A 133,602-nucleotide genomic window follows, 5' to 3' on the forward strand; every position below is an offset into this window, starting at 1 on the left:
ACACAAAGCCTCTTGGGTTTGTCACTTCAGTCATATAAGTGGGTAAGCACAGCCAGGAGGGCCATCGGGGAAGTTGTGTGGAAGGAGATAGATGGATCCTGTGGGGACCCCAGGGTCTCCGTCAGGGGCAGGGCACCATCAGTCTTGAGGAAAGGCCACTCCCGGGACTTAGGTTCACAGGTCTACGTCGTAGGCCAAGCCAGTTCCCAGACCTGGAGGCCACGTCCCCACATCAGGTGCTGTCTGCAGGCACAGGGGCACCCCCAGACGTGTGCATGAAGGGGCCAGAGCCCCGGGGTGCAGTGGGGCGTCGACAGCGCCAGCTACAGTCCACCCCTGGCACCGCTCCGACACCCTCGCTCCCCATGTTAACGTCACCCACTGACCCCTCACAACTGTGGTTGCTGTGATTTCCAGAAAAAGAACAGAATGCTGCAGTTGATCCCAAAGCCATGACTGCCCCTGCCCCTTCCTCCACTCCTGGTCTGGTGGCCTGCCGGACGGCTGGCCCAGGCCCCTGAGAGGTCCGAGACCCTGGCTGCATGCCCCTGCCAGGCCTGGCAGTGTTGTGGTAGCCGCACTGGCCGTGTACAGGTGAGGCTGGGCTGGGTAAGGTCCAAGCGGACCCTCAGAACCCCACACCCCCTCCATGGCTCCCCCTCTGCCTGATGCCTGGGGCAGCTGCTCCTGACTGGTAGGTCCTGTCCTGCTCTTCTGTCAGCATGTGCAGCCCCAAATAACCCGGAGCAGCAGGGAAGTTAATGGCACCAGGCCTGGTACAAGCCACCAGGACCTCTGCACCAGCAGAGCCTAAGGGGCAGGGTGGGGAACAGGTTCCAGCAAGGCCACTTGTGCCAGCAGTGACAAGTGGGGCCACTCCTGCCTCGGACCTTCATGCCCAGACCCGCGTGGCCTCCATACGTACACAGCGGTCCTCCGCCCGGATCTGCCACGTGACCGCATCTTAACTTCATGACGTCATCGGCAGAGACTCCAGTTCCAAACAAGGTCGGGCTTACAGGCACTGGGCTAGGATTTCAACACATCTTTGCGGGGTGGGGGTGGGGCCACCCTTCAACCCCTAACCGCAGCTGACCCAGTGACAGCTATTGTGATTTTTCTAGAACTTGTGGGAGGCAGACAAGTGGGTTTCTTTTCTCCCGCTGTGACTACGCTCCTTAGGTTTATTTTACCTTACCTTAGGCCACCTTACACCACCTGTAATGCACACAAACAGCAGAGAATAAAACCAAAAGAACGAGGAAAAAACGGCAACATGGGGCCCGCCGAATGGAGCTTGAAGGCACCCTGCCCCAGGCTTCTCCACACTTGTGCACTAACAGACCCCGTTCCCACCTGAACCACCTCCCAGGAAAATCCCTGTCACTAGCAACACAGACCATCGTGACTGATGAGAAAAGGACACGAGCTGCGGCTTGAGACCAAGTGGCAGAGGGCACAGGCCTAGGCCCTGCTGGGGAGACGGTGATAGCCTGGGCGCCTGGGCGTGTTTCAAGCTGGGCCACGCTCGGTCGGAGGGAGTTCTGACTGCCGGGGGCCCTGGAGTGACAGCTTGTAAACAGACCCAAATGGACCTCGACGGGCCTATTTCGGCTGTGAGGCCTGTAGCCAGCAGACTTTGGGAGCTGTTCAATCCCTGGGCAGCTCCAGGCCACTTGCCAAGGACCTTTTCTTGGTCTTCTGGGAGAGGAACACAGGTTTTCTTTCCCTCTTTTTTTCCTCTGGAGTTGCCCCACACACACAGTGAACCAGGAGACAGTGAAGTCAGCAGGGTGCCAGCAGCCAGGCTGTGTGACATCGTCCAGGCCTCCTGCCTCTCTCGCAGACTAAGTTTCCAATCAACAGTGCCCCTCCCTTGCTCCCTTCCTCCCTTCCTCCCTCTCTCTCTCCTTGTTTAAAAGCCAGCTTGAGTTGGGTTTCTGGTGACTGACAACAGCCTAGAGTCTGCTCATCCCTCTGTGAGGCCATAGGGTCCTCTGCCTAGACCTGCCACGTGGCCACGTTTCTCCACCTGGAACGGGTGCAGGTCCCTGGGATTTCAAGCTTCTTGAAGGCACAGATACACGCACCAGTAACTTACAGACTATTACCGTTTCCATATCTTCTCCCTAGTAAATCTGTGTCTTGTAGAGAAAAGCTTCCTATTTCAATGTACAGCCCTTGCCAAGGGGCAGAGTGCCCTACCCGCGCTGTGGAGAAAGCCCCAGGCCGGGCCCTTGGGTGTGGCACAGCTGCCCGACTGCCCCAGGGCCATCTCGGCTTACTTCCCGAGCAGGTGCTGCTTGGGCCACCTTGGGCTGCCCTACCAAAGCCAGCTCATCCACACCAGCTCCAGCCAGGCAGACCACCAGCCATCCCCGCTTCACTTGGGCCCATTGCCACTGTCAGACATGCCAAAGAATGTACACAAGTTAGGTTCCCAGTGACGAGGGCTGAGGACTCACTGCTGTGGGGTTCCGTGGGACCTGTCTGAGCTTGTTGCAGACCTGGTTCTGACTGCATTCTCCCCTGAAGGCACTTCCCCTCTGGCTCGGCCAGGCCACTGACTGTCAGTGGTGCCTGCGGCCCTGCCACCAAAGGGTGAGAGTGCAGGCAGAGCTGGGACTGTCCTCAGCCCAGGTGGGAGTGGAGAGGGGGCAGAGTGGGGGCACTGGGTCATTTGGGGCCTTGGAAAGGGATGCCTAGATTGATGTGCAAGGGAAGGACACAGAGAAGGAAGGTCCTAGCAGGGGCCACGGCCTATGCAAAGGCCCAGTGGCAGCACGGAGGGCGAGGCTCAGAGCGAAAGGGCACAGGGCTATGGGCTCCATCAAACCAACTTCCTCTGTGTGAATGAGCCGGAGTGTGGGGCATCTTGGGGGATGGGGGGACAGGGCCCCTGCCAGCCCCTCTCCTCCCTGAGGTCCACATCACTCAGTTGCTGTCTCAAGGGAACCCCTGTGTGGAAAGGGCCACACATGGCCATCTCAGGGTCCTACTGGGTGGGTGTTATTGTCTCTGTCCAGGAGAAGCCTGCCTCCACTTGGCACCCTGACCCAGGCCCGGTGGGAAAGGCCAGAGGCAGCCCCAGCCTACCCTGAGGCCTTACCATGCCCGGCCTCCTGCTCCTCGGCCCCAGCCCTCGGCCGGCCCTGTACAGGCTCAGACAGAAGCCTGCCCCAGGCCTGCCTTGGGTGGGGGGGTGAATATGTGGACCAGGTGTCGTGAGCCAGGGGCACCTGCCCCCTCCCCATGGGAAGCCTGAGGCCAAATGGGGTGGCTGGTCTGGGCAAGTCCCTGTGCAGGTGGGTGGGCATGAGGCAGTCTGTGTGCTGAGTTGGGGGAGGCCTCTGCTGGAATGCACCCCTTCTAGCCCACTGAGGCTGCCTGAGGGGGCTCACACAGTAGGTGCTCCCCAGGCTGAGAATGGAGTGGGAAGGGCAGGGTGGGCCCCTTCTAGGAGAGGTGCCGCCTACCCATCCACCCATAGCACCCGCCGCCCTGGCCCGCCCGACGCCCCAGCTTGCCAGCCTGCCCGCCTGCCCGCCCCACCCGACATTTTCCGATGAAGTGTTCCCAAGGCAACAGCAGCACAACCCAGGGGGAAAAAGACAAGCCCAGGCAGGGGCAGGCTGGAGTGGTCACAGGCTAGGGGTGGGAGGGAGAGCCCCAGGGCCTCCCAGGACTCTACTACCAGGCACCTGAGGAGCCACTCCATGCCCCCAGGCTTCCCTCCTTCGGCAAGGGGGGCTCCTGGGAGGGTCTGGGACCCAACATGGCATTGGACACGGGAGGGCCCTTGGCTTGTCTGTTGGACACAGTGTCCACTCCTTGGTAAAAGCCAAATTTTGATGAAGGAATCAGCAGATAAATGAATGGGTAGATCCACGTGGGTGCCCACCTGACCACCGGGTGGCAAAAGCACAGTAGAAAACCATGGACTGCATCCCTGGGAGATCCCCCCCTCCGTGGGAGTCAGCCCTTGTTCTAGGGACCTGCGAGAAGGGGCTCTGCTGGAGGAGTGGGTGGTTCATTCCAGGGAGGGTGGAGGAGGGTGTGGCCAAGGTGTGGGGCTCCTGGAACCCAGCCCATCAGTCTGGGGTATCGGGAAGCCTTTGGTGGGGGTGTTGGGGCCCCAAGGGTAGGGTGGCTAAAGCAGGAGGTGAGGCTGGTTAGCTCCACGTGGAGGTGGGGAATGAAGCTCAGGGGCCCCTCCAGGGTCTGGCTGAGGAGACGGTGGTGGGAGAACCAGTAGTTCTGCAGCCCCTGGTTCAGCCATCCAGCCAGAGGGGCTCCCCAAAGTGTATTCACTGCCCCTCATTTCCTCCACCCCCAGGTCACCCTCAGGGTGTCCCCAACCCCACAGCAGTGTGGGTGGGCTGCATGGGGTGTGTGTGCGGAGTGAGAGCCCCACCTTACTGACAAGGAACTGATGGGGAAGGGTGAGAAACTCCAGCCCTGCAGCTCCTTCCCCAGCCCCTCCCCCACCCTCCTGACTGAGGCTGGATGGGACGTTTCCCAGGAAACAGGTGGCTGGCAGAGACAAGGGGACAGCCCTACGGCTGGCTGGCGGCTAGACCTGTTGGACTGTCTGTAGTTGGAGAGGGAAGCCTGGGAAGGCCAGGGCAAAGTTGGCGGGGGCTCCAGGGGCTCCTGGCTCCTCCCTATTGTGCCCCCCCACCCTGCCACAGCAGGACCACCCTGTGTTCCTGTTCCCCTAGGCTGCATAGTTCCATCGTCCATGGGAGACCTGGCCTCACGCCTTGGCTGCCTGGGGGAGGAGAGGCTTCACGCCAGGGCCAAAACCTGGGCCCAAGGGGACCCTCCCCACCAGGAATCCCTGGGCCTGGTGCGGCCGCGTGCCCTGGAGGTGACTGAGGTGACACATACAGTAGTTATGAGACTGTGGAGGTCGGGCCTGGCCATCCAGCCCGGGTGAGGCAGGGCAGCCTGGGGTGGGCTGGAGGTCAAGTCCCTGCTGCAGGCGTCTGTCCCCAGGGCCCTGCACACCCTTCACAGCTGGCAGGAGGGCATGGCGGAGCTGCAGGCCTTGCAGGCCCCCTGGCCCCTGATAGCACAGTGGCCGCTGCCCAGCTACGGGAGCAGGAGGTACAGTGTGTGGAGGGTGGGCCGGATGAGGGCCCCTTGGGACTCCCTGAGTCCTCTACGCCTCGGGCCAAGGCCCAGCCCAGTGATGGCCTGCAGACCCTCTCCTGGTGGCGGGCAGTGGAAGGACGCCCCAGAAGGGGCAGGGGCGGCCAGCCCCCTGTAACCGCCCCGCTGTCCTGGGCATGCTGGGGGAGCAGACACTGCAGGAGGAGCTGTGGACATGATGGCATGGCCTGCTGCAGCGGGCAGAGGCCAGGTGAGGCCAGGGCTGGCACCGGAAGGGTGCCGCTGACCACCCTGTCTCTGTCCCCCGGTTGGGGCCCCTAGAGCAGCGTATGCCGGGTGCCTGGAGCTTTGGGGAGGCCTGCGGTGTGGACCTGGTGCTGCTGACCCCGGACCAGCAACTCCTGACCCAGCTGGGGCCGGAGGGAGGAGAGGGGGCCTTCCTGTACCTGCAGGTACAGTCCAGGGCCTGGGTGGACCAGGGACTGGCACAGGGCTCAGTGGGCCTGTGTTCACAGCGGGTGTACCAGGGGCTGTGGCCCAGGCTGGAGGCCTGCAAAGGGCCTTGAAGGCTGGTGGTGAGTGGGACAGGTCAGACAGGGTGTCTTCCGTGCTCACATCTGGGGACTCCCAGGAAAGCCCTTCCCCCAGTGCCTCCTACCCTGGCTGGGGCATGTCCAGGTGCCCACCTGGCCCTTCCCTCTGGCTGCAGAGGACGAAGCTCTGCTGGTGAGGGAGTAGCTGGAGCAGCTCCAGGAGTGGGCGCGGCTGCCTGGAGATGCCACCTGTGCCCAGCGAGGACTGCTGCCTGACCTGGGCATGGGGTCCACTGAGTCCACAATCCCAGCAAGCTCAGGGGCCCAGATGGAACCAGAGGGAGCAGCTTCTGAATATCAGGTGCTTAAGAACCAAGAGGAGATGTTTGTGCCCAGGATGGATCAGGAGGGCTGGAGCAGGGCCGTCGGGCCGAAGCAGGGGTGTCCACCCTGACCCATGGCCTCTGGCCCTGGAACAGTGATGGCTGGGGTGGGTCTGGAGGGCTTTCTGTCCCCAGGCGGGGGTTGCCTGGGGCAATGCTGCTCTCCTCTCCCAGCTGAGGGCCCAGCTGGCAGAGGCCCCTGGCCAGCTAGTGTCACACACAACAGCATCTGTCCAGGAACTGTACCTCCCGCCAGGTACCCCAGGACCTGCAGGGGTCACCGTAGACAAACTGCACAGCCAGGCCCAGCAGGCGGGCGTGGGAGCCCAGGTGTGCAGGCAGCTGGGCCAGAGGGGTTGAGGGCAGGGTGTTGTGACCAAGGCTGGGCTCAGGGTGGTCCACTCTTTCCAAGCCGTGCTCCCGGCAGAGGTGGAGCACCTCGGGGGTCACTGGTCAGAGGCTCAGGAGGACACCAGGCTGCAGGCAACACCGGGACCAGCCGAGCTGATCTGGTCTAGGAGGGGCTGCTGCCTGCAGGTGCCTTGGGAGACTCGGGCTGGGGACGGGCTCAGCCCAGAGTCCTGTGGAAGGACGGGGTGACCACAGGGAAGCTGGACAGCTTGGGGGCTCTGGAGCTGGGAGGAGACCTGCCCTGGGAGGAAGGACCCCCTGCGAGGGCACTCACCACTTGGGCCTGCTGCTGGAGCCACTGGACTGCTGGGCTGTGGTGTCTGAGCCCTGGATAGGGAGGTCAGCCTGTCACTCTGCTCTGTGCCCACCCCCCTCCCTCTGGGCCCTGCATCTCGCCCACTTCTGCCGCTCTAGGCCATGTGTCCTGGAGGAGAGAGTGACACTTACAGTGTCCGTACTACCCCACAGGCTGAGCCAGCCTAGGACCAAGGGAGCACCTGTGGCCCAGGGCCAAAGCCCGCACAGCGACCTCCTGGACCAGGCTGGAGTCAGCATGGTGACACTGCTCTCGGGTGTCCTGGGACCCTCTTACTGGGACCATGCTCTCTGAGTGCCCCTCTGACCTGCAGGCGCTCTGGGGGAAGCAGGAGGTCTGCAGGGCTGGGTGCAGCTCCTGAGGGGCTGTGGGTGCCCAGCAGCCAGCTCAGGGGGCCACCAGCTTCCACCGGCTGCAGGCAGAGCAATGGGCAGGATTGTGTGGAGGGGCTCGCCTTGCCGGACACCCCCTGCGGTATAGGTGGAGCAGGCCCAGGCATGGGGGTTGCAGGGAGAGGAGCCAGTGGGACAAGGACCAGTGGGCATGACTAGGGCAGGGCCAGCTGCAGGCAGCCTGCCTACACATGCAGGTGAGGAGCAGACAGGCACGCTTCCCACCCCAGGCACACGAGAGAGACTCAGGCCAGGCCAACCTTGCACCTCCTCCCCACAGCGAGGGGCTGGCACACACCTGGATTTCATGGCCTGGTAGCAATACCACTGGCAATGGCTTGTCCACAGGAAGAGGCAAACCCAGGGTGCCCTCTGGCTACCAGCCAGGGCCAGCACTGCCATGCGTCCCAGCAGGACAGCATGGACAGGGTCCTGGTGTCTGGTGAGCAGAGCTGGGGATGGATGAGGTTGGCCCCACCCACCTTGGGGGCATGTGGGTCATGACAGAGCTCATTACTCTGTCGGTTCAGGGCTCCCCAAGGCCAGCAGCAGCCACACAGTATGGCCAGTGTCGGAGACATGGACAGAGACCAGCACACAGGTGGCCAGAGGCCAGCCCAGGGCCCCGGGAGCCCTGGTGGGCAAGTGTCAGCATGGGCTTGGTGGGCAGGGGTGAGGACAGCCATGGCAGCTGAGCAGCACCCTCCCCACTGAAAGCCTGGGTCCCCAGGACCTGTTCCTGCACAGGCGTCTCCATGTGCCCTCGTGGTGCGTGATTCGTATTGGCGGTGGCTGGGTGGCCCTGAATGAGGATCTGGTCAAGAATGACCCGGGCAGAGGTGAGGCCTGGGGAGGGGAGACTGAGCACTCCAGGCTGGCACCAGGCCCTGCCCTGGGGAGTGAAGGGTACCTGCTCTGCCCCATCCATTTGGGATCTCTGGTCAGCAAAGGGGAGAACCCGCCAGAAGACCCTGTCCTGGGCTGTGTTCCCAGCAGGCTGGCCCCCGAAGTAGTGTCCCCAAGGCTCGAGGCCTCCATCCTCAGCACCTTCGGCAGCCCCCCTGCCCAGGAAGGTGGGTGGTGGGACAGGCATCTGAGAGGGGGCGGCGGTGCTCCTGGGTGGACAGGGGCCCTTCTCTGAGCCCAGGTGGAGGCGCTGGACCTGTATGGTGAGGCCTGGCTATCTCGTCCAGACAGGTTTGGGAGCCTGCTGGGGACACAGAGACCCTAGCTCTTCCAGGTCAAGTCCAAAGAGGGGCATTGCTGCAAGGGGAGCCCCTGAGGATACTTTGGCTCAGTCCACCCAGGATTAAGCAGCTCCCATGGGGGAGCTGCACTCAAAGGAATGCGCAGGACCCTGTGGACAGCGACGCCTGGGTCTGCTGTCAAGCAAGTTGCATTTTAGAACGCAAACCCTCCTGTCGGCGGGTCATCATGTCTCCTGTGCACTCCATTCAAACGCCTGGGGACCGAAGCGGGACGCACCTGCCTCGCTGCTCCCAGCGGTCGCCCGCATTCCTTCGCTGTGACTCTGGGGGAGGGATCGGAAGGGGCAGGGGTAGGAGGGAGAAGACCCTGATCCTCCGCAGCCGCCCTCCCCCCACCTCGGGGCCCCTCCTCGCCTAGGGGTGCACACAACCGCCGGCCAATGGGCGCGCGTGGGGCATCGGCCCGGCCGCGCGCGGGCTTCCCAATACCTGCCCGCCCCACCTGGCTTCGCGGCGCCCCCACCCGGCCACCGCCCCCAGACAGGGCGGGGCCACTGCGGGGAGGGGCGAGCGGGTTTAAACCCGGGCGGCGCAGGGCCCTGGCGGTGGAGCGAGCGGAGGCGCTGCGTACCGAGCGTGGAGCGAGCAGGTGGGACCTGGGAAGCTGGTCTGCCCCCGAGGGAAACCGAAACACCTGCGCGGCGTTCGGCGAGGGGCCGCGGAGGCTGGGGTGGGAGAGCGGGTGGGGGCGCAATGCGCCCGCGGGGTCCGGGGCTCCGAGCTGTGGTTCGGCGGTTGTCCCACTGGGACGCCCGGTCCCCGCCCTCCCAGCCCTGGCAGCGGCCCCAATGCCCGGGTGCGGGTGGGAAGACTGAGGTTCCCCGTACGGGCGTGGGAGGCGCGGGGCGGGGGTCTCGCCCTCCCAGCCGTTTCCCGGCAGGACGGGTGCGCCTCTCTGGGCGGGGCCCTGCAGGTCGGGTTGCTTCCTGCCCCCCTTACACGGCAGGGGTGGGGGCGTTTGAGAAGCGGAGCAGGCCAGGGCGCCTAGGGGGCGAGGCAATTAGGCTGACAAATTGAGAGAGCGGTGTGGCTCCTGCTTGAGGTGCTGACCCTCGGAGGGAGCTAGCTACCTGCTGTCAGCACAGGGACGCCTGTTGGGGTCATCTCAGGACCCTTGGGAGGTAGAGGTGGGAGGGGCTCTGCCTATCGTGCGCCCCACCCTCCAGGGCCATGCTGTCCCACTCCACCCCCATCTCACCAAGTTTCTATCGGGCCATTGATCTCTGTCTGTCTGCACCTGGGCGGGTCTCCCAGCAGCTGACCATAGTGGAACAAAGGTCGCTGCCTCCCTGTGTGAGGCCACCTGGCCACCTGGTTCTGTTCTGATTTGGCTCAGGTAGACAACCAGCTATCCTCCAGCCAACCCTGGAGTTGGGGGGGGGGGAGTTGACAGTTTGGTGCCCTCCTCCTGAGGAATGCGAACCCACCCTTCTCAGGAATTGCCCTCCCATCGGTTGTCTCTGGCCATCAGGTGAGTCACTCCCAGGAAGCCACAGGAGGGTCCCTCCCATTTCTCAGATTCCCTTTGCCTTTTTTGCGGGGGAGGAGAAATCTGCTCAGCCCCCTCTTCCAGTCCCAAGGCCACCAGCCCCTTTGGTTACAAACCATGGCCATTTCTTTCTTTCTCTCTCTCTCTCTCTCTCTCTCTCTCTCTCTCTCTCTCTCTCTCTCTCTTTCTTTTTATTGTTTGGGGAAGGGGAACAGGACTTTATTGGGAAAATAGTGAGTACTTCCAGGACTTTTTCCAAGTCAAGTTGTCCTTTCAATGTTAGTTGTGGAGGGCGCAGCTCAGCTCCAGGTCCAGTTGCCGTTTCTAGTTGTAGGGGACACAGCCCACCTTCCCTTGTGGGAGTCGAACCAGCAACCTTGTGGTTGAGCGCCTGCGCTCTAACCAACTGAGCCATCTGGCACTGGCCCATGTGGGAATCGAACCAGCAGCCTTTGGCATTAGGAGCACAGAGCTCCAACCGCCTGAGCCACCAGGCCAGCCCCCATGCCCATTTTTGCTGGTGGTTACTTCTCTGAAACACCGATGTTTTGGCTTCTGTGACTGGGCCAGCCTGGGTCTCCCGTTCCCCAGGCCATGGACACCCCTCACGTGCCATGACTACCTCTCCAAACTCCAGACTCCTCTGTCCAGTTGCCTTCCCAAGGTCCCCACTATAGCCACCTTGGGACACTTATAGGCACAGGCCCCAGCCCCCATCTCTGCTCTCAGTACCCCTTAGGCACTCAGCCCCCTCCCTCCCAGCAGAAGGCCCCTGTGCCTGGAACCTGAGCTTGTGTGTGTTCCTGGTCCTGGCCTGCCCCTCCACGCTACAGCACCGCCTGTCCAGGCTCTGGGCTGGCTGCTCATGTCCAGGCCCAGGGCCACCCACAGCTGGCTTCCCTGGTAGCCTTGCAACCTGGCGTTCCTGCCGAGATGGGCAAGGCAGGATGTCAGCCTGCACAGCTCCTGAGGCTCAGACCCTCTGAAGGCAGTTTTGGAACAGGCTTACATTAGTAAGGAAACATGTGCAGGTGGACAGCACCACACATGACCAGGTCTGTCCTAGGACAGTCTGACAGACAGAGTGTTAGGAAGTGGCTCAGGATGGCCCCTGGAAACAGACTGACAGAGGGACAAACTGGCCTGTAATGCTATCTCACTGACCCCTAGAAGGAGGTCAGGCAGCTCTGCGTCCACCACGGTCACACCTAGTCCTGGGACCCTGCTCCCAGGATATCGATGGGCATCTCTTCCTGGGGAAATGCTTAGAGGGTGAGCAGGACAGACCCATCCCCTGCCTCACTGGGTCTTGGCCACACTGGGCATTCCTGGTGGTCTCCTTCCTGGGACCCACTCCTGACTCCCTCTCCTGGCTGCTCATCAGCTGGCTCCATGCCCACCTGGGGTATGAGCAGACCCTCATCCCTGAGGTGCCCTCTCAGGCAAGGGCAACTGTGCTGGTCCCTTTGCTGCCAGACAGATCCGAGGAAGAGCCACCTGGGTCGCCAGAGCTCACCCCTGCCCGCACAGTGTCACAGGACTCCCACCACTGCTTTGTAGTCAGCTCAGCTCCCCTGCTGCTCTCATGGTCCTGGGCACAGGGAGTCAGAGTGCCGTGGTAGTGGCCGTGGCCTTCAGCTCAGTGGGACTGTAGCTGTATCCCCTGGGACTAGGACCTCTAAACCCACTGACCCCAGAGCTACGGGAGGAGGAGCCCAAGCTCCCAGTGGGTCAGTGTGGGAGTTACACCTGCTCCCACCCCTTGGTTCCTGGGCCCATGTGATCCCCTTGCTGGAACAGGGTGTGTCACCTTTGAGAGTAGTGCACTCCCCCTGCGGGATGAGATTGGGGCTACCTCTGAGGTGGCATTTCCAAGGTACCCGCAGAGGGCTCTCACAATGGAACCACCTCAGCCTGCCCTGCCCTGTGGAAGTCAGCGCCTCTCCACGCCACCACGAGGCCCCAGCGTCCACATGGGCTTTTGCTATCCACCTGGTCACCTGCAGACTTGGTGATCTTTTTCCAAAGCCTGGTTGCTGAGCAATGGCCCCCATCCTCATGCCCATCTTCTCAAATGCCTGACACTGTGCCCTGAGCACACCTGCTCGCATGGTCCGCTCGCCTTGAAAGCTGGACCGCTGCGGCGCCTCCTGGAGCCCTGCGCTCATGGCCAGCCTGGCAGCCCCTCCAAAGCTCCACCCTGGCATCTGTCTGGTCCTGGCACCAACTGTCTGAGACTGAGCAGCAGATCAGCTTCAGGGAGTGCCCAGCGTTTGTGCAAAGGAAGGGAGGGGACAGGACTTCACATACGTCGGGGGGCGGCGGGGGGGACGCGCGTGAGGACTGGGCAGCTGTCTCTGCAAGCAGCCTGGCAGTGATGTGACCCTCCCAGCTGAGTGGAGGGACTGAGTCTGTGCAGCCACTAGAAGGGGCTGATTCCCAGGAGGCAGCCTTTTACCGTGTGATGGCGTCTACCCCCCCAGGTGTGTGTCAGAGCCCAGCCTCTTCCTGGTGACCACAGGGACCCTGCGCACAGCTCTGGCGCTGAGGTCTCTGTCCCCACCCCAGTGTCCACTTGCTGACCCCACCCTGCTCCAGGGCAGGAAAAGGGAAGGCGTCCTGGGGTGACACAGCTGTGCTCACGAGCAGTGGGGCTGAAGGGTACCGTGGAAGCCATAGGCAGGGCCGTGCGGTGGGCCAGGGCACACCCTCATGGGGCTAGTTGGGAGTTCAGGGCCCAGGTTCTCAGCATGGGCAAGGGAGAACCATTCACGGGCGTGAGCGGTGTGGGCCCCGTGGAGTCCGAGGCCACTCATGAGGCCGCCAGAGCCGGTGTCCAGGAGGCAGCTGGCCATGTGGCTCTAGGACCCCGGGACGGGCTGGGCTTGGGTGCAGATGTGGGGACCTGAGGCAGTCTCGAGGAGCTCAGCTCATGGGTAACTGGAGATGGAGCAGAACCCTGTCACCAGGGAGGAGGGTCCTCACGCCTCGTGACCTGGAGGTTGGGGATGGCCAGACCCAAAATGGGATGGTCAGATTTGGCAGCCCGAGTCTGGGCCACCTTGGCAAGAGCTGTGGGATGGAGACGAGGGGCATACATAGGGTCTGAGCCTCTCCTGAGACCCGGTGTGGGCCTCGGGGAGCTAGCTGGTCACGAGGCCAGGACAAGCACAGACGAGGGGCTTGTGGGTGTGGTTCTGGGGAAACAGGGAGGGTACCTGCCATCTCCTAGGCTGTCGAAACAGTTACCACAACCTGGGTGGCTTAGAACAACAGAAACTACTCTCACAGTGCAGAGGCCAGATTCCGAAATCAGCCCTTCTGGCTGTTGGCGGTAACCCCGGGTTCCGGGCACATCACGCCAGCCTGCCTCCGTTGTCACGGGCGTTGCCCCTGTGTCTGTCTTAAGGACACCAGGCATGTCGGATCAGGGCCCTCCCTGCTCAGGTGACCTCATCTTGACTTAATTACATCTGCAAAGACCCTGTTTCCAAACGAGGGCACAGTCACAGGGCCTCGAGGTGAGGAGTTGGACGTATCTTTTGGGGATACAACCTAACCCTGCATAGAGGGACGGGCCTGGGCAGGAGGTTACTGCTGCTCAGAGACTCGGGCACACAGCTGTCTGTGAGGGGACAGCGTGGGGGTTGCTGGGTTTTGAGCCAGCTGACCAGGACCCGTAGGCTGGAGATTGTGCCAGCTCTGCCCATAGCGCCCAGGACTGGCACATGGGCACTGAGTCTCTGGTGTCCCAGGCCCCGCAGGTGGGCACAGAGAGCATGGGGTTATGGTGGGCGGAGGCACAGAGCCAGACTGAGGCTGGAGACCTTGGGGGGATTAGGGTGGGAGGAGAACAGGAGGGTTTCTGGCTGGAGTCCAGCGGGAGCTGGAGGGAGGGAATGAGTTTGGAGGAAGTCACTGGAAAGAGGGAAGGGGCAGGGGGACAAGGCAGGTGCTGGTGTCCACGAACATGGGGTGGCAGGGCAAAGCTTTCAGGGAGCAAAGGGAGGAGCCACATGGCTGGAGGCGTGGGTCCTGGGGGGCTGCAGTGCTGAGGCCAGATACGAGCACACAGGGCTCAGCGGGGCAGTGGAGGGTAGGGGGGACAGAGGATGGCCTCCAGGAGAAAACAGCTCGCACAGCCCTAAGGCCACCGTGGCCAGCCTGGGGTCCCTGTGCTCACATGGTCCCAGAGACCCAGGGGAGGGGAGGGCCCTCACCTGGATGCTGGTCCTGGTACCCCAGGAAGGCCAGCTGAGTCTGGAGGTGGACCCAGGATCTGGAATTGACCCCTGACCGCCCACCTGGGCCATCCCAGGGCCCCTGACAGAGCCTTTCCATCCCTGCAGGGGGCAGACACAGCGGACCTTGGGTGAGTGACTTCTGCACAGCCAGCTGGGCACCATGAACGGCCACGCTTCTCCTCGTGATGTCCTGATCACCAATGGCACTGAGCCGGCCATCGTCCCCAAGACCACGAAGGCTGTGTTGGAAACAGGCACTCCCTCTGGGTCCCAGGCCAGGAGTGTCGCCGGGGTGTACGTGGAGCCCTCAGGCCAGGCCCAGAGTCTCTACACTGCCATGAAGCAGGGCCTCCTGCCTGATGGGCTCGGGCTGGCTCTGCTGGAGGCCCAGGCGGCCACCGGGGGGCTCGTGGACCCTGCCCAGGGTCAGCTGCTCCCTGTGTCTGAGGCCCTACAGCAGGGTCTGGTGGGCCTGGAGCTAAAGGAAAAGCTGCTGGCTGCAGAGCGTGCAGTCACTGGGTACCCTGACCCCTATGGGGGTGAGAGGCTAGCCCTCTTCCAGGCCATTGGAAAGGAAGTTGTGGACAGGGCACTGGGTTGGAGCTGGCTGGAGGCCCAGCTGGCCACGGGGGGCCTGGTGGATCCCATCCAGGGCGTGCGTGTGCCCCCAGAGCTGGCCTGCCAGCAGGGCCTCCTGGACCAGGAGACATGGCGTGGCCTGTCGGAGCGTGAGCCAGGCTCAGGTGCCCCCGGCTTCCTGGATCCCAACACGCTTGAGCAGCTGTCCTATAGTGAGCTGCTGGGCAGGTGTGTGCGGGCCCCCAGCACGGGGCTGGCCCTGCTGCCCCTCAAGACCACTTTCCGCACCCTGTGTGGGGCGGTGAGCTTGGCCGAGCTGCTGGAGGTGGGGGTCCTGGACAAGGAGATGGCCCGGGGCCTGCAGGAGGGCAGGCTGGCAGTGCCAGATGTGAGTGCACGCCCCCAGGTGCAGCGTTACCTGCAGGGCACTGGCAGCGTGGTGGGGGTCGTCCTGCTGCCCGCGGGCCACAAGAAGAGCTTCTTCCAGGCTGTTGCTGAGCACCTGCTCCCGATGGGCACCGCGTTTCCACTCCTAGAGGCCCAGGCTGCCACCTGTGCCCTAGTGGACCCAGCCACCGGCCAGCAGCTCTGGGTGGATGAGGCAGTCAGGGCAGGCCTGGTTGGCCCAGAGCTGCACGGGCAGCTCCTGGAGGCAGAGAAGGCGGTGACCGGTTACCATGACCCCTTCAGCAGTGCACGTATCCCCCTCTTCCAGGCCATGAAGAAGGAGCTTGTGGACAGGCCTTGGGCACTGCGGCTCCTAGATGCCCAGCTCTCCACAGGTGGGCTGGTGTGTCCGCCCCGCAGGCTCCGGCTGCCCCTGGAGGCTGCCCTGCGCTTTGGCTGCCTGGACGAGGAGACGCAGGAGTGTCTCTCGCAGGCTGCTGGCTTCTGTGACCCCGGCACGCAGGAGAGCCTCAGCTATGGGCAGCTGCTGGCCCGCTGTGTCACCGACCCAGAGACAGGGCTGGCCTTCCTGCCCCTCTCAGGAGGGGCCCTTGGAGAGGAGCCACAGGGACCCCAGTTCATTGAGCACAGCACCCGCCATGCCTTGAGTGCAGCCACGACCACCATCTCAGTGGGCAAATTCCAGGGCCGGCCCGTATCACTGTGGGAGCTGCTCTTCTCTGAAGGCGTCCCTGTGGAGCAGAGGGCAATGCTGGCCCAGCGGCACAAGGAAGGGGCCCTCTCAGTGGAGGAGCTGGCAGCTGTGCTGAGGTCCACTGTGCAGCAAGCTGCAGTCACTGCCAGGACCACCTTTGCTGGGCTGAGAGTCGCCGTGACACCAAGAGATCTGCTGGAAGCAGAGGTCATCGGCCAGGACACGTATGAGCAGCTGGCACAGGGACAGACCACAGCCCACGATGTGGGCAGATTGGACTCTGTGCAGAGGTACCTGCAGGGCACTGGCTGCATTGCTGGCCTGCTGCTGCCCGGCTCCCAGGAGCGTGTCAGTGTCTATGAGGCTTACAGGAAGCAGCTCCTGCGTCCGGGCACGGCCCTCATCCTGCTGGAGGCCCAGGCGGCCACTGGCTTCATCATTGACCCGAAAGAAAACAAGAGATACTGCGTGGAAGAGGCTCTCAGGGCCAGCATCATTGGGCCCCACATGTTTGCAAAGCTGCTCTCAGCCGAGCGCGCCGTCACCGGCTATAAGGACCCCTACACCGGGGAGCAGATCTCCCTGTTCCAGGCCATGAAGAAGGACCTGATCGTCAGGGACCACGGCATCCGCCTGCTGGAGGCCCAGATCGCCACGGGCGGTGTCATTGACCCGGTGCACAGTCACCGTGTGCCTGTGCACGTGGCCTACCAGCGTGGCTACTTCGATGAGGAAATGAACCGTGTCCTGGCAGACCCGAGCGACGACACCAAGGGCTTCTTTGACCCCAACACGCACGAGAACCTCACCTACATGCAGCTGCTGGAGCGCTGCGTGCGTGACCCTCAGACTGGCCTCTTCCTGCTGCCTCTCAGCAGCGTGCAGCCCCAGCTGGTGGATGGTGCCACGCGACAGGCCTTCCAGAGCTTGCTGCTGTCGGTGAAGCACGGGCGGTTCCGGGGGCGGCAGGTGTCCGCGTGGGAGCTACTCAACTCGGAGTGCTTCAGTGAGGCCCGCAGGAGGCAGCTGCTGCGCAGGTACCAGCAGCGCAAGGTCTCGCTGGGCCAGCTCCCACAGCTGCTGGAGAGGGAGGTGGGCAGGGGCGCAGACATCACACTGCCCGTGCTGCGGGGCCAGGTCACTGCCTACCAACTCCTGGAGGCCCACATCATTGATCAGGAGCTCCTGGATCAGGTGCTGGCAGGGTCGGTCAGCCCTGAGGCCGTCCTCCGCATGGACGGTGTCCGCAAGTACCTGCGTGGCTCGGGTGCTGTGGGTGGCGTGCTGCTGCAGCCCTCCCACCGGCGACTCAGCCTCTACCAGGCCATGAAGCAGAAACTGCTGGGGCCAGGAGTGGCCTTGGCCCTGCTGGAGGCCCAGGCAGCCACCGGAGCCATCACAGACCCCCACAGTCTAGAGACCCTGTCAGTGGCAGAGGCTGTGCGCAGGGAGCTGGTGGGGCCAGAGCTGTATGCCAGGCTGAGACGGTCTGAGGACGCCCTGACTGGCTTTAGAGACCCCTTCTCTGGGGAGCAGGTATCCCTGTTCCAGGCCATGAAGAAGGGGCTTATAGGTGTGGAGCAGGCTACCCGCCTCCTGGAGGCCCAGGTGGCCACAGGAGGGGTCATTGACCCCAGAGGACACTACCACCTCCCCATGCCTGTGGCCACCCAGCGTGGCTTCATTGACCAGGAGATGGAGAAGGCCTTGTCCAGCTCCTCTGAGACCTTCCCTACGCCAGACGGCCGGGGACACACCAGCTATGCCCAGCTTCTAGAACAGTGTCTGAAGGACGAGTCCTCAGGCCTTTACCTCCTGCCTCTGCCAGAAAGTGTTCCTGCTGTGCCCACAGACCAGCAGGTCCAGAAGACCCTGCAGGCCACGCTGGGGGCTGAGGACGGCAGGTCCCTGTGGGAGCTGCTGTGCTCCTGCCACTTCACTGAAGAGCAGCGGAGGGGATTCCTGGAGGACTTCAGGATGGGGAAGACCACCGCACACCAGCTGCAGGTGGTTGTGCGGACCTGGCTGCAAGGGGCGGAGCTCCGGGCACGAGCACGCATCACTGTACCCAGCCCGCGGGGCCAGGTTCCCGCTGTCTGGCTGCTGGACGCTGGCATCATCACCCAGGAGACCCTGGCAGCACTGGCTCAAGGCACACGGTCACCCGCAGAGGTTTCTGAGGAGCCCGCAGTGAAGGCCTGCCTGTGGGGCACAGGCTGTGTGGCTGGGGTGCTGCTGCAGCCCTCAGGGACCAAGGCCAGCATCAGCCAGGCTGTGAGGGACGGACTCCTGCCTGTGGGCCTGGGACAGAGACTGCTAGAAGCCCAGGTGGCCTCTGGCTCCCTCATTGACCCTCTGACGAACCAGAGGCTGTCGGTGGAAGGTGCAGTCAAGACTGGCCTGGTGAGTGGGACACTGAGCGAGCAGCTCCAGCAAGCCGAGAAGGCGGTGGCCGGGTACACGGACCCCTACTCAGGGGGCGCCCTCTCACTGTGGCAGGCCGTGGAGAAGGGGCTTGTGCCCCAGAGCGAGGGCTTCCCCCTCCTGCAGGCACAGCTGGCCACTGGGGGCGTGGTGGACCCCGTCTACGGGGTACACCTGCCCCAGGCGGTAGCCTACAGGCGTGGTCTCCTGGACGAGGCAACAAGCCTGGCACTGACTGGGACACATGAGGACAGCAAGTTCTTCTTTGACCCCAACACGCGAGACAAGGTGACGTACCAGCAGCTCAAGGAGCGCTGTGTCCTTGATGCCGACACCGGCCTGTGGCTGCTGCCGCTCCCCCAGGACACGGTGCTTGACGTGGACGACCACACAGCCATGGCACTGAGGGCCATGAAGGTGCCCGTCGGTGCTGGGAGGTTCAAAGGGCTCACTGTGTCACTCTGGGACCTGCTGCACTCAGAGTATGTCAGCATCCACAAGCGGCGAGAGCTGGCGGCGCTCTGCCAGTCCGGGAGGTCCACGGCCCTGCGTCAGGTCGTCAGTGCACTCACCACCCTGGTAGAAGCCTCAGAGAGGGAGCCCTCACAGGCCTTCTTCAGAGGACTCCGGAAGCAGGTGTCAGCCAGAGACCTGTTCAGGTCCCAGCTGATTGACAAGAACACATTGGATGAGCTAAATCAGGGCACAAGGACCGTGCAAGAGGTGACGGAGATGGACAGTGTGAGGCGGTTCTTGGAAGGATGCAACTTCATTGCCGGGGTCCTGGTGCAGGGCACAAAGGAGAGGATGAGCATCTCAGAGGCCATGAAGAGGCACATACTGCGGCCGGGCACGGCCCTGGTGCTGCTGGAGGCCCAGGCGGCCACCGGCTTCCTCATTGACCCGGTGGAGAACCGGAAGCTGACTGTGGAAGAGGCATTCGCGGCAGGGATGTTTAGCAAGGAAACCTACCAGAAGCTGCTGTCGGCCGAGCGCGCCGTCACCGGCTACACCGACCCCTACACCGGGGAGCAGATCTCCCTGTTCCAGGCCATGAAGAAGGACCTGATCGTCAGGGACCACGGCATCCGCCTGCTGGAGGCCCAGATCGCCACGGGTGGCATCATCGACCCGGTGCACAGCCACCGCGTGCCCGTGCACGTGGCCTACCAGCGCGGCTACTTTGACGAGGAAATGAACCGCGTGCTGGCGGACCCGAGCGACGACACCAAGGGCTTCTTCGACCCCAACACGCACGAGAACCTCACCTACCTGCAGCTCCTGGAGCGCTGTGTGCGCGATCCTGACACGGGGCTGTACATGTTACAAATCGTAAAGAAAGGAGAGCCATACATGTACATCGATGAAGCCACCAGACAGGTTCTGAGATCCAAAACTGTGACAATGCACGTAGGGAAGTTTGCGGGTCAGAGGGTGTCCGTGTGGGACCTGCTGTCATCTCAGTACCTGACAGAGGAGCGGCGGCGGGAGCTGGTGCAGCAGTACAGAGCCCAGACCGTGCTTCTAGACCAGTTGCTGGAGATCATAACCGCCATAGTCGACGACACAGAGAAGCAAAACCAAGTCATCAAGGTGGCAGGCATTGGTGGGGAAGTGACAGCTGCAGAGTTGTTCAATGCTGGAATCATCGATAAAAAGACCCTGGACACACTACACAGGGGGAAAGGTGGAGGACAGGACCTCAGCAGGCTGGAGCACGTGAAGACCTACCTGGAAGGCAGTGGCTGTATTGCAGGGGTGACCGCCCCCTCCACCCAGGAGGTGATGAGTGTGTACGAGGCCAGCACGAAAGGACTCATCTCCACGGGGATTGCGGCTCTGCTGCTGGAGGCTCAGGCAGCCACAGGATTCATGCTGGATCCTCGGAGCCATAAGAGGCTTTCCGTGGACAAGGCCATGGCTGCCGGCCTGGTGGGCGTTGAGTTGCAGGAAAGGCTCCTGAATGCTGAGAAGGCTGCGAAAGGCTACACGGACCCAGCCACAGGGGAAACAATCTCGCTGTTCCAGGCCATGGAAAGGAAATTAGTCAAACGGGAGGAGGCGCTCAGATTGCTGGAGGTGCAGGTGGCCACAGGGGGTGTGGTCGATCCCCGACACCACCTCCGACTCCCGCTAGACACAGCCTACAGGCGCGGCTGTCTGCACCAGGACACATACCTGCTTGTTTCAGACCAGAAGCACATGAACAAGAGGTTTGTGGATCCCAACACTCACGAGAAAGTGACATACCAGGAGCTTCAGAAGAGGAGCCGCCGGGAAAAGGAGGAGGGCTGGACTCTGTTCCCCGTGGTCCGAGACACACAGGACTGCACATATGTTGACGAAGCAACGAGAAGAGCCCTGGAGACTGAGCGGGTGGAAGTCATGGTGGGCAGGTACAGGGGCCAGAGGCCATCAGTGTGGGAGCTGCTAAACTCTGAATACGTGACAGAGAAGGAAAAGCTGGAGTTAGTCGGTAAATACAAAAGAGACACCGCGCATGCACTAGAAAAGGTGGTAAAGGTAATTGTCACAATGATTGACGAGAAGGAGAAGATCAGTAAGCAGCTGTGGTTCAGAGGCTTCAGAAGACAGATCACTGCCTTTGAACTCTTCCGTTCCTCCATCATCACCAAGGAAATGCTGGAGGAACTCAAGGGCGGGCGCAAGACGGTGGACGACATCAAGAAAGACGAAGGGGTCAAGCGCTACCTGGAGGGCACGAGCTGCATCGCGGGCGTGTTGGTGCCCTCCAAGGACAAGCCCGGGCAGCAGGAGAAGATGAGCATCTACCAGGCCATGTGGAAGGGCATCTTGCGGCCGGGCACGGCCCTGGTGCTGCTGGAGGCCCAGGCGGCCACCGGCTTCGTCATCGACCCGGTGCGCAACCAGAGGCTGTCCGTGGAGGAGGCGGTGGCCGCGGGCGTGGTGGGCGGCGAGATCCGGGAGAAGCTGCTGTCGGCCGAGCGCGCCGTCACCGGCTACACCGACCCCTACACCGGGGAGCAGATCTCCCTGTTCCAGGCCATGAAGAAGGACCTGATCGTCAGGGACCACGGCATCCGCCTGCTGGAGGCCCAGATCGCCACGGGGGGCGTCATCGACCCGGTGCACAGCCACCGCGTGCCCGTGCACGTGGCCTACCAGCACGGCTACTTTGACGAGGAAATGAACCGCGTGCTGGCGGACCCGAGCGACGACACCAAGGGCTTCTTCGACCCCAACACGCACGAGAACCTCACCTACATGCAGCTGCTGCGCCGCTGCGTGCGTGACCCCGACACGGGGCTGTACATGCTGCAGCTGGTCGGCCGGGGCTCCGCCGTGCACCAGCTGAGCGAGGAGCAGCGTGCCGCCCTGCGTGAAGTCCACGTGACACCCGGCACTGGCGACCTCCAGGGCCAGAGCGTCTCCGTCTGGGAGCTCCTCTTCTACCGGGAGGTGTCTGAGAGCCTGCGGCAGGACCTGCTGGGCAAGTACCGGGCGGGCACGCTGACCGCTCAGGAGGTGGGCACCTCGCTCACCTCGCTGCTGGTCCGGGCCAACGGAGGGAGCCTGCACCATGCCCCTCGGGACCCTCAGGGGACCCTGCGTACCGCCACCATGGAGGTCAAGGTGGGCCCCCTGCGGGGTCCGGCAGTGCCCGTCTGGAATGTGCTGGAGTCCAGCTACGTGAGCGCCACCAGGCGGGAGGAGCTGCTGGCCCAGTTCGGCTCGGGGAGGCTGGGCCTGCCTGCGCTGACTCGCCGGCTGACCACCATCATCGAGGAGGCCGAGGTGGCCCAGGGGACCGAGCATGCACAGGCGCACGCCACCCCTGGCCAGCAGGAAACCGGTACGCTTGGCCACAGTGGTGGTGAGGCCGACCCCGAGGCCGCCAGGCGCCTCCAGGAGAAGGCCCTGCGTGCCGCCATGATGGAGGTGCACACGGGGCGGTTCCAGGGTCAGCGGGTATCCGTGTGGGACATCCTCTTCTCCTCCTACCTGAGCCAGCCTCGCCGGGACGAGCTCCTAGCCCAACACGCGTCCGGTAGCCTGGCCGTGTCTGGCCTCGTGACCATCCTCACCAAGGTCATCGAGGAGACGGAGGAGCGGCTGAGCACGGTGTCCTTCCGAGGCCTGAGGCGCCATGTGTCCGCGTCCCAGCTGGGCATTTCCGGGGTCCTGGACCCCGAGACCTTGCGGGGCCTGGCCCAGGGCACCAAGACCCTGCAGGAGGTGAAGGAGATGGACTCGGTCAAGCGCTACCTGGAGGGCACGAGCTGCATCGCGGGCGTGTTGGTGCCCTCCAAGGACAAGCCCGGGCAGCAGGAGAAGATGAGCATCTACCAGGCCATGTGGAAGGGCATCTTGCGGCCGGGCACGGCCCTGGTGCTGCTGGAGGCCCAGGCGGCCACCGGCTTCGTCATCGACCCGGTGCGCAACCAGAGGCTGTCCGTGGAGGAGGCGGTGGCCGCGGGCGTGGTGGGCGGCGAGATCCGGGAGAAGCTGCTGTCGGCCGAGCGCGCCGTCACCGGCTACACCGACCCCTACACCGGGGAGCAGATCTCCCTGTTCCAGGCCATGAAGAAGGACCTGATCGTCAGGGACCACGGCATCCGCCTGCTGGAGGCCCAGATCGCCACGGGGGGCGTCATCGACCCGGTGCACAGCCACCGCGTGCCCGTGCACGTGGCCTACCAGCACGGCTACTTTGACGAGGAAATGAACCGCGTGCTGGCGGACCCGAGCGACGACACCAAGGGCTTCTTCGACCCCAACACGCACGAGAACCTCACCTACATGCAGCTGCTGCGCCGCTGCGTGCGTGACCCCGACACGGGGCTGTACATGCTGCAGCTGGTCGGCCGGGGCTCCGCCGTGCACCAGCTGAGCGAGGAGCAGCGTGCCGCCCTGCGTGAAGTCCACGTGACACCCGGCACTGGCGACCTCCAGGGCCAGAGCGTCTCCGTCTGGGAGCTCCTCTTCTACCGGGAGGTGTCTGAGAGCCTGCGGCAGGACCTGCTGGGCAAGTACCGGGCGGGCACGCTGACCGCTCAGGAGGTGGGCACCTCGCTCACCTCGCTGCTGGTCCGGGCCAACGGAGGGAGCCTGCACCATGCCCCTCGGGACCCTCAGGGGACCCTGCGTACCGCCACCATGGAGGTCAAGGTGGGCCCCCTGCGGGGTCCGGCAGTGCCCGTCTGGAATGTGCTGGAGTCCAGCTACGTGAGCGCCACCAGGCGGGAGGAGCTGCTGGCCCAGTTCGGCTCGGGGAGGCTGGGCCTGCCTGCGCTGACTCGCCGGCTGACCACCATCATCGAGGAGGCCGAGGTGGCCCAGGGGACCGAGCATGCACAGGCGCACGCCACCCCTGGCCAGCAGGAAACCGGTACGCTTGGCCACAGTGGTGGTGAGGCCGACCCCGAGGCCGCCAGGCGCCTCCAGGAGAAGGCCCTGCGTGCCGCCATGATGGAGGTGCACACGGGGCGGTTCCAGGGTCAGCGGGTATCCGTGTGGGACATCCTCTTCTCCTCCTACCTGAGCCAGCCTCGCCGGGACGAGCTCCTAGCCCAACACGCGTCCGGTAGCCTGGCCGTGTCTGGCCTCGTGACCATCCTCACCAAGGTCATCGAGGAGACGGAGGAGCGGCTGAGCACGGTGTCCTTCCGAGGCCTGAGGCGCCATGTGTCCGCGTCCCAGCTGGGCATTTCCGGGGTCCTGGACCCCGAGACCTTGCGGGGCCTGGCCCAGGGCACCAAGACCCTGCAGGAGGTGAAGGAGATGGACTCGGTCAAGCGCTACCTGGAGGGCACGAGCTGCATCGCGGGCGTGTTGGTGCCCTCCAAGGACAAGCCCGGGCAGCAGGAGAAGATGAGCATCTACCAGGCCATGTGGAAGGGCATCTTGCGGCCGGGCACGGCCCTGGTGCTGCTGGAGGCCCAGGCGGCCACCGGCTTCGTCATCGACCCGGTGCGCAACCAGAGGCTGTCCGTGGAGGAGGCGGTGGCCGCGGGCGTGGTGGGCGGCGAGATCCGGGAGAAGCTGCTGTCGGCCGAGCGCGCCGTCACCGGCTACACCGACCCCTACACCGGGGAGCAGATCTCCCTGTTCCAGGCCATGAAGAAGGACCTGATCGTCAGGGACCACGGCATCCGCCTGCTGGAGGCCCAGATCGCCACGGGGGGCGTCATCGACCCGGTGCACAGCCACCGCGTGCCCGTGCACGTGGCCTACCAGCACGGCTACTTTGACGAGGAAATGAACCGCGTGCTGGCGGACCCGAGCGACGACACCAAGGGCTTCTTCGACCCCAACACGCACGAGAACCTCACCTACATGCAGCTGCTGCGCCGCTGCGTGCGTGACCCCGACACGGGGCTGTACATGCTGCAGCTGGTCGGCCGGGGCTCCGCCGTGCACCAGCTGAGCGAGGAGCAGCGTGCCGCCCTGCGTGAAGTCCACGTGACACCCGGCACTGGCGACCTCCAGGGCCAGAGCGTCTCCGTCTGGGAGCTCCTCTTCTACCGGGAGGTGTCTGAGAGCCTGCGGCAGGACCTGCTGGGCAAGTACCGGGCGGGCACGCTGACCGCTCAGGAGGTGGGCACCTCGCTCACCTCGCTGCTGGTCCGGGCCAACGGAGGGAGCCTGCACCATGCCCCTCGGGACCCTCAGGGGACCCTGCGTACCGCCACCATGGAGGTCAAGGTGGGCCCCCTGCGGGGTCCGGCAGTGCCCGTCTGGAATGTGCTGGAGTCCAGCTACGTGAGCGCCACCAGGCGGGAGGAGCTGCTGGCCCAGTTCGGCTCGGGGAGGCTGGGCCTGCCTGCGCTGACTCGCCGGCTGACCACCATCATCGAGGAGGCCGAGGTGGCCCAGGGGACCGAGCATGCACAGGCGCACGCCACCCCTGGCCAGCAGGAAACCGGTACGCTTGGCCACAGTGGTGGTGAGGCCGACCCCGAGGCCGCCAGGCGCCTCCAGGAGAAGGCCCTGCGTGCCGCCATGATGGAGGTGCACACGGGGCGGTTCCAGGGTCAGCGGGTATCCGTGTGGGACATCCTCTTCTCCTCCTACCTGAGCCAGCCTCGCCGGGACGAGCTCCTAGCCCAACACGCGTCCGGTAGCCTGGCCGTGTCTGGCCTCGTGACCATCCTCACCAAGGTCATCGAGGAGACGGAGGAGCGGCTGAGCACGGTGTCCTTCCGAGGCCTGAGGCGCCATGTGTCCGCGTCCCAGCTGGGCATTTCCGGGGTCCTGGACCCCGAGACCTTGCGGGGCCTGGCCCAGGGCACCAAGACCCTGCAGGAGGTGAAGGAGATGGACTCGGTCAAGCGCTACCTGGAGGGCACGAGCTGCATCGCGGGCGTGTTGGTGCCCTCCAAGGACAAGCCCGGGCAGCAGGAGAAGATGAGCATCTACCAGGCCATGTGGAAGGGCATCTTGCGGCCGGGCACGGCCCTGGTGCTGCTGGAGGCCCAGGCGGCCACCGGCTTCGTCATCGACCCGGTGCGCAACCAGAGGCTGTCCGTGGAGGAGGCGGTGGCCGCGGGCGTGGTGGGCGGCGAGATCCGGGAGAAGCTGCTGTCGGCCGAGCGCGCCGTCACCGGCTACACCGACCCCTACACCGGGGAGCAGATCTCCCTGTTCCAGGCCATGAAGAAGGACCTGATCGTCAGGGACCACGGCATCCGCCTGCTGGAGGCCCAGATCGCCACGGGGGGCGTCATCGACCCGGTGCACAGCCACCGCGTGCCCGTGCACGTGGCCTACCAGCACGGCTACTTTGACGAGGAAATGAACCGCGTGCTGGCGGACCCGAGCGACGACACCAAGGGCTTCTTCGACCCCAACACGCACGAGAACCTCACCTACATGCAGCTGCTCCAGAGGGCTACCCGTGACCCTGAGACTGGTCTCTGTTTTCTTTCTCTTTCTTGAGGGTGATGGACATTGAATAGTAGTAATATGTTATCTGTCTAAAATATGTTATTAAGGTTTTTCACATGTTCTTATTTTTCTTTCATGCTGTCTCAGTTCTATGCTTTTTGCTTTGGGTGACATTGTTTCATTTTCCATTGCCTTCCCGTTGCAGATTGCCACTCTTCAGTTAAAATGAGACCATTTTCCTTCGTAATCTTCATCTGCACTTATCTTTGTATTTTGTTGTAAATTTTCAATCTTTTTTTGTTTCATTGAATATTTGCAGGTGAAGATAAACTCCTCTGCAGTTAAAGAGCTCTTTATCTTGGCTACTCAGTCACTCTAAAGTGTATACATTGATTTGTATATTCCTATTTTTATTAAATGCATTCCTTTCAATTATGAAGTCATTCTGCTGTTACTGGACTAATTCATTTTCCGGCAATTGCTGTCATTCTTACATGGCTTATGGCTGTCACCTGGGGTCCACCTGTGGTGGTCATCATCCCTCTGCTGTGCTAGGTGAAGGCACAGGGTGACTCTGTGTCTTGGTGCAGCTCCTCCCCATAGGAGCTACGGCCTTTAGTATTTATAAAGAAATATTTTTTGTATTACAAAGAAGAAAGCTCTCTTCTTTGATTTCAGATTTTGAGGGTTCATGCACAAAACTACAATGTAAACATGACAGATAAAACAAGGAAAACAGGTATCAAACACCTTGGATGACATAGAGCCATATGGCAGAATAGTGTTTGGATGGGTGCCGGAGGTCATGCTTGGAACCTTCCGGAAGTGGCTAGAACTTCAGTCCTTAATTGGAGAGTATCTAGTTGGAGCAAGTGACAGAGGTCCAGGCTTTTTTTGCTGACCCCCATTTACTACCCAGAGTTCTGAACTGGTGAGTAACATTTTGCAAGGTCAAAGGGATGCTGGGTAGAAGCCTGGAGCAGAGGGAGCAGGCTGGTCTTGGAATGGGTCAGATGCGGAGATGCGGGAGGCTGAGAAAGAGAGGTTTCCCAAGAGATTCTAAGAGACCACTGGGGCTGAATACCACTGACGGGAGATGGAGGAGCAAGAGTTCAGAGTTGGGGCTTAAGTTTGAGAGAAGACGGGCACATGTGTCTACTGCTTTTTTTCTGGGAAAAGAAAACGAAGGATGCATGAGGAATCAGCTGGTGTGACAGGAAGGAGACCATGGGAAGGAAGTGGGGTTTGTGGGGCAAAGGGGGATTTTAGACAAGAATTCTAGAGCATGTCTCTTGTTGATGTGGCCAGAGGTAGTGGGGAGGGGAGCCTCCTGGAGGGAGGGGCTGGGCCCCCCATGGCTCCACCGTTCCTGGGAAAGGGAAGCACAGAATTAAGGACAGTGGGAAGTTTAAAGTCATAAATGTAAGTCAACAGGTCAGCCTGCTTGTGTAGCTGTGTCACCTTCAATGGCTCTCCCACGTGATCCTTGGCGGAGTTGTGTGCAGGGAGAGCTGGCCTCCCAGAGTGGCCTGTCCCAGGCCTTCCCCCACACTCCGCTCCATGCTGGGTTCAACCAGTGCTGAAACCTGGAGACCGGGTTTCGGGATGTGTGTGGCAGGAGTGTGCTGGGGAAGCGGTGCGGGAAGAACGCGCGGCTCCAACAGCTGGGCTGGGGCCATTCTCCAGGCCCTCTGGCACGGCCCGGCCGCCGCCTGCCCAGGGAGGCCCAGACCGACGAGGCTGCGGGCCAGGGCCGAAACCCCTGGGGCCGAGTCGTTTGGCTTAGGCTGGTCCCCGGACTTCCTTTTCCCGCAGCGGAGATTTGTGTCCGCCTGGAGGAGCCGGGGAGGTTTGGCCCGCGACCGCGCGACTGTTCTGGACGCGGCCTCCCGCGGGCGAGGCCTTAGGCAGGGCGGAGCCTCTTGGCAGGCTGGGCTCAACAGTCTGGGCTCGGCCTGGGCGGAGTCTTAGGTGGCGATGGGCGGGGCCTTCGACTGAGGTGGGCGGGGCCGGGCCGGGCGGGGCCTCAGGTCGGGCGGGGATCGAGGGGCGGGACCAAAGACGCGAACAGGCGGGGCCTGGGCTGGGCCCCGTGCCCGCTGGGGTCTCCGTGGGGACGCTGCGCTCCCGCTCCCGCCAGAGGAGGCGGCTCCGGAGGGGCAGGAGGGCTCCTCCTACCCCTGCCGCGCGCCCGCGCCTCCCAATTCGCCGAGCCCGGGTGGGAGCTCGAGGCGGCGGCGGGTGCCCTCCCCTCTGGGCCTCTTTGCGCGGGGCCAGCTCGTGCAGGGAGCGGCGGCAGAGGCAGCGGATCGCTCGGAGGGCGGCGGTCTGGGCCCGCCGAGGCATGGCGGCCCCTGAGCCGGCGCCCAGGCGGGGCCGGGAACGGGAGCGGGAGGACGAGAGCGAGGACGAGAGCGACATTCTGGAGGAGAGCCCGTGCGGCCGCTGGCAGAAGCGGCGGGAGCAGGTGGGCACGGCGCGTGAGCGGGGACGCTGGGGGAGCTGGAGCCGGGAGCCCAGTCCTCCAGCAGGCGACCCCCTTCTTGTACCCCTTTGGCCTGACCCCCTCACCCTGGAGCGGAACCCCTGATTCCCTAAGGGACAGCCCCCTACCAGGACCACTTCCCTATGCCTCTGGGACCAGCCACTAGCCCCCTGGCAACCATCCTCAACCCCCTGAAAGCTGCTCTAAGTCCCCTGAGCCCAGCCGCTGGGTACCCTCAGCTTCCCCCCAGAGTGGACCAGGGCCTGCTTGGCCCCCTGGGGCGGTGGGATGGGTGTGGGAAGAGAGCAAGCCCCCTGACACATACAGCACATTCGTGTCCCGCTTCACGTCCGCCCCACCGTCAGGTGAACCAGGGGAACATGCCGGGGGTCCAGAGCACCTTCCTGGCCATGGACACGGAGGAGGGCGTGGAGGTGGTGTGGAACGAGCTGCACTTCAGCGACAGGAAGGCCTTCTCCGCCCACGAGGTGAGGCCCCCACAGCCCTCCCCCCCTCCCATGCTCACCCCGTGACCGCCCCCCCCCCCCCCCGCAGGAGAAGATCCAGACCATGTTTGAGCAGCTGGCCCTGCTTGACCACCCCAACATCGTCAAGCTGCACAAGTACTGGCTGGATGCCTCCGAGGCCCGCGCGCGGGTGAGCCACAGGCGGGGCATCCGGGGAGGGGGGGGGCGGCCGCGGGCACCCCCTCCCGCAGTGGCGGAGCCGTGAGCCCTCCCGCCCCGCCCCACAGGTCGTCTTCATCACAGAGTACGTGTCGTCGGGCAGCCTCAAGCAGTTCCTCAAAAAGACCAAGAAGAACCACAAGGCCATGAACGCCCGGGTACGGGGAGTGGGCTGGAGATGGTGGGGGCGCGGGGCGCCTTGGGGGACAGCAGGGGGTTGGGCGGGGGCAGGGGCGCGGTGGGGGCTCCGCAGGCCCAGCCACCTCTCCCCACCGGTCCGACGGAGTGCATCATACGCCAGGCCTGGAAGCGGTGGTGCACGCAGATCCTGTCGGCGCTCAGGTGAGAGCATGGGCTTGCCCGCCCCCTCCCCGGCCCGCCGCGCGCCCGCACCCCCTCACCCGGCTCGGCCGGCTCTATCTTCCCCTCGCCCGCAGCTTTCTGCACGCCTGCAACCCCCCCATCATCCACGGGAACCTGACCAGTGACACCATCTTCATACAGCACAACGGCCTCATCAAGATTGGCTCCGGTGCGGGCGGGTGGGGCTCGGTAGGGGGCGGGGCTGGGGACCTGCGGAAACCGAGGGCAGAGGACACCCAGCACCCCATCGCGTTGACGCCCGCTCTTTCTCCCTGTGGCCGTGCAGTGTGGCACCGCATCTTCTCCAATGGTGCGTGGGGGTGCTGGGGGATGGAGGCCGTGGAGAGGGGTCGGTCGGCTCATGCCCCGCGCTTCCCGTAGCGCTCCCGGTGGACCTCCGAAGCCCCATCCGCGCTGAGCGGGAGGAACCGCGGAACCTGCACTTCTTCCCGCCAGAGTACAGCGGTGAGTCCCAGAGCGCCCCTGTCCCCCAGGCTGCGCCTGCCCCTCGTCTCCCTGAGTTGCCCTCTCTCTTTCAGAGGTTGCCAATGGCACTGCTGTGGACATCTTCTCCTTTGGGATGTGTGCGCTGGAGGTACTAGCCCCATGGCCTCGCAGCTACCTACCTACCCCCACCACCTCACCTGTGTTGTCCCTTCCCTCTGCCTGACCTGGCCCTGCCCCCAGATGGCTGTGCTGGAGATCCAGGCCAATGGAGACACCAGGGTGACCGAGGAGGCCATTGCTCGTGCCAGGCACTCACTGAGCGACCCCAACATGCGGGTAAGCACTTTGCTCTGCCCCTCGCAGCTGGCTCTCTATGCTTCAGGTAGGGCTGGTGAGGCTCTTTGGACAGGCCTGGGGGTGCAGCAGGTCAGTGCTGCTGAGGGGCTCCAGCCAGCTGCACCAAGGCCCACCTACAAGGAGGGCCTGACCTGGAGTGCATGCTGTTCTCCAGGCCTGAAGGCTGCAAGGGCACATCCTAAGGTCAGGGAGATCAGAGGCAGAGTCTGCATGTGGGCAGTATTGTTATGCCCATTTTACAGATAAAAAGCCTGAGGCTCAGAGAGACCAAGTACTTTGCTCAAGGCTTTAGAGTAAGTAGTAGAGCTGGTGTTTGCACCCAGGGACTTCACTGCCTTGCCTTTAAGCCTCCTGGGATAGGCTAGATGTGATGTGGCCTGAGTTTGTTGGGGGGCATGATGGGCAGGGGGCAGGCAAAGGGAGTATGGGATGGAAGCTGCATGCATAACCTCTCTGCCCAGAATTTGGGGACTATCTGGCTTAAGCACGTGGCCACTGGGGGTGGGGGCGGTGAGTGATGGGGCCTGGATGGGGCTGGTGGGGAGGTGGAGCCAAGACAGATGTGACAGGCAGTGCTGGGCATGGGTGGGGGTGGGGGCAGGGAGCCATCAAGGTCATCTCCGGAGCTGGGCCTGAGCTGAGCACTAGAAGAGGGGCAGGCTGTGGTAGGTGGCTTCATGCTGGGCCGCATGACCTCTGGGCTGGGCTGATCTGCTGGCACTCTGCCCAGACCCAGGGCCACAATGCAGATGTCGTCTGTGAGTGAATTGGGATGACAATGCTGACCCCACAGGACTTTTGTGAGGGTTGCAGGAGGTAGAGGGTGGGAAGTCCTGGGCCCAGGGTCTGACTGTCCTGACCTGGTTGCTAACAGGACCCTTCTCTCTGCACATTCCTGCATGAAGGCTCCCTGGGGATTAGACCCTGGGGTCTGGGGATTTCAGGGGCCTCCTCTGCTCACACTGAGGGGCCAGAGCAGAGAGATGCCCGGCAGCCTCTTGTCTCCTCACCCCCAGGAGTTCATCCTCTGCTGCCTGGCCCGCGACCCTGCCCGCCGGCCCTCTGCCCACAGCCTTCTCTTCCACCGCGTGCTGTTCGAGGTGCACTCGCTGAAGCTCCTGGCAGCTCATTGTTTCATCCAGCACCAGTGTGAGGGGCCAAGGGCTGGGGTCAGGGTGTCAGAGTGGCCTGTGGTCAGGGTGCCCCCTCCTGAACGCTCCCGTGGCCTGCAGATCTCATGCCTGAGAACGTGGTGGAGGAGAAGACCAAGTCGATGGACCTGCACGCCGTCCTGGCCGAGATCCCGCGGCCCTCCCAGCCCCCACTGCAGTGGCGGTGAGTAGCCTGCCACCCAGAGGTCTCCCCACCCCACCTGGCCAGCCCCCACCCAGTCCTGCTCGATGGCAAGGCAGGCTGGCCAGCCACCGTCCTGTGTTTCTCATGCTCATGCCAGGTATTCAGAGGTCTCCTGCTTGGAGCTGGACAAATTCCTGGAGGACGTCAGGTGAGAGCTGGCGTGAGGCTGGGGAACAGGCAGTGCCAGGCCTGAGCCCCCAGCTACCCCTGATGTGTTCCCAGAAACGGGATCTACCCCCTAATGAACTTTGCTGCTGCTCGGCCCCTGGGGCTGCCCCGCGCACTGGCCCCACCCCCAGAGGAGGCCCAGAAGGCCAAGACCCCAACCCCAGAACCCTTTGACTCGGAGACCAGAAAGGTGAGCGCCCAACCCCCACAGCCTGAGGGCTGCCCCATGGTGGCCCTCAGGCCTGTCTGCTGCCCTTCTCAGGGGCTTTGAGTCATCCCAGCCCAGCTCTTCCCCAGGCTGCCAGAGAGCAAATCCTGGCCAACCCTGTCTGTGGGTTTGGGGAGGCAGGACAAGCTGGGATACCTGCTTTCCCAGAGGCTCCTTGCCCCCTGCAGACCCTGCTGCCCGTCCCCATACATGCTGACCCACCCCTCCCCAATCCCACCTGCTCCAAGCAGCCTCTGTCTGGGAGGCTCATCTGCCCCCAGCCCTCTCTGATCCTGCCCCCTTCGCTTGCTGACTCCCTGACATTTGTGTCCTGGTGTCTCCTCCAAGGCCTTCTGACATTGTGTTTCTCCCAACGTTTCCTCCTACAAGGCTGCCTCCTGGCCAGGGCCCTCTCTGTCTCCCTTTCCGTGTCCACACCAACTGGGTTCCAGAAGCTCTGGCTTTGGCCTTGGGTGTGTCTCCACAGTCACTTTCCTGATCTGGGCCACCTCCATTCCCCACCTGGACCCTGCACCAGCCCCCCACCTGGCCTCCTTCCTCCTGGATCCCCTCCATACTGTAACCAGAATTCATGTTCTAAGAGCCACAGCTTCCCACAGAGATTGTGGCCGTCCGCTGCCTGCCCCCGGCGCCCTGAGGCCTGACCTGTTAGTGTCCTGTGCTTTGTGCTCTGCTCTGTCTCACCCCTGCTCACCCCACTTCCCACGCTCCCTGTTTGTTCAGGTGTTGTCTCTACCTGTGAAAACTCCTATTCACCCCTCAGTACCCAGCCTCAATGTCTGCTCTTCTGGAAGTTTCTGTAACACTCCAGATGGCTAGCAGTGAGAAGTGCTTTGTAGGCTTCCCTTGGGTACTTTTCCCATTTCCTGTCCTTACTGTCCCGTCTCGGCCCCTTTGAGGCACATCTGCTCTTGGTCCTCAGTTGCTGAGTATAACTAAGCCTTTGTGAGTGACCTTGGGCCCTGCCACCCCCAGGTGATCCAGATGCAGTGTAACCTGGAGAGAAGTGAGGACAAGGCGCGCTGGCACGTGAGCAGAGCCCCAGGCTGGTGTGGACGGGTGGGGGCGGGGCAGGACGGGTGGACGGGGCTGACCTTGCCCTCCTGCCTCCCCAGCTCACTCTGCTGCTGGTACTGGAGGACCGGCTGCACCGGCAGCTCACTTATGACCTCCTTCCAAGTATGCTGGGAACCCTGGGTGGGGTCCCTGGGTGGGGGCCGGCTAGGGCCGCACGGTGGCCTCATGCCTCGCCCCCCACGCCCCTGCCCACACCCCTGCCGCAGCCGACAGTGCCCAGGACCTTGCTGCCGAGCTCGTGCACTACGGCTTTGTCCATGAGGTGTGTAGGGCGGCGCGGCCAGGCTGGGAGGGTGTGGAAGGTGGGCCACGGCCAGGCTGGGAGGGTGTGGAAGGTGGGCCAGGCCACGCCCCTCCGTCCCCCCATGCCTCCTTCCTGCCCTGCAGGATGACCGGCCGAAGCTGGCCGCCTTCCTGGAGAGCACCTTCCTCAAGTACCACGGAGCTCAGCCCTGATGTGTACCTGGCCTCCCCGTGGTCAGCTCGGGGCCAGGTGTTGGGGACGGGGGCTGCCTTCTGCCTGCGAGCCAGGGGTGGGGACCAAAAACCTGCTAGAGAGGAACCTCTGCCTTGCATAGCTGTTGAGAGGCCCTGGGCTGGGGGTGGGGTGAGGGCGGTGGGGTTGGTCCCACAGGGGAGCCCTTCAGCCGGTTGGGGAACGTTGGGGGCTCCTTAGGACCAGGAGTCCCCCACCCAGCGTGCTTCCACAACTCACCATTCCTTCCCATATCCTCCTTTCCCTAGCCAACTTCCCACCCCACGCCCAAGCTGTCTGGTTGGGGACTGAGACCTGTGCGTTGGGGAGGCCGCTCTGTGGGAAGCCACGGTTGTGGGGGGAGTTGGCCCTGGACAGATAGATGTCTGGCCCATTCCGGGTTGGTACCACAGAGCCACACATGGACCCCCTCCTCAAGCCAGTGAAAGCACCTGCAGGCGTGAGGCATGGTGCTGGGCACCCGGCAGGGCCCTCACCTGGTGGGAGAAGCAGACAGCAGACGCCCCAAGAAGCCCGTTCCCAACACCACGTGGCTCTTGCATGCCTGCCCAACGTCCAGCGCAGACCCGCCTGGAGCCCCTCAGGCTGGCACCCGCCGCCCCCTCTCCAGGCACTTCTGGCCCCTGCAGCCCCCTGCAGAGGGCTCTTATCTCTCTGGCATTCCCTGGCCTGGAGGGGTCAGGGTCAGGTGTCCTCCCTGATCCTCATGGTGACTCCTCTCAAGCTCACCACCCCATTATCTCCCTCTCCTCTTCGCTGGGCAGCTGCCGCCCTGGGTCCCAGCTCCCCGTCTCTCCCACTCAAATCCCGTCCACCCCCATTGCTCTGGCCTGCTTCTCTTGGACCACCTCTCCTCCATTTTCAAATTTAAACACTCTTAAACGCTTTAAATTGCATGTATAAATGTAGTGCATTCAGGGTTCTTTTTAAGCATTTCAAATGTCAAACTGAGAAAGCACACCACTGTGTTATTAGTTCTCTGTTGCTGCCCTAAGAATTTACCACAAACTTAGTGGCTTAGACAACAAAAGTTATTACAGCTCTGTAGGTCAGAAGTCAGGCCTAGCCGGCTGCCCTCCTTCCCGGAGGTCCTAGGGGAGGATCCACTTCCTGCTCCTTCGGGGTAGGTGTTGGCTTGCAGTGTCAGGTGTCGCCCCACGGGTGCCGAGCAGAGATTCATTTCCTTGCAGTGGCAGGGCCGAGCTCCTCATTTTCTTGCCTGCTGTAAACTGAAGGCCCTTCCCAGCTTCTAGCTGTGGCCACATTCCTCAGCTCAGCTCCAGGGCCCATCCTCTATCTTCAAAGTCAGCAACAGCAGGTGCAGTCTGTCCTGAACCATCTGTCTGGTTTTCTGCAGCCAGAAAAGCTTCATGTGGTGAGACTGAGTCCACCTGGGTAATCCAGGACAGCCTCCCCGTCTCAGAGGCCTTTTGCCATGTACAGGATACTCCCAGGTTCCTGGCTTGGGGTATGGACCTCTCCAGGGGTCATTGTCATCCCACCTACCACACTATATCACCCTAACCAAAAACCAAGACAAAACCAACTTAGCCAGGCCTAGCAAATAAGTTAAATGTACAAGTAGAGTGACTCTCAAGTTATCTTAAACATTCCAATACTCTTTATGAAATGACTCCAATTCTCACACCTTTCAACCTAAAATACAAATCTGAACTAACGTACATCCCAGGCTGGAAATCCTGATGCTAAGCTGTGTGGTTCTACAGGGTCCTAAACTGAGTGTCAAATGCATAACAGATTGTACCAGCAATTAGACTGAACTCAGAGCCATCTATCTGTACTGCCATTGCTTCATTTAATCCAGACTATGCTGAGGTTTTCACTTTAACTTTTCTGTTGTCAAAGTCATAGACATATCACTTTTAGAAGTGGAGTGGTTTTTTCAGGGCAACAATAAACAATAAATGCAGCCTCCAACCGTGATCCTTTCTTAGCTGTTTCTTCAGCCATTGAAAATCCTGTTTCGCAAAGGCAGACACATGCTTTTACAGCTTTTTATTGGTTTTTTCACCGTAGGTGTCCCCTGTTGGCATCCTCTGGAGGTGGGGGTTGGGGGGGTCACTAGTCTCATGCCCCTGACCCAGTGTCATCCCAGTGTGATGGGTGTTCTTATGGCTTTTTCCCACAGGTCTCAGCAAAGAACAAGTTGTGCTAGGATGACATTTGCTTTCTGGCACAACTTTTCGTTTTCTCTGGGGTTGGTTTAGTTTTCTGTACATGTCTCAGTTCATCCTTAGCTTCTCCTGCCGAAGTGTGGGCCTCTCCTCAACGCTTGGGACTTGCTGCAGAATTGACTGCTCAGGTTCATGTTTCCCTGCAGTGCCCACCAGGCCCGCCGCCTGCCCCAGGCTGCTGGTTCTCGGACCTCTGGCGCAGCTGTCAGTACAGGTTACTACTTTAGCAGCCTCCGGGAGCACCTCTGGTCCCTGGACCCCATGCTTTCCTCTTCCTTATTTGCCCTGTTTGAGAAAGAACATCCTCTACATTTCCTGGGAAAGGATGCATGAGTAGTTATGGAATGTTTGCCTGTTGGTCCTCACTCTGCTCTCACATCTGCTCATCAGTGTACCTAGGTACAAACGTCTGGCTGCGTTGGAGGTGACTTCTTCCCAAAATACTGAAGATAGTACACCACTTTCTTCTAGTCCCATGAAATCCTGTACCGCTCTGAATTCCGACCCTTTTGCCTGTGATCTCTCTTCTCTTTGCCCCAGTGCTCTGGAAATTCTCAGTGACAGGTCTTGATGTAGACCTCTTTCATCTACTGTCCAGAGGTCCCAACGTTTTGGTTCTAGAAATGTCTGTTTATTTCGTTGTTATTGTTGATTCCCCCCTCCTTATTTTCTGGAACTCTTATTATTTAGATGTTGGACTTCACTTTTGAGAGGTGCCACTGTGGTGAGGGCCTAGGCTCTGGAGCCATTCTGAGGCTTCCTGCTGTGTGATGTGGGTCTGTGCCTGCAATTCCTTCTCTGTAAAAACGGGGATAATCACAGTCCGCACTCCAGGGCTTATTGTAAGGATTGTATGAGATGATGTGTGTGCTGAGAATAGTGCCCAGCCAGCAGCACTCTGAATGTCATATTACATAGCAAATGTCATGGGAAGCTCCCCCAGAACGTGTGTGTAACCCCCCACCATGTGGTGGAGGGGAGCCAGTCCCAGCCGACACACCCCTTCTCTGTCCCCACCAATTATGGGGTCCTCTGCGGTGCTAGGCCACTTACTGGAGGGCAACGACCAACGTGGTTATGATGACGTTTCTGTTTTCTAGCTACCTGGTTCTGTTGTGAGACATCTGGAAGATTCCAACTTTATCTTTCAGTGTTTCTATCGGACTGTTCGTTCCCCTCTCACATTTTTTCACTTGTAAGCTCTGTCATTTGCTGAATGTTCTTTCTTCACAGCCTCTCATTCTTACATGCAATACCCTCTACTATTTCTGAGGGTGGGGTTTCAACGTTTCTTGCTTTATTGTCTCTGTTCCTTCTGAGTCGCTTTCCCGTTTCCTTTGTTGCCTTTTCCCTCTTCCTCAGGTGTCTGGTGATCCTGGGCTGACCAGTTGCACTTAAGGGTGAGATGATCTTAGTGGGGGGGCTTGTTGCCTGGTTAGCTTCCAGGCCTGGGATCTAGCCAGGTCAGTCTCCTAAGCAGCCTCCCCCACCAACCTCCCCCAACACACACACACACACACACCCCAGCCTTCAGTCTTCTTTGAGCTGGGAGCGCCTGCAGAGAGGAGCTCTCTCTAAGGACAGCAGGTGGCACATGCTGGAACAGACTTGGAGCCAGGGGTGGAAGGGTGGAAAGGGTGGGAATCTCACTTGCTCCCACACTTTCAAAATAGGACCGAGCTCCAATGGCCAGCCCCCCGAGCGCCTCTGAAGGAGCTCACCTCCTGGCCACTTGGTAGAGAGAGAAGTTTGCGTTTCCTTTCCCAGCTGTGCTTTCAAGCATGATTCCCTCAGACACTGACTGCAGTCCGCTAATACAGCTCCCACTGTCCACCTTGCTCCAGCTCCCCAATAGTCCCCCTCTTGTCTTCATGAGGCTTTGCCTTTATAAAAATCCTGTTCCCATCATTTTAGAGGGGAGGGAGATGAGGAACGTCTTCTGCCGTGTTTAACCAGCCCTGCCTATACAGCTCATTGATGGCTGACAACCTCGGCCCGAGCCCACAGATGCGGTTTCTTCACTGAGTTAGGGGCTGGGGACCGAGTGCAGGCGGCACCGGCACAAGTCCAGGGCGGCTCCACACCCAAGACGGATGTCTCGAGCCTTTGAGTCCGTTCGGGGCTCCGGGGCTCCGGGCGCGTGCCCTTCTGCTGATGGGTGCACAGGCCTGTCTCGGGTTGCTGTTCTACGCCGGCGTGTCATTGAGTGTCCGACGCCATCGTTTTAGGCAGCACTGCTGTTTTATGAACCACTAGAAAAGAGAAAATGTTGCCAGTTTTAAATGAGGACACACCATCCATCGGTAGGCGCATCCTGACTCCTGAGATGTTAGGACGCAGAGAAGAGGCATCTGGAGACGGGCCTCGCATATGTGGCGGTTCTTTGTCCCCTCTCAACTTGATGGTTTGGGCAGGTGAAACTCCTTCAGCCCTGGCGGGGATCCGGCCGTCCCGGTCCTGCCTCTGGGGTGCGAGCGGGGGCACAGCACCCAAGAGTCTCCGTAAAGGAGGCGGAGCAATGGAGCAGCGGCCGCACGAGGGCGGGGCGCAGCGCGGGGCCGGCTCACAGGACGGACGTCAGGCGCCCTCGCCCCGCCCCTGCCCGCGCGCCCCGCCCCTTCCGCCAAGTCGCCCCGCCCCTTCCGGCCCGGAAGCGCGTTCCTTTCTCCACCCACGTCGCGGGAGAAAGGGCCTTTTATCGCGATAGTTTCCTCTTTCTCCGGGCGCCCCCGCAAGCACCCACATCGCGCGAGACCGCGGAGGGAGCAGGAGCGTGTGGCGCGCGCTGCGGCCGCGACGGACGCAAGATGGCGACGGCGACCATAGCTCTCGTAAGTGAGCTGCCTGCGACCGCGGGCCTCCGCGCAGCTGGCGGGAGCGGGTCCTCTGCCCGCCCGGGGCGCTGAGGGCCCCGCCGGGGACGCGGCGGGCGCGAGGCCGGGGCCGGGCTGCGGCCGTCGCTTCCGGCCCGCGGGCTGCAGCTTCCGGCGGCGAGCGCGGGAGGGCCGTGCGGGCCGGGCCCGGGGCTCAGAGAGCGGGCCCCGGCGAGCCGCAGCCTCGGGCGGCGCCGCCGGCCGCTGTCCCGCCGCAGACGGGGGCGCGTGTCCTCCGCCCGCGAGGGGCGGCCCCGCGGGGGTGCGCGCCCGCCACGGGGGCCCGGTCCAGCCCGCCCACGGGGTGGGGACGTGCCCTCGCTTCTCGCGTCTCTTAAGCGACTCCTTTGTCCCAGGCGCGCGGCCGGGACTCGGGCCCAGTGCGCAGCCAGAGGCGCTCCTGCCCTGTTGGCGGCTCCGCGGCTCCGGACACCCGTTCCCACTGCAGCGGCCGTGTGTGGGTGCCCGAGGGAGCCGTTGTCAGGGTGCTGCGGGCCCTGCAGGAAGGCACCACTGCCCTGCTGGGCGCTCACCGCGCTTGGAGCCGCGCGGGTGACGGGAGGGACGCCCCCGCTCTCACCGCCTCCCCTGCTGACCTCCGCCCGGACGCGCGCTGCTCCCACTCGGCTCTGTCCCTGGCTCCCCTCCTGCACCCTTCGCGGGGGCCCTCCATCTCTTTATTTGCCACCCTTCCCCAGCTCACACCCAGAGTCAGGTGGTGAAGTCCGTTTGAGAAGCAGCTTTTGCAGGTGGCTGGAGGCTGGGCTGATAGGGGAGACGAGTGAGGGTCAGGAAAGAGACTGCCCGGCCAGGCGCTGAGCTGGCGGCTGGTGCCAGCGCGGGCAGAGCCAGCTCCCAGCTCGTGAGGCGGGCCTGGGGCGTGATTCCCAGCGAACTCGCCTGTCCTCTCCTAGCCGAGTCCTGCCTCCTGTCGAAGCCACAGGAGCAGATGACATTGTGAGAGGGAAGTGAGGAACGCGGTGAGGATTGGACATTTGGTGACTGCCCCAGGCAGCAGTCAGGGTTGGGTAGTGGGGGAGCAGGAGGCTTGAAGACAGGTCCTGAGGCTCCTGGGCAGGTGTAGAAGGAGGCCAGCGAGAGTGGGTACCTCGCGTCCCCGCCCATCCACAGAACAGCGTAACCATGAAGCCCTGGAGTCGGCAGTCCTGTGCTTGTGGGGACGGGGGCGAATTGGGGTTCAGCTCAGCTGGGGCACAGTGCCAGACGCAGGTGGCATAGTAGACGTGGCCGTGAGCCGTAAGTCTAAACCCAGGAAGCTGGGGCTTTTGGGAGGGGTGAGTCCTCCCGGGTTAGCACCAGCAGATGTGCGGGTGGGTGTCTGTAAACTAGAGGCCCAGGCTGACCCCGTCAGACTCGGAGTGAGGCAGGCCCAGCCTGCGTCTGACAAGTTCCTCTTCTAAACTTTGGAATGGACAGGTTTCTAGCAGGGTTGCCCATCTCCCTGCTGTACGAGTTGGGCATAGTGAGTGCCTGTTCTCCGTCTGGTGGTCTGTGCATGGTGAGCCACTGCTCGCTGTCCTAAGCGGTGGCTTCCTCTCTGAGGGAGCTGGGATGGAGTGGCACTGAACTTGTCTGACGGATCTGGTGAGGGAAGGGCACAGGAAGACCCAGAGATGCCTCTCCTCGCTCAGGGGTGCCTTCTGCCTGCTGCCTGCAGAAACGGCATGCGCTTCTGGACGCAGTGTGCCTCTGACTCGCTGCTTTGTCGTCCCCTTCCTCTGGCAGCCTGGCTGGAGCATCATCCTTGGGAGCCGTCAGGCAGGAGCACTGGGACCCTCTCCCCTCCCCGTGGGCACGTTGCCGCCTCCTGTAGGCCCAGCCTGCATGGCAGCGCACACAGGCCTCCCTGACGCAGTGCCGAGTGTGCCTCGTCGCGACTGTCCGCCTGCACTTGCTGTTCTTGGTGCTCACTGCTGCTCAGGCATGCCTGTCCTCTGGTCGTGCTGCATCTGTGGTGCCCAGCCCGAGCCTGGCCATGCACTGCGTGGGCAGGCAGCAGTGCTGTCTGAGGCTGACAGTGCGTGTACTTGCCCTGCACAGGGACCCCCAGGGCCACACATGCAGCGCCTCACCAAGTCCTCACGCCAGCCCAGGAGACAGGCCTGAGTTCAGAGCCTGAAGCCTGGAGATGGTAAGGAGTGACTTGACTTCCTGCTTTTCTAATGGAAATAATCCTCTTCAGCCTGGGCTGTTGACCAATGGCAGGGCTGGAATGTGTGTCCCGGAATCATGGGGCTGTGCTGCCTCCCCAAGGCGGGGCCCGTCACCCCTGCTGTCTGATGCTGGGGGTGCCTACAAAGCTTGCTGTTTTCATTGCCAGAGGATGATGGCGTGTGTCTAGCTTTGATGACAAATGACAGTTTTTCTCCAAGCTCCCTTAGCATCTACTTACAATAGAACCCAGCTCAGTGGCACTGGGAACTTTGTTTCTGCCATGGTGGGGTGGGATGGTCCTGGGCAGAGTCCCTGGTGGTCTGACTTTTTCTGGGATGTCTCTTTGGAGACGTTTTCTGCTCTTGGCGTCGTCTTGGTTCCTGTACTGGCTGTCGCAGTCATTTGGGAGAGGGCAGGAAGTTACTTTACACGTGCCCTCCAGTTGGTCCTGTGGACGGGGGTCTAGGGGTTGGGGGCTTCCACAGAGCTGACGTGATCTTTTGCTGTGGGTCTTGAGAAGCAGCCTGTGCTTTGGGGGCCAAGTCAAACTGAGCCCGTGCCCAGCTGCCACGCACCCACTGGCTGGGACCCGTGTTGGAGGCTCCCTTTCTTTGGCACTCTTTAGGGCACTGTCTTGCAGAGCCGTGGTGCTGAGGTGCCAGGCTAGGTTGGCCACAGTTTCCCAGCAGCTGGGCTTATGCTGCTGTCACTCCTTAGAGGCGAGAGCACGCTCTGGCCTCGTCCGTGCACAGGGCTCCCAAGGGTGGACATGGCTGTCCCGTGTTCCTAGATGTCTGTGGGTCTCGCCCTTGGGCTGGGAGAAGAGGGAGTAGGTCTCAGGGCCCTTCCAGCAAGGCCCTCACCACCATGACGTTGCCTGCCACCTGCCCTCGTCCTGTCCTTGCCCCTGCCCGCCTGCTGAGCCGTGCGGGGTGCTGGTCCTTCCATCTGCTGTGTACAGCAGGGTTCCATGGCCCCTCTCGGTGTGGGGTAAGGGTTGCTAAGTTTGCTGCTGCCCTCCTCGGGTCAGACAGCCCTGGATAGTGTGACCGCTGTGGGGGGAGGCTTGCACGTGCAGACCGCCTGCCTGGCCCTGCCAGGCTGGAGGGACTCCCGGGCTCTCCTCAGAGGTGTCTTCAGGATGGGCCTGGCGCCTGGGCTTGGCGTGGGCGGTATTGGGACTGATGCTGAGCTGTAGGTTGGCCCAGGCATGTGTGCAGGGTGCTAACAAGGTGCCCCTTGCCCTGCTGGCGGGAAAGTAACTGATCTTTCGGACCTCAGCGCTGTGGCCCAAGAGCCACTCTAGACCCAGGAGAGCCTGCCTTCCCTTGGCTCGCTACCCTGTCCCCTCCTGGGGATTTGCTGCCAACTGGGGACTGCCCCAGATTCTGCTGTGGTTTCTGCCAGGCTGGCCCCATGTGCCAGGGCCCTGGGCAGCTGCAGGTACGCTGGCGGAATGGGAGGGGTGGGGTATTGTCAGGAATGTCTGGGCCAGGCCAGAGCTGGCCCCTCCTGTGCCTCTGCCTGGCCTCCCTTGTTCATCTGTGGGGAGCTCAGCCCTCAGCCAGGGAAGAGGAGAGGGCCCGGGTGGGTGGGTCTTCTGACTGTCCGTCCATTACAGCGTTTCCTTCCTGCCGCAGCAGGTCAATGGCCAGCAAGGAGGGGGGTCCGAGCCGGCGGCGGCGGCGGCGGCGGCGGCAGTGGTGGCAGCGGGAGACAAGTGGAAACCACCACAGGTACTGCCCTTAAGCATCCTCGCCCTCAGGCCCGCCCGCCTGCCTGCCCGCCCGCCTGTCGCCCGGCCGCGTGCCCCTGGGCCCAGAGAGACCTGGCTGGGGGTGGGCGGGAGGAGCCCCAGGGCCTCTGTCTGGGCAGAGACGCCTGTCCTGCGCCCTCACCACCTAGCCTCCTTGTCCCTGCCTGTCCCCTCTGCGTCCACCCTGCTTCTGGGGTGGGTCGCAGTCTGGCGTGTGTTCAGATGCCAGGCAGATGGCCAGGTGGGGGCCGAGCCTCAGCCAGGGTGAGCGCTGAGCCGTTGGTGCCGTACGGAAGGGCAGGCGTGCTGTTCCCGAACACGCAGGGTGCTAAGAGCCAGCCAGCCCTCTGATTTAAGCATGACAGCAAAGCAGGACAGTGCCCGAGTCCAACAGTCTGGTGGCCTCACTGGGCTAGGCACATGTTGTCCTGCCCCGCGGCCTGTCCTTGGGAGTGTGTCCTGTGGGAGGTGCAGTGGGCCTTGTCGCTGAGTGATAGGGCTCTTTGTGCTTCTCGATGGCAGCGCCTGCCTCCAGGGATTTCCAGTGGGGGCTCAGCAAGGGGGGCCTGTGGGGGCTGGGCCGTCCTCTGGGGCCCCCCCACTGTGGCAGAGTCGGGGAAGGGCTGTGGTGTGCAGCTGGATCCCGGGAAGTCACGGGCTGAAGCTGATGGGCACGGGGGCCCGGCAGTCCCTCCAGCCAGCCCTCCCCAGTCCTGGCTGGCTGTCCAGCCAGCCATTGGTCGGTGGGAGAAGGGCCTTTTGTTTACTGAGACAAAGAGGAGATTGAAAAGTTTCTAAGGGGCTGCAAGGGGGTTGGCATTGATGGCCGTGGTGACAGCCTGCTCTAGCATGTAGCCCCCGACTTTTGGGGCCTCTTTCCCACTGAGGAGAATTGGGCTTGGGGCCAGCTGGGAAGGTGGAGGGGACAGGTCTCCAGGGACCAGACTGGGCGGCTAGGGGAGGGACTGCCTGCCTTTCGCCCTGTGCTGGTCAGCATGCTGGTTCTCCGGGTTTGGGCCCGCCGGCCCCTTCCTGACTCCTTTGTACCTCTGTCTTTGCTTGTTGTTCCTGAGCTGGGGACCTGCCTCTTTCCTCTGCCGTCCCTCCCAAGGCTGTGTGCGGGGGGCTGCAGAGCACCCTCTCTGGAGGAGCCAGTGGTGGTCTCTCCTTGCACTTGCTGGGCAGCCCAGGCCCCCTGAGCTGGTGGGCAGGCAGGTGTGCTCACACTCCCGACAGCCACACTCTCCTTGGTTTGGTGGCCATGCGTCTCTTCCTGCTTACACGGCTGTATTCTCTCTGCAAACAGCTTAGAAGCGGATTTGACAGTAGGAGTGTGGATGTGATGCTGGTAGTGTTTGCTGTGGTCTGCAGGGGGCTGTGACTGCTACCTCCCCTTCCCGGCTAGTGCTGGCCCGCGCCCTGGCCGCCTGTGGCCCTGGCGCTGGTCTGCTCCTGGGTTCTCTGCCCAGGGCTGAGCACGGCCGGAGTCTGGTGGAGGGGGGCTGGAGCTGTCCCCTGGCTCCCTGGGCGGTGCTCAGCGTGCAGCGATAGGATGGGTGCTACAGCGGTGGGAGGCCCTTCGCCATACGTGCCCTAGGGTGCTCCCTGGAGCTCGTCCCCAGCTGGGGCTGGGGCCAGGAGGAAGTGAGGGGCACTAGGGTGCCAGGCAGTCAAGAGAAGAGTGCAGACCGTCAGCCCTGACCAGTTCTCTGTTGGAGGACAGCCAGGGCTGCATGGCGCGTGGCCTATTGCACGGCATAGCACAGAGGCTCTGGGGTCAGGCCGGCCGCAAGGGCTGGCCCGCCTACTACTTGCTGCCTGTCTCGGTGGCTCCTGAGGTCATTGTCGCCTGGGGCCTACAGCTGCTCCAGGTTGGCCCACGGCCCCCACGGTACCTGCCTGCCTCACTGTGTGTCCTAACCGTGGGTCCTGGGGGCCACAGGACAGACAGGTCACAAGGGGAGGCCCACAGGTAGGCCAGGCAGGAGAGTTTGTGCTAGGACCTGTCTGTCGCTGGGAATGACTGGAGGCCACGTGTAGTTGTAGTGGGAGCGAGACAGGTGGGGTGGGCTTCTGGGGGCCACAGGCGGGAGGTCTCGGGCTGCTGCTTAACCATTTCCCTGCTCCGCACCACCAGGGCACAGACTCCATCAAGATGGAGAACGGGCAGAGCACAGCCGCAAAGCTGGGGCTGCCTCCCCTGACGCCTGAGCAGCAGGAGGCTCTCCAGAAGGTGAGAGTGTGCCTCCCGGGGCCCTGGGCCGGGGGACCAGAGGGGGCAGCCGGCCGTTGGCCCAGGCTGGGCCCCCAGGGCTCCTCACCACCGTCTCTCGCAGGCCAAGAAGTACGCCATGGAGCAGAGCATCAAGAGCGTGCTGGTGAAGCAGACCATCGCCCACCAGCAGCAGCAGCTCACCAACCTGCAGGTGAGCGCCCGGCCCGCCCTCCGCCTCCCTCCCTGTCTCCTCTTCCTTCTCTTCCTCCTCTGTGCCTGCGGCGTCCCCACCAGGTGTTGTGGTTCTCAGTTTCTCAAGGACTCCTTCTTGGGACGCCTGGGTTCCTCCCCGAGCCACGCGTGGCCCGGCCTTACCTGCCTGTTGAGCGCCCACGGCCCCTCCCTGCCCCTTCTCTGTAGCCTTGCCGCTCCCCGAGCCGGCTCCTCTTCTCGGACTTCAGACTTGCCTCAGGTCGCCCTGCGCCCGTGCCCCCCGGCTGGCTGCACGGCTGATGGTGCGGCATGTAGGCCCTTCCTCCTTGCCCCCTTGGCCTTGGATAAGAGCGGTCGGGCTCCCACCTCCGCAGGGAGCCCAGACCACCTGGGCTGGGCCCTGGACTGAGGACAGGCTGGGGGCGCCTCCGCGGGGCCCTGCTTTAGACGTGTGGCCAGAGGCTGCGATGGCTGTGGGGGACAGCAGGGTGAGGCCCACAGGTGCCTGGGCCTTGAGCCCCGCCCCCACCCAGCCCTCAGACATTTACGCTGCCAGGCGAGGCCCTGGCTGTTCCCATGTTCTGTCTGTGCCCATCCTCCCCTTACTCCCCTCTCCCTACCCCTCCCTTCCTCTGCCCCGCTGGCCAGGCTGCGGGCAGGGCACCTGGGGCTCTGAGGCCCCCCTGGGCAGGTGCCGGCAGCCATCGGCCGGCAGTGTGGGAAGGCAGGCAGGCCTCCCAGGCAGGGCGGGGACTCCGGGCCTGCCGCTGTCTGCGTGAGGTGTGACAACAGCGGGAGACTGCTCGGCTCCAACAGACTGAACTCTGTCTTTACTGTCTTTCAGATGGCAGCAGTGACAATGGGCTTTGGAGATCCTCTCTCACCTTTGCAATCGGTCAATAGAAATGCTCACTTCTTCCGGGGCTCATGTCCTTAGTCAGGGCTAGAGGGGGGCAGTGCGCCCGCGTGCTGGGGACCTTGCTCCCCTAGCCGGCCCTGCCCGCCAGCTCGGACGAGCGCAGCAGAGCGCCAGGCGTGGCGGGGCCAGTGGTATGGGCGGGCACCCACCCGGGACCGCCCTGGGGAGGCCTCCATCTGCTCTGAGGGCCCGCCTTAAAACTAACCGGCCAGGTAACTGCGGAGGGCAGCCGGCCAGGAGGGTAGCTGCCCATGCCAGGCCCACCTGTACCCATGCCGCCTGCACGCACGCAGGGGGCACACCTCCCAGGCCTCCAGCTCCGTCAGTCTCCAGGCTGCCCGGGCTCCTGGGTTGGGGTCAGGCCCTGAGGAGAGAAGAGTCCTAACTCATGGCCCTGTCAGACCCTGGAGGGAGGATGGATGGATGGGGTGGGGGGCTGGGGGGACCTGAGTGAGCTAGAGAGGGAAGGGCAAGGACGTGGGCCTTGGGCCGAGCTGTCAGCAAAGGGTAGAGACCACACAGCCAGGGAGTAGGCCAGGAAGGAGGTGAGCCGGTGGCCGTGGCTGCCGTGGGCAGAGGAGTCTGGGAAAGAGACACCCCACCATTGCCCAGAGGCAGGCTGAGGAGGCCAGGGACCCCTCTGGGGAGTCTGAGGGGGGAATGTGGCCCTTTCTCGGGGGGCCACCCCTGGGCGTGCTGCTCTCACAGGGGAGACGCGGCCCCGTCCTCAGGGCCAGACCCAGTGTCGTCTGTGGGGAGCGTCTGTCTGTGGGGGAGACGACAGGGAGAGGGCTCTTGGCCTACTTGCTGTTGGGGAGCCCCCGCTGAAGAGGAGACATGCTCCTATCTCAGGGAACTTTGATCTGAGGGGTAGATGGTTTCATGTCTGGGGTGCCTAGTGTGAGGGGGGACATCGTTCCACCTATGGGGTCCTTGGTCTCAACAGGGAGCCTGAGGCCTAGTAGTCGGGGGTCCAGTTGAGGAAGGGAGTCCCATTTCGGGGGAAGTCCTACTTTGGGGGAGCTATGGACTTTTTTTTTAGGCCCCTCTTTGAGGGAGGGGGTGGCCCGTCCTATACCAGGCTAGCTGGTGTCTTAAAAGACAGTGACCTCTGGTCACGGGCATCTTTGTGACGGTGTGGGGAAGCCCCTGTTGGTGGAGAGGCGAGAGCCAGGCCCCATCACCTCCGTCTGCCCTAGGCCTGTGCTCTCCTCCTGGTGGCCCACCGCCTGTGGCTCTGCAAACCCCCCTGCCTGGCACGTTGTGTGAGGTTGCAGGGGCATGAGCCCACCCCTGAGGGCTTGGGGAGGTCGCTAAGCACAATGGCCAAGCTTAGCCCAGGGCAGAGGCAGTGTCTGCCCTGGGCCTGCTGGGCCGGCCACCTCCTGATGCTCCTGGGGGCAGGCAGCTCTTTTTTGTGAGGGGTTCAAGGCATGGGGGGCCTGCAGAGTGCTGAGGCGTCACCTGCTGAGGCGGCCCTGCACGAGTAGCTGTTCTTCATCCTCTCCAGGGAGCCCACATCCAGGCTCCTGACCTGCCCCCTGGGGTCTCTTCTGGGCGGTAGCTGCCCTGTCTTCTGCCCCTCTCTTGCCTCCACACCAGTGGGTCCCTCCAGCTTGGATGGCCCCCCCTCTTCCGTCGGAACACTTGGGAGGATCTCCCAGCCCAGCCCAGGCTACCGGGCCTCCAGACTGCAGGGGTGGGCGGGGTGGGAGGGCACAGTGCCCTGCCTCCCAGCCACCTGTCAGCTTTGCTGCCAGTCTGCCCGGGCCCTGGGGGGCCAGGGTGCGTCCGTGCCCTGCCTTGGGGCCTGGCCTTCCTTCCTGGGGGTAGGGTCCTGCTGACCCTCGCCACCCTGACTGCCGGCGCTCAGCGTGCGCCGGGCTGCCGTGTGGGGAGCCCTCACCACAGTGGAGCTGACTGGGTGGGCCAGGAGGGGCGTGGGCTGCCTCGCCGCCTGCCACCCCATCACAAGCCAGTGGCTCTCTCTCCCCTTGTGTCCTGCTCCAGATGGCAGCTCAGCGGCAGCGGGCACTGGCCATCATGTGCCGAGTCTACGTGGGCTCCATCTACTACGAGCTGGGCGAGGACACCATTCGCCAGGCCTTTGCCCCCTTTGGGCCCATCAAGAGCATTGACATGTCCTGGGACTCTGTCACCATGAAGCACAAGGTGAGATTCGGTCTGCCCGCCCCACCCCACCCTGGGCTCTCCTAGCCTAACGCCCGCCGCTGTGTGCAGGGCTTTGCCTTTGTGGAGTACGAGGTCCCAGAAGCCGCGCAGCTGGCCTTGGAGCAGATGAACTCGGTGATGCTGGGTGGCAGGAACATCAAGGTGAGGCCCCGGCCAGAGTGGATGCTGCCGGGCTCTGTCCAGCCCCCTCCGGGAGCCTGCTGTGACCCAGCTGGGCTGACTGGGGCTCTTGGTCCCCTGCCTCTCCCCCAGGTGGGCAGGCCCAGCAACATAGGGCAGGCCCAGCCCATCATTGACCAGCTGGCTGAGGAGGCACGAGCCTTCAACCGCATCTACGTGGCTTCGGTGCACCAGGATCTCTCTGACGATGACATCAAGAGTGTGTTCGAGGCCTTCGGCAAGATCAAGTCTTGCACCCTGGCCCGGGACCCCACGACTGGCAAACACAAGGGCTACGGCTTCATTGGTGAGCTAGGGCGGGCCGAGGTGGGCGGGCCAGGCCTGCCTGGCACTGTGGCCCTCACCGCTGCCCCTGCCCTGCAGAATATGAGAAGGCCCAGTCGTCTCAGGATGCCGTGTCTTCCATGAACCTCTTTGACCTGGGTGGCCAGTATTTGCGGGTGGGCAAGGCTGTCACACCCCCCATGCCCCTGCTTACACCTGCCACACCTGGAGGCCTCCCACCAGCTGCTGCTGTGGCCGCGGCTGCAGCCACAGCCAAGATTACGGCTCAGGTGAGGGCTGGTGCAGTTGTGTGGGTTTGATGCTGGGCAACCGGCCCCTAATGCTTTGGGGACGGACTGGCTCTCCGGGTGGTATTGAGTGGAGGCAGCCAGACTGAGGACTGAGTGGGGTGGCGTTTTGGGTTGCAGGAAGCAGTGGCCGGAGCAGCGGTGCTGGGTACCCTTGCCACACCTGGACTGGTGTCCCCTGCACTGACTCTGGCCCAGCCCCTGGGGGCTTTGCCCCAGGCTGTCATGGCTGCCCAGGCCCCAGGAGTCATCACAGGTGAGTCTGGGTGGGTCAAGGCTGCCCTTCTCTAGGCTCACTGCCTCTAGGGCAGCCCAGCCATGGCTGCAAGGTGCTGTGTTCCTTCTCGGGAGGGACAGAGGTGCGGGGGAAAGGGGGCGTGACTGCCACACCTTTTGGGTTTGTTGCAGGTGTGACCCCAGCCCGGCCTCCCATTCCCGTCACCATTCCCTCTGTGGGAGTGGTGAACCCCATTCTGGCCAGCCCACCGACGCTGGGTCTCCTGGAGCCCAAAAAGGAGAAGGAGGAGGAGGAACTGTTTCCTGAGTCCGAGCGGCCGGAGATGCTGAGTGAGCAGGAGCACATGAGTATCTCGGGCAGCAGTGCCCGCCACATGGTGATGCAGAAGCTGCTGCGCAAGCAGGAGGTGCGTAGCGGGGCCGGCGGGGCTGGCGGGGCCGGCGGGGCCGGCGCGTCAGCCAGCCAGTGCTCAGCTGTCCCCTCCACAGTCCACAGTGATGGTGCTGCGCAACATGGTGGACCCCAAGGACATCGATGACGACCTGGAGGGGGAGGTGACCGAGGAGTGTGGCAAGTTTGGTGCTGTCAACCGTGTCATCATCTACCAGGAGAAGCAGGGCGAGGAGGAGGACGCGGAAATCATCGTCAAGATTTTTGTGGAGTTTTCCATGGCCTCCGAGACTCACAAGGCCATCCAGGCCCTCAACGGGCGCTGGTTCGCCGGCCGCAAGGTTGTGGCTGAAGTGTATGACCAGGAGCGTTTTGATAACAGTGACCTCTCCGCGTGACCGTGACCTTGGCCCTGATCCCTGGACTTGTACTCGCTCTTGTTTCCTCTGGGTTTTATAGTGATTCAGTGGTGTCTCGGGCCCAGCCGCCCTTGTACGCATAAAGGTGCAGATGGTGCTGGCCCTGTACGGCCGTGTGGCTGTGGTCGTGTCCTTCCCGTCCCTTAGCCGGGCCTTGGGGAGGGGCCAGGGCAAGCCCCTGGTTTGCACAGAGGAGGAGGAGTCCGAGGAGGGCGGTCACTGGCCGCAGCGGGGGGCGTTTGGTTTCGTCCTGTGCTGGCCTGCGGAGGGGACACAGCCTGATGCCTAATGGGAGGGGTGGCGGAGGGAGGTTTTCTTGCTCTGCTGGGTCCACACTGTCACCTGCACAGGTACTGCTGGGAGAAGCCTGGCTTAGAGCCCGGGAAGTCCCGGGACATTAAGTCCGCTAGACAAACGAGTCCCCGGCGCCCTGTCCTCGGGGAGCCCACGGCTCGGCGGGAGGGGCGGCGGGCTGGATCGCGGGGCCAACCCCGGGCAGGGTCCGGGCACCATGGAGACGCCGGAACTCGCACCTCGCGCGGACTTCAGGTCCCGCCGTGCCTCGCGCGAAGGGCGGGAGCCGAGCTTCCCAGCAGGCTATGCGCAAAACCTACGGGTCCTCGGGGGTTCCGGCGCCGCGCGGCCTTGTGGGCATTGTAGTCCCGGTGGCGAGGGCGGGCCTCGGCTTCCCGGCGGGCTGCGCGGCGGCCGGCGGTTGTCGGCGGGGCAGTCGGCGGGCAGCGGCGGCGGTTCCGGCTGCGGCACAGCAGCGGATGAGCAGGCGGGCCGGGGCGAGCGAGCGAGCGAGCGAGCGGGCGGGATGCGGGACCGCCGCCGCCCCCGCCACCTTCTGAGAGTCTGAGTGCCGGCCGGGCCGCGCCCCCCGCCCAGGCCGCCGCGGTCCGAGCGTTCCGAGCGTTCCGAGCGCGGGCCGGGCCCAGCGCCGCCGCGGCCCGGGCCGCCCCCCGCCCCTCCCTCCCGGTCGCGGCCGCCCCGGCGCTCATGCGGGCCGAGCCCCGCCCCCCGCCCGCAGCCCGCGCCCGCGCCTGAGCCCGCGCCCGCCCGTCCGCACCATGCTCAAGTGCATCCCGCTGTGGCGCTGCAACCGGCACGTGGAGTCGGTGGACAAGCGACACTGCTCGCTGCAGGCCGTGCCGGAGGAGATCTACCGCTACAGCCGCAGCCTGGAGGAGTTGCTGCTCGACGCCAACCAGCTGCGCGAGCTGCCCAAGGTGAGCGCCCGCCCGGCCCGGCGCTCGCCCCTGCCGGCCGCTCGGCCTGCTCGCCGGTCCGAGTCCGAGGCAGGCCTGGCCCGGGCGGGGCACCTCCAGCCGGCCCCGCTGGTTCTCACTGGCCAGAGCCCCACCCAGGCCAGCCCCACCCTCCTCACCCATCACCGGCACCAGGTGGCCCTGGTCATCAGCTGCCTGCTTGGGGGTGGGGACGGTCACAGCCGAGAGGAGGAGCCGCAGACCGACCGCTGCGGGGGAGGTCAGGGTGGAAGGTGAACCTGGCCAGTAGTTAATACCAACTCCTGAGCTGCTCTGGAGGTGGAAGCCCAGCCTTCTCTCTGAACTGCTTTCCTCTTCCTCCTGGGTGCCGGGGTGGGTAATGGAGCCCCTCCCTCCCCAAGGTGCTTGTCCCTGACTGGTCCGCGTTCTGTCTACCTCGTGCTGTCCCTTTCGGTCAGCTTGCTTTCCTTCTCTTAAGGCCTCTGGGGAGAGGAGGCCAAAGGAAGCAAGTCACAAAAGGATTTCCTTTTTGGAAACAAGGTGCTAAGTGGGGGCTGCATGCCACCGTAAAGGGTGTGGCTGCACTCTGGACTTGGAGGACACTAGGGCTGTGTCCTCTTCTCCCGGTCCCACACATGGCCTGCGGCCTGTGCACACAGCACCACATGTATCTGTGGCGCTTTACTGTTTTCATTACTTTTTTTGTGATTGTCAAATTCTGGCTGGTTGTCGGGGTGCAGTAGCAGAAACCACCCTGGAGGATTCACCTGCTAAGTGGGGGGGGGGGGTAGAGGTGATTCAGGTGGTGGGTGGAGTCCTGAGAGAACTTACCTGGCAGGGAACAGGGACTCGCCAAGTCAGGAGGAGGGAACTTCTAAGATTTGAGCACCTGCGGCCAACCCTTTGGCAAGATGGCAACAGGGAATTCACCTGAGGGAACACGAAGGGACCTGGAGCTGATAGTCAGGGATTGAGGTGTAGTGAGGTGTGTGTGCACATTGTTCCCTCCTTGCTTTTCTTGCAGCAGAGGGGTGATGTGGCAGGACCCCGGGTTCCTCTGTGGCCTGGAGCAGACAGGCTCAGGGGACACATGACCTGTGAACTTGTGTCTATTCCGGAGGGCCCTCTGCTGCAGGCTTGCCCCCATGACCCCATCCCTGCCCACAGCCCTTCTTTCGGCTGCTGAACCTGCGCAAACTGGGGCTGAGTGACAACGAGATCCAGCGGTTGCCCCCCGAGGTGGCTAACTTCATGCAGCTGGTGGAGCTGGACGTGTCCCGGAACGGTGTGGAGCCCGGGGCGGGTCTGGGGCGGAGCCTGGGGGTGGCAGGAAGGACTTGGAGCTCCTAGAGGCTACGGGCCTCTCTCCATAGTGACCCCTCTTGTTACAGACATCCCTGAGATTCCAGAGAGCATCAAGTTCTGCAAGGCCCTGGAGATTGCCGACTTCAGCGGGAACCCCTTGTCCAGGTGGGTGGTGGCCACGGTGGGGGTGGTAGTGGCATGTGGCAGGTCCCTAAGCTCTGACCTGGAGCCTGAGGCCCCCCTTCCTCTGGCGTAGGCTTCCCGAAGGCTTCACCCAGCTGCGCAGCTTGGCCCACCTCGCCCTGAATGACGTGTCCTTGCAAACGCTACCCGGGGATGTGGGCAAGTGAGTGTCCTGGGGGGTCTGGCTCAGCCCTGCCCCTGCCCCTTTCCCTGCCACCCCTGCCTCCCTCATGACCTATCCTGGTCTTTCGTGCAGCCTCGCCAACCTGGTGACCCTGGAGCTCCGGGAGAACCTGCTCAAGTCGCTGCCTGCGTGAGTGGGCTCAGGCGCCCTGCCAGCAGCTAGCTGAGGCTACAGTCCTGGGGCTTTGGGCTGTGAGGCTGAAACGAAACTTGCTCTGTTTCCTGTGCAGGTCCCTGTCTTTCCTGGTCAAGCTGGAACAGCTGGATCTGGGAGGCAATGACCTGGAAGTGCTGGTGCGGAGAGGGCGGGGCCATCGTGGGCAGGGCAGGGCCAGGGAGGGCAGGTGAACCTTGGCTGTCACTCTGTCCGTTCTGTTCTTGCAGCCTGACACTCTGGGGGCTCTGCCCAACCTGCGTGAGCTGTGGCTAGACCGGAACCAGCTGTCGGCACTGCCTCCGGTGAGTAAGGGTGTGGCCGCCCCACCTCCTGCCCTGAAGTGCCCTGACCCTCTGTGCCCACCCTCAGGAGCTCGGGAACCTGCGGCGGCTGGTATGCCTGGATGTGTCAGAGAACCGGCTGGAAGCACTGCCTGCGGAGCTTGGGGGTCTGGTGCTGCTCACTGACCTGCTGCTGTCCCAGAACCTGCTGCAGCGGCTTCCCGATGGCATCGGTCAGTACCGGCCCAGGGGCTGGGAGGTATCCCTGAGGAGGGGTCAGGCTGCAGTTGAGGTGGGGCATGGGGGTAGGGCTGGCAGCTCGTTTTGAGGGCTGAGGAATAAAGCATGAAGGAGCAGTGGGCATGGCCAGGCCAGTTGCCAGCAGGATGGGCACGGATCTGGGGGTAGGCAGGGTGAGGGGCAGCCAGCCCTCCACCCCGCTCAGCCCTGTCGCCATGTCATCCCAACACCAGGCCAGCTGAAGCAGCTGTCCATCCTGAAGGTGGACCAGAACCGCCTGTGCGAGGTGACTGAGGCCATTGGAGACTGTGAGAACCTGTCTGAGTTGATCCTCACTGAGAACCTGCTGACGGTAGGTCCAGGCCTGAGGGTTCCAGCGCTGGTGGGGGTTGCGGGGTAGAGACTGCCCCAAAGCGCTGTCATCTCCCTTCTGCGTACCTCCAGCCAGCTTCTGCCGACCTCTGATCCTCCCTCCCCCCGGCCAGGCCCTACCCCACTCCCTGGGGAAGCTGAGCAAGCTGACCAACCTCAACGTGGACCGGAACCGCCTGGAGGTGCTGCCGCCGGAGATTGGGGGCTGTGTGGCGCTCAGCGTCCTCTCCTTGAGGGATAACCGCCTGGCCGTACTGCCGCCTGAGCTCGCCCACACAGCTGAGCTGCACGTGCTGGATGTGGCCGGGAACCGGTAAGGGCACTGCCCTGCCCAGCCTCCTTGAGCTGGCGTGCTACTGGCCCCACTGAGCTGACCGTCCCCGCCGGCCCCCAGGCTGCAGAGTCTGCCGTTCGCACTCACGCACCTCAACCTCAAGGCCCTGTGGCTGGCGGAGAACCAAGCGCAACCCATGCTCCGGTTCCAGACCGAGGACGATGCCCAGACTGGCGAGAAGGTGCTCACCTGCTACCTGCTGCCCCAGCAGCCCCCGCCCAGCCTCGGTAGGTTGCTGTCAGCTGGGGGCGTGGCCCAGGTGGGCGTGGCCCAGGTGGGCGTGGCCTGACGAGCTCTCCTGCAGAGGACCCGGAGCAGCGCAGCAGCCCTTCAGAGAGCTGGAGTGACGCCCCACTCAGCCGAGTCAGCGTCATCAAGTTCCTGGGGGCCCCTGCGGGCGACGAGGATGCCGAGGAGGCTGCTGCAGAGAAGCCGGTATGGGGGGGTGGGGTCCCTGGGCGGGTCGCCTCCTTACCACCCCTACCTGACCCCTGCCTGCCCACCCCTTACTCCTGTGCCCACTGCAGGGCCTGCAGCGTCGGGCCACACCTCACCCCAGCGAGCTCAAGGTGATGAAGAGGGGTGTGGAAGAGCGACGGAACGAAGCCTCCTGCAGGCCCAACCCCCGGCCTCCCTCACCCTTGGAGGAGGTGCCTGTGGGGCATGTGGGTGCAGGAGGGACCCTAGCCCCACAGCCTTTTCCCTCTCAGGAGCCCTGTGTGTGGGGCGCTGAGCGCCTTGGGTGGGCACAGGGCCCAGATTACTGTGTCCTCATGCAGGGCAGGGCTGCGTTGGGTGATGGGTGCTGGGGAAGGAGCATGGGAGAATCCAGAGGCGGTCGTGCCTGTGGTGGCACAGGGGCAGGGATCTGGGCCTGTGAGCTGGTGTGTTCCTCAGATGTCTACCCAGCTGGCATGGGCGTTACCAGCTTCTGTGAAGCGGGCTGGGGCTAAAGCCAGGCAGGCCCAACTCTGCTTGTTCAGAAGCTTCCAGCAACAGGGGAAGCTTCAGGGCCCCTGGGGTGCAGCAGGGCATCTGGTACCTGGGGGACACAACCAGGCCTGGGTGTGCAGTGCATGGCCCGTTTAGGGAGCTGTGCTCACGTCAGGGCACCTGGTCTTCCTCAGGCTGGCGTACTCTTGGGAACTTCCATCTCTGTTTTTCTGAAGTTTTCAGAAAGGTTTTTGAGTGGCTGGGCTGAAGCACTGTGGCTCTGTGTACACCAGGGCAAAGAGGCTGAGGCCTGAGCACACACCTCACCCCTTTCAGCAGGGCCTGGGCGGCCGGGCGGGCAGCAGGAAGCCCAGGGGCGGTAGGCGGCCTGACCTGCCATCTGACCCCTCCGCAGGACAAGAGGCTGAGTGCCGAGTCTGGCCTGAGTGAGGACTCGCACCTTTCTACCAGCACAGCCTCCCAGGCCGAGCCTGAGGTCCTGCCGGCCGAGGCAGAAGCTCTGAGCCAGCAGGACGCCGCACAGGCTGCCCAGGAGGAGGCCACAGAGGAGACCTACGAGGAGGTGAGGCCGGCCTTAGAGGTCGCTTGCCCGGAAGTGGGGGCCACTCGCCTCCTGAGCAGGTGTGCAGGTGGGCCACTCCCATCTGGAGCTGAGCTGGGGCCCAGGCAGGGGTGGAGCGGTGGGTGGTGGGGTCTCTGTCCCACAGCCAAGCTGCACGTGGTTGAGGCCTCCCGCGTTCATTACTGCACGCCCCTTGTGGACTGTCCCCTTTGTCCCCTGTGTCCCATCTGGGGTCCTTTGCCCAGATGGTGTTTCCAGCACGGGGCTGCTTAGAGTACTGTGTGTGGGGTGGGAAGGGTCCTGGCTCCCGGCCTTCTCAGAGCTGAGCGGTTTTGTGCCCCTCGCCCGGCACTCCCCCACCCTGCCCTTTGAGCAGCAGGGAGCCCCTGTCTGCAGCCTCCTGCTCGGCAGGCGCCCCTGGGGTTGGGCAGGGCCTGTGCCCTCACGCTCAGCCCCTCGCAGCCCACAGTGCGCTTCGCAGAGGACACGCTGCTGCTGCCTCCTGGGGAAGATGGTGACAGTGAGGAGGGGCCCCTGGAGGCCCCCTGGCCCCTGCCTATGGGGAGGCAGCGGCTCATCCGCAAGGACACGCCCCACTACAAGAAGCACTTCAAGGTCTCCAAGCTGCCCCAGCCCGAGGCTGTGGTGGCCCTGCTGCAGGGAACACAGCCAGACAGCCAGGGCTTGGCAGGGCCTGGGGGCTGGCACAACGGCCCGCACACTCCCTGGGCTCCTCGGGCAGAGGACGAGGTGGACGAGGCGGACGAGGAGGCCGTGGCCTCTGCACCCTCCGTCAAGGTGCGTCTCACCCCGTCACCCGCCTGGTCTAGGCTGCCCCAGCCTTCACGCTGCGTCAGCGCTGTCCCTCGCTAAGCCCCAGGGCCTGTGAGGGCGTTGCTCTCTGGACTCGCTCATGGCAGGTCTGGCCTGTGTCTTAACACTGGCTGGCAATGGAGGGCTGCTAACACCTTGTCCTGAAGGGCTGCTAACTCCACCCCTCTGGGGCTGGACCCAGGGGCTCCTGCTGGCCTTGCAGCCCCATCTCGGGGGGTGGCCTCCACCCTCTTGCTGCCCAGTCTCTTCTGCTTTTTCAGACCCTCCGCAGGGCTGGGCTTTCCCTGGCTCTCAGGTGGCCCTCATGGGCCCACACGGGGGTCCTACTTGCTCCTGGAGGACATCCTGTCCCCCACATCTCCCCTATGTGTCTGACACTTCGGTGGGTCTTACCTGAGCCATGGGTGTGATGCCGTGACAGTTGCAGGGCCCTGGATGGTGGAGGGTTGGTGATGGCAGCAGTCACATGCCTAGACTGGAGGGGACGAGGGGCCGGTGCTCAGGCTGTGGAAGCTTGGTGTGGTCTTTCCTTTCTGCTGGCAGTGGGCCGGGCGAGGTGGCGGCTCACCTGCATGCCCCTCGCTGGTCCTGTCCTAACAGGGGGTGTCGTTTGACCAGGCCAATAACCTGCTGATAGAGCCCGCTCGCATTGAGGAGGAAGAGGTCTGTACTCGCTCACTGCTCTGCTCGGTGCCCTGGGTTGCTAGCCGCGCTTCGCGGGCTGCGGGCTCTCCTGTCACCTACCCCCTTGCTCCTGTGCAGACCCCTCCCATCAGAGCTCCTGCCTGCTGCCTTAGAGTTGGGGGCCTGGGGCCACCATGTCCCCCAGGGACCTGCTGACCCTTTGGTACAGAGGGAAGGGGACAGTGCTGGCCTCTAGGCAGGGCGGCTGGTCTTGGCAGGGGTGCTGGGGCATTTCCCGCCTCTCCACCCTGTTTGCAGGGCCTTGGGCCTCGTCACCCATAGGCGGGCACCTCTTCTGGGCTGCACCACCTTGAGCCCTGGGCCGCTGCACTCTTCCCAGTGAGGCCCGCCCCTGCAGCTCTTCTGTCACGCCCGAGCCGGTCCTGGCAGAAGTGTTACTGCAGAGGACTGGGCCCTCCCTCATCCCTGTTGGGCCCATAGCAGCCACACCACGGTCTGTTCTGTTTGCAGCTGATGCTTACCATCGTGCGGCAGACGGGGGGCCTGGGCATCAGCATCGCGGGCGGCAAGGGCTCCACCCCCTACAAGGGGGATGATGAGGTGAGGAGCTATCGCCGCCGGCCACCCTCTCCCAGCACCTCTGCCATTTTCCGTGAGGTTTTCTGTGGCACCTTCAGACCTCACAGCTTCCTGCGGGGTGTTTCCCTCGAACCTGGCTCCCTGCCCCAGGATACTCACTCCCTCTCAGACCCTGAGTCCTGGGTCCCACCCTCCTCACACACTGACTGCTGCTGGGACTGGACTTGAACTTGGGTGGGAGCTTGGTGTTTGAGGGGCCCAGAGGGCAGCCCTGCCTGCAGCCTAGTTGCCTCTGCTGGGTTTGAGTTTCTGGTGGCCGTTTCTGGTGGTTGCCCCGTGCCCTCTAGCTCCCTGGCATGTGGACCCGCAGTGGCCCGAGTCCCACCCCTGACTGCCCAGGCCCACTACGCCTCCCCACTCCCTGGGTCTAGGGCTGCTGGGCCTGCACAGAGGCCCCCAGGCTGTGCCGATGCCCTCGGGCTTAGCTCCCGCTCACCCTCTAGGGCATATTCATCTCTCGGGTGTCTGAGGAAGGCCCCGCAGCCCGGGCTGGGGTCCGAGTGGGCGACAAGCTCCTCGAGGTGAGTCAGCAACCCCGGCCACTATTCCCGCTGTCGGCACTCAGGTGCCTCCCCTGCAGTAGACAGGGGCCCCAAGCACTGGACCCCAGGCGAGGTGTGGAGCCCGTGAGCCTGAGGTTCAGGAGGCCCATTGCCAGCCCCCGAGGCAGAGACCCCCATCTGGGCAGGTGCTGGCTGTACCTGGAGCAGAGGCCATTGGGGGGTGCTGCTCCTGGGGGCTGGCTAGGAGGAAGTCGGACCTCTACTGGGTCTGGGCTGGGGGTTTGACTCCTGCCCCAGAGCTCCTGTCTGAGCACCCAGCCACCGAACCCTGGCAGGTACGTCGGGAGCTTGTGGGTGTTTGTCCAGGTGGGACTGACGCTATTGCCAGCAGAGACCCTAGTAACCCCTGGTGTCAGCTGATGGGCAGGGGCAGGGGGTCTCTAGGACAGGGGACTCAGGTGTGGACCAGTTTGAGGGGTGCCGCCTGCTCCTTTCAGGCACCTTGTGTCCTGGCCTGGGGTTGCAGACGGGGGCGGGACCCACAGGCCGTTTCCAGGAGTCCTGTGTTCTGTCCCCTGCTCTCCCATCCCTGGCGGGCTGTGTGCGGAAGCTCCGTGGCCTGCTCTGACGCGTGCTGCCATCTGCAGGTGAACGGGGTGGCCTTGCAGGACGCTGAGCACCACCAGGCGGTAGAGGCGCTGAGGGGGGCGGGGGCCACCGTACACATGCGGCTGTGGCGGGAGCGCATGGTGGAACCCGAGAACGCGGTCACTGTCACGCCTCTGCGGCCTGAGGATGACTACAGCCCGCGGGAACGGCGGCTTGGTGGCCTGCGCCTGCCCCTGCCCGAGACCCCCGGGCCCCTGCGACAGCGCCATGTGGCCTGCCTGGTGCGCAGCGAGAAGGGCCTGGGCTTCAGCATTGCTGGAGGGAAAGGCTCCACACCCTACCGAGCTGGCGATGGGGTAAGCGGGCAGGGGCAGCCTGTGGTAACCCCCGGCCGCGCTGCTGTTTGGCTTATCTCCCCGCCCCCTCCCCACAGGGTATTTTCATCTCCCGCATCGCCGAGGGGGGCGCTGCCCACCGCGCTGGCACTCTGCAAGTTGGCGACCGCGTCCTCTCGGTGAGTGGGGGGCACGCGGCCTGCCAGCTGCCCCACCTGCAGAGCCCTGCAGAGCCCCTGACCTGCTGCACTCTTGCAGATCAACGGGGTGGACATGACTGAGGCCAGGCACGACCACGCCGTCTCCCTGCTGACAGCCACCTCCCCCACCATCGCCCTGCTGCTGGAGCGGGAGGCTGGGGCGCCCCCTTCCCCTAGTCCCCCCCCACACTCCCCCCCAGCCCCCGCTGCTGCTGCCACCTCTGTGGTCACTGCTGCCCCTGGGGATCCCGGGCCTTTGAGGCTTGCCCCCAGCCTGCTGGCTGCCACCCTAGAGGGGCCGTATCCAGTGGAGGTAAGCTCCCAGCCCTCCCGGCCTGCCCCTCCATATGCATACAGCTCCAGCCGGCGAAGCAGGTGCTCAAGCCCCAGGACCCCAGGGCTCTGTTCCCTAGTATAGGCTCTTCCCCCATGCTCCCCCGTGCACCTAGTACAGCCTCCCTGCGGCAGCCAGTAGGGACGCCCCCACCCCTGATGACATGGCTGCAGCCACCCTGGGCCCACGCGCCCTCCGGACTAGAGAAGTGCCCCTTTGCTGCTCTGACAGGCTTGTTCCAGCCAGTCCCTCAAGCACTTTCATGTCCCCAGGAGATCTGCCTGCCAAGAGCTGGGGGCCCGCTGGGGCTCAGCATCGTCGGGGGCTCTGACCACTCTAGCCACCCGTTTGGAGTCCAGGAACCTGGCGTGTTCATCTCCAAGGTAGAGGGAGCCCTGCGGGAGCCTCTGCAAGCAGTCCTGCCCAGGTGAGGGGCCCCGAGGCCCCGCCCACTGGACCCTGCCCTCCCCCACAGGTGCTCCCTCGGGGTCTGGCTGCACGCAGCGGCCTTCGGGTCGGGGACCGCATCCTGGCCGTGAATGGGCAGGACCTGCGGGGTGCTACGCACCAGGAGGCAGTCAGCGCCCTGCTGCGGCCCTGCCTGGAGCTGCTCCTGCTGGTGCGCAGGGACCCGGCGCCCCCGGGCATGCGGGAGCTCTGCATCCAGAAGGCCCCTGGAGAGAAGTTGGGCATCAGCATCCGCGGGGGTGCCAAGGGCCACGCGGGCAACCCCTGCGACCCCACTGACGAGGGTATCTTCATCTCCAAGGTGAGCGCTGCGGCCAGGCGGGCCTGCCCACTGGCCAGTGGGGCGGAGAAGGGGCCCAGGGCAGGTGGGTCCTCACTGTGGGGCCTCGTGTCCCTGCAGGTGAGCCCCACGGGGGCAGCCGGGCGCGACGGCCGCCTGCGCGTGGGGCTGCGGCTGCTGGAGGTGAACCAGCAGAGCCTGCTGGGGCTCACGCATGGCGAGGCCGTGCAGCTGCTGCGCGGCGCAGGCGACACCCTCACCGTGCTCGTGTGCGACGGCTTTGACACCAGCACCAGCCCTGCCTCCGAGGTCAGTGTCCCCAGCACCGGCTGCGGGGGTCCTAGTGAGTCAACCCCTGTGGGCCTGCACCGCTGTTCCTTGGGCCCCGAGCCTGGGAAGCTCAGCCATTGCTGCTCCGCCAAGGGGGAAGCTCTGGATCACGGCCGTGCCAGGCCACGGTCTGGACCACCTGCTCATGGTGCACAGGCCCTGGTCCAGGTCGGATGAGGTACGGGAACAGGTGGCGTGCGCGGTCCTAGAAGAGGTTGAACCAGCCGCCTGCCTGCAGGCGGGCAACACCTGTAGAGTGTGACCACTAGGCCAGGACAGGATGGGGACCCACGTAGCTTACCCAGGCACAGTCCTGCTCAGCTGCCCACATCTCCTTTACGCAGTGGCAGCCAGGTGGGGCATGTGGGGGGACCTAGCTGCCTCCCTCCCAGCGCCCTGGACGAAGTGTCAGCTGCCAGAGCCACGACTGGGCTCCTGAGGCCTGCCACCTGGCCTGGCCCATATCCTGGGCAAGCCAGGCCTCTGCCTTTGGCTTCCCCTGTGCTCGGGGGTCACGCTATCTCACTCTCTTCTCTAGCACTGTCCCTGGCATGTCTCAGCATAAGTGATGGGGCTCATCCGCCTACAGCCCACTTAGCCCTGCCTTAGGGGTGTCCTTGCTGGCAGGACCTGTGGGACGGGTGGTCACCTTGGGTTGGCCCATCTGCAGTGGACCTTTGGGATGTGACACCTGCCATCCTGTGCCTGCAGGGGTAGCTGCTCGTCCTGTGTGTGTCTTCTGAAGGGGAGTGGGGTTGGTACTTGTGTCCTTCACTCCAGGGCCGGACACCGGGCTGGAGACCATGCTGCCCCGCCTTCCTGCGTCCCCACAGGGACTCTGGTGATTTCTGGGGAAGAACTGCTCATAGGTCCTAAGTCCTGGGCCACGTGGTCCCTGCAAGGAGTTTGGCTTCTGTTTACTTATTTAAAAGTTTCTTAGTAAGGTTACTATTTTAAAACCTTTTTTCTATTCAAAGAGAGAGAATACATGTGGCTTCGCGGTGATGGGTTCAAACGTCCTGAAAAGGGTGATGTGTCCCCAAATTCCTGGGGGCCACACAGGCTTCACTGTGGCTCTTCTGGTGGTGGCCCATTCACTTACTGCATCTGCCAATCATTCCCAGTGTCGCTGTGTGCCTGTCCTCTCCGGTGTCTTAGTGCGCCAGCCAGCAAGCTCAGGCCCAGCTGTGCCTTTGGGGCTGTTTCTGTGGGAAGAGCCCTGCCCACCGCTCCTGTCCGGAGGTGCGACTCCTGCCTCCGGGGCCTGGCAGGCGGTGCCATCGTCACTGTGTCCTTTGCCTGGGCTGCATCTGCTTTAATCACATCATGAGCTGTTACTCTTATATCCTGTGTCCATCTTTTCTTACATGCATCGCAAATGTTTTTATCACTTGCTTTTTTAAGCAATAATGGTGTCTTTGGAGTTAAGAAATTCAAGTTTTTCTATGAATTAAGTCTTCTCATCTTTAACTTTATGATTTCTAATTTTGGTTTCTGCTTACGAAAACTTCACTGCAAGAAGGCGAAAACACTGTCCTATACAGTGGTACCTCGGTTTTCGAATGTAATCCGTTCTGGAAGACCGCTCAAGTTCTGAAACGTTCGAAAATTGAGGCACGGTTTCTCCGTAGAAAGTAATGCAAAATGGATTAATCCGTCCCGGACCTTTAAAATCAACCCTTAAAACTGCAAATTTACCATGAGTTTTATTTTACTATCTAATGATAACCATAGATCCATAATATTTACGGCGTTCATAAACCGAAACGTTCGAAAACCGAGATACCACTGTACTTTCTTCTAGTAGTTGTGCAGTTTTTTGTTTTTGGGTTTTTTAAAATTTTATTAAGATTTTTTTTTTTTTAATTGGGGAAGGGGTTTTTTCCAAGTCAAGTTGTTGTCCTTTCCATCTTAGTTGTGGACGGCGCACCTCAGCTCCAGGTCCAGTTGCCGTTTCTAGTTGTAGGAGGCGCAGCCCACCATCCCTTGCGGGAGTCGACCTGGTAACCTTGTGGTTGAGAACCCGTGCTTCCGCCAACTGAGCCGGGAGCTCAGTGGCAGCTCAGCTCAAGGTGCCGTGTTCAATCTTAGTTGCAGGGGGCACAGCCCACCATCCCTTGTGGGACTCGAGGAATTGAACTGGCAGCCTTGTGGTTGAGAGCCCACTGGCCTCGAACCGGCAGCCTTCGGAGTCAGGAGCATGGAGCTCTAACCGCTTGAGCCACCGGGCCGGCCCCCTGCAGTTTTGTTTTTAAAAACAGCTCTGTAATCCACTGGAATTGCTTTTCAAGCAAGTGGGTTATGCGTCCCAGCCGTCTGAGCCGACCATCATTCCCCCACTGGTGCTCATGGGTCCCATGTGAGTCCCTGTGTATCAGTGTGACCCAGGCTGTGCTGGATGTGGTCCCGCCAAGCTGTCACTTTATGGTATGTGATGACACCTCGTCGGTCAGGTCACCCCCTTTTTTTCCTTCTGAAAAGCTTCAGTCTGTTTTCATGTGCTTTTCCTTCCAAGTGAACCTGTGGAGTCTCCTAACTAAAGGAGTGGGACTTGGGCAGCTCTGAGTTCGGAGCTTTCGCCGTGAGGGGCCCAGCCCGTACTTTCACGGGCTGCTCGTGTTCCCTTGTTAATTCTGGTTGGTGGTTTTGTTTCAGCTCCTCGCGGAGCCCTGCGGCCTGAGCCTGAGTGGCCCTGTGGGTCTCTGTCCCTGTCAGGCCCTCCTGTTCCCACTGCTTCCCCTTGTGGTGCCGGTTGTCTTGCCTCATGCGACTTTAAGGGGCCATCCCATCTTGTAGTTCAATATTTGCTATGCTTTCTTTTACAACATGTTTTAAATTGAGGGGGCTGCTTCTGTTTATAATCTGTGAGAATTGTTGTCAAGTGGGTATTTTCTCGAGTCCTGGCCTGTACCAGGTGGGCCGGGGTCCAGCCCACAGGCTTTCTCCAGCCGGCCAGCATGTGGGTGCTGCAAAGAAGGAGCGAGGTTTCCACGCTGGCCCCTCCCCTGGGCCGCCTGGAGCCCGTGCCTAGGGGGCACGATGGGGCAGGCGCTCACCTGTCTTGACCCCCACCCATTTTTCATCACCTCAACTCCTCTGTGTTAACTCATCCGGCCCCTGTGCCAATCAGGGTTTGCCAACAGTCTCCCTGACTTTGTTTTGACTCTGCAAACCTATCTTAGTGTCACCTGTGCACTGGCCATGTCCCCCTCCCCCCCCAGTGGCGGGTTGGGTGGCACTGCCGTCAGACCTTGCCTGCGCTTGTCCTACGGTGGCTGCAGCTCTGGGGCCCTTACGAGGGGCTTGGTTCCTCATCTGCACAGCGGAAGACAGTCGCGTCAGGGCTCCTGGGGGGTAGGACAGGAGACAGCCAGGAGGCTGACACTCAAGTCCTCAGAATCGCTGTTTGGGACAAGGGGAGGGACGCTCTCCTGCTCCTTGTCCCCTACTCATGTCCCCTTCTTGAACCCATATTTGTACCGTTTTCTCCCAGTTACACTGGCCAACGTTTCACGTTTCAACAGCCTTGTCAAAGAACCAGTTCTGGGTTTTCATCAACACTCCCCTCCTTTCTCAGTATTTCCTTGGTTTCTGCTCTAAGGAGGAATACGTTAGTTGCTCTTTCTATGCCTGTTGCTTTTAATTTTTCTACAGAAGGGATTTTTTCCATCAGCTACTTTTTTTATCCTGAAACAGGATTTTATAGGAAAGGCATAATAAATGCAGGATCCTTTCATGTGTACACTTTCTGAACAACAAGCTGGGGCCTTGGAAACCTCCCGGGACGGCTGCTGGTGCTCTGGCCTTGTTTCAGTGCGGATGGTGGGTCAGGGTGTCCCATCGTGTCTGTGCTCTCAGTGTCCCCGGGTGGGCCTTCTGTGTCCTTGTCGGTGATGCCTGGCATTTCATGGTGTCCTTGCTCTCTGGTGTGACCAGCTGTCTGCACTTTCTGTCCCAGCCTTGGATTCGGCCATTTTTGGGAGGAGCCCGCTGGGAGTGGTACGCCTGGCGCTGGCGGGGACAGTGCTCGTGGCTTCTGGGCCTCTGCACGTGGAGCCTGGGGAGTGGGTGTTTATAGAAAGAAAAAAATCATGAGTTTCTACTGTTATTTTCAATTCATATTTAATGTTACAGGTTTTTTACTAACGTTTTTGGTTTTATGTTTGTCTCTTTTTCCTCACACTGAAAATTGTTTTTAAATACCGTTACCATAATTACTTCATTTCAAAATTCAGTACTCACGTTATTACTGATATCAAGGCATTGAGAGCAGTTTAAGATTTTTGTGTCCTTACGATTTCGTTACCCAGCGAAGATATGCACTCAGATCCTGTGTTTTTAAGTCCCTTGAAATAATGCCTCGTATTGTTATGCTGCCAAGTCGACATCTAGTTGGGGTTATTGTTTTCAGTTTTCAGCGATGACCACGCACTCAGTGTCTCATGAGTGTGCGCCTTCACAGGGCCCCACAGCCGCGGAGGGTGCTGACCTCCATCTCCTGCCCCTGTAAGCACCACCTGTGAGAGTCTCGGTTTATACTGCCATGATTTCTTCTTGAAAAATATAAGCCAATATGTACGATATTTTTAAACGTGGAGGAAAGTGGCAAGAACCGTCAGGGAGCCGGCGCAGGCCCCCTGTAGCGCCTCACCATTGCAGCAGAGGGCACAGCCCACGGCATGGCAAGTGGCCGCTCGCGGCCACTCCGTGTCCCCTGACTCTGACCTTGATTTTCTGATGAGCACAGGCCGTCACTGCGTGGAACTTCCCTTGTGTGTTTTTCTGAAGTTTCAGTGGGTGTATTTTTGGCAGGATTCTCATGGAAGTGACACTGTCCTCTCTAGGCGTCCTATGGTGGTTGGTCCCATTACTGATGGTGCCCACAGTGGTAATGCCCCTTTGGCATTAATAAGCATTGTGTGGGGAGGTCTCCGAGGTGTCTGAATGCCCCATTCTTCATTCTTCTGAGTTTCACCCAGCAGCTCAGTCCCCGTGGGAGGGTAACGTCAGCACCGCGGTGGCTGCCGTGTGGCTCTGTCTCCCATCACTCCTTACACACTGGTCGGCGTGCTTTCTGTGAGGGGAGGCTTCCCTTCCCCGAGGTTATGTGTCATCCGTGTGCCCTTCGTGCAGGCTCGCCGGCTCCCATTTTATTTCGTAGGTCACGGTCCGTGTCGCTGTTGGTTTCGGTGCTCAGGTTGTCCCAGAATTGGCTTCCAGGTGGCTCTGGCCCCTCCACACAACCCCTTGCCTTTGAGCACCTTACTTCCTGGCACAGCCAGTTGTCCTGAGCTTATCTGCTTCTTGCCTACCAGCCCCAGAGTCACGTTTCTCCAAGGAGCACTAGTTCCTTTTAGTGGCCAGGGGTGTTTAAAAGCCCAGATTTGGGCCCTGGCTGTGTCCAGAGCCATGGGGGTGTCGTGTCATATGCTCAGTGGCTGGGGTCACGCATGCGTGTGCTCACTTACATCCAACTGTCCCTGTGACTGAAAAGCGTGCGTGGTCCAGCCCTGTCAGCCCTTCTGTACTCAAGTGGCCTGTGACGTGAGATCCCAGCGGCACCCCTCTCACTCAGGCCCTCTGTGAGCCCCGTGCTCCCCAGGCTGGGGCCCTGCCTCTGGGGCGCGCCGGCTTTGACTCAGTTACTCTGACGTCGAGAGGTGAGTTCCTATGCTTTGTCGTTGAATCCCGTTTCATCGGGACCGGAACCCTATTTAAGCCCCCCACTCTCACACTTCTGGTGGTCTTTGCTTTCCATCGTCACCTGCCCACTTGTTCAGCGCCGACATTTTCTAATCATTGTATGGGCCTCAGAAATGCCAGCTTCTCTTGTGACAGTGTTCCTCTGCCTGCTGGAAGCTCACAGCCTTGAATCCCAGCTTCTTTCTCTTCCGGGACGTCTCCTCTTGCTCTCTATGTGGCTGGCTTCTGCCTGGCCCTGTGGTTATCACTCCAGTTGGGTTTTTGACCTTTGCTTTAGCTGGGGTGTTTCAGCCCCCACTGATGGCATCGCTCGTTCACGATAACGGGTCTCCGTGCCACTGTGTCACTGTACCACCCCTCCCCTTCTGCTTCTTTCTGTTGGTTGAGGCTGAGTGGCCCGTTTTGTCCCTTGTGGGGTTGGAAGTGAGCTGTCCCCATGTTTCTGTCCACCTGTGTTTACCCACAGCCCGACCAAAACCCATCTCTGGCCAGACCACGCACTGTCGCCCTCTGGGCACCACTTCTGGCTTGGATGGGCGACGGAATGCCTTCTGGTTGTGGTCCTGAGCCCGTCGGCGTTTCTCTTGAGTTGCCCTTTGTGTCAGACTCCAGAGGCGCCCTGTGTCGCCAGGCTGCCCCCTGCATCTTGGTTTATCCTTCTTTTGTTCCCCTCTGCATGTGCACTGCCACGGTCCAAACGTGCTATGTGCCCATGATGTGTAGATGTGACCTGCAGCCACCCCATGTCACAGGACGGTGACACAGCGCCTTAGCCGCGTGCTCGCTGGTGGATCCTGGCCGGGTCAGCTTGCCCCTGGAGGTGATTTAGAGACCGGGACCCCCCTACCCTTAGCTCGCTGTCCCCCTCAGGTGTCCCCGGGCGTCATCGCCAACCCCTTTGCGGCAGGCCTGGGCCGCCGGAACAGCCTGGAAAGTATCTCTTCCATCGACCGGGAGTTGAGCCCTGAAGGCTCCAGCAAGGTCAGAACCGCGTGCAGCCGGTAACCCCAGGGCCAGGGAGCCGGAGGCCATAGGTCCCTGACCGGTGTCTGCTCTGCTCACAGGACAAAGAGCTGCCTGGACAGACCCCGCAGTGGGGACCGGAGGCCGCGGTGAGTGTTAGGCCATCTCTGCTCTGTGCTCTGGGCTCCTCTGTGCACTGGCCCCTGGTGCTGAGCTCTGGCGGCTCCTCCCTGCTGGGCACTGCCAGGGTGGACGCAGTCCAAAGGGTAGCGGCCGGCCTTGTCCCAGAGCCCACTCCACACTTCTCAGAGCTGCTGGCCTCACGCAGGTCAGACATAGCTCCTCACAGCACTGTGTCCTCTCTGCTCTCTAGGGCCGGAGCCCAGACAGCCTGCAGCTGGACTGCCGCGCCCTGGCCACCATGCCCAGCACTGGCAGCGTGCAGAGGGTCAGTGTCCCTGACTCACGCTGGTGGGCCAGCCTCTGCCTACCTGTTTGTCAGTCCTGTCCCTCCCTTCACCTGAGGCCTCCAGGACAGAGCCTGTGGGTGGGCACCGCAGGGTCCTGGGGTACCAAGCTGCAGCTCCACCTCCCCACTTAGTGTGGGGCTCGTCCCCTTCACCCAGGCCGTGAGCAAGTGCCAATGTTCCCTCCTTATAGCTGAGGACCAGAGGTAGGGAGGAGGGGCTGGCTCCTGAGATGGCCCTGGCCTCAGCCCCATCTCCTGCCTTACCTTCATTGGGTGAGGGGTCCCAGAGGGCTCGGAGTGGGCAGAGACAGCTGGAGGCCACTAGAGCCATCGGGGTGCTGGTGGGATGGGGCATGAGCTGCCATGGGGAGAACGGGTGGGAGCAGCTGCGAGGAGCCATGGAGACCAGGGTTGGGGGGAGAGGCCCAGCGCCGACAGCTGGGCTGGGGGGTGGGAGTGGGGCAGGACTGACGTGCAGTCCTCATTCCTCCCCCAAGAGGTATAAATAGCCTCCCAGAGGCTGTGCCCTGCCAGCCGCCACTGGGAGACCCCACAGGGACGTGAGTGGTGGGTGGGTGGGTGGGCACCAGGTGCTGACACTTCTGAGCAGGGGGCAGGCTGCTCTGGGTGAGGGTTTCAGGAGTAGGGAGGCAGTGAGGGGCAGAGGGAGCCAGCTCAGGAGCTTCTGAGCAGACCCTCCCTTAGCCAGGAAGCCCCAGGAGGGGTGGGGGTCCAGTGTTCTCTGACCAAACTACGCATAGCTGCGGGAGTCAGGGCGTCCCTGGCTTCACACCTTTGAGACTCAGGTGGTAGCTGTAGGAAAGCGCACGAGGCCTCAGCCTGGGGCCCCAAGAGCCCCCCGCCCCCCAGCCCCTTATTCTGTCTGGTCTCATCCTGGTCTGTCTGTTCCCATTTCTTCTGTGAAGTTCCAGACTGCCCACTGCCACAGACACGTGGGGCAGGGGGTCAGAGGCCCAGTGCACTCCAGGCCTACCTCTTGACCCCCCCGTGTTGTGGGGGTAGAGCAAGAGCCTGAGGGACTCCAGGCTGTGGTCAGGTCAGGGATCTGAGGACCAGCCTCTGTGCTGCCCAGGCAAGCACCCCATCCCCAACTCGTGCTAGGGCCCAGCCCTGCCCAACCTTCACCCCACCCACTGCCCGGCTCCTCCAGGTTCCGTCCGGGGCAGCTGGAGGGAACATGGCTGAGGCCCCTTGCTCCCCTGGTTACCAGCAGGTGAGTCCACCAGGTGGGGGTCGGGGACAGTGCAGGGCTGCTTGTATGCAGTGCCTTCTCTGGGGTATTGGTGCCGGGACAGCGCCTCCCAGGTACCACCCACGGAAGGCACAGCCCGTGGCATCTTCCTGGCCTGAGCTGACAGTGGGGGTGGGGGGAGTTCCCTGTGGCTCCCATGGGCGGTCAGGGCCTCCTCTCCCACTATCTTGCTGCCTCACCCCTGCCTGTCCTCTTGTGTGTGAGTCTGCTTTGGCCCTCCCACACACTGTACCCCTGCCTGCCAAGGCTCCCTGGTTCTGCCGCGTGGGAAGGCCAGGCACTGCAGGGTGGGGGTAGGCACCAGCACTGCCCACTTGGAGCCCAGCTCCTGGCCTCTGCCCCTTCGGAGCAGATGGGTGAGTGTTGGCCCCACGCACTGGGCACCCACCCCACCGCCCACCTTGGCTCCATCTCTCTCTCTCTTTCCCCACCATCCCTCCACCCCTTACCTGAACCCCTAATCCATTCCTCTGGCCCCTGCTCCTGCCCTTTGCAGACAAAACCCGGGGTGATCCAGCCACTGGCTCAGGCCTGGCCAAGGGGCTCCCCGGCCCCCAGGGGCAGAGGTGGTGCCTGCTCTGTGAGTGCCCTGAACCTTGGGGGTTGGGGGTCGGAGGCAGTCGGCTGCGGGAACAGCTGTGGGGTGGGTGGTGGCTGCAGCCAGGACAGCTGTCCCAGCACAGCTCAGGAGGACCTCACCCCTCAGCCCCCCTCCCCGCCCTCCCCTGATGAGCTGCCCTCCGACGTGAAGCGAGCCTACAGGACTTTTGCTGCTGTGCCTGCCCCGCACCCACCCCAGGACGCGACTGCCCAGGTACGTGGTGGCCACCCTGCCCCTGCTGCGTGTGCCTGGCCTGCGGGGGGTGTGGGCATGCCCCAGGAGGGAGATGGCTTCTGGTGCCCAGGCCTAGGATCCCATCCCGCTGCCCACAGCTTCCCACGCCTGGGCCCACTGCCTCCCCGGAGCAGCTGTCCTTCCGTGAGCGGCAGAAGTACTTTGAGTTGGAGGTGCGGGTGCCCCAGGCCGAGGGTCCCCCCAAGCGCGTGTCGCTGGTGGGTGCTGATGATCTACGGAAGATGCAGGAAGAGGAAGGTGAGGGGATGGCCTGAACGGTGGGTGGGCGGGCTGGGCGGGCGGTGAGACGAGCCAGGCCGGGGACTAACCTGCATCACCCACCCCACCCCACCCCACCCCCAGCCCGAAAGCTGCAGCAGAAGAGGGCACAGATGCTGCGGGAGGCAGTGGACACGGGGCTCTCCCTGGATGGGGAGGCCCCCGACAGCGAGGAGCCCGAGGAGGAGCCATCCTGGGCCGGCCCGGGCCCTGCCACAGGGTGAGAAAGGTGACGGGCCGGCACCTAGCATGTCCCAGGCGTGCCCCTCCCGCTGGCGCCCCGCCCACCTGGCCCTCCTGTCCTGTCCCCTGGCCTAGGCTCGGCCCTGCGTCCCCTCCGATCCTGGGAAGCAGCGCGCCGGTGCGGACAGCCAAAGCTGAGCGGCGCCATCAGGAACGGTTGCGTGTGCAGAGCCCCGAGCTTCCTGTGCCGGAGCGGGCCCTGTCCCCAGCCGAACGCCGGGCCCTGGAGGCTGAGAAGCGCGCGCTGTGGAGGGCAGCCAGGTGAGGCCCTGGTGCCCCGCCCCTGTCGCCCCGCCCCTGTCGCCCCACCCATCCGCCCATGGCCCCCCACCCATCCACCCATGGTGCCCCGCCCAGCCCGGCCTCCCGCTCTTTCACAGGATGAAGTCTCTGGAACAGGATGCTCTCCGCGCGCAGATGGTCCTCAGCAAGTCCCAGGAGGGCCGTGGCAAGCGTGGGCCCTTGGAGCGGCTGGCTGAGGCCCCCTCTCCTGCGCCCACCCCATCACCCACACCCTTGGAAGGTCTGTATGTCCAAACGGGCAAGGGGGCTTGGCCTGCAGCGTGGACCTCTCCCAATGCCCACTTCTTGTCTCCCCAGACCTGGGCCCCCAGAGCAGCACCTCCCCTGGACGCCTGGTGAGAACCAGCTGCCTCCCTTCCCCACATCCCTCCCCACGGCGTGGGGGCGGGGATCCAGACTGCACCGCATCCCACTCTTCTCCACTCTCTGCCTCTCTTCTCTCACGCTGTCCTTTCAAGACCTTGTCTGGGAGGAAGCTCGACTACAGGGTGTTCGCAGCCCTGCCTTCTTCCAGACCTGTCTATGACATGCAGGTACCGGGCCCTGCCAGCCTTCGCGCAGGCCAGCCCGCACAGCTCCTGCCGCTTTCCGCCTGCACCTGTCTCCCAGCCCTGTCCCCTCCTCCAGCACCTGCCCTGTCTTTCTGGGACTAGACCTGTTCCTTGGGGTGGGGCCTCCCCACCCACGCTCACCTGGGTGGTCTCAGGCAGCTCTGGGTGGAGCGCTGATCCAGCCTTTCTCTCCATCACAGTCCCCGGATTTTGTTGAGGAGCTGAGGTCCTTGGAACCGTCTCCCAGCCCCGGTGAGTTGCTAGGCCAGACCAAGGGTGCGCCCAGGGAGCTTGGCCCCCATTACCTCACTCTGTCTCCCCTGCCTCTGCCTGCCAGGTCTGCAGGAGGAGGACGGAGAGGTGGCCATGGTGCTTCTGGGCAGGCCCTCGCCAGATGCCACGGGCCCGGAGGAGGTGACCCTGTGCAGCAGCCGCCGCCCAGTGCGGCCAGGGCGCCGCGGCCTGGGCCCGGTGCCCTCCTAGAGGGTCGGGTACCTCTCCTGGACTTGGGGTGGGGCCCTGCCAGCTCCAACACCACCCTTGCCCCAAGTCTTTTAACATGGGTGTTAGCATTTTAAAGAAACCCTCAGGAGTTCTGGCTGCTGACCAACTGCCACGATCAGCCAGGACCTCATGGCAAGACTGTAACTAGTGATGTTTGTACAACCAAAGACTCTATTTTGTGGTTTAAGGAGAATAAAATTGAGTACATTTTACCTTCCGCCCAACCGTGTTTACCCACCAACACCCACCCCAACCCCCTGCCCTCCGAAGCGGGGGCTCGTTTGTGGGGACACCACACTCCTGGGTCTCCCCCACACTGCACTGCTCCACATCCGGAGGGACTGGTTGGCATGCCTACCCCTGGGATGGGGGCCCCTCCAAATGCCCAAAAACCAGTGTCCTCTGGCCGGGGATGTGGACATGCGAATGCGCACGCGCAGCAGCCCCTTCCCCGCAGGGACGCGCGCACAGTCGCAGATTCAGCGCTCTGGGGTGCACTTGCTTTATTGGGGCCAGGTGCTAAAGGCCTCCACTGGGCAGCTGTACAAGCACCGGGAGCAGGACCTGCACCTGCTCAGCCGTGGGCCACCGAACCCTGGTGACAAAGAAGAGGCGGAATTGCCCCAGGCGAGCCTCCTGGAACTGGGTGGGGCTGTACTCAGGTCCGTCGGAGGGCCGCAGTAGGGACAGGTACCTGTCCTGCTCCAGCAGCCGGCGACTCAGCAGCTCCTGCGCCAGGCCCGGCTGCACGGCCTCCAGCTGCTGCTGCACGGCCGGAAACAGGTCTACCTCCTGCAGGTCGAACACCAGCGGCTTCCCATACCTGCGCGGCAGGGCGGGTGGTGAGGTGGTGAGGGGCTGGGCTGGGGCGGGGGGGGGGGGGGGGGGGGGCAGAGGGGGGGTGTGGGGGGGTGTGGGGGGGAGAGGGGGGTGTGGGGGGAGGGGGGTGCCCCGCCTCCCAAGCCCCTCACCTGAGCGCCCCCAGAAGCGCCAGTCGAATTCTCTCAGGCCGCATGTGGTCCGGGTTCACCGTGTCCAAGTAGTTGGTGTCCTGGTAGCGCAGAAAGGTGGCTGCCTGGCCCGAAGGGTCAATGATAACAGGCCACCTGGGGGCGGCCACCAGGTCACTGCTGTTGCTGGAACCCTCTGCTCGCCCCTCTGCCCACCCAGCCACTGATGTACCGGCCGTCGGCTCGGATGCGGTCTCCCACGTCCTTCATTAGCACGTCGTGCAGCTCAGTGACCTGGCACTTGATCCCGGGCGCCTCTTCCTCCCCTGTGAAGACGTCAGGGTGGGGCCAACCAGAGGGCCCAACGCCCAGTGTCCCTCCCGGGCCTGACCTCTGGGGGGGGCCCTGCAGCCCCAGCCCGAGCCCCGCCCACCCTCCTCGGCCCGCTCCCGCAGCTCCAGCCTGGCCGTGGCCAGCGTCTCCTCGGCCTTCTGAGCCTCCTGCCGTAGCCTGTCCACTCGGGCCTCCGCGTCCTGGATGGCCTGGAGGAGGGCCGCACTCCTCTCAGAGCAAGGCTTTACCCCTCCGCGCCCGGAGGCCCGGACACCCGAGGAGGGGTTGGGGCGCCCACCCCGCTCGCAGGAGGCCCATGTTTGGGAGGGGAAGACGTGCGGAACCCCGGCCTCAGGGAGAAGCCCCACCTGCAGCGCGAGCTCGGCCTTGCCCGCGCGCCTCCGCTCACACTCGGCGTGCTCAGCGACCCTCCGGTTGAGCTCGCAGTAGGCCTGCTGCAGCTGGGGGAGGGCCGGGCGGAGGGGCCGCGGCTGTGCTGTGCGGCCACCGGCTCCTCCGCACCCGGCTGCCCCTGCTCCTGGCCTCTCCCGGGGCTCACCTCTTTGTGGCGCTGTCGCTGTTCCTTAGCCAGCTGTTGCACTTGGAGGTTCACGCTGAGGGTGGGAGGGAAGAGCCGGTCACCGGACCTCTTTGCGGGGGCCCCGCCGCCTCCCTCCCGCGCACCGCTCGGCCTCCGCCTCCTGGCGTCGCTCGGCCTCCCGGGCCCGGCGCTGCCGCTCCGCCTCCATGTTCTGGAGCATGGCCTCCGTGAGGCTCAGGTCCCACGACTGCAGCACGCTGGCCACGGCGTCCAGCGAGGCCACCTAGTGACGGGATGCTGGTCGGGTTCAGGGGAGGAGATGCTGCACTCTTCCCTTTTAGAGACGGGCGGCTTGCAGAAATGGGGCTCTCACAGCTCACCCGGGATGTCCGGGAGCCTTGAGCATCACCATGCAGCTCCCCCAAAACAGATGTCCAAGTGTCCTCTGGGTCTCCCTGTCCAGACCAGGCAGGCCTCCACATCCCCTCTCCATGGTCCCTTCCTCTTTCCGCTGCTGTCCCCCTGCAGGCTTCACTTTGCCCAATGCAGCCTCGGGGCTACCCTCACCAAAACCTCTCTGCTCCTACATGGGCCCCATGGCAGCGTTCTGGGAGGAGGGGGATTCTGGCCGCAGTTTATTTCTGGACCCACGGGTGCTTCTCCATGAGTATTTCGTTTGTGGGCAATTGAACCACACAACTTTGATTTGTAATGTTAGGTGTTACAAAAGAAAGTCAAACTAGGTAGAATCGAGGAGAGAGTAAGTGAATGGATGGCAAATAAATGAGAGAAGGGATGAAGGAATGAGTTAGATAAGTGTATGGAAGTGACGAGAGGCAGGTGAGTGAGTCAAGGAATTAGTAACTTAAAGAAACTGTGAGTACCTAACAGGAATAACAGCTCCCGTTTCCCTGAAAATAAGACTGAGCCGGACAATCAGCTCGAATGCGTCTTTTGGTAGCAAAAGTTAATATAAGACCCCGTCATATTTTACTATAAGACATTACTATATTTTATTATAAGATCGGGTCTTATATTAATTTTTGCTACCTATTTCATCCTTACTATATCTGAAGTCATCCCTCATTTACTCATTTATTTACTGTTAATTCAAACATTTTTACTTTTTATATTTAGAGTTTATTTCTTATATGCAGAATATAGTTGGATTTTTTAATCCAAAATGACAATTTCTGCCTTTTAATTGGGGTGTTTAGACAATCTACATTTAATGAGATTACTGAAATAGCTGAGTTAAAAACTGCCATTTTACTATAAGAACGGGTCTTACATTAATTTCTGCTACCAAAAGACGCATTAGAGCTGATTATCCGGTTAGGTCTTATTTTCAGGGAAACATGGTATCACTAAGCACTGACTATGCCAGGAATTGTGCTAAGGAACTTCATTCATTATCATTACTCTTCGAAATCCCCATTTATGAATATATGGAAACAGATTCAAATAAGGTGAAGGATTTGCCAAAGGTTAGTTTGTAAGTAGAAGAACTGGAATAAATGGAAAACCAAATGAGTAAACAGATAAAATAAAAGAATAATGTAATGAGTAAATTTATGGATAAGCTAATGAGTAGACAAATAAATTAATGGATTAAATGATAAAAGAACATTGCATTAATTGGATGGTTGAAATGATGAATTCATACATGAAAAAATAGGTGAAGGGATTTAATGGATGGATAATTAGATAAGCAGCTGGCTAAGCAAATAGACAGATGAATTAATGGATGAGTTCACTCATTCAACACAATTTCTGAGTACCTTTCGTGTGAGAACCAGGATGGGTGGCCCTGGACAATACAATTGTGGACAAAACTAAATGTGGTCCCTGCTTTCTCAGAATTTTCCATCAAGTTAAACAGCATAAGTGCATGTAGTAAATGGGTGGGTGGATGTTTGAGTTAACAGTAGATAAATGAGTAAATGAGGGGTGACTTCAGATATAGTAAGGATGAAATAGGTGTTGCCTTCTGTTCTGAAGCTATTTACACTGGGTATAGAAGGTTGGCAGAGGCTTTTCATTCAGTACTTGCTCTCACTGCCTGGCTGTGTCCTCAGATGCACTGTTTCCAACAGGAAAGCTGCCTGAACCTGACTTTTGTCCCTGTGTCCATCACACATCTTTTTGCCTCTACTTTTAAGATTTTCTCTTTATCACTGGTTTTATGAAATCTTATGATATGCCTTGGCGTGATTTTCCTTGCTGTGCCTGGGTTTTCTTAAGCTTTGGGGAAGGGGGTTTATATTTTTCACTAAATTTTGAAATGTGAAGGTCATTATTTCTTCAGATGTTTGTTTTGTTTCTCTTCTTTCTTCTCTCCTTTGGACCCGCGGCTCAGTGATCCACTTCTCATTTGCAGAGATCCCTTTCTCTATGTGTTTTTGTTTTGTGTAGTTTCTATTGTGAAGTCTTCCATCTCCTTAATATTTATTTGCTGTTGCAGTGTCTAATCTGAAATCTGACAGTTATGCCATCCAGAGGTTTCGTTTTTGTCTTTTCATCTCAGACATTGTCGTTTTTATCACTACAATTCAGATTGCGCCATTTTTATGTCTCCCATGTCTCTGCTCCATTTTTTTGAGTACCTGGACTACAGTTATTACAGCTGTTTAAATGTGTCAATGTGCTAATTCTAACATCGGGGTCAGTGCTGCGTTCGGCTGCCTTTTCTCGCTGTGGTGCTATTTTTCCACATCTTCGCATGTTTGGTAATCTTGCTTTGGGTGCCAGACCCTGCATTTTGTCATGTCAGGAGCTGTGCATTTTTGCTTCTCTGAGTGTTCTTGAATTTTGTTCTGGGATCCAGTTCAATGACTTGGGAAGTTTTTGTTTCTTTGTTTGTTTGTTTGTTTTTCACCCCGCCGCAGCTCCAGCCCCTGTTTCTTTGTTTTTTTGAAGGGGAACAAGACTTTATTGAGCAACAGTGTGTATTTCCAGGACTTTTATTTTATTGGGGAACAGTACTGTGTTTTTCCCAGGACTCATCAGCTCCATCCAAGTCAAGTTGTTGTCCTTTCAGTCTTAGTTGTGGAGGATGCAGCTCAGCTCTAGGTCCAGTCGCCATTGTTAGTTGAAGGGGGCGCAGCCCACCATCCCTTGGGGGAGTCGAACCGGCAACCTTGTAGTTGCGGAGGGCGCAGCTCGCTGGCCCATGTGGGAATCGAACCGGCAGCCCCGTTGCCCAGAGCTCGCGCTCTAACCAACTGAGCCACCCGTCCGCCCTGACTTGGAAAGTTGTGTCCTCGGGTCTTGTTTAGCATTTCTTAGGTGACCCTTGGCAGCACTTACTCTGGAACAACTGCCTCCGCACCACTGACAGGCAGGATTCCTCCGAGCTCTGCTTGACACCCATGGGTGGTGAGGTGTCCTGCCAGGCAGTGGGAGCAGCACCACTTCCTGCCGTCCTCACAAATGGCTCTTCCCACCCTCGAGAAGTTTCCCTGACATTCCTGGGCCGTTGAGTCTTCACCTCAACACCCAAGGGGACCCTCTGGAGCACTTGTTCTCGAAGCAGGCCTCCTCTCTTGTGGCGCCTCCATTCTCGGGGGCTTTGGAAGCCCATCCCCTTGGCCCAGGCCCCTGCCAGGTTCCACCGCCTGGTTCTCTCACCCGGTGAGCTGGGCGCTCAGGGCTCACAAAGCTCATGGGCAGCCTCCTGGGTGCGCTGGTCTCTCCCTGGTGTCGTGTCCAAGTTTCACATGTTCCGTCCAGGTTTTGTTTTTTCAGGTGGAAGGTGAATGAGTCCCCAGGTACTCTGTCCTCGAAGCAGAGCTCCACTCATTTTTTTCCGACCTTTCTATTTCATTTTGGATTGTTTCTGTTGGTATGTCTTCAAATGAACTAACGTAGTTTTTCAGTGTCTAATGCGCCATCCAGTGTATTTTTTGTCTCAGACAACGTGGTTTCAGTTTAGGAGGATGGAGACAGAGATTGAGGCAGGGTTGTGTACTGTGTTTCCCCAAAAATAAGACCAAGCTGGACAATCAGCTCTAATGAGTCTTTTGGAGCAAAAATTAATATTATATTAATTTTTATTATATTAAACGTCTTATTATATCATGTTATAAAATATTACAGTAAAGACCCAGTCTTATATCATAGTAAAATAAGACCGGGTCTTATATTAATTTTTGCTCCAAAAGACGCATTGAACTGATTGTCCGGCTAGGTCTTATTTTCAGGCAAACACGGTATGTCAGAGTCTGAATGTCTGAATGTCCTTATCTACTAATTCTGTCATCTGGGTAATTTCAGAGTCACTTTTGATGGACTGGGTTTTCTTGTCCCTGTGGGTTGTATTTTCCGGTCTCCTTGCATGCCTGGTACTTTTATTAAACGTCTATTTAAAAGCAATGATAAATTTACAGGAGGTCGCAAGAGTTGGGTCCCCGTGAGCTGCTGAGGGCACCTCACACAACGCAGTGCAGTGGATGGGCCCAGATGTCAACATAGCCTGGCTCGCCGCGCTCGTCCCGTGACGGCAGTTACATGTGCGAGTCGGTGCCGTTTATCGCACGTGCAGATTTGTGACCGCCACCACTGTCAAGACACAGCTCCTTTGTGTCACCCACTTCTCTCCCTTTTCTGTCCCTGTCCCTAGCGTCACCCTGTAAATCATCAATTGGCCCCGCCTCTATAATTTGGTCATTTTGAAAACGTTATGTCAAAGAATCATGCGGTATAAACTTCGTGAGACTGGGTTTTTCACTCAGCCAGTGGGGCTGTGTCACAGTGGTCCCTGCGGAGGACCCAGAGTGTTTAACCCTTTATGTACCGAGGAACACCCAGGGGGTTTCCGGGATGGGGCGACCACACAGGAAGCTACTGTGTGGTCACTTGTGTACATCGGTCTGTGTGGACAAGCTTTGCATTTTAGTGGGTAAATGCCCGGGAGCATGACTTCCGAGCCACACGGTACATGTGTGTTCAGCTGAACGAGCGGCCCCGGCATGCGGCTCTCACGTCCTCCCCGGCACATGCGGTCCCCATCGTGTTTAATGTCAGCTCCTCTGCCAGCTGGTGATGCCGCTGAATGTCTCCTGTCCTCCTGAGTCCTTGTGTCCTCTTCCGTGAAGCTTCTCTTTGTGTCCTTTGCTCACTTTAGAACTGATCGTGTGTTGATTCACTGCTGAGTTTTGAGAATTCTTTGTGTGTTCTAGACACGGGTCCTTTGTCAGGTATGTGGTTTGTCTTGATTTTGTCCCTGCCTGTGGCTTATCTTTTCATCTTCTTAACAGAGCAGAAGTTTTACATTTTGATGAAGTCCATCTGTCGATTTTTTTCTTTTATGGATCATGCCTTTTGTCTGAGAATAATTGGCCAAGCTATAAGTCCCAAAGATTTTCTCCTGTGTTCTAAAGGTGTCATGGTTTTACATTCTACATGTAAAGCCGTGATCCATTTTGAGTCCGTTTTTGATAAGGTGTGAGGTCACGGTTCACCTTTACCCACGGATGCCCAGGGCTCCAGCACCATTAGTGGAAGACTGCCCTTCCTGCACCATGCCCCCCCACCGCCCCTCCCAAGTGTGCTGTTCTCCTCCGGCTCCAGCCCCCCTCAGACAGCCCCACACGTGGCTCTGCCGCTCGTGGTCTTGGGGCCTAGTGTGCGTGTGGTATGTGAGCAGCTGAGAGGGGGGCTCCTTCCTGTGCACCCCCTTCTGAGGAGGCAGCCAGGCTCTTTGCTAGTCCTGGCCTCACATTCCACTTGTTCAAGGAGAAAGCAGGAGCAGCGGGAATGAAGCCAGACGTGCTGCTGCTCTTCCTCCCACTCCTGGTTACCAAACACAGGAGCCAAGGGTCCCGGGGACAGATGGGGGTGGAGGGTGGGGAGGCAGAACAGCATCCTGGGAGGCAGACTGCAGAGGCGGTGGCAGTGGGCACAGACCCTGGTACCCAGGGTGTGGAAGCGGGGGGTCCACTGCTGCGGTGGGAGGATGTGACAGATGGGAGAAAGCCTGCAGTTCAAACCACGTTCATTCAAAGAAATTAAGGAATGGTGTTTGGCCACTTAGCTTCACACAGCTGCTTCCACAGGCCCCATCTGACCCAGCCCGCTCCTAGGCACCGCGGGGAGCTGCCTGGGACCCCAGGATGGTGGACTTGCAGAATCAGGACATGCTGAGAGTGAAGGGCCAGGTGGGTGGGCCCAGTGCTTCCCTCACTGCACGCCATTCGTGGAGTAGCCAGCCTCAGTTTCCCCACCTCTGCCAGGAAGGCAGCCACCAGGGTCGACAGAGCGCCCCCCCACCAGTTGCTCACACACCAGGAGCTGCGCTTCTGCCTGCGGGTGACCCTGAAGGTTCAAAGCCGGCTTGAGGGGTTTGGGCACTGAACCGGCCCTGCAGGATTAGGGCCAGCCCCCGCAGGGCCACCCGGCTCCCGATCACTTTGGGGGGTGCCCCCACCTGAGCAGGGGTGCTTCCGTCGTCCGCGTACAGCCGGGGGTCAGCGCCGAGCTTCAGAAGCACCTCTACCGCCTCCAGGTGGCCCCCGAAGGCGGCTCGGTACAGGGGAGTCCGGCCGAAGGCGCCCTGCGGGAGGGGGCCCGGAGTCAGGCCCGCGGCCGCGGCGCCACCCCCGCCCGGCCGGCCGCCCGCCGCGCACCTTGCAGTTGGGGCTGGCGCCCTGCTCGGCCAGCAGCTGGATGGCGCGGGGCTGCCCGCCCGCCGCCGCCTCGGACAGCGGCGTGTCCCCGCGGGGGTCTGCGCACTCCAGCAGGGCCACGCGCTGCTGTCGCCGCCGCGCCGCGCCCGCCTCGTCGTGGCCCACGCCCTCGCGGGTCAGCAGCTCGTCCACCTGCGCGCAGGCCGGGTCACGCGCGCCCCGCGCTGGTCCCGCCCGCCGCCGCCCGCCGCCGCCCGCCGCTCGCGCTGACCTCCCGCAGGACAGCGGCGATCTCGCCCAGGTCGCCGTCGAAGGCCGCGTCCAGCAGGCGCGCCCGGCGCTGCTGCTCCTCCCGCCGCCGCCGCTCGGCTTCGGCCTCCCGCTCCCGCCGCCGCCGCGCCGCCTCCCGCTCCCGGAGCACCAGGGCCAGGAAGGCCTGCGACGCGCGCGCCGAGGTCACGTCCCGCCCGGGCGCTGTGCCCCACTCTCCTGAGCTCCCGCCCCCGCCAGCCCACGCCGCCTCACCTCCCTCTGCAGCCTCTCGCTCTCCTCGCGGTGCTCCTCGTGCTCCTGGCGTCGCCGCCCCAGCTCCCTTCGCGCCAGGCGCTGTCGGAAGGCACACTGGATGACAGTGGCGGCTTGGTCCTCCGCGGTGGGTCCTGCAGGTGGGGAGAGGGCTTATGGGTCCCAGTGCCCCCTCCAAGCTGCCGTCCACGCAGCCGCCGCGGCCTCCGGGGTAACAGCCAGGGGAGCAGGCCGATGACCAAAGGGCACATGTTCTAACATCCACCAACCAGGCCCAGTCCGAACAGGACCCCCTGCCTGAAAGCGAAAAGCACCCGGCACTCAGGCTGCCTGGCCTGGCGCGGTGGTCTCCACAAGCCCACCGGCACTCAGAAGAGGGAGCCCAGGGCCCATAGTCGGCTTCACCCCAGCCACAGACTGCCGGCCCCAGCCAGGGTCCCACCGACCGCTGAGCTGAGCCCCAGCTTCCCGGGAGGTGAGCAGGGTGACCTCGGCGCCCAGCCCTGACGCCCTCTGCCCATGTGATGTTGGGTGGCCAGCACTCGGGAGAGGCTGGAAGAAAGGAGCAGCAAGGCCAGGTCTCCAACAGCACTGCCAGTGTGCAGAACTCAACAAAAGCAAAAATTCTGTCAAACAAGGAATCAAAGATAAACTGAATACAGCAGGAGTGGGAAACAGCGATGGGTCGCACAGGCCAACCATCCAGCGGGAGCCACAGGAAACACGCTGGACGTGGAGCTCCTGGCCGGAAAGAAGGGCTGGGGAGGGTCTCAGTGAACATGGAGAAAACGAGTAGAAATCGATTTGAAGGAGGAGACACAGAGAATAGCAAAGGCAATTAAAACAAGAGTAATTCATGTCTAGAATGCAGAAACCAACAGGGGATAAAAATATTTAAAGATGACATGCGGAAAAATTTCCTGAAATGAATCTTAAGACAAGAAATATACCAGAAAACAACAACGGGCACTAGACACATCCCGGTTAGGTTTCTGAACCTGAAAGAAAAGAAAAAAAGAAAAGAAAAGAAAAAGTTATCCAAGCACCCAAATGAAAAAAGGAACTCAAACTAAGCTCTCCCAAGAATTTTTACAGCAACATTAACTGTTAGAGATGAATGAATCAGTGTCTACAGAATTCTAAGGGGAAGAAGCAGCTTAAGGCTCCAGGCTCCCGGCTCAGACTAGCAGCGTGGCTGCCCTGCAACGCCTCTTTGCAGGCACTGCCCACACACCAAGGAAGGGAAGAATTGTGGGCCCAGCGGCGGAGAGCAGTCCCAGCCCAGGTAGGTGGGTTGCACCTGGCAGCCAGAGCCCAGGCCAAAAGCCACCTATCCCAGGTGGCCGAGCAACTGAGCAGGGATTTTGGGAGAAGCAGCCTTAAGGGTACAAAACTTGTACAGGCAGACCTCGGAATATCACAGGTTCGTATCCAGACCACGGTAAAAAAGAGGGCTTCACAATTAAGCGAGAAGTAACCTTTTTGCGGGTGGAGAGCCTGGCCTTCCATGTGTAAAAACTACAACACCTGTGAAGCGCCATAAAGCAAGGAGTGTCTGTAATGTAGCACACTTGGTAAGGCTGTGGGTTTAGGGTTGTCGGGTTTAGCTACTCAAACACGGGACGCAATTTGGGGGACATGCACTAAAAAATGATTCATGGTTGTTCTGAAATTCACATTTAAATGAATGCCCTGGATTTAATCTGGCAATCCTATGGCGTAGGAATCTGAAAAACTCTGTCCTTCGGGAAACAAAGCCACCCTGGTGAGGACAGGAGCCCCAGTTCAAACCCCTCCATCCATGGCTGCCTTGGTGACACACATGCATGACTTGGTAGACTATTGTGACAACACGGGGTGGCTGCCCCAGTGAAGTTCTAAGAATCCAGTTGTCTGCAACAGCAGTTTCAAACTTACTGTTTTGGCTGCACATCTCATTTAAAAATGCAAAACTATGTACCTCTGTGCACATTTTAAACTTGACATCTGAAATTTTTCATAACAACTTTAAATAGTTGCAAAGGATCAAACTGGTATGACACTTTAAAATAAAACTTACTTTACCAATGGAGTACTGTGGGGACAGCCAGGAGTGCAGGTTGCAGGCTCTGGCCCTCCCATGGAAAGGTGCTGGCTCAGGTAGTAAATGGCCATCCACTGTGATGGGATGGCCATCAGCTGTGGCTAGTTGGCCGTCAGCTGTAACCAGTGAGCCATTGGCCACTAATATAACTGTCGTGGCTACGTTAGAAAATGGGGGCTAGCAAGCAGATGGTGGCTGAGCTGGCAAGAGAGGATTGCAGTTAGCAAGTGAGGTTGGTTGGCAGAGAAGCGGACGACAGGTTGTGGATCGTGCGGCTCCTGCTTCCTGCGTCTCCAGCCCAGCCGCCAGCGAGAGTATAATGGTCTGACTCCCCTACCTATGGCTCCGTGGGTGTTCCTTTGTGGCCTCACCATGTCCTGCGTTCTTATGTGGGGAGCGGGAGCAGAGACCCCGCATGAGTCCCTGCATGACAAGTACAAATGTCAGTTATCTGAAACCCATCATCGCCCTGCAAACAAACGCAGCTGTTCTTTTGTAGTTAGAAATAATACATTGTGGTTTTCTCCCTGAAATGCATCTATCCCACTTTCTTCACTGATTTCTATCCTGCTAATATAGTCTTTTTTAGTGATAGATCTATAATGTTTCTCCGCTAAAAAATTATAGTTGAAACTAATTTTTAATGAAGTTTTAAAATTTCCCCCTGAAACTACAAGGCTCTACATTAAAATAAAAAACATCCTCTGGATTGATTTGTTATTACTGTTGCTGTTAGCTACAATTGTTGAACATTACAAATATATTACAAAATGTGGACGTGTAATCATTGAACATAAACATACAAGTTCACATCTAATAAGCCCCCAGGTCCCCTGGACCCTCAGCAGCTGCCCCAGAAACTGACCCACCTATGGCCACCATGTGGTCCCCCAGGGGCTGACAGAGGAACAGATGAAATAACCTGCACTGGGGGCTGTGGAGACTTTGCCAGCGGGGATGGAGGGGAGAAACGGTGCCTTTCTCCACCTGGTCCGCGGAGCGTGTCTCCTGCCCACCCCCCTAGGGAGACCCTGAGTGCAAACTTGGTGAAGCCTCCCATTCTTCTCTGCTGCTCCTTCCTCTGCCTTCACTTTCCTATTCCGGGATGACACCTGTCACTTCAGGCTTCTTCACACTTTCTAGGAAAAGGGAGCTGGCAGTTGGTGCCCTATGTGGTCCCAGGAGGCACAGCGGGTGTGGGGTTTGTGACTGCCAACCTTTTTGAAAGCTAGCCACCTTGTCCAGGGGAAGTGGGCGCTGTCTCCTCCTTCTGGTCTAGGCCCCCACCCCTCTTCTCTGCTCTGCATCCGATGCCAGCACCCCCCCCAGACTGTGACCCCATTTCCCCTTTGCCCCCTGGCTCCCTGTTAGTTCTGCTAACAAGAGGGGAGATCTGTTCCTGTCCCCATCAGCACTACCCTGGCCAGAGAAGCTGCTTCCAACAGCAGTTGGCACCACTGGCCACTTCCCTCTAAGTCCAAGGTCAGGCCCCTCTCTGCCCCTTCAGAGGCCAGGAAACAGCAGGGCACAGTGCCAGCTCTTGGGGTCTTGCTGCTGAGCTCCTGCGGCATGAGCAGTGACCGCCCTTCAGAAACTTGCTGCTGCTCCCCTGCCATTAGCCCAGGACCTCTGTTCCCAACCTAGGGGGGATGGCCATGTCTTAAATGATCTCTGTCATGTCTCCATGCCCCCTTCTTGCTTTTTCAGACTTCCCGTGGTTGTCTGACCAATTCTCATGTTAAAGTTTGTCTTCTCATTTTGGTAAGTTCCTGTTTTCCTGAGTCTGCTCTGACTGGTACAGTACTTGGTGCCGGGAACCAGACCCCAAAAGATATAGCTATGCAATCCATTTGGTCGTGTTCTTGTCTTTGAACGTGGTCCCAAGCTCCCTGACAATGGGAAATGACACATGGGCCCAGCGATCCACGGCACCCGTGGTTGGAGGGGAAGCCGGGATCCTTCAGGTGGGAAGTGTGCGCGTCTGTGTGCACCGTGGTTCTGCCTGCCAGCCGCCCACAGGACCCCTGTCCACTTCCTAGGACCACTGTGCCCCGCAGGAAGCAGCTAAGCACTGGTTCTGAATTAAGTCCTGTGGCCCCAGACACCACGCTGGTCCACTATCAAGGTGGGAGCTTCTTGTGGGCAGGAGGTGACGGGATTTGGGCCCAAGTTCACATCATGTTGGGCGTGGTCATTCTGCAGCCCCAGCCTATGGTTACTTCCCTGGTTCCTGGGTGTATAAATAAAAAAGCCATGGTAAGATGCCCCCGGAAACGCCCACACACCCAGACTCAGCTGCCACCCCGGCCCTCTTCTGGGTGTCCACAGTGCGTCCAAACGCAAACTCGCCATCCCCTTGTCCTCCAGTGTCACATGGTGATGCCCCTAGAGCCCACTGCAGGAGAGGCGTCAGACATCTGGGTGGACCTCACCATGGTCCGTGGACAACCGCCAGCCTCTCCTCAGCCACCTACTGCTCATGCAAAGGCCTGTGAACACAGTGGCCATAGTGGCAGGGTTGGTGGTGACACATGGGCCCATCTGCATGAGCCCCTCTTATCAAGGCCAATCTAGACCAGACACCGTCCTGCTGGAAAACCTTCTCTATGCCGCCTCCCATGCTCTGGCCGTGACATGGACAGACCATCAGAAACGGGAGGCGACCTGGGGCGGGGAGGTACTCTGGGGCTGAACTTTGTGGAACTGAGCACAGTGCAGTTTTCCGTGCATCCCCACTGTTGAGAGGGCTCGGGATTAGCCAATGACACAGGCCACGCACGTCCTCGACCTCAGGGAACCCAGCCCTGAGCAGAGCAGTCCTACCCAACACCTTCCCTTGTGAAGGGGACACCATTTATTCTGGCGGCAGTCAAGGTTCCTCCTGGAACGGCCACTCATGCCAGAGCCACCATCTACACAGACCCACTGAGCCCCATGTGCTAGTCCTGGCACCCCCTTGCCTCTGAGCTGGGAACCCCCCTCGGAGTGGAAAGAAGCAATGCATCCTGGGTCACTGCACGTCCCACAGAGCAGCTGGCCTCAGAGAATGGTGGACTGGCCTGCTGGAGGACAGGCTTGGGCTTCTACCCTGTAAGGTCGGGTGCCATTCTGGAGAATTCGGTGGGAGCCCACTTCCCACTACTGAAACTGAAATGGGACAAAGGACACCTGTCCCTTGTTCCATGACAATTAAACACCACCCCACCCCCACCCCATGCAGGCTTTGCTTCTCAGGGGGCGTCTGAACCTTAAGAAAATGATACCAGGACACAGGGACAATTAGAAAAGACGGAGCTACAGAGTACAACAGCGGTGCTGGCCCTAGTGACAGAGGCACACCTAAGCAGGCTCTCTGGGACCTGCCCTGGCCTGTGTTCTGCCCTCCTTCCGTTTCTGTCCTCGCGCAAGCCGGGAGCTCCGGCTACGGGTTGTCCCTCTAACACCCTACTCGTGTGAAACTGCACAGCATCCGCCCTACTGTGTGTAATCCAGAACACCGATCGCCGCATTGGAACTGTTACAGTCAGTCAGCAAGTCAGAAACTTCCCTTGTCCACCCCTGTCCTTGTCTTGGCCATTGGGCGAGGTGACTCGTGGTACCAGGGCTTTATTCTGGAGGAAGGCCACAGCCCAGAAGGGACAAACTTGCGTATGAGACTCGAGACTGGCTGCTCTGTGGAGAACAGACTAAGCAAAAAGGAGGCAGGAGGCCAGTTTAGAGCAGGCTGGGCCAGGAGGGAGAAGCCTGGGAGCCAGGGCAGAGCAGAGGCAGCCAGAGAAGCCGAGAACACACAGCATCGTGGAGGTGGGGGCTGAGGCACAGGGTCACTGAAAGTAGTCGCGGGGGATCAGACACTGAAGGACAAGGGCATGGCAGATTTGCATCTGGGTGTGCTGTGGCCTTCGAGGACACCCAGGAGAGGGCAGGGTGGCAGCTGAATCTGGGTTTGGGGCATAGGAGAAAGGGTACAGCTCTGCAGGCCAGTGCCAAGAGACCACAACGGAGGCTGTGCTGAGATGAAAGCGCCTGGGGCACAGGCCCCTGGCACGGCCGCCAAGGAAGGAGCAGGAGAGACCAAGGGGGGGGCACTGAGGCGGTGCCACAACCAAGTGTCCCAGGACGCCCACTGGGGAGCAGCCCGCCGGCTCCGAGGCAAGCTCCTGCCACCGGAGGGCGACAGCGCGCAGAGCGGACAGCCGGGGGTTGCGGCCGGAGGTGTGAGAAGTGGTTCCCCGAGAGGCCGCGCCCCCGGGAGGCGGGCACCGTGCGGCCCGCCCCCCGCCGCGCCGGGAAAGCACGGGACTCTGGGGCCAACTCGCCGCTCCGCGCTGCCCACGGGCCCGTCCCGCGAGCACGCGCAAACGCCCTCGCTCGCACACATGCACACCACGCGTGACCGGGCCCAGGACAGCCCGCTTCCCACCAGGCGGCGGCGGCGGTGGCGCCGGCTCTCACCTGCGGGGGCCTCTGGGCACGCGGGGGGCGCGGGCCCCTTGGCCTGTGCGCCGGTCTTCCTCTGCACCTGGCGGTTCTCTCCCAGCCCTGGGGAGGGGGAGGGCAGTGAGGTGGGTGTGGACCTACCCCTCCCCCCACCCCAGGAAGCGTTTATGGGCCACCTGGAGGGCAGCTGCGTCCTGGTTGTTAGGGAGCCCCCAGCCACAGGACAACTTTAATGAGCGGCCGGGTGGCGTCCTCCACAGCAAATACGGAGCACACATTGCCGCAGGGGGACCGCAGGTAGACCGCCCTGCTCCTGGGTCCCAAAACCCCGGAATCTGGTGAGCCCAGGCGTGCTGAGGCCCCTTGCAGGTGCCCCCTGCCCCCACCCGTGCCTCTTCCCTCAAGAGGCCCTAGGCCTTTCTCCCTTTCTGTGTTTACAGGGTGCTCCCCAGGCTGTAGCCGGGAGACCTCCCAGGCAAAGGCTGAGCAGGAGGGGTGCACTGGGCAGGGTTGGGCCAGGCAAACCAGTCCAGCCAGTGCGGCTGGGAAGGGGCCCTGGGCGTGGGTGTGAGTCAGCGGCCTCAGGCTGGGGAAACGCTGGGGTGGAGGCTATCCGGAGACTCTCTCCCAACAGGAAGCCCAGGGGACGCCAGCACTCAGGCTGGCCCTGCGTCCCCCCAGCCCTTGCTCCACCCCAGGATCCAAAATCTGGCTTGGTGGGGGCTCCTCAGGCCTGCGTTTCTGTGGGCAGGGGAACCCCAGCCAGGATGGGCTCCAGAGCCTCTGCCGCACCCCAGATCAGGCCACAAGATGGAGCCTTTCAAGACCCAGTCTCTTCCACCAGCCCACAGCACAGCCCGGCCCCCAGCAAGAGGGCCCCGCTGGGCCAGTGGCCCTCATCTCCACAGAGCACCCCAGGCGAGTGGGTGCCTGCGGGGCTTCTCTGAGCGTGCTGGCTGGGTGGTTGGTGCTCAGCGTGGCCCCAGGGCCAGGGTCTCCCACGGTAGTTGGGTTGGGATTGTCTGTGGCCAGTGAGGATCTTATCAGGATGGTCAGTGCAGCTGGGGACGCAGCTCCTGGCCCTGTGGACTGGAGTTTGAGCTCCAGAGGCCAGGGCTGTGAGGGGAAGGGGTGTGGGGGAGGGGGCACTGGTGCCCGCCCAGGGCAGGACCAGACACGTCCTCCACACAGCTGGCCGCCTGGCTGCCGCGTCACCTCCTGCAGTTTCTCTCAGTCTCCCTCCCAGTCTGGCCAGCAAGGCCTGTGGCCCGTAAAGTCCTGGGCCCTGTGTCAGCATGTTAGTCAGCCTTGGTGCTGGGCGAGCCACCGCACCGGCGAGTCCCTATAAACTTCCCGGAGTGGCCTGGCCCGCCGAGTGGGGCCCGTGAGGCCCACGGGCAGAGCCAGGGCCCGGAGCCTCAGCGCCGTTGGCACCAGCCAAGGGGCAGGGCAGGCACAAGGGGCCACAGCAGCAGAGGACCCACCGTGGCCTCTGGGGGTGCCCTCCGGGCCCGCCTGATCAAGGCTGGCCGGCAGATGAGCCAGGGCCCCTGGGGAGCAGACAGCTGTTGGAAGAGGTGCAGGATCAGGGGCCATGTCTGGGAAACGGAGTCGAGCGAGAAAACCCCGAGCCAGGAGGGCGGGCAGGGTGCGGCAGTCCACGGGGCAGCAGGGCCCCCAGGCTGAGCCCCCGCCCCCAGACGCAGGGGGCCCTGGGGATGCGGTGGGGGTGGCCCCTGCGGGGCACGTGACCTGCAGCCAGCCGGCTCCCCAGGGACACCCCAGGGTGGCCAGGCCAGAGCAGCCACAGGAAGCGGAGAGGCCAGTGCCGGCTGCCAACCTGGGGTCTGAGCTGGCGCTAGTCCCCACTGCAGACATGGAAGGCTGCGGGCCAGGGGGCTTTGTGCCCAGCCTGGGCCCTGAGCTGCTGAAGCTCCATGAGGTCCAGCTGTGCCTGGCCCAGGAGCAGCTGATGCTGGAGGACCGGCGGCGGCAGGCACAGCTGCACGTACAGCTGTGGCGGGAGCAGCTATGGCAGGAGGAGCAGCTATGGAGGGAGCAGCTGTGGCAGGAGGAGCAGCTGTGGTTGCAGCAGCTGCAGGAGCAGCAGGCCTGGGTGCGCATGGAGGGGCTGGAGCTGGCCGTGGCCCTGGGGCAACTCCGGAGCCAGGGCCTGGAGGTGCTGCCGACCCAAGGCCAGGTAAGGCCTGGGGGAACTGGGATGGGGAAGGCTGCAACCATCAGGGGGTGTGGTGACCACGAACAACCTACAGGTACCTGCAGAGGGCCAGGAGGCCGGGAGCGCAATGGATTGTGCGCTGCGGCCAGGCTGGACACGGGACATCTGTGGGCCCATTTTCACATCTGCAAAGTGAGGCTGGTGCCCACCGCACAAAGCGCCACAAGGACCACACGACAGCCCACTTGTCAGGCTAATGCTTAGCAGGTAGAGGGTGCCTAGACAGGGTGCTTATGCAGGGAAACTGAGGCTGAGGTGTTCCTGCACAGGCCCCAGGTGTGTGCAGGGCAGTGTTTGGGATGGACAGGGTGATAGCCTAGGTGGACAGTGAACAGGTACAGAACTGAGGCGCACGCCCCCCCAGCACAGCTTGCTGGCTGGCTTCCTGGCGCACCTGCCCTGCCAGCTTCCCTCAGCATGTATCCTGGGGCTTGATGGCGGAAGCCTGCAGCGCATGCACCCATCATCCTCATTCCAGGAGGGCTGCTGCCTCAGACGCCGCTGGGGCTATTTTTGGGAACCAGGCCTAACCCTGGCTTGGCAGGAAGAGCAGTCACCACCATCCTGCCGGGTCCTGTGATCTGGGAGCCCTCTGGAGTCCAGGGGCTGGAGCAGGCCCATTCCAAGCAGAGGGGCTGCCTCTGGAGAACAGGGTGGGGTTCTGTCTTAGCAAGCATGGACCCCAGTGCAGGCCTGGGTGCTGAAGAAACCTGGAGCCACAGCTTGGAAGGGCTTAACAGCTTAGCAGGGAACTCCGATGAGTGCCATGACAGAAAAGAAATGGGACTCAGAGAAGGGGAGTGACAAAGGGTAAGGGTGGGCATGGCAGGAGGTGCCCTTCCTGATCCCCAATGGGACTGACCCAAGGACAAGCTGTCACCATTCAGCCTTGAAGTGGCTATAGAGAGGATGGCTTCAGAGAGCAGCAGGCAGGGAAGAGCACCGGATGGTCCAGTGGAGCAGAGGGTCAGAGTGGACCACATACTGAGCCTGAAAATCCCCAACATGGATTTAAGCCCTGCTCTGTTTCAGAGCCTGCTTCCCATCTCCAAACTGTGCTCCTCTGAACACTGCCCCTGGGCCCCTGATGCCAGACCCGGGGGTATAAGACTCAGGCTCAGGGTCTGGAATGGACATCTGAGTAGTCTGTCATACCCAAACCCAGCTCACAGGAGGGGAGGGTCTTCTCAAAGGCATGCTTAGGTGGCTGCAGAAAAGGTGTCACAAGTTATAGTTTGAGTGGGAGTGCCCTGGAGGCGGAGGGTGTACTCACTCACCAGCAGCGGCTCTCGGCTTGGCTCTGGGGGTCTGCCACTTCCCTGATGCTGATTGGGAGCCCCCCTTCTTACTGCTCATTCTCCTGGAGGGAGGGTAGGAGAGGTCAGGGAGGGTGTGGTCAGTGGCAGAGGCAGTGGGGAACAGCACTACACACTGCCTTGGGCTTGGTGGATGGCCAGCAGGTACCAAACAGGAATGTAGGATCACGGACACCCCAACAGCCTCTGGCTGGCTTCCTGGCAGCCCGTCACCCCTAGATATCGGCATGTGTGCCCAGCAGCTTGAGTGGGACTGTTTAGTAAGAGCATCGGGCTACAGCTCGCTTCCCTTGTCCTCACTCACCTGCCTCCTCCACCCCTGCTCACCCATCCGCTGGTCCCGGGCCCCGACCGCAACCCCCAGGGTGGGATGTCTGGTACCAGTCTCCCTGATCCAAACCTGGGCTTCATAGTCATGTACAAGCTGGAGCCCAGCCCCACTCCACTGAAGTCTCTGTGCCTCCCCACTGCCCCCCACCACTCCAAACCCCAACCCTCTCTTGTCCTGGCCTTGGCAGGTGTGGTCTGGGCCTGGAAGCCACACCCCTCTCCCTAGTGCACTTGGCTGACCCCAGAGTTCATGTCCCGACTCCAGCCTGGGTCTGGGCCCCCTCACCTCCCCTACTGCCAGGTAACCTATTGCAGTGCTATTGCCTGAGCACCGATCTGACCTCACGCCGGGTGCCCACCATGATGGCACTGATGTAGTGTTTCTGAGTGTTTGTAGAGGAAACTAATGAGACAGAATGACCCTCAAACCCGAGAACACAGGATCCTGTGGGAAGAGGGATGAGGAGGAAGGTGACTGGAGACTGGCAGAAAGAGGGTTCAGGCACTGTGACAGGGAAAGGGAGGGCATGAGGGCCCTAAGGGAGTGGGTGACGGGGAACTGGAGTTCTGAGCACGGATCTGAGAGGTTTGGTGAGACCCTGGAGGAACTGAGTCACCGAGGAGTAGCTGAGGGCTTCTATGTGCGTGGAGGGAACATGTCTGTATGTGTATGTAGCTCGGTGTGAGTGGGGTCCCCTGTATGTGTGGGACTGGTGCTTGCAGGATGCCGGGTGCATGGGGGACTCTTGGTGTTTGTGTAGGGTCCTATATGCATGCAGAGTTCTGTGGGGGAGGGTCCCTGTGCTTGCAGATTTGGTCTGAGTGCATAGATTAGTGAATGTGGAGTCCCTGTTTGTGTGTGGGGTCAGTGCGTGAGAGGTCCTGTGCACATGTGGGATCTCCTATGTGTGTGGACCGTGGGGTGTGCCTGTGTGATGGGCATGTGTAGGACTTGGTGTGCATGTAGGGTCCCATATGTGTTCAGGGGTTCTATGTGGGGGGTCCCTGTGTGCCATGGAGTGAAGGATTGGTGTGTGCAGGGTCCCCTATGCGTGGACATAGGTGTATGTGCACGGGTCCCTACGTGCCTGTGGAGTCCCCTGTCCTTGTGGGTGTGCTCAGAGTACCTTGTTCTTACAGTCTCCTGAACACTGTAGGCGTGGATGTGGGTGTGCCTTTGGGTTCAGCGCGCGTGTGGGGGGACTGGTGTGGGTGTGGGGTCCACCTGCGTAGGAAAGTCCTCTGGGCATGGTTCCCCTATAGGTGTGGGCGTCCGTGTGCGCGCAAGGTTCCTGTGTACCTGTGGGGTCCCAAGTATTTGCGAGCCTCGGTGTGTGCGGGGAAGGGGAGTCCCCTGTGAGTCCGCCGGAGCGGCGGGCGTCTCAGCACGGTGGAGGCTCCCCGGTGCTCGCAGGGTCCCCAGGCCCCGCCCCGCCCCGGGCTCGGCCCCGCCCCCGCGGCCTCACCTGCCTCACCTGCCTCCCCCAACTCCCGGGCCAGACCAGAAGCCCCGCCCCTCGCGTCGGGTGGCCTGTTTCCTAGCGACTGAGCCGGAACTTCCGAGTCACCTCAACTTCCGGGGCGAGGGTCAAGGGTCAGGAGTAGGGGCCTCGAGGCTTCGGTGAACAGATGGGCGCCTGGGGGCACGGGGCCCTGGCGGTCTCCGGGGGCGCCGGGCCGCTGGGGAGCTTGGCGGGACGTGGGACGCAGCAGGGCTCCGGGGGCAGCCGGGGCGGCGGCGGGCAGGCGGAGGAATGCGGGCGCGCCGCGGGTGGGGCCGCCCCGCCCCCAGGTGCTGCCCGGGCAGGCAGGCGGCGGGAGCGGCGGGCGGGGCGGGGGCGGGCGCGTGAATCAGGCCGCGCGGCGGGCGGGCCACGGCAGGGAGTGGCTGCCGGACCGACCGGACCGCGAGGCCGCTGGGCGGCGGTCGGCTCCTGCTGCCCTTGTCCTGAGACCCCGCGCACCTGGCCAGGTAGGCCCCCTCCCCCGGCTCCAGCGGGGCGGGGCGTGCGGTAGGGGGAGGCCGCCACCCGACTGGCGGGATGGGGCGGGGTCGGCGCGGGCGCCCCCCGCGCGGCCTCACCTGGGCGGTCCTCCCGCGGTCACCTGGGCCGGGGCCGCGCGACCGAGAGTGTGGCGGTGGGAGTGCGAGTGCGGCCGCGTGCGCCGGGTGGGGGTGACGGGGCGCCGCGGCCGCGTGAGCCGGTGTGGACGCGAGCGCCCTCGCACGACGCCGGCCCAGGAAGAGCCTAGTGGGCAGGTTCCTGGGGCCCGGGTCGAGCCTGCCTAGGAGGTCCTGACTCGCTCCCGCCCTGGAGGCCTAGCTGGAGTCCGGGGAGAGTGCCCGGCCCGGCCCGGCCCGGACCCTTCGCTGGGGGCGCCCCGCCCAGGCCGCCATGGGTGCCGGGGCTCCCTCTGGTTCTCCGCCTGAAGTGCAGGGAGAGCCGAAGTCCCCGTTGCCTCGCGCTCAAGACCCTGGACTGGGTGGGTGGATGGGACACTGGCTGTGACCGCCGCTAACTCCCTGGTGCGCACTAACCCCCTTCGGCCTGCGGTGCGCACCCCGAAAACTACAACACTTTGACTTCCAATCCACGAGCGGAATCCCACCCTCATCCGCCTCACCGCTCGTAGTGCCTCTTCCGCTGGGGACCCTCCTCCTGCCCCCCCACCTCTGTACTTGGCGCAGGGGCCCCGCCTTTGTACATTAGCCCAGGTCCCTCCTTCTATCTTCCCTCCAGTCACTGAGAAACCCCCTCTCCTGCCGGGGTGGGGAGGGTCGGCCTTCTGGAAGTCCCTGGTTGGGAGCCCACAGGAACCCTAATGCTCTGGACGCTTTGTCTGGCTTGTGTCAGAGGTCAGCGGTCACCACTGAGGAGCGGACTCCTGCTGAGTCATTGACCTGGGTGGGAAAGGTGCCCCTCCCTCCCAGCAGGCTTGGTAGGCAGATGTGTGGGAGGCACACTATTGGGGTGCCCCATTGTGCGCTGAGGAATGGACACTGCCCAGTCCACAGTTCAGGGCTGTGCAGACCCATGAAAGGAAACTGACCAAGGAATGACTAGGTCCCTGAGTTCACGGTGTTGCTGAATGAGTCTGAGCAGGGCCACCTGTCCCCTTTCCTGACCAGTCCTGTGTGATGAGCAGATTCCTCACCCACCACAGGACCCCCCAACCCCGCTGCACGCACCCTGTAGTTTGTGTTGGGTCCCCTCCCCAGTGAAGTTGGAGGGGACGGTACCCCTTCTGTTGTGTCACCCCCAACAGGGAAAGTGCCCCCAAGTCCTACCTAGTCAGACACTGACCCTGTGTAGCCAAATACCACAGTGCCCTCCTCATCAGGTACAGTATGAGACACCCCGCCCTCACTGTGCTCAGATACAGAGTGAGCCCCCACTGTGGTCAGGTACAGTGTGAGGCTCTGGTACAAGAAGGCCTGCCCCTCATCCCACTCCCCACTCCCAGTGTGGTATTCCTCAGTGTGGCCCTGTAGGATGAGGATGGGACAGCCACCCCATAGGTAACCAGGTGCAGTCAGAAGATAGTGTCCCCACAAAGGAGTGTCAGAACAGCTCCTGGGACCAGGTAGCACCTCTGCCTGATGCAGCCTGAGTGGCCCAAGAGAATCCCACACCTCCCACTCCCATGTCACATTTCAGCCTGTCCCCCGCCCCGGGGAAGCAGGCAGGTAAGGTGCCCCAGGTCATCAGACACCACAGAGCCCTGACCCCCTCCAGTCAGCGCGGCCCAGCTGCGTCTGTGGAGGGGCATGCTGTGTGCAGTCTGGCAGGACCACTTCCCCCAGCTGCAGGAGCAGCGGGTGGGGTGAGCAGTGCCTGGGACTCTTCTTCCAGGTGGGAGAAGAACAGGTCCAGGTAGTTAAGGGAGCTCAGTAGAAGCCCCCACCTCTCAGGGCCAGTGACCTGCTTCTCAGGCAGGCCTGTGGGAGGGAGGCCTGTGAGGCTGGGGCAAGTGGTGAGGGTAGAGGCCCATTTAGAGCCCAGGACAGCCCAACGCCACAGCACAGGGCTGTGACTCCTAACTGAACCTGGTAGGGAGCAGGCAGTGACAAAGAGACTTGGAAAGATCACAGCTGTCACACACGGCTTGGCTGGGACAGGACTGTAAGCTCAGCTCAGAGAGAGTAAGGAGCTACAGTCCCAGCCAGGCTCCAAAAAGGTGTGAAGTCTGGCTGTGGGTGGGGCTTGATTCTGACCCTGGTTGGACAAAAGCAGTGACCAGCTCTGTATGGAGCTCGCCTTGGGCCAGCAGTGACAGCACGTCAACCCTGACAGCGGCACGTTACAGTGGAGGTAAAGAGCCAGACAGGTGCCGTGAGGGGCCCAGGAACCTCACCCTGGGGACACACACACAGGCAGTGGGCTACTCAACTTGTCTAGTATGTAAGTGCTAGGGGCCTGCCCACAAAAATGCATTGTCATGAAATCAGAAGAAGAAACAACAATAAAGAATCCAGCCTGGATTATGTTTTCTTTACTCCAATAGTCATAAAATATTAACATTTTTATGATGGAAAAGGCCCACAAAATAGAAGTGCCTGGGGTCACTAAGGCCATAAAGTAACCCTGAGTGGGAGACACGTGGAGCCAGAGCCCTCCCTGGGTCCTGGTGAGAGCAGGAGCCCACGCAGCATGGCCAGAGCAGTGGGAGACAAGGCACTCTGCTGATGTCCCCTAGTTAGAGGGCATCCTAGGGCCTGGGGGTGCCCTGAATGCCTCCAGGCATGGGCTGAACTCCACAGCCCACCCAAGGTCACTGATAGCGCTTCCACAGTGGGTGTCTACATGTAAGCATGTGGCAGAGTCGGCTCAGTGCCCTGCCCTGGTAATGTGTCTCCCTGCCTTTCCCCCAGGCCCCTGGCCCCAACATGGCCCGTCGCTCCCAGAGCTCCTCGCAGGGGGACAACCCGCTGGCCCCGGGATACCTGCCGCCTCACTACAAAGAGTACTACCGCCTGGCAGTGGACGCGCTGGCTGAGGGCGGGCCAGACGCCTACAGCCGCTTTCTGGCATCCGAAGGGGCACCTGCCTTCCTGTGCCCTGAGGAACTGGAGCACGTGAGCCGCCACCTGCGGCCCCCACAGCATGCTGCCCAGGAACCCGCAGAAGGCAGTCCTCCCAACGTGGACATGGATGGCTCCTCGGGTACCTACTGGCCTATGAACTCAGACCAGGCGGTACCTGAGCTTGACCTGGGCTGGCCCCTGACCTTTGGCTTCCAGGGCACTGAGGTCACCACACTGGTGCAGCCACCACCACCTGACAGCCCGAGCATCAAGGATGAGGCTCGAAGGATGATCCGCTCTGCACAGCAGGTGCACCGTCACGGGCCTGGTGGGCAGTGGGGGGGGACAGCCTGAGCTGGACCGTGAAGAACGATTGGGGACACGAGGGAGAAACAAACGCGCCAGCTTAGGGGCCAGGGTGAGGCCAGCTGCAGCGAGGGCTCCCTGGCAGACTTCCAGAGCCACCAAGGGTTTGGTTATTGCATGCTGCAAGGTGCAGACTTGCACAGGTTTGCTTGGCCGTGCTCATGGCCAGTGTCCAGAAACTCAGGGGCTCTGGGATGGTTAGGCCCCCTCCCGGCCTGAGTTAATTGTGCATAGAATTCTCTCTAGTTTTGCCCTTGATGCAGCTGAGGGCTCCTTACCCTCCCCCCCAGCAAGCAGTTGGCAAACAGCAAAGGGACCTGTTGAATCATGGAGACTGAGGCAAGGTAGCAGGTCCAGATGTTAAAGACTCCTGCATGTGCCCTCTGCCCTGATGCCTGCCCAGGGGTTGTGGGAGCTCAGACATCTGTGGGGGCAGGCAGCATCCCAGGGGCTTCTGTCACCGTGGCCTCTGCCCCAGCCAGGGTTCTGCCCAGGGGTGAGTACCCACCTCCAGTTGAAAGAGCCTTCGCCCAACAGGATGCAGTCCCTGTGCCTGCTTAGGGCCCCCCTAGCCAGCATCCCACATCCCCTCGGACAGCCCCTTCCTCTTGACCCCACTCCCTAACAGCTCCATTCTCCCCCAGGATGGGCTAGTGGGCACTTCGCAGTGTTTTGGGGGTGATCCAGAGGCCCCCTGAGCCAGAGCTATGGCTAGAGAATGGTGAGGACAGCAGAGGGCTGTGCCCTGTGTCCCTGACCCGACTCCTGCAGGTGGTGGCTGTGGTGATGGACATGTTCACCGACGTGGACCTGCTCGGTGAAGTGCTGGAGGCCGCCGCCCGCCGCGTCCCGGTCTACATTCTCCTGGACGAGATGAACGCGCAGCACTTTCTAGACATGGCCGACAAGTGCCGCGTCAACCTGCACCACGTGGATGTGAGTGAGGCGGGAGCAGGGTGCAGGGCAGGGGGCAGATGCCTGGGCAGGGGCCTGACCACTCTCCGTCCCCAGTTCTTGCGCGTGCGCACTGTGGCGGGCCCCACCTACTACTGCCGCACTGGGAAGTCCTTCAAGGGCCACGTGAAGGAGAAGTTCCTCCTGGTGGACTGTGCTGTGGTGATGAGCGGGAGCTACAGGTGCGCCCCCCCTTTGCCCGGCGGCCCCAACACCTCCCCACCGAGGGCCTCCTCTCCAGACCCCCTGGTCCTGTAGCCCCTGTCACAGCTCCACTCGGCCCTACCTCGCCTGCGTCCCTGCAGACTTAACACCTTCTAGCCACAGGCTGGTCTCTGAGGCCCGCCCCCTCCCTCACTCTGCCCCCTTCTCCCCCAGCTTCATGTGGTCCTTCGAGAAGATCCACCGCAGCCTGGCGCACGTGTTCCAGGGCGAGCTGGTCTCCAGCTTCGATGAGGAGTTCCGCATCCTCTTTGCGCAGTCGGAGCCGCTGGTGCCCTCGGCTGGGGTGCTGGCACGCATGGATGCCTACGCCCTGGCTCCCTACCAGGGGGCCGGGCCCCTCGTAGGCGGCCAGGTGCCTGGGGCGCCGACCCCTTTCCCCTTCCCTAAAAGAGCGCACTTCCTGTTCCCACCGCTTCGGGACGAGGGCCTGGGCTTCCCCTCCTTCCTGGACCCCGACCGCCACTTCCTGTCAGCCTTCCGGCGGGAGGAGCCTCTGCGGATGCCTGGGGGAGCCCTGGAGCCGCACACGGGGCTGCGGCCGCTGGCCAGGCGGCTGGACGCCGAGGCTGGTCCAGGTGGGGAGCTCACGGGCCAGCGGGGCTTCTTCCAGGCCCGGCACCTGGAGATGGACGCCTTTAAGCGGCACAGCTACGCCGCTGCCGACGGCGCTGGCGCCGTGGAAAACTTCGCGGCCGCGCGGCAGGTGTCGCGGCAGACGTTCCTCAGCCACGGGGACGACTTCCGCTTCCAGACCAGCCACTTCCACCGGGACCAGCTCTACCAGCAGAATTACCAGTGGGACCCACAGCTTGCCCCCGCGCGCACACAGGGCCTGTTTGAGAAGCTGCGCGCCGGCCGTCCTGGGTTTGCTGAGCCCGACGACTTCTCCTTTGGTGCTGGGCCACGCTTCCCCGAGCTGGGCCTGGATGGACACCAGAGGCTGGACTATGTGTCATCCAGCTCATCGCGTGAAGTACGCCAGGGCTCGGACCCTGCCTTCGGACCTGGACCCCGCGGCCTAGAACCCGCTGGGACCCTGTGCCCCAACCTGGGCCAGCGTTTCTCATGCCAGGCAGCAGCGAGGCTCGGCCCTGAAACCGGGCCCGAGGCGGAGCCAGAGCGCAGGGCTGGGCCCGAGGGGCGGGCAGGGCTGCGGCACTGGCGCCTAGCCTCCTACCTGAGCGGTTGCCATGGAGAGGACGCCTGCGATGAGGGTCTGCCCATGGAGGCCGAGGACTGTGACGAGGATGTGCTGCTTGCCGGGACTCGGGGGCCCGCCGGGGGCCTGCTCCCCTCGGCCTTCCGCGGGCCTGCGTCCTTCCCGGCCAAGGGCCCGGCGCCCGGCTCTAGCAGCGGTGGCGGTGAGGGCCTAGAGCGCGAGGGCTTGGAGGACGCGGGCCTGACCAAGCAGGACTCTTTCCGCTCGCGCCTGAACCCGCTGATCCAGCGCAGCTCTCGGCTGCGCTCCTCCCTCATCTTCGCGTCGCAGGCAGAGGGCATGGGCAGCGCCACGGCAGCCACCACCGAGAAGGTGCATTTGCTACACAAGGAGCAGGGGGTCAGCGAGACGCTGGGCCCCAGCGGCGAGGCCGTGCGCTCTGCCGCCTCCACCAAAGTGGCCGAGCTCCTGGAGAAGTATAAGGGCCCAGCTCGTGATTCTGGTGCGATGGGGCCTGCAGTCACCGTTGCCAGCCACAGCAAGGCTGTCGTGTCTCAGGCCAGGCAGGAGGAGGTGGCAACCCCAGGCGGCGTGGGGAGCGAGCGCCGCAGCCTGGAGAGCTGCCTGCTCGACCTGCGCGACTCCTTCGCACAGCGGCTACACCAAGAGGCTGAGAGGCAGCCAGGAGCTGCCACACTCACCGCCACCCAGCTGCTCGACACGCTGGGCCGGAGCGGCGCCACAGACAGGCTGCCCTCCCGTTTCCTCTCGGCCCAGGGCCGCTCCACCTCCCCGCAAGGGCGGAACAGCCCTCCAGTGGAGGCACCCCACTCGGAGCCAAAAGGGAGCCCCACTGCGGCCTACCCCGAGCGGAAGGGTAGCCCCACGTCTGGGTTTCCCGCTCCCCGAGGCAGCCCAACTGCAGGATTTACTGAGCAGAAGGGGAGCCCCACCTCCGCCTACCCCGAGCGCAGGGGCAGTCCGGTGCCCCCCGTGCCGGAGCGCAGGGGCAGTCCGGTGCCCCCCGTACCGGAGCGCAGGGGTAGCCTCACCCTTGCCTTTTCTGGAGAGTGCCCGAAGACTGGTTCCGCGGAGGAGGCGGCTGGCGGCGCCATGGAGGTCCTGCGCAAGGGCTCCCTGCGCCTCCTGCAGCTGCTGAGCCCCAAGGGTGAGCGGCGCACCGAGGAGGAGGGCGGCTTCCCAGCGCCGCAGGAGAACGGGCAGCCTGAAAGCCCTCGGCAGCGGCCATCACTGAGCCGCGGTGACAGCACGGAAGCTGCCTCAGGAGACGACCGGGGCCCGCGGGCACGCACGGCCTCGGCCACAGCCAATGCCTTGTACAGCAGCAACCTGCGAGATGACACGAAAGCCATTCTGGAGCAGATCAGTGCCCACGGCCAGAAGCACCGTGGAGTCCCTGCCCTGACCCCCATCCACAGCAGCCCTGAGCTAGGCCGCCCTCCGGCTGCCGGTGGCCTGGCCCCTGATATGTCCGACAAGGACAAATGCTCGGCCATCTTCCGCTCGGACAGTGTGGGGACGCAAGGCCGACTGAGCAGCACCCTGCCAGCCAGCGCGGAGGAGCGCGACCGCCTGCTGCGCCGCATGGAGAGCATGCGCAAGGAGAAGCGCGTCTATAGCCGCTTCGAGGTCTTCTGCAAAAAGGAGGAGGCTGGCGGCCCCGGGGCCGGGGAGGGTCCAGCAGAAGAGGACACCAGGGACAGCAAGGTGGGGAAGTTCATGCCCAAGATCCTGGGTACATTCAAAAGCAAGAAGTGAGCCTCCTGGTCCACCAGCCCAGGCCAGGGTGCCCGCATCACTGCCACCTGCCAGGCAGAGCACTTGGTCCTCACGCCGCAGCAGTATGGAACCCGGCTGGGCAGCGCCAGAGTTCAGCTCCACTTGGGGCTCTGCCTCTTGCCCCGAGCCTCTCTTTGCTTGTGGCTGGAGCCCCTCACTGCCCCATGCCTTGCTCCCCCAACTCCCATTTCAACTCCTCAGTCTCTGGGCCCCTATTTTCCCTTAAACATGTGCCTCCACCATCTCCTTGGGCTTCATTCAGCTCAGGGGCCCATCTCTGTGCCTCAGCCCCCATCTTCCAGGGGCCCATCTCTGTGCCTCAGCCCCCATCTTCCAGGGGCCCATTCCTGTGCCTCAGCCCCCATCTTCCAGGGGCCCATCCCTGTGCCTCAGCCCCTATCTTCCAGGGGCCCATGCCTGTGCCTCAGCCCCCATCTTCCAGGGGCCCATCCCTGTGCCTCAGCCCCTCCATTGACTCAGGGCTCCCCTCTGCTCAGGCTTCCTTGCTACACTGCCTCTTTGCTGTCTCCTGGCTGCCCCACCCTGTCTCGGCCTCCCACCTCCTCGGGGCCCTCTGTCTCCATCTCCATTTCAGGTTGCTGGGTGCTCACTTCCTGCCCTGCCCATCTCCTGCCTCCTGCCGCCTTTCTTGGGGACCCATCTTTTCACTGTGGGGAGGGCAGAGGACCCTAGAGGGACTGCCTCTCCAGCAAGACTCCTGGAGAGGAGTGGGGGCACCAGGCTGCAGTGGTGGTGAATGTGTGGCACCAACCTTGTGAAGGGTCCCCACACGCCCTGACACACCTTCACAGCTGAAAAGCGGCTGCATGTGGAGTGCTTGTCCCTGGAACAGGTGAGGGCAGGTGATGCAGTCTGGTGGCTCCTGAGCCCAGCCCACTGGTCCAGGGGTCCTGGGCGTGGTCCTTGCCCTGCAGATGCCCTACGTCTTACGTCCTTTCTTCTGTTGCCAATCCACAGCTCTATCCAAGGTTCCCCACTTACCTTTCTTGTATCTTTCTCACCTCTGGAGGGTAACTTTGATTCAGAATCGCACACTTTGGCACCAAATACTTAAAAAGCCCCCCTCACCCCATAGGTGCTAATGCTGTGAAATTAGCATTTCTACAATTTCTTTTTAAATAGTTTTTGAGTTATTTTTAACTATAAGAAATCCCAATTGTTCAGAGTGGCAAAGGATTTAAGAAACAAGAGCACTGAGTGAAGGCAGCAGTTCCGACTCGGGGGCACTGTCGGGTCACCACAGCCCCCACCCGGGCAGGAGTGTGCTGGTGAGAAAGGTCGTGGGGGTGCAGGTGAGCAGGAGCATTGCCTGGCCTGCGCTTGCTGACACGTGCATTTCCGCGTGTCCTGGTGCTGCTTGGAGGTGGGTCCAGGCCTTGGGCTTGCAGGGAGCCCGTGCGGGAGTGTTGCGGTCTGGCCACCAGAGGCCAGTCGTTGGGGCCTTGGAGCCTCCTGTCTGTATCCCCCGTGCGCTAAGTAAGACAGCTCCTCAAATGCAATTCTGCACATTTTGGTGTGAACAATAAAACACGAGCATGAAATATTCCAACACGTCCCCGAATATATATAACCACCCCACTGTGTAGTGCACAGGAGCAGTAAAGACCCCTCCCCACCTGTACTGCCAACACCTCTACCCGAATCTTCTAACCCAACACAGACCCCTTCCCGGGACAGCCCTACTTCACAGCCACACGCAGCCGCTCTCCTCACGCCACCCAGCCTGCTGTGTAGGCACATCCCACGGGCACACCCCTGGGGGCCCTGGCCCCCAAGCCCAGCAGCCACTCCCCAGTTGTCAGGGCCTCCCATCGCTGGGGCAGGGCTGGAGCGCCCTGCTGTTTTCTGGGTGGTGGCGTCCATCCCCTAGACACGGTTCCTCTGGCTCCAGAAACCACACAAACTGCCCTGCCTCACGACTGGCTCATCTTCACGCAGAACGGGGCCCTTGTCCCTGGCCCCCTTCTTTCCTCAGCCTCATCCCAAGCCCCGCTGGGTCTGGGCCCCCCCTCTGCCCATGCTTCACACTTCCCGCCTGTTCCCCCACTGACATTGGCCTTTCCAGGAGAGGCCGATGCCCCTGGCAGCACAGCCACCCCCTTGGCCTGTAAACTCCTCTCCTTGTGTTCTGGCCCACAGTTTACTGTCACCCGGGGGACAGTAAACACACAGCTCCATGCCCACTGGGCCCTTGGGGTCTCCTTGGCCCCTCCATACCCCTGGACTAGACTCACACTAGGACCTTTGCCTGGTGGTGACTGGAGCAGTTAGCCTTGAGCCCCACAAGACATCACAGGGTGGCCCCCACCACGACAAACCAGGTGCCAGTCATTGTGTTGGTGGGACACAGGCTGGGGATGTACCCTGGGGCACTGCCTTGTCATTCCATCCCCTTTCCCTCTCTGGCTCAGGGTCACAAGTCCCTGTCTCCACCCTGGGGACAACCTGGCCCCTGCAACCAGCCCAAGCTGGGCTCTGCTTTGCTCCAGCACCAGGCAGGCCCTGAGGTTCCCTGGGCAGACTTTGTGCTAGACATGGTCCTAGACATGGGATGGGGTCCTCGGAAGGGGGTGGCGTGGCCACAGAGTCCCCCACTGAGGATGAAAGGCAGGCAGGCTGGGGATGGAGGAGACTTTATTGGAGGAAGTGATTGGGTGGGAAACTCATCTCCCCTACAGATGACCTGAGAAGCTTCCTGGGACTGGAATGAGGCCCCGCAAAGCAGCAGTGGAGAGCACTGGGGACTTGGAGGGCCAATCCGGGGGTGGGGGTGGGACACAGGGCTGAGTTGCTCGCAGATACCCCGCGGAGCAGAGTGGGGTGGGAAGCGACTAGCACGGCTCATGCGCGGGGTCCAGGGAGCAGAGGCAGGCGGCCCAGCGCCGAGTGGCAGACGGTACCGTAGGCTTGCGAGTAGCCCCCGAGCGCGGCTCTAGCGGCCCCCTGGACCCCCTGTGAGGCAGAGGCGCTGAACATCCTCCTGCCCGGCCGGAACTCCCGGGACCGCGGGAGAGGCACCTGCAGGCAGCCGGGGTTCCTCGTGAGGGGGCGGGGCCCAGGAGAGGTGGGGAGGGAGCGGAGGGCAGGAAGGGGGTGCGCTCACCTGTGGCCCACCGGCCGCCCTCACCGCACGGCTCGGGTCCCGGTCCTTCCGGATCAGGGCCTGGATGGCCACCTGGGCGGCGGCCTGCGAAGTCAGGGAGGGCGCTGCCCCCAGCACGCTGGACTTCACCTGGGAAGGGGCGCGTCGCAGGGTCACTGCCGGCCCTCGGAAAGGCACAACGGAGGGATCTTCCTGTGGCCACCCTTACACGACCTACCCACGAGGGTGCTGAGGGGCACCCCGCCGTCGCCCCAGGTACCCTTTCCCCTCTCTCCGGTCCTCTTGGGGGTGGAGGCTGGAGCAGGGGTGCCGAACTCTGCCTGGGAACGTTCTTGGCTCCGCCAGGGGTGTCTGTGAGGTGGGAAGATCAGACCGGGGTTAGGAGCCCTGAGCCAGGGGCGGTTGGTGGTCCCACACAGAAGGGGCCCAGCCCTGCACAGCGATCACACACCACGCGCAGGGGCGTGACCGGGGCTATTCTGAGGCCTGTGTCCAGGGTCCCGCGTGGTGCAGTCCAAGGGCAGCTGGGGGGCGGCTCTGGGTTTGAGTGGGTGCGCCTGGGGCAGGCGGGCGCTGGGCTCTGCCCCAGGGGGGGCGCCTCTCAGGTGCTTCTCTCTCGGGATGCCGCAGTTTCCCTTGCGCTCCAGGATCATCTGTGAGAGGGGAGGGGCGCTCAGAGGGGCGTAGCGTGGGCGTGCAGGGTATTGGGGGTCGCTGAGGAGGGCAGTGGCCTCCAGGGAGCACGTTCCCTAGCACCTGATAGAGGCGGTTGCGATACTCGGGGGCCGTGAGCTGGACTCCTTCCTGCACTGGCAGCCGCACATCCGCCCCCAGTGTCCACTCACGGGCTGGGCAGTGGAACCTGCCGGGCCAGCAAGGCGAGCGTGGGTCAGGGGGGCCCGGGCTGCAGTCAGGCGAACCTCTCCGCAGGAGCCCACGCAGGGCAGCCAACCCCAACCCTGGCGTTACCGCCTCCTCCCTACCTCTGCACATAGGGGTGCTGCAGTGCCTGGGCTGCGCTGAGCCGCTTGTCCGGGGCAAACACCAGGAGTCGCCTGAGGAGATCCAGGGCCTCGGGAGGCGTGTTGGCAGGCAGGAGGGCGTCCAGCGTCTGCCGTGGCCTGCGGGCCGGGATCATCCTGCCTCCAGGGCGGCGCCCCTCCCCACATCCACATCTGTGGCCCAGGCTCAGCCCTGTGCCCTGACCCACTTAACTGTCTCAACCCATACACGACTGTCACGTAGCCTGGCAAAGTCTCGTGACCCCAATCTTACCTTCTGGTCCCGTTCGGCCACTCCTTGCCACCCGCCCAAAGCAACTCCTGCGGTTTCACCCCAGGCTGAGCTGGGCCCACTGGGGATCCCTTATCATTGTGCCCAACAGCTGCTGACTTTGGGACTGCTCTCAGGAGAGCAGGCAGGGGTCTGGGCTAGCACAGACTGGCCGGCAAGAGGCCCCACTCCAAAGCACCTGCACTCACCGGGACCCCAGGTGGTGCAGAATCCAGGCACTGTAGCCTGAGCCGACAGCCAGGAGGTCTGCGGGGTGGGTGGCGGAAAGTGGTGTGATCAGGAGGCCCTTTTCTGGTGGGCAGTTCAGGGAGGTCTGGAGGCAGCCAACCCTTCTGGTCCCATGGAGTGACTTTCTCCTTCCAGGAGTGGGGCTGTCTGGTAGGGCCCGAACCCCAACTATCTGGACGTGAGCACCCACACGTGTGCCTGCCCTTGCACACCTCTACACCCTCAACACGTGGTCATGCTCACATTTACACACATGCCTCCATCCACAGAAGAGCCCTTTGCCCTCTCCACCCAGGAAAGCAGAGAGCTGGGGAGAGAACTGGACTCTGCCCATCCCATCTGGCGTTTTTCCTGCCCCACCTGCCTCCCTCAGGAAAGAGGGAGGACCCGTTGGCCATGCCCCCACTGTTGCCTTCCTCCACCTCCTCCCCCACCCTCCCCTGCCCGGTGCCAGCACAGGGTGGGTCCTGCCCCCGCCACCACTCAGAGGGGTAGTGCTCTCGTCCGTCATGGGCACCCCGTGGCCAGGCCCTCCTTCCTTGCAGACTGTCCAGCTCCTCCCTGGGCCCAGCACATGCAGGCCTGGCCTTCCCAGCCTCCGGAGGCTTCCGGACCCTCCCTATCCCTCTCCCAGTCTGGCCGGTCAGGCGCTGTCTCCCCACAGCCTCGTGCTCCTGCCCCGTGGAGTGACGCCCATGCACACTCACCCTCCTCAGATGGTGGCGGGATGGTGTTGAGGATCAGCTCCAGCTGGTGAAGTGTGGATGTTCCAGGGAACAGGGGCCTTCCCCGCAGCATCTCCCCCAGGATGCAGCCCAGGCTCCACATGTCCACCCCAGGGGTGTACCTGGGGCAGGAAGGGGTAGAGGCGTCAGGGGGCCCCAGAGGCAGAAGTGAGGCAGGGAGGGACATTCAAGGGCGTGGAATCTAGGGCTCTGAGAAAGGGTGGATGAGGACACATGTGGGGGCGCAGGAAGGCCTGGGCGCCCTGGCTGGGCAAGAGGGCATGTGGGGGGGGGAACCTGCAGGAGGAGGGCGGGATGGGGTGGAGTCTCTGTTACCAGCTCGAGGACAGCAGCACCTCTGGAGCCCGGTACCAGCGTGTGGCCACGTACTCCGTCAGGGCCTGGCCCTCAGGCCCCTCAGGGAGGTCGCTGAGAGAGCGGGCCAGGCCAAAGTCACAGAGCTTCACCAGGCAGCTGGCATCCAGGAGAACGTTGGACGGCTGGGGGAGAGGAAGTGAGCTGAGGGCTGATGGGCTGGGGCTCGAGGACGCTGAGGTGGGTGCACACAGTGGAAGGAGTGTGGGTGGCACCTTCTGATCCCGGTGGATGACGCGTCCTGAGTGGATAAACTTGGTGGCCCGCAGCAGCTGGTAGAAGATGTAGCGCTTGTGAATGTCCTTCAGCAGTCTGCCCTTGCAGATGATGGCATGCAGGTCAGTGTCTGGGGGCATGCAAGCCAGTGAGGAGGCCTGGGGGTGAGGCTGTCAGCCTGGACGCCTGGGAGAGCAGCCAGGCCCCCACTCTGAACCCTCATTGGAGCATCTCAGCCCGCCCACTACCGCAGTCCCCAGGTCCCTCTGGCCACCCTCAGGGCGGTGTCCTGGACATGCACACTGCCCAGTGGTCCCCGCAGGCGTCTCAGGCCTGCTCACTGCCTGTGGTAGTACGGCAAGAGGTTTGTGGAACATTTTAAATACTTTATTCCATGCCTTTGTTTTATAAAATGAGAAAGGGAAAGGCAGCTGCAAACAGTGGACAAAGCAGGGGCCTCGTGGAAATGGAGGCAAGGTGGTTACCACCAGGATCAGCCAAGGGCTAACACTTGCCAGCTGTTTGCCCTTGGGCGCAGGGATGCTGCCCAAGGTGAAGACGCTGGCCACTGCAGGGCTCTGAGCTGCAGAGTGACACCCAGAGGGAACCAGGCCATTGGGCCGGGGAGGAGGGGGGTCTCAGGCCAGGACAGAGGTGGGGCTGGGGGCTGTGAGGCCTCACCCACCCATAGACTCAAACACCAGGTAAATGTCCCTGTCATTCTCCGCCCGAATCACGTCCAGGAGCCGAATGATGTTGGGGTGGTCCCCAAATTCCTGCAGAGAGAGCCAGGGGCTGGGCTCTGGGGTTGAGGGGCTGGGCTTCTGCCCTTGTCGGGGGAGACTGGGGAAGCAAGCAGATGGCCTTGGCCACTCACCTGGAGCAGCATGATTTCCCGGAATGTTCTCTGGAATGAGACAGAAACATGAGTGTGTGCGGAACCAGCAGGAGCCATCATGAAAGAACGCAAAGGGGTTCATGGCCGTCAGTCACACGCCCACTGGACTGAGCAATGCCAGAAACCCGCAGTGATGGGGCTTCCAGGCACCGACAATGGGGGTGAGCCCAGAGCCCCGCCCCCGGCCTTTCCTGCACCTTGCCCCTCACCTGCGCATCCGTCTTATCCCTAAAGGCGTCAAAGATTTTCTTGATGGCCACAACCTGCCCGGTCCTCCGATCCACTGCCTTCCACACAATGCCATAGGCCTGCGGAGGAGGGCTGTCAGCCTTCTGCGCACCAGCGTGCCAGCCCAGCCCCCACACTGCCCTGCAGACAGGCTCCTCCTCCAGATTCTGGCTGCCACGCAGGGCAGGGGTGTGGTGAGGGCTGTGGCCCTGGGCAAGGCCCCTGCTTCTGCAGGCTGCCCAGGATGGCAGCATATTTGGAGGAGGGCAATAGGCAGCAAGGGCAGATGGAGGCCCAGTAGGTTGGGGTCTGGGGCGAGAACTGAAGCCTGACTCTTTTCCAGGCACCCTGATCTCTCGCACTCCATCCAGCCTGTCAGCAAATCCTGTTGGCTCTACCTTCAGAATTCATCAGAATCCAACCAGCTCTCTCGTCTCTGCTGCTCCCACCTGGGTCTGAGCCACCATCTCTAGGCTGATTAGTGTAGCTCAACCTCTTGACTAATCTCCCTCGCTCACCTACCCCATCCCCATCCTCAACACAGTGGGCAGGGTGAGCCTTGTAAATGGCACCAATGGCTGCTACCACGCCCTGCGTCACAGTAGAAGCCAAAGTTCTCTCAGTTCCCCAAAGCCCCATGTGATCGGCCCCTCCCCCAGTCACTTATATCCAGTCTCAGCAGCTCTGCTGTTTCCCCAACAGCCAAACAGATTCTGGTCTCAAGGCCTTTGAACTTGCTTTGTGCACTGTCTGAATCGCTGTGTGGTCTCCCCCATCACACTCTTTCACATACATACTCATACACAATTCCACATGCTCACTCACAGTCACAAATCACATGGGCTCACACCCGCTTCTGGCCCCCACTCCAGGTCCACCCCATTTACCACCTCAGGCCCTTCCCAAACCTGCCCTCCCCCTTCAGCGACTGGAGCAAGTGGGCCCAGCCTGTCAGAGCCTCCTGTGGGCACCCAGAGACAAAGCCCGGGAGCTAGGGATAGTGGGTGGGGACGGAGGCTGGGTGCCACTCTAGGATCACTGGGCCTGAGACCACTGGGGGCCTTGGTTGTAACCTGCTTCCCAGAGCCAGGTACCTGACAAGTTTGCTGGGAGTAGGCCCTGTTAGGGCTCCGTGGCTTGCCTAAGGCCACACCTCCAGTCGGTGGAGGAGGCAGGAGGCGAGCCAGGAGACCCTGTAGAGTCAGAGGGAACAGACCCCCCTCTGCTCCTGCCCACGCCCTGCAGGTGGCCTGGTCCCACGGTCGCCCGGGCGCTTCCCCGGGCTCACCCCTTTCCCAAGCCGCCGCTTGATCAAGTATCGCTGGGCTACGTGATGGTCCACCTCGGCGGCGCACATGCGGGTGGCTAGGCGCGGTGAGGCCCGCCGACTCCAGCTGGGCTGAGGAACTGTTGAAACCGGTTGCCTTGGGAACCAGCCACGGCGCCTCCTTGGCGCCTGCGCCAGGGTGGGGCGGGGCTTGCAGGCCAAGCCCTGCTCAATCCGGGGCCGCGGTGCAAGCCGTCCTCGCAGTCCCGCATCCTTGGCGCCGCACCTCAACCCTTCGAAGCTCTGAGTTGCCGCAGCCAAACCTCCTGGTCCCCGGAGAAGGTACTTTCTCCTCCCTCCACCCCACCTGAGCCCCAAGGAGCTTTCTTCTGCCTCCTGAACCCTCACTGCCATCTCCAGGCCTTTGCACGTGCGGCGCCCACGCTTGGGACCCTCTTTCCACCTTCTGCCTTACTTCTTCCGGGCTCTGGGAAGGCGGTGCTGATAGTGACTCGCAGGCAGCCCCTCCACTCCTAAAACACTCCGGGCACCAAGATGGTAAAAGCCCGTATCATTTGCGGCGTTTTAGGAGTTTATGAGTAACATTTCGTTAATATTTTAATGTTAAAACAGGGATTCTGCATTGTCTTGAAGTTTATGTCATTTTATTCATATTATAAAATACCTTTTTTTTTTTAACAAGGAGGGAAATGCCTCAGTTGTGTTCCTAATTTTAAGAGGTTTTGCCACACCTTCCGCGCAGGTGTACCTAACTAGCGCATATCCAGCCATAGGAGGGAATTACCACTGCGTTGAAATCAACCTGCTAAGACAGTTTTCAACACACGCCTTTGATAAAGACTAACTGGAACTTTAAGTAATATAATCGGGGAGGGTCTATGGGAGGGGCTCGGGCTTAGGGAAGTTCACCAGAGAACCCTGCAGGAAGAACTGTTTATAATAAAGCTCTGTGGTTCTAACTTCCTTAAATAGCCCTCCATGTTGGCAAGCAGGCCAGAATGTGCGTGGGGCTTGCCACGTCTGCGGGAGCTGGGTTGCAGCCCTTTGCTTATTCCCGAGTTATTCCTGAATCCTTTTGGTGACAAAACACCTAGTCGATGTTATTTTTCAGTCGACACCTTTCTACCAGCGTGGTTTCCTAAAGCATGCTCACAAAGCTACAAGCCAACAACCCTTGAATCTGCCCGTAGGGCAGCAAACGGACTGACATGGACAGGAATGACATGTCCAATGACAGCGCCGAAATAGGTGTCGATTTCAGTTGCACGTCCAGGCTGTCTGGACTCTGATCGCCCGCCGGCTCCTCCCGGCTGGGGAAGCACAGCCCACTGGCTGGCCGAGACTGAATTAAAGGAGGGGCTCAAGACAAAGTCTCCACGACGGACGTTAACAGCAGAAAGAGCGACAGCTGAATCCCTGCTGCATCCCTTCCCCTCCAGCCATTCTGGCCAGCTGGGAAGGAGCCAACCGCAGGTCGGTGGGATGAGGAAATCCCACAGAGAAACACTGGACAACGGATGGCATCCCGGACTCGATGTTTTCCCATTAACTTGAACTCCCATGGAGGCCGCGGAGGAGCACAAGGAATCACGAAGTGCTCCTAGGAAAACTAGAATTCCGCGAGAGATGAAAAGCTGTGGGGAAGCTCTGTCCTGACAAGACAGATTTCACATGTGTGTGTTGGGTGGGGGGGTAGTAGCTTGCTCAAGGCTGAAGGCTAGGAATTTGGCCAAGCGTCTCCCCACCTGGGGGCCACGGGGGCAAGAGCCCATTGGTGGACATACAGGGAAGGGCCCAAGTGTGGCACGCGGAAAGTGGAGGTTACTTGAGCGGCTGCCGAGTCTGTTAGATTCCGAAGCAAGTCCAGCGTGGTCCCCCAAAAGCCGCAGCCCTGCCTGGCTCCCCCAGGCCTGTGCAAGGCGCACACACAGGATGTCAGGCACCGACTTGGGTGAGGGAGTTGGGGGGAATGGAGGAGAGAAATAGGGCCGTTGTCCAAGCAACGGGGTGATAGTGGGGAAGGGCGACTAAGTTCTGTCTCCATGGAGACTGTACAGGCTGAACGCGAACATTACTCAAAGTGGGCGCGCCCCATGGACGGCCTAGGTCCCTGAGGAGCGCACAGCAAAGGTTTGCCACGGTGCCCTGACCCCTGAGTAACGCCATACCCCTGATTCTGCCTCCCCCAATCTCCGTGATGCTGAGACGCATCTCACCCCACTAGAATATTCGCGGTGGGGGAGGGGAAGGCTAAGCTGGAACAGCGAGCTGGGTGTGGTGCCTTCACGCGTCCCTGTGCCCCAGGCCAGGACCCATGGCGCCCAGGAAGAGAGGCCAGAGTGCGGGGCGCCACCCGGGCTCAGGGGCAGAGGGCGCCGCGCCGCCGCTGTCCGAGCGCGCGCAGTACCTGCAGCGCGAGTACAAGCTGCTGTCGGAGCAGCTGGACGCCTGCCAGGAGCGCGTCGACCAGGTGCTGCAGGAGAACGCCTTCCTGGACGACGAGGCGCTGCGCCTGCGCGAGGAGAACCGGCTCTACGCCAGTTACATGAGCGCCCGTGCGCAGCGCTGCGCCCAAGCTATCGTCCGGCTGGACGAGCAGAACCGCGTGGACCTGACGCGGGTCCACTGGCAGCGAACAGAGCTAGCTTCTCTCTATCACGGGCGCGAAGACGGGGTGCGGGCGCAGCTGCTGGAGATGGAGGCGCGCGCGGCGCAGATGGCCCGGCAGGTGCAAGAGCTGCAGCCCTATAAGGTCAGTACGCGCAGGCCCAGGGGAAAGCCAGGCGGGGGCCGGGCGGGCCGGGCGGGCCGGGCGCGCGCCGCTCTCAGGCGCTGACCCGCACAGCGCCGCAGGAACTGCAGCTGGAGCAGCTGGCCCGGATCCGGACGCTGGAGCGCGAGCTCCTGCACATGCGCGTGGAGCACACGCAGCTGCTCCACCGCGTGAAGCGGCGCTTCCTGGAGGACAAGGCGGCCTTTGAGCGCGAGGCGCGCCAGCGCGTACAGTCCCTGGCTCGGCGCGCGGAGCGGGAGGCGGCGCGCGCGCTCATCGCGCACACGCAGGCCATCAAGGCGGACAACGGGCGCCTGCGGCAGGAGCTGCTGAGGCTGCTCCGCCGGGCCCAGCTGCTGCGTAACACGCGGCGACAGCTGCTGGAGCAGCGTGAGCAGCTGTGGCGCGAGCACGAAGACACGCGGGACCTGGCGCGTGTGCATGCTTGGCTGCGCCGGGGCGCGGGGGGCCCGGCGCTGTGGCAACGGCCGCCGCCCGCCTCCCGACCCGGGTCTGTCGCCTCCCAGAAAGGCCTGTCGCGCACAGTCTCCGGGAACCCGTCTCAGGTCTCTTCGCGTGCGGTCTCCAGGGTCCCGTCATCGGTCACGTCGCGTGTGGGCTCCCAAGTCCCGTCCTTGACCCCGTCCCATCCTGCTTCCCGGGTCTCTTCGCGGACCTCGTTGCGAGTGGCCTCAGAGAACATCACTCCCTCTGCTAAGTCTGTCCCCGTATCAGGCCCTTCCTGTCCACCAGTTAAAGAAGACTGTGAACGCTGATGTACAGCCTGAACCTACCAGGAAGTGAGGCCAGTGAGGCCAGGGGTGGGGGACACCTGTGCGCAGGACGTGTATTTGGTGAATGCCAATTGTTAATAAAGGTGTGACCTCCCACGCCGCTCTGGCACCGCCTGTTTTGTTGCTCCGGTATTTCCCGCCCGCGCAGGGGCCACTCATTCCTGCTTTCAGTTTTCAAGCTGCAGCGTAGCTCGATGCGCCCTTTGCCCCGGGTGTCGCCGGGATCCAGCATCCCTCCACGCCACAGCAGGTCTCTGGCTGGCCCCACAGAGGAAGTCAGCCACGTGAGCGTCCTGCCCACAAGGGCTGACAGTGGTGGCAGAGACAGACATCGCTGGCACGGACAGATAGTAGGGAGCAGGAAAGGCGCCTGGCAACTGCGAGTTGGGCCAGCGTGGTGGGCCAGCTGCGGACGGGAGTGCCGCAGGAGGTTTCGTGTTTAACCTATTGGGGGAGGGAGTCGTTTTTTATTTTGATATGACTTCCAATTTAGAGAGAAGTTGCAGGAATAGTCCACGGAAGACCCATATCCAGATTCACCAGCAGTTTGCTTTCTGCCCCTCTGGTGTGTGTGTCTGTGCACTCCCCTCTCCACTCCCCCCCTCCAACATTTCAGATTAGATTCCTGACGCCGACCTCATGCCCCTTCATCTCTAAACCCTAGCTTTCTGAGCACAGGGACATTCTCCTAACCGGGCAGCCTGCGGCGGGTCAGGGCACTGGTGAGCAGCGGCAGCATCGAAACAGGAACGCAAGCTGTCAATATTCAGCAACATCTCTCACTTTGATGATGGAATGAATGTCAGTTCTTTGTGATTCTTTCCATTTTTGCTCTGTATGTTTTGATGTGATGACTTCGGTTTGTTGTCTGGTGATCTGAACCTTTAAATTATGTAGGGACCTTTACATTCTTTGCTTATAGCAGTTTTCTTTTGGTTCTTAGCCACCTATCTTTTTCTATTTTAATTTCCAACATTTTTTGTATCCTTATGTTTTAGGTGTGTTTCTTAATAACATACTTGAGTTTCTTTAAATTCTTGAGTGTTTGAATTTTACTTGAATCATCCATTCACATACTTTAGATATTATTACAGAATATTTTGTACTATATTTGTATTTGTGGGTTTTTTAAAGATCAATCGTTGTTTCTCTTTTGTCCATTACTCTCTTTTCTGCTCTTTTATTGGTTATTCTCAACATTTTAATACATTCACCCAACTCATCAGTCTAGTTATTCACACCCTTATCTTCCTCCTTAGTCGTCTAACAAGGCACTTTCGAACACTTTAATTAAACTCTCATGTCACTTCACAATTGTATGCTAATGAAGCATGTGTTTTATTAAAATTTAAGCCCCTGTAGTACACCATTAACTATTGTTTACCTAATGGATGCTTAATCAGCTTTACTCTCACATTTACACTTTCTTTTTCTGCTCATTATTCCTTCTTAAATCTTAGATCATCCCAATATCCTTTTGCCTACAGTACATCCTTTTCAGTTTCTTTTAATGAAAGACTGTAGGTAGCCAACTTTTAGTTTTGTCTGAAAACAAATATGTCCATTGGTTATACACTTTTAGATTGACAGTATTTTATCTAGAACAGTGGAGTTATTTCTTTACAAAGCCCGACAAGTGAACTGATAGTCCTTCTTTTAAAGGTTATCTATTTTTTATCTGTCTGCTTTTAAATATTTTGTTTTGACATTATTCATATTTGTGTCCTGGCATTGTTAATTCTCTGCAGTTTCGTAATAATATGCCTAGGTATCAGCATTTTCTCATTTATCTTACCTGGTATTTATCTCTTGTAGCTGTGTGGGTTAGTCTTTTTTTTTTTAATCAGTTCTGGAAATCCTTGGCCTTTTTATTTATTTTTCTTACAAATATTGCCTAAACTTTTTGTCTCTCAGCATTCAATTCTAAATAATTTGTTCAAATATATCTTTCAATCATTAATTCTCCCTTCAATTGCTTTAAATTTACTTATTAAACCCTTACATTGAGATTTAATGTCTGTTAAATTTTCAATTCTAGTTCTGCTTTTTCAAATCTGCTTGGAAAGGAACAAATAAAATTCTTTGATGAGCTACTTAGAAAATTCTAAAGAATCTAGAAAAAAGCTACTGGAATAAGTGAATTCATCTAGGTTGGAGGATACAAAGTCATCATACAAAAATAAAATGTATTTCTATACACTAACAATTGAAGAATAGCTTTTTAAAAACATAGAACTCAAAACCACAAACTTTCTTGGCAAATGGGACTTAATAAAATATTTTAAATCTTCAAAAACCACCATTAAGAAAATGAAAAGCCCGAAGACTGTATGTGGGAAGAGACTTTCATCTAGAATATGGAAAAGACTCTTACAAGTCAATAATGTGCAGACAAATCAACCAATCTAAAAGTGGGCCAAATTGTGAAGACATGTCACAATGTGACATGTCACATGTGACAAGATGACACAGAATGGCAACATGCACGGGAAAAGGTGCTCAGCACCACCATTCAGCATGCAAACACAGACACACATCACTAGAATGGATTAAGTTTTACAAGAGTGACAACACCAAGTGCTGGCGAGGATTTGGAGCAACAGGAACCCTGACAGATGGTGGCAGGAGTGTAAAGTGGTACAGTCAGTATGGAGAATTTTTTGGCAATTTCTTATAAAGTTAACAAGGCCTTTATAACTCAGCAATTAAATCCCTAGGCATTTACCCAAGAGAAATAAAGAGGCATGCCCAAATGAATCATTTTACACAGATGCTCATAGCAGTTTTATTCATAAGAGCCCAACTGGAAACTCAAATTTCTACCAACAGATGAGTAAGAAATGATGGTTTGTCCATACAATGGAAGACAACTGGGCAGAGAAAGAGCTATGAGACATGTAACTACGCTTGGTTGTCTTTAAAACATGCCAAGGTGAAAGTAAGACACACAAGGTTACTTACTATACGCATCCATTTATATGAAGCCCTGGAACAGGCAAACCTAATCTACACCCACAGAAAGTGGATACTTGAAGCAGGGGTGGGATTAACTGAGAACAGCAAAGGAGAACGATTTGGGGAAATAGAAATGTCATTTTCTTGATTATGATGGTGGTTCCACATGTGTATGGATTTGTCAAAACTCTGTACACTTAAAATAGGTGCTTACTGCATGGAAATTGGACTTCAACAAAGTTGGTAATGGTTTGGTAATCCTTGCGTCCACACCACTCCGAATGGCAACTTCTCCAAATGGAGTCTTGTATGCCCTTTTTGATTTACCTACCCAAGGATTCTAGGTTTGCTGAAATTTGTTAACTCTATGCCTTCATGGGCAAAAAAACCCAATTGTTTTATATAATTTCCAAACTGGTTGTTTTGGTTAATGTTCAGATAAAAGAAATCCAGCGGCAACAACTACAACTCATTAGATGCTGCCGCTGTGTAGTAAGACTCTCCTGCTCGGCACAGCTCTACTGGGAGCTGCACAACCCCATCCCTGTGGGCTCTTTCCACCCCTTCCTCTCTCGTGGACAGTGCCTACTTCTCTCTGTAGATGAGTTCAAAGGCCACCTCTTGTGCAAAGCCGTCCCAGGTCCTCCATGCTACACGAGTCACCTCCTCATGTGCTCCTACACAGCTGGGAACACACTTGTTGAACACCTCGCTCAGTGCACTGTGATCTTCATCCTCCCCATCAGACTTTGAATGACTTCAGGACGGACGGTGTCTTCCTCATCTCTGTTTTCCCAGCACTAAGCACTGGTCATTACAGATCAATACAATTTCAAATAAGTGACAAAATGAGCCAGAGAGCAGGGAAATAATTGAGTTCAATCATGGAACTAAGACAGAAAAAAGTTGTGTAGTGCACCTGGGATTGTGTGCCCCTTGAATGAATTAGAAAGACACACAGACGACTAAGGGAAGACAATCTCCCCCACAGCAAGTGCATGGTTATGGGTGAGTGCTAAAGGCAGTAAGTACGAGGGCACTGGTCTCATACTGGCCACCGCCTGTAACTTCTGGCTTGAGTACAAGCAGGAGACATCAAGAGGGCTGAGAGAAGATATTTCCAGACCAGTAGATTATCCTTTACAAAACAATAACAAAATCCAAAAGTTTAAAAAATAGCAGTATAGAATGGACAAAGAGAGGGGCCAGTTACACACAGACTTGGGGTGTGCTTTTTATTGTCTTGCGCTAGGTGCCAGGGACACATAAATCAATCATATATGATCACTGTCCTTAAGGAATTAACAGTGTAATAATGAAAGAGAAAGTTTAAAAACATAACTCTGATAATCAAAGTTAAGTGCAGTAACAGAGGTGAGAACTGAGTGACAGAAGCACACGGGGAGGGGATGAGCCTGATGTGACCGACACAGATCTTTTTTTTTTTTTTTTTTTTTTTGACCGACACAGATCTTGACTCATGCTGGAGTTAAGCAGGTGACCAGAGAACATTCAAACAAGGACAAAGGCCAGGGGGCACAGCTGGGACACATGGGAGCGTCGGTCAGTGATGCGGCAGTGCCAGCTTTGTGGCAGGGAGTTAAGTGATGGGAGATGAGGCTCCAGGAAGGAAAAGACCTAGGACACAGGAGAGGGAGCTTAGAATTCATCCTGAGGATCACCAGGAACCAAATGTCATTTTAAACAAGAAAGTTTCTTTTTCCAACTTGCCTTTTCAATAGATCAAAATTTGCTACACAATACTCTTTAAGTAGTAAGACTGAATACACAGTTCTCCTTTAAAAGGGATTTAACTCACGGGCGAACTGTAATTGTGCATTAAAATATAGAAACCTTGAGAACTAGCTCCTCCCCCTGAACTGTTCCAGCTCAGGCAGCTGTCCAGTCACGTGGCTCTCCTGAGGACGTGCGTTCCTCGCAGAGGAGGAGGCCAGCAGTCCAGCACCACTGCAAAGCAGTGGGTGGCAGCCCACTCCTAATGCAGCCCTATCCATGACTCTGGCAAATGTAGACACATCCAACGTCACACGAATGAAGACTCTGACACACTTCCAAATATCACTTACTGAGCTGGAGGATCAGTTTATAAGTTACCTGTATGCCCCCCCTGCCCTACAGACTTCTCACCCAGATGTATGGGGGTCTCACTCAAGGGAAGGACCTCTTCCTGAGCACCTTGGTTAGTTTTAAAGCTTGGGCTTGAGTTGAAATCTTTCCCATACTGACATTCATAGAGTTTCTCTTCAGTATGAATTTTCTGGTGTTGAAGGAAGTTTGACCTCTGAATAAAGCCTTTCCCACAGTAACTACATACATAGGGCTTTTCTCCAGTATGAATGATCTGATGTAGAAGAAGCTTGGAGCTCTGAATAAAAGCTTTCCCACAGTCCTTACATTCAAAGGGCCTGTCCCCAGTGTGGATTTTCTGATGTTCAGTGAGATGGGCTTTCTGGAGGAAAGCTTTCCCACATTCCTTACATTCATATACCCTCTCTCCAGTGTGAATTTTCTGGTGTCGAATAAGGTATGAACTCAGAAAGAAAGCTTTCCCGCATTCATTACATTCATAGAGTTTCTCTCCAGTGTGAATTCTCTGATGCTGAGTAAAGTTTGATGTCTGGCTGAAACGCTTCCCGCACTCATTGCAAACATAAGGCCTCTCTCCAGTATGGATTCTCTGATGCTGGATAAGCTTTGAGCTCCGAATAAAGGCTTTCCCACATTCGTTACATTCAAAGGGCCTCTCTCCAGTGTGAATTCTCTGATGTTCGATGAGGTCTGAGCGATGACGGAAGGCCTTCCCACATTCCTTACATTCATACTGTTTTACTTCTGTGTGAATCTGATAATGTCGAATAAGGCTTGAGCTCCTAATGAAGGATTTTCCACATTCATTACATTCGTAGGGTCTTTCTCCCGTGTGAATTCTCTGGTGTCGAATGAGTAATGAACTCTGGCTGAAGCCTTTCCCACATTCTTTGCATTCAAAAGGTCTCTCCCGGGTATGAACTCGCTGGTGTCGAATCAGATCTGAGCTGTGACAGAACACTTTCCCGCACTGAGCACACTTGAATGGCTTTTCTCCTGCATGTGTTCTCTGATGCTCAATGAGATCTGCATAATGAATGAAGTCTTTCCCACACGCATTACACACATAGAGTCTTTCTCCAGTGTGAACTCTCTGGTGCTCAGCAAGGTGGGAGCTCTCGCTGAAGCCTTTCCCACACTGATCACATTTGTAAAGTTTCTCCCCAGTATGAGAAATCTGATGACTAACTAGGTCTGAATTAAATGGGAAGCTTTTGCCACAAGTCTCACATGGGTGGGCTTCCCCTTCTATAAGTTGTCTCTGAAGTATGAGAAGGTTTGAGCTCAGAACCGGGCTTCCTTCTGATTCACTACCCACCTGGGCTGCCTCTCCTGTTTGGATCTTCCAGTGGGTAACTCTCACCTGCTTGAAACCTCCCTCCTGAGACAGGGAACTCCGCAGGCTCTCCCCTTCCAGGTTTCCCAACAGCCCCCCTAATCTGGGTTCAGGGGCCCCTCCAGACTCAGGAGCGGGGGGCTCCATCACTGTGAGTGTTTCTGACATTGTCTTATGTAGATTTCCATCCTCAGAAATTCCGGCTCCCAAGTCACCTTCTTGTCCCCAGTTCTTACATCAGAATCTGAAATAAAAGAGAATAAGATCATCTTTCCCCTTTGGTAAGACAGGAATCTGCTTGAGTGGGTGTGTGGTAAAACACATCCAGAGTGGGAGAGAGGAAGGTGTTTCCTGTGCCCACACTCCTGACTCAGCACACTGCCACCACAGCGCTTGTCTCACCCCAAACAGCCTCCCCCCTTTGGGAAGGCTTCTTCAGGGCCCCACCATCCAACTCCAGGAGACAGACTGACTGGCTGGCAGATGGGTAGGGATATGGCTTGGACTCCATTAAAAAAAACAAGACATTTCCAAGGAAACACGAATTCGTGGACCTTACCAGCCCTTCATAGTCCCTCGTTCTCTCACATCCTTCCTCCTCGCCTGGCCTCGGTCCCGTGGTCAGTGGTATTGTACCCACGTGGGGTATACTTGTCCGCCAAAAACCAGTCTCTTGCATATCGGTCCTAACTCGCCTGCCCTCTTCTTCCTCTATCATATTCGAGTGAGAAAACTTTACTTGGGTTGAATTCGGCTTGCTTTCTGACCTGTCTGCATCCTCACTGCCGAGCTCTCTACATTCACAACCCCTTGCCTAATGGAGCACTGAGAGCTGCCAGCAATTTTCACCCTGCCCTAACTCTTCTAGATCATTTCCTGCTTTTTCTTCTCAACTGTCCAACACTCACTCCTTCCCCCCAGCTGATGAGCAAATAGAATGAGATGAGAACGTTCATTTCCTCCCCCATGTACCAACCTACCCGTGTGTGTTCCCACACCATACACTCCCTGTGACGTGAGCTAAACTGTCCTTGATCCAATCTAAGGTAAGCTCCACTTGTGCACTAAAACCGACCCTCTCGTTTACTCCGTGACACCAAGCCTAGAGTGGGGGTGCACATAGTGGTACTCTTCACAACACCAGAGTAGCCATCAACCGAGGGACGGACACACTGACGAGTATTCCTACAAGGAAATAATATATAGCAAGAAGAAAAAGAACTGCCACAGCAAAAGCACAGCCGAATCTCACAGATGTCATGCTGAACAAAGAAGCCAGGTACAAAAGAGTTCATATTGTATGATTCCATTTATATCAAGTTCAAAAACAGACAAAACCAGTGGGAGGATTGAGACAGTGATGGTCTTTAGGGAGAAGAAGACAACTGGCAGGGGTGCAGGGGGCTCTGCACGGTCTGCATTACACAGGTCTGTTTACTTTGGAAAAGCTTGTTCAGCCAGTGGTTATTTAACCTTACACGGTTACTGGGGTGCTGCGCCCAACTCTCCTCTTAAGTGATAACGTTCCTCCAGCTCTGGAATTCTCACCCTGGGAACTGCCCAGGAGAGCCCACTTGTAATTATTCACCCATCACCGCATATCAGTGCACAAGTTTAGCGGCAGAAAAGGCACACACGTGTCATCTCAGTGCTATAGGCCAGAAGTCCAGCCCAGCACTTCTGGGACCTTGCTTGGGGTCACATGTGTCACCCAGGCTGAAGTCTCATCTGGAAGCTCTGGGAAAACCTGTTTCCAAACTCATTCAGATTGTTGGCAGAATTCAGTTCCTTGCAGTCGTAGGACCTTCCAATTCCTTGCTGGCTGCTGGCTCCTACGGCCACCTGCGTCTTCCAGGCAGGAACTCATAGACTCCCTCTCTGACGTCTCTTCTGCAACCAGCCGCAGAAAACTCTGCTTTCCAAGGGTTCAATGATGAGGTCTGCCCACCTACAGAACCTCCCCACCTAGCACCTTAATTATATCGCAAAATCCCATGGCAGCTGGAAGGCGTGTGTACCTTAGGGGAATCTTGGAGGGCCATCTCGACTCAGCCTCCCTCATCCCAGCCAGTGCCTAACCGACAACAGGAACCCAGCGTGCCCTTGCTTCTGTTTGGGGCAATTCTGGAGCGTCATTCCAACCCAAGCCCCACTGGGACCATCCCACTGCTCAATCCTGCCTTCCTTATAGGTGTGTCACCTGACAGCTCTCCCCAGCTGAGTTCATTCCCAGGGGGCCACGCAATCACTTCTTGCCCAAAATCTGCACCAGAGGGAAAAAGACGGATTGCTGTAACCCTCAAAACCCATTTCCAACCTAGCCACCAAGCACAACGATGCACCTCTGAGGGCAGAGCCAGGGCAAGGGAGCACCCTTCCAACATGTTTGTTTTTATGTGAGCTATAATTTGCATAAAGTGCACACGTCTTGATGAACTCGTGTACACCTGTGTACCCACAGCCCCGGTCAGCACAGAACACGTCTGCTGCCAGAAAGCCTTCCCTCCAAGGGTCACCATTTCCATCACTGTAGGTGAATTCTACCCATTTTTTACATTTATTTACATGGAATTGTACAGTATGTTCCCTTTTGTCTGCTTTTCAACCTGTGCCATTTTTTATTAAAATATAATTCACGTACTATAAAAGGCATCATTTTAAAGTGCATAATTCAGTAGTTTTAGAACATTCCTAAGGTTGTGGAACCATTACCGCTAATTCCAGGACATTCTCACCACCCCGAACAGGCGTCTGCTGACACTGAATCTGATGCCTTCCCACCGATGCCCAGCGTGCCACTATGAAAACATCACTTTATGGCCCACTATTCTAGGCATAAGCATCTGAGTTGTTTGTAGTCTGGGGTTATGCACAAAGGTGCTCTCAAGTTCCTGTACTTGTTTTCTGGAAGATGAAGGCCCTCATTCCTGCTCAGTGTACACCCACAGAGTGACTGCTGGGTCACTGGCCCCTCACTGCTTAGCTCTAGTGGCTCCTGCCAGGACATATCTGCAAATTCCCCTGGGAACCACTGTGGCTGTGGACTAGCGACTCTGGGGGGTTTGGGGCTCCTTCCCTTGCGAGGTGGGTGTATCTCTGTGGCCACCCCGTCAGCCAGCTCTTGCTTCCGCTGGGTGTTGCAGACCATATCCAGGTTTAGAGTGTGGCTGTGAAGCTGCACTGGCGCCTGCTGAAGAAAGCCACTCGTCACCAGAGAGCCTGGCTCTGGGCCAGAGGCAGTAACTGAGTATGGCCTGGCATGGGATGAAGTGCAAACGGTAGCAGAGACTGAAGACTGCCCAGTTTCCCTGCTTCTTCTGAGTGACAGCGATCCCACCTGAAATTTTCGTGGGCACGTGGCCACCCAGCAAGTGAGTACTCTTCCTAGAGTCCCCTAGAGTTGGGTGTGACCCTGTGACTGAGGTCCAGCAAAGATGGAATAGGAGGGATGCATGCAACTGCCTGTCTCCCACCCCACGGGGCCACGTGGACATGGCAGAGCATGCAGGCTCCCGCAGGGGGAGGAGGACGGCCGCCGCCTGGCTACAAGAGAAACATGGGAAATCAGGTTTCTTGTTGGAAACATTTCTGAACCTCTTACAGCAACTTGAGCCCACTGTAAATGACTCAGACAGTGACTGTTAGCCGCGTGAAAAGGGAATTGAACCTGCATGCCGACAGACCAGAGAGAAGCTGAGCTCCTTTCTGAGGCACGTCCACCCACATGAGAGTTGCTGATAAGTCTGGCCACCACCTCCTGGGGGCAGTGGCCCACAGTGTGGCTCTGGGACACAGCATTTATGACCACTGCCTGGTGGTATTCGCTGAGAATGATTTTCTGAGTTAAAGACGCACTAATCGGGACCATACTACTCAGTCTTATATCCTGTTTTACTTTCCTTTTTTTTTTTTACTTCTTAGCGATTAAAAACATAAGATACATACTGTAAAAATATTTCAAATGATAGAGACAATGAAAATCCCCAGCAATTCAACAGATAACTGCTGTTAGCTGTTTACACAGGTTCATCAGTTATACGTTTACTTATGTACACACGAGTTTCAGAGATGAAGACAGGGTCCCACTACGCCCCCCACCTGCAGCACTTCCCCACTTACATCCTGGAACTCTCCCAGTTCGACCATATAGGTGTGCCGCACAGGCTCTGAACGGCTCACCGTCACAGCTGTCACTGAGTCCCTACTACCGATCAGGCGCTGGACGTAGCACTCAGCACTTGTCCTGGGCCGGTGGAGTCCCGGCGGGCTGTTCGTGAGTATTCTTCCACTCGCCCGACCCTTTCTCCTCCCCCACGTGCACAGTTAACCCAATGAGAGGTGTGGGAGAGTCACTGGGCATGCGTGCCCAGCCTACAGCCCAGGGAGCGGTCTACTCCGCAGCATTTGGGGGTGTGGGCCCTGCTGTGCGGGACCTGCTGGGAGAAGCACAGGGGGGTCAGGCTGCCCGTGAGCGGCAGGAAAGACTGTCTACTGGCACCCAGCCTGGGGAGCTTCACTGTCGCTCCAATCTAGCCTTTGACCAGTAGAAAGGGAGTACTTCCCTCTTCGCGGGCCTCACTGGGTCAAACCTTGGGGTGACCAGGAGGCTCAGACAGAAAGTCCACCACCCAAGGTCACTAAGGCAGTGGGTGGCAGAGGTAGGGCTCAAATCCAGGTCGGCCTCCAGGGACCATGTCCCCCGTGTGAGAGATCCGATCCCTTCCCAAGTCACTTTTACAGGACGTTCTGCTTAGATCAGCGGGGCTCAGTGTTAGAAAAGTAAGCTATTAACAGTATTTTAAGCCTTGTTAAGTTTTCTTAATTTTTCAAACTAGGAGGTAGGATGTTGGTTTTGTTCGTTTTGGAAGTCAGTGATACCTTGTTTTTTTTCTTCTTTTATGTTTAAAATGATTTACATACAGTAAGGCCGCCACTGGAATTAACGAAGGCTTTGAGGCAACAGGACCCTTCAGGAAAGACCTGGGGCAGCGCAGCCAAACCCCGCTGGCGACCCGGGAATTCTCCTTCCGGCCCGAGGGCGGGAGGACACGGTGGCCATCACCGCTTCCCGCCTCCCGCAGCCGCGCCCGGGCCGGTGCGCGCTCGGCCTCCCCCAGCACAGCGGGCTCAGGCCGCGCCACTTCCGCGGCATCACCCGGGGAGCTCCCTGGGGCTCCAGGGAGAGGAGGCCGGCTTACGACACCAGCGCCGGGCAACCGCCCCCGTCCTCTCGCCTGCAGCCCCGGGGCGCCGCGCAGGATCGCGGCACAGGGAACTGCGACACAGACGCTGAAGCTACAGGCTCTGCGGCTGGCTGGGTGGCGGCTGAGAAGGGACACTGAGGGGGTGGCACCGGGCATTTCCCCGCGTGACACTCCTCCGCGAGAGAAGCTGGGCCCGCGGGCCGGACTGCAGCCCCGCGATCGGCCGTGACAGCTGCGGAGACCCGCGTGCAGAGGCCCGCAATCCGGGACACCCGCGCGGGGCGGGCCGCGGTCACCCCGTCCGCCCGCCCCTTCCGCCCCGCCCGCGGCCCGAAACGCGCCACTCACCCGGCGCCCGGCGGCGAGAAGACAGCACGCGCCCCGCACATGGACCCCCGGCCGCCCGCCCCGCAGGCCCGCCGACAAAGCCCACACGACCACCCGCACTCCGCGGCCGGAAGTCGGCCCCAGACCCCGCCCGGGGAACTTCCGGTGCTGCTCCGGGCGCGCGGGGGCTCGGTGATGTGCACTTCCGGCCGCACGCGGGCCGGGGGAGGAGCGAGCGCGGCGGGCGTGGGGGCGCCGCCTGCACCTGCTTGCGGAGCGGGTCTGCGGCCTCCGCGCCCCGGCCCCTCTGAGCGGGGCCTGTCACCCAGTGTAAATAGTTACGAGGGGCTTAGCTTCCGGTGAGCTGGACCTGCCGACGCTACAACCCGCGGGGCTCCGCGCTCGGCCGCGCGGTGCAGGCGTCGCCGCGGAGGCACCACGCCCTCTCAGTATTAGGCTGCATGCGCGACCTCTACACCTACAAATATACGTGCTTCAGAGGAATGTGAATTATTCGATGATGCAAAATGTGCAGATACTGTGACCACTACACTAACTCGTGAGAACGAATGAAGCCGCGAACTGCAGTATAAATGCACAGTCTGCTTGATTAGACGTCTGACTGCTGACGGGTTTTGAGCCTCACTTCTCCCTCTTCCTTTGCCTTCACATCTGGGCCAGCAGAAAAGAAACCCTGCTTGTTCCTTGCAAGTCCCTGCCTGCAAGAGGGAACCCTCATGCTGGCCCCTCCCTCTGACCTCAATCAAAACCCCAAACCAGCGGCTTTCCGCGCTCTCAAAAGCCATTTTCGGAGGCCTGCCTGGTGCACCCAGAAAAACCTCCTTATGTAAGTCTTCTCAAAACCTCTTGGTTTTGGCGTCACAAGTCCACATCAGACACATTTGGGGTGGGGGTCTACCCTGTCTCTGCAGGATGATCGCAACAAAAGAGGAGCAAGAAAAGGGGACTGTCAACTACTCCCCTGTGCTGCTCAAGGGCCTGCGAAGGATTCGAGGAGTCATTCATCCGCCTTTCCCCTTGCCTCAGCAGCACATCCACTGCTCAAGTTCTCCTGGTACCTGGGAGTATAGTATGCTTCCGATTCCCGGTTTAAAAGCTCCCCGCAGTCAAAAAACCGCAAACCTCCCTGACATCTGGACCAGCCACCTCTCTCTCCTTTTTTCTTTTTCTTTCTTCCCTTTTTTAAAAGACAGAGCTGTGCCAGTGCCAAGCCCAGATCCTGGGGGACGGAGGCACCCTTGAGTGTGTGACTCGAGGCCCTCTGCCGTGGGGACACAGGGCGCGGACACAGGGCAGGGCCCCTCTTCCCAGGCCCAGGGCAGCACTGCCCAGGTAGTGGAAAGGATGCGGATTGTCCTAGGAACAGGAGCGTCCGAGACAGGGTTCCGAAGCCGGCCTTCAACAGTCTCCAGGAGAACCTGTTATTAAAGTTCATTTCTGCGTCTACCTAGACCCGTGGAACCAGAACACTCACGCCAAAGCGCGTTGTCTGTGCCTTCAGTAAGCGTCCCAGGTGAGCCAGGGCAAGTAACGGAGGGACCTGAGCGCGCGCACGCGAGGGAATCGGGACCTAGAGACTGTGTGGGGCGTAACCTGAGTGCACACGCGCGGGAGGCGAGATCGAGGGCACCCGCGGGGCCTGGGCGCGGGCGCACGCGAGGGAGGCGGGGCTGTGGATCAGCCTGGGAGGCGGAGGAAGGGTAAAGGGGCGGGGCCTGCGACCCTGGCCGAGGGCCGGACGCTCGAGGCGGGGCCTCTGGAGACAAAGAGGAGGAAGGGGCCGAGTGGGGCCCCCGGGCTCCGCCCACCGCCCTCCACGTTCCTGACGGGTGCGCGGGGCTAGAGCCTCCGGGGCGCCCTGGGCCTGGTAGGGTCGCACCTCCCAGACCGCGGCGGGACCCAGGCGGTAGGTTTAGCGGGCCCGTGGGCTCTGCGCCCGCCACGGTTTTTGCCACGCGGTCTGGCTCGCGCGGAGGCCACCGCCAGCAGTCCCCGCCAGCGCCCTTCGGCTTCTCCCGCCCCTTCCGCGCTGCGCCGGCCCAGCTCCCCCGCTTCACTATGTGTTGACCGAACACTGGTGCTCACGGTAGCGCAGAGCCTCGGCCCCCCGGAGACCCAGTTCTGAAGGGCCGCTGACTGGCCGGGGCTGCGTCAGGAGCCACTGGGCCAGCCGCCCTGCCGCCGCCGCTCCCCTCGCCCCCGAGCAACCCGGAGCCGACAGGCAGTGCAGCGCCCTGGCCGGCTGGCCCCAGGGGAGCGCGTCTGCCTCCCGGGCCTGGGACTCCTTGCCTCCTAGAGCATCTTTCCTCGGAGCCCGCCGCACCTGGGGCCTGGAGTCCCAGGTTCTCTCCAGGAGGAAGGGATTCACAGGAGCCACCCCTGTCCCATCTTCTCTTCCCTGGAGGCCTCCCTGAGGCTGGGGAGGGGGACATTCTCCAAGGAAGACAGTGGTGTGGGTTTGGGGGATGATGCGTGGAGAGAAATGGGGTCAGCTGAGCAGGTTGGGTTGGGAGTATTGGTACCCCTTGTCATTAGGGGTTCCCTGGCAGGCAGATGCCTGGGATGGAGTCCAGGTGTCCTATAGTACCCCACAACCCATCTTCCCCACAAGCCTGCTGGGGAGCCATCTGCCCCCTCCCCTTTGTGCGCGCGCGTGCGTGCGTGTTTGTGTGTGTGTGTGTCCCCGCCACTGACATGGTGACTTCATGGCAGCATGAGTGTTGTTTCTGGGTATACTGACCTTTGGGGACGTACACTTCACCCAGGAAGAAGGGGCATGTATAGGGATGCGATGCCGGAGACTTACAGAAACCTGGCCTCACTGGGTGAGGGCTCTCAGACCCAGGCCTTCTGTCCTCCCCACCCCAGCCCTCATTGAGAGCTCACCTGGGGTCTGGGAGGAGCCAGGCTGGCTGTGACTTGGGGACCAGAGCCAACCCATTCTGCTCCCAGGCAGAGGTGATAGGTGGGGTCTCTGGGCCCATCAGCACATCCGGTGCCTTCTCTCCCGTCTCCGTGGTAGGGCGTGTCCCAGAACTTTGCTACCCCTGTGAGTGGAGCATCCTTTCTCTCTCGTCTTGGGTTGTCCTCTGTGCCCTGAGGCCACACACCTCTGCTCTGCTCCCTGCCCCCTCAACCTCCTGGGGAGATTCCCTGTTTCTGAGCTTTCATCCTGGGGCCTGCTGGAACCCTGGTCTAGGGGTGAGGAAGCCAGGAGTTTCCCAGCACCTGAGTCTGCTGGCTGCCTCTCAGGCAGGACAAGCCAGATCTGATCGCCTGGCTGGAGCAAGGAGAGGCAGCCTGGGGCTTGGACCTGCTGGAGACCAAGGAAGGAGAGCCCCCGGGAGAGCCCAGCACATGTGAGTGAGGGGAGCCAGGGGCTCCGGTTGTTCAGTACATATGGCTAGCCACCTTGCAGCCGGGCCTGCAGTAGAGCCCTTGCCTTTTCTGGGCCCCACTCCGACACTGGTAGCCTCTGCACACAGAGGCTGATGATGGTGGGACAGTCTCCGCAGTGGGGGCATATGCTGTCTTACAACCTCCAGGGCCGGTGCTCCTTTCCTGGGAGAGGAGGGTCAGGGCCACATTTGCCCTTTACTGAAGAACTGACCTCTTCCGGCCCCTCCCTTCACCATGTGGCCGACCCTGACCCTGTGCGGACTTTGCCCCCACCCTCTGCCCTGCAGGCATCTTTCTAGGGGTCTGGAGCACTGGCCACTCCCTGTTTGTTCACCACATCTGATTAGCATGAGGTCATCAACACAGTGACTGCTGAGTTGCTGTGGATGTCACAGCTGTCCAAGTCCCAGGGGACCACATTGCGACAGAGCAGACGCTCTGGGGCAGGATCAGGAACGTGCACTACTGTCCATCCCGTGACGTACGTAGCCACTTGGGTCCATTTTGATGGGAGTTGAGAACACATTTGCCAAATCGAGGACCCCTTCCCAAGTCCGAGGGCTGTTGTCCATTACGGGCACTGCATCCAGCCCCGCAGCTGTGGCTGAGCCGGCACTTGGTCCAGTGGTTTCCCAGGACCAGGCATGAGCCAGCGGTGGTTCAGGGGACATGCGGGTGGACCAGAGGGGGCTGTGGAGGGGCCTCCATCCCTGCATACTTCACGTCTCTGAGGTGGCTACGTGGGCACAGCACTGTTGCTGGTTGGTGACCTCGGCCAGGGCTGGGGCAGTTTCCAAGCCTTCCCACTTGGCCCTTCCCAACATAATGGCCCTTACTCCACAGGTCAGGAGACCAGTGAGAGCGTTCTCCCTGCTGCTAAGTGCAGCCATTTCAATTAGGTCTCAGGGATGGGGGACCCACACATGGGTCCCTGACTTGGTCCTCTATCCCTTTTGTCACCTGGCGTCCATATGCCCCAACCCTAATAGCATTTCGGAGCCGTTGTCAGTCTCGGCTCAGATCCTGTATTCAGCCACCTCCAGGTGTAGGTGTTTCTCTCCCGTGTTAAGTCCTTTGCAGAAGTATTGAGAACATCTATTGTACTAGCTTGCAGGGGTGTTCTTCTCAAGGGGCCCAGCGCTGGGAGAGGGTTCCACCTCTCCGTCATGGCAGCAGACCTTGCCTTCCACTCCCTTGGCCTTTTGGGGTTTTACAAGTCAAGCAACGTGGCCAGCTGCCCATTTGTCTATTTTTGAGGGACACCAGGCTCAGTGACCCATCACAATTTCCTTTCTCTGTCCTGGACCTCTTTCCCGTTATGGTGTAGTGGCAATAGTTAAATTCAACACTGAGTTCATGAGATGCAGGTGTATGGTAGAATTTTGCCAGAAATAAGGGAGAAGACATGGCTCAGAAATGCTAGATGTGACACGGGATGTAGGAAATGAATCGGACATTGGACTCTCTTCCTTTGGGCAGGGGTGGAGTATTTTCACATGTGTGTAATAATCGCATTCTGTTGGGAAGGGTTGAGAGGAAGTTTGAAATGGCTTTATGGGAAGAGGTGCTTATGTGGATATTGGGTAATCAAGGGGTGCACTGTAATGAATCTGTTTTTAGCTTATTCTACATCCATCCACTCCCTCTTTCTTTTTGTAAAAAGACTTCCATATTGGTTTGTGGCACTTCCTGGGATCCCCTGCACAGTCATGGTGGTACTGTCAGTCTGAGTGCGTCACCCTCCCTTGGCCACCCTCCCGTGAATGAAGCTAAGGCAGTCTGACCCTCCTCTCCAGTCTTGCCCCTGGAGGCAGTGTAAAATCAGGTGATGTCCTAAGCCTTTTTTCTTCTCAGACCATTCTCCTGGACACAGGATGAACAAAGGGTCAGCATAGGATCCAAATCAAATTCTGATTATAACAACATCATTAGTAATTTTGCTGAAATGAAAACTAGATTGTATGGGATGGATATATAACAATTTGGGAATTATGGTTCTCTATTTAATTAACCAACCCTGCCAGCCCATCACCAGAACATCCAGACATGCAGTAATAATTAAATGCAGTTATCTCCGATATTTTGCTGGCTTCTACTCATATAAAACCCATAGTTTTATGGATATTTTTAAATTTTATAATTATGGAATATATTTTCATAATAAGACGTTAAGGTAGCCTCTTTCAAAGTGAGAGGCACAAGCATTGACTTGAGATCAATAAGAATAGCTATCTGGGAAGCACTGATACAGGCAGAAGCCCAAATAGTGTTCCAATTAGGAGGTGAAGGCAAGGGGTGTTTATGAGAAGGGGAAAGTGGCAATGACATCCACAGAAGAAAGGCATTTCTATTGGTTCAGATAATATAGTGACGTTAATTTTAAACAGTGTTTAATTTTCAGTCCTGTAGGTAGTCGTCAGTCTGGGAGTCATATCTACTTTCTTGATATCTTTGCAAATAGTTGTTGGAGACACACATTTGCTAAGGTCTAGTGCAAAGGTTATTTTGCCCAGTTTCAACATTCCAAAGGTTTGAGGACTAAGAGGGGCAAAGCAGCTCCCCTGGCAAGGCAGCTCCAGCTCCATTTTAACGTGGTTCCATTTATACTATATGGACGGTAGAAGAAGAGAGCAGATTTTATTCACCAATTTGTTGGCTTGGCCGATAGCTTTCAAATGCTTGCATTTAGATAAAAGGCATGAACTCTCACCTGGGATCCTCGAAGGTTGTGGCAGACCTGTCACCAGCCTCCAAAGTAGGTGGAGGAGAGTGCTCTGAGCAGTGAGGCCCTGCCTTTCTTCCCCAAGCAGCAAGGTGCCCGCCGGAGGGCAGGGCAGGCCTGGCCTCAGGGAGATGGTATGGCCACTCACAAAGGGCTGGAGGGAAGGAGTTTGAGATGTGCTGGCAGGACATCTGGGCAAAACAGTTCACCAGATACAGAGTAGTCAGGGCCTGAAGGGTGAAGAGCACTTGAGTAGAGGCCTGGAGAGACCACACACAGAGACTGACCCAGAAGAAAAGGAGCATGCCCACCCCTGTCATCTACAGACCAGCTCCCATCGGCTCTGCCAGTCATTGCCCCGTGACTGGAGTTATTCCATGCCTCTGAGTCTCAGCTTTCTCCCTGGTACAAGAGGTTGACAATGGCTAACTCGAGGGCTATGCACTTGTATACATTTATAATCTAGGGGCTCATGAATGCGAATGCACTTATGGGGCGGGATCTTGGGGAAATGCGTATTAGAGGGAGAAGTCGCAGAAGGGAGCCTTGCTGACCAGGACCTCCCTCCTGCTGATCCCCCAGCCGCGGCAGAGCGCTGGCCCTGGTCTGGGCCGAGAGGGAAGGGATCCTGCTGGAACCCCTGCTCCTTGGTAACCAAGCGCGCAGGCCTCCTCTCTGGGCCCCCACCCAGATTCCTTGGCGGCCCCTCCCTCCATTCACTCTAGCGCAGCACCTGAGCCGGTTCTCCGGGTTGAGGAAAGCCCTCCATCCGTGGTGTGCTGATTACAAAGACGGCCCCCAATTCCGCAATCTTTTGCAACCACGTCCTTTGCAGCTGCTCCCTCCGTACAGTCTGGGCCCGACCCGGAGTCCGGCCTGGGGGCTGCCTTTGGCCAGAGGGCCGCGGGAAGGTGATAGCTACAGTGCAGGGGAGCCGAGTCAGGCTCCTGCCCTGCCTGCGCCTTATCCCTCCTGGAAACCCGCAGCCGGCCACCGCCGGGTCGCATCCCAGGCCTGCGGGCGGCAGAGCGAGAGCCCGCGGACACCCAGGTCCCACCCAGTCAGCAGAGCGCCCGCCGGGCGACAACCGCCGCCCCTTCTAACTCAGGCTTCAGCGATGCGCGGCCTCTCCTCTCGCATTCCTCCACGGTCCGCAGCAGGGTCCTGCCCAGCGCCTCGGCTGAGTCAAGGCGGTCGTGGCCCGAGCACCCTGAGGCCACCTTCCCAGGACCGCTCCGCGGATGCCGAGCGGGCGAGAACTCCATTTCCTAGGCTGCTGCACTGTCCCGGACTCCACTTCCCAGCATCGCCCGGGCGCCTCGCGAGGACTCCATGTCCCAGAATGCCGCGGGAGGGTTCCCCGGCCCCGCCCTCTCCACCTGGCTCCGGCGCGCTGCTGGAGGTTTAGCCAGCGCCGGAAGTAGCTCTTCCCACCCGGGGCAGGTGGGGTAGGGTGCAGGTGAGACGGCTCGGGACACCGAGGTAACCCCCGGGGGTCCCGGCGTGGCACGCGAGGGCCTGGACCCTGGGCGCTCCGTGACAGCCCGAGAGCCCTGAGCGGTGTCGGGATCCCAGGGAAGTGAAAGGGGGCCCACCTGCAAGATGTCTGTAGGCGTGGAGGGGTCCAAGGAAGGGATTGGGGGCGTGGGGAGGTCCCGAGGGCTTGGGAGGGGACCCGTGGACATGGAGGTGGCCCCGGACCTGGGAGGGGCTGCGGGCGTGGTAGGGAGCCAGGCCGCGGTGGGGTCACCCCACAGGCCTGCTGCTGGACCGCATGTGTCATCGGGAGCAGCGGATGTCTGGGCGCGGACCCTGCCCCGGAGTCAGAGCCATCCTGCAGGGGCCCAAGCTGCTTTCCACCCCTCAGGACAGGGTCCTCGAGGGTGGTGGCGCCCTGAGGTCTGTCTAGTTCTAAGCCCAAAGCGCGACCTGCCCAGGACGAACTAGGCTGGCAAAGGCTTTCAGGGAACAGGGGCTGCAGATGGGCACTGCATTGCAAACCCAAGGGCCGCCTCTTCCTCCTCTGTGGCATAGGGGTGTTGGCTGGGAGCAGCTCTGATAATCGGCACAGGAACACCCAGCCCCACGGTTGTCTGCCTCCCGTCTTGTCAGCTCATGGCACCCAGTGTTCCTTTTCTCAGCCCAGTGGGGGTTCTGTGTTGGGCCTGTTGGGTGGCACCGTGGACAGGCTCTCTTGGCTGGGGGGTAGCCCCAAGGCCCCTGTGCAGGTCTAGGCAGTGGGCTCCCTGGGGAATGGGGCTGGGAGGAATGACTCAGGCCAGCTGGGTCTCTCTGGTCCCCAGCAGGCCATGCCCTCTCCTTGGGGGTATCATCCTGTGCCAGTTGCCCAGGGAGCCCTGGGCCACCCTTGTGGGGCACAGTGCTAAAGGCAGTGACCCCAAGCAGGGGCATCTCCGGAGTGAGGTCCTGTTGCATGGGAGCAT

General features: G+C 60.4%; 10 protein-coding genes across 46 annotated transcripts in view; 7 read left to right on the top strand and 3 right to left on the bottom strand.

The window, feature by feature from the left end:
• Positions 1-14,311: 14,311 nt before the first annotated feature.
• On the top strand, positions 14,312-26,562 carry EPPK1 (epiplakin 1; the record flags this gene model as incomplete). Its single annotated transcript, XM_081069839.1, has 1 exon — positions 14,312-26,562. One exon carries the CDS (start codon positions 14,312-14,314, stop codon positions 26,174-26,176), a length of 11,865 nt encoding a protein of 3,954 aa, XP_080925965.1. The 3' UTR covers positions 26,177-26,562.
• A 1,597-nt stretch (positions 26,563-28,159) lies between these two features.
• Positions 28,160-35,728, top strand: NRBP2 (nuclear receptor binding protein 2). 2 transcript variants are annotated; one of them, XR_013994700.1, is made up of 19 exons: positions 28,242-28,592; positions 28,976-29,098; positions 29,166-29,267; positions 29,365-29,454; positions 29,598-29,638; positions 29,734-29,828; positions 29,946-29,969; positions 30,041-30,124; positions 30,199-30,254; positions 30,347-30,442; positions 31,480-31,612; positions 31,696-31,798; positions 31,917-31,967; positions 32,042-32,177; positions 33,192-33,245; positions 33,332-33,395; positions 33,500-33,555; positions 33,681-33,826; positions 34,038-35,728. XR_013994700.1 is itself a non-coding variant. In XM_081069872.1 (18 exons), the coding sequence occupies exons 1-18, from the start codon at positions 28,470-28,472 to the stop codon at positions 33,747-33,749; spliced, it is 1,500 nt and encodes a 499-aa protein (XP_080925998.1). In that variant the 5' UTR covers positions 28,160-28,469; the 3' UTR covers positions 33,750-35,728. The 2 variants fall into 2 exon arrangements, 1 of the variants encoding a protein (XP_080925998.1); XM_081069872.1 differs by having other exon boundaries at positions 28,160-28,592; positions 33,681-35,728.
• Positions 35,729-37,562: 1,834 nt separating this feature from the next.
• PUF60 (poly(U) binding splicing factor 60) lies at positions 37,563-50,245 on the top strand. 11 transcript variants are annotated; one of them, XM_081069866.1, is made up of 13 exons: positions 38,629-38,815; positions 40,919-41,009; positions 42,673-42,768; positions 44,926-45,021; positions 45,125-45,214; positions 46,061-46,111; positions 48,146-48,307; positions 48,377-48,469; positions 48,581-48,794; positions 48,872-49,062; positions 49,201-49,336; positions 49,489-49,724; positions 49,807-50,245. In XM_081069866.1, the coding sequence occupies exons 2-13, from the start codon at positions 41,007-41,009 to the stop codon at positions 50,104-50,106; spliced, it is 1,668 nt and encodes a 555-aa protein (XP_080925992.1). In that variant the 5' UTR covers positions 38,629-38,815; positions 40,919-41,006; the 3' UTR covers positions 50,107-50,245. The 11 variants fall into 11 exon arrangements, with proteins under 11 accessions (XP_080925990.1, XP_080925991.1, XP_080925992.1 ...); XM_081069867.1 differs by lacking the exon at positions 38,629-38,815 and adding an exon at positions 39,214-39,314; XM_081069864.1 differs by lacking the exon at positions 40,919-41,009 and having other exon boundaries at positions 37,563-38,815.
• An 866-nt stretch (positions 50,246-51,111) lies between these two features.
• On the top strand, positions 51,112-72,442 carry SCRIB (scribble planar cell polarity protein). Of its 8 annotated transcripts, XM_081070465.1 has the most exons (38): positions 51,112-51,359; positions 52,527-52,644; positions 52,751-52,829; positions 52,921-53,010; positions 53,104-53,160; positions 53,261-53,324; positions 53,415-53,489; positions 53,557-53,701; positions 53,942-54,060; positions 54,194-54,393; positions 54,475-54,641; positions 54,719-54,849; positions 54,942-55,064; positions 55,763-55,930; positions 56,393-56,728; positions 57,365-57,427; positions 57,920-58,009; positions 58,492-58,569; positions 59,199-59,516; positions 59,594-59,674; positions 59,754-60,008; positions 60,302-60,412; positions 60,505-60,798; positions 60,898-61,086; positions 67,681-67,791; positions 67,875-67,922; positions 68,147-68,221; positions 69,414-69,476; positions 70,012-70,095; positions 70,222-70,329; positions 70,449-70,608; positions 70,714-70,849; positions 70,948-71,133; positions 71,253-71,395; positions 71,473-71,510; positions 71,634-71,708; positions 71,927-71,978; positions 72,064-72,442. In XM_081070465.1, the coding sequence occupies exons 1-38, from the start codon at positions 51,201-51,203 to the stop codon at positions 72,207-72,209; spliced, it is 4,935 nt and encodes a 1,644-aa protein (XP_080926591.1). In that variant the 5' UTR covers positions 51,112-51,200; the 3' UTR covers positions 72,210-72,442. The 8 variants fall into 8 exon arrangements, with proteins under 8 accessions (XP_080926591.1, XP_080926589.1, XP_080926590.1 ...); XM_081070463.1 differs by having other exon boundaries at positions 70,012-70,329; XM_081070464.1 differs by having other exon boundaries at positions 71,473-71,708.
• Positions 72,443-72,543: 101 nt separating this feature from the next.
• On the bottom strand, positions 72,544-91,323 carry IQANK1 (IQ motif and ankyrin repeat containing 1; the record flags this gene model as incomplete). The annotated part of the gene is made up of 13 exons (XM_081070472.1): positions 72,544-73,053; positions 73,202-73,336; positions 73,413-73,506; positions 73,614-73,722; positions 73,882-73,974; positions 74,073-74,127; positions 74,198-74,337; positions 80,482-80,607; positions 80,681-80,872; positions 80,952-81,116; positions 81,206-81,339; positions 87,744-87,830; positions 91,245-91,323. 13 exons carry the CDS (start codon positions 91,321-91,323, stop codon positions 72,750-72,752), a joined length of 1,713 nt encoding a protein of 570 aa, XP_080926598.1. The 3' UTR covers positions 72,544-72,749.
• A 2,098-nt stretch (positions 91,324-93,421) lies between these two features.
• FAM83H (family with sequence similarity 83 member H) lies at positions 93,422-102,765 on the top strand. 2 transcript variants are annotated; one of them, XM_081070471.1, is made up of 5 exons: positions 93,422-93,585; positions 96,487-96,948; positions 97,777-97,941; positions 98,017-98,141; positions 98,338-102,765. In XM_081070471.1, exons 2-5 carry the CDS (start codon positions 96,502-96,504, stop codon positions 101,120-101,122), a joined length of 3,522 nt encoding a protein of 1,173 aa, XP_080926597.1. In that variant the 5' UTR covers positions 93,422-93,585; positions 96,487-96,501; the 3' UTR covers positions 101,123-102,765. The 2 variants fall into 2 exon arrangements, with proteins under 2 accessions (XP_080926597.1, XP_080926596.1); XM_081070470.1 differs by having other exon boundaries at positions 97,777-98,141.
• A 457-nt stretch (positions 102,766-103,222) lies between these two features.
• MAPK15 (mitogen-activated protein kinase 15) lies at positions 103,223-112,016 on the bottom strand. 12 transcript variants are annotated; one of them, XM_081070508.1, is made up of 14 exons: positions 109,519-109,634; positions 108,212-108,310; positions 107,982-108,011; positions 107,790-107,880; positions 107,104-107,234; positions 106,850-107,013; positions 106,496-106,635; positions 105,749-105,806; positions 105,251-105,388; positions 105,024-105,129; positions 104,719-104,920; positions 104,485-104,618; positions 104,268-104,396; positions 103,223-104,182 (listed from the first exon to the last, which is right to left on the bottom strand). In XM_081070508.1, the coding sequence occupies exons 1-14, from the start codon at positions 109,585-109,587 to the stop codon at positions 104,006-104,008; spliced, it is 1,668 nt and encodes a 555-aa protein (XP_080926634.1). In that variant the 5' UTR covers positions 109,588-109,634; the 3' UTR covers positions 103,223-104,005. The 12 variants fall into 12 exon arrangements, with proteins under 12 accessions (XP_080926634.1, XP_080926631.1, XP_080926630.1 ...); XM_081070505.1 differs by having other exon boundaries at positions 105,749-105,935; XM_081070504.1 differs by lacking the exon at positions 109,519-109,634 and adding an exon at positions 111,926-112,016 and having other exon boundaries at positions 105,749-105,935; positions 106,850-107,234; positions 107,790-107,899.
• CCDC166 (coiled-coil domain containing 166) lies at positions 111,471-115,856 on the top strand. The gene is made up of 2 exons (XM_081070513.1): positions 111,471-112,270; positions 112,372-115,856. The coding sequence occupies exons 1-2, from the start codon at positions 111,833-111,835 to the stop codon at positions 113,065-113,067; spliced, it is 1,134 nt and encodes a 377-aa protein (XP_080926639.1). The 5' UTR covers positions 111,471-111,832; the 3' UTR covers positions 113,068-115,856.
• Positions 115,857-117,513: 1,657 nt separating this feature from the next.
• Positions 117,514-119,653, bottom strand: ZNF623 (zinc finger protein 623; the record flags this gene model as incomplete). The annotated part of the gene is made up of 2 exons (XM_081070512.1): positions 117,514-117,678; positions 118,189-119,653. 2 exons carry the CDS (start codon positions 119,651-119,653, stop codon positions 117,641-117,643), a joined length of 1,503 nt encoding a protein of 500 aa, XP_080926638.1. The 3' UTR covers positions 117,514-117,640.
• Positions 119,654-125,223: 5,570 nt separating this feature from the next.
• GFUS (GDP-L-fucose synthase) overlaps positions 125,224-133,602 on the top strand; it is an 18,862-nt gene continuing 10,483 nt past the window's right edge. For 4 of the 7 annotated variants that reach the window (XM_081070708.1, XM_081070710.1, XM_081070714.1 and 1 more), the window contains exon 1: positions 132,478-132,617. The gene's annotated coding sequence lies outside the window, so the exon portion shown is untranslated. Of the gene's footprint in view, positions 126,551-132,477; positions 132,618-133,602 lie in introns of those variants that run through there. The other 3 variants (XM_081070713.1, XM_081070709.1, XM_081070711.1) reach the window with 3 other exon arrangements.

This window comes from Rhinolophus hipposideros (genome assembly GCF_964194185.1).
Source record: "Rhinolophus hipposideros genome assembly, chromosome: 13".
Taxonomy (NCBI): Eukaryota; Metazoa; Chordata; class Mammalia; order Chiroptera; family Rhinolophidae; genus Rhinolophus; species Rhinolophus hipposideros.

Excerpts from the sequence above, each read along its gene's own strand:
- NRBP2 (XM_081069872.1), top strand. The coding sequence starts at position 28,470 with ATGGCGGCCCCTGAGCCGGCGCCCAGGCGGGGCCGGGAACGGGAGCGG. Across the intron at positions 29,099-29,165 it reads AGGCCTTCTCCGCCCACGAG|GAGAAGATCCAGACCATGTT; the intron begins GTGAGGCCCCCA and ends CCCCCCCCGCAG. Across the intron at positions 30,125-30,198 it reads CTTCCCGCCAGAGTACAGCG|AGGTTGCCAATGGCACTGCT; the intron begins GTGAGTCCCAGA and ends TCTCTCTTTCAG.
- PUF60 (XM_081069861.1), top strand. The coding sequence starts at position 42,449 with ATGTGCCAGGGCCCTGGGCAGCTGCAG. Across the intron at positions 42,476-42,672 it reads AGGGCCCTGGGCAGCTGCAG|CAGGTCAATGGCCAGCAAGG; the intron begins GTACGCTGGCGG and ends TTCCTGCCGCAG. Across the intron at positions 42,769-44,925 it reads ACAAGTGGAAACCACCACAG|GGCACAGACTCCATCAAGAT; the intron begins GTACTGCCCTTA and ends CCGCACCACCAG.
- SCRIB (XM_081070461.1), top strand. The coding sequence starts at position 51,201 with ATGCTCAAGTGCATCCCGCTGTGGCGCTGCAACCGGCACGTGGAGTCG. Across the intron at positions 68,222-69,413 it reads GCACTGGCAGCGTGCAGAGG|GTTCCGTCCGGGGCAGCTGG; the intron begins GTCAGTGTCCCT and ends CGGCTCCTCCAG. Across the intron at positions 70,609-70,713 it reads GAAGATGCAGGAAGAGGAAG|CCCGAAAGCTGCAGCAGAAG; the intron begins GTGAGGGGATGG and ends CCCCACCCCCAG.
- FAM83H (XM_081070470.1), top strand. The coding sequence starts at position 96,502 with ATGGCCCGTCGCTCCCAGAGCTCCTCGCAGGGGGACAACCCGCTGGCC. Across the intron at positions 96,949-97,776 it reads TGATCCGCTCTGCACAGCAG|GTGGTGGCTGTGGTGATGGA; the intron begins GTGCACCGTCAC and ends CGACTCCTGCAG. Across the intron at positions 98,142-98,337 it reads GTGATGAGCGGGAGCTACAG|CTTCATGTGGTCCTTCGAGA; the intron begins GTGCGCCCCCCC and ends CTTCTCCCCCAG.
- MAPK15 (XM_081070500.1), bottom strand. The coding sequence starts at position 109,587 with ATGTGCGCCGCCGAGGTGGACCATCACGTAGCCCAGCGATACTTGATC. Across the intron at positions 107,235-107,789 it reads CCTGGTGTTTGAGTCTATGG|ACACTGACCTGCATGCCATC; the intron begins GTGGGTGAGGCC and ends GCATGCCCCCAG. Across the intron at positions 104,619-104,718 it reads CGGTCACGCCCCTGCGCGTG|ACACCCCTGGCGGAGCCAAG; the intron begins GTGTGTGATCGC and ends CCCACCTCACAG.
- CCDC166 (XM_081070513.1), top strand. The coding sequence starts at position 111,833 with ATGGCGCCCAGGAAGAGAGGCCAGAGTGCGGGGCGCCACCCGGGCTCA. Across the intron at positions 112,271-112,371 it reads AAGAGCTGCAGCCCTATAAG|GAACTGCAGCTGGAGCAGCT; the intron begins GTCAGTACGCGC and ends ACAGCGCCGCAG.